The following is a 137144-nucleotide window of genomic DNA, read 5'->3' as shown; positions in this document are numbered from 1 at the left end:
CATATTTTCGAAGAGTTGAGCAAATAATATGTTCTAACCAAAATTTTTTGACATGATAGCAAACCTGACAACACTCACATATTTCATTCTACTGAATTTTGGCACTATCAAATTTTGATAAATTTTGGTATTGCCAAATTTTGAAAGGGTTAATTTTAGTATTAAAGTGGATAGACCCTTCAAATATCCTGTGTTATTCACCTTAGTAGGATACGTAGAATATATTGTCTCCCTTCTCATCAGACTCTTTAGCTCAATTGCAGGGAAACTGTCGTTCGTTTGGACTGGCCCAAAGCCATTCGTGATTATCAGAGACCCTGACTTAGCGAGGGAGATTTTGTCCAACAAGTCTGGCAATTTCGCCAAGCAAACGACCGCGGGTATTGCTAAGTTCGTAGTTGGCGGAGTTGTAACGTATGAAGGTGAGAAATGGGCAAAACATCGGAGAATTCTCAACCCTGCCTTCCACCAGGAGAAAATAAAGGTAGCTGTTCCATATGAGAGCCAATCTGCTGAAAATTTTGTTACTTGTTGATTTGATTTGTCGCGAGCAATATTTGGAGATGTTGCACAACATGTGTGGGATGGTGCAATAGCGCAATGTACAAGTACTCGCAACCTTTTCAAATACTGCTCACAACAAATCAAAATCAAGGACTGCAGCACATTTTTCACATTTTCAACTCTTAGCACAGCATATTTCCACATGATAGGTCCGTGTAGTAATATTGTTTTCCGCTGCTTTTATTTTCTAACTTTATATAGTGTAGAATTCATACTATTTTTCGTGGGATATGCCCTCCCTAAAATCTGAATTGATTAACAGTTATCTTTTGCTCACAGCGGATGCTGCCAGTGTTTTTAGCATGTTGCACCAAAATGATCACTAGATGGGTGAATTCAATGTCTTCAGAAGGAATATCTGAGTTAGACGTTTGGGATGAATTTCAAAATCTTACTGGAGATGTCATCTCAAGAACGGCATTTGGGAGCAGCTACCAGGAGGGGTGGAGAATTTTTCAGTTACAAGAAGAGCAAGCTAAACGCGTACTTAAAGCTTTTCAGAGAATCTTTATCCCAGGCTACTGGTTGGTACTTTGCTTTTTATACATTTGGAGGGGGAAAATGGACTTCTGGGAGTAAATTTCCAATAATTTGACAAACAGTTGCTATTATTATCTTCTCTATCATTGAAATAAGGAAAAACTTTTGCCTCCCCTCTAATATAGAGTAATTCTTTAGATTAGTACAGACAATTATGAAAGTAGATTGAATTGTTCTTTTACCCTTCATTTTATATCGCAAATGGAAAATATAAGTCCTTTTATTATGAGAACAATATCATTATTTATTAGGCAAGATTAAGAAGGTAAGAAAGATAATTATAAACTAAGTTGTTGGACTATTTGACATAACACACCGTTTTATAAGCTTTCTAGTGCATTGTGAAATGAAAAAAACATATGATACACGAAATACAGAAGCTTAAAGAAAAGTAGTATTCTTTTTTTATATATAGATGAAAGGATTTGCAAGAGAAGTACATAGTTGATTTTTGTTTTCTAAGAGAATGAATGTGTTTGTGGACATACATTTTGATGCAGCATACATATATACAGATGTCAAAACTACTTTTTTTTCATCCTTTTTATATTTCTGTAGGTACTTACCAATCGAAAACAACAGAAGGATCAGGGAAATTGATCAAGAAATCCGCACAATTCTGCGAGGAATAATAGTAAAAAGAGACAAGGCAGTTAGAAATGGTGAAGGTAGCAATGATGATTTGTTGGGATTATTGGTGGAATCGAATATGAGGCAATCAAATGAAAAAGAAGATGTGGGAATGAGTATAGAAGATATGATTGAGGAATGCAAGTTATTTTACGCTGCTGGTTCGGAGACAACATCAATGTTGCTCACTTGGACTTTAATTCTGCTAAGCATGCACCCTGAATGGCAAGAGCAGGCAAGAGAGGAAGTGATGCACCATTTTGGAAGAACCACACCAGATCATGATGGCTTGAGTCGTCTAAAGATTGTAAGTATGACTTCAACATTCTCTGATGTTTTCCAAAATAGCAAAGTAGTTTATATAAACTTCAGTTCATTTTGAGATTTCATTGCCAGAATAATTTTCTACGGCTTCAGAACAAATTGTTCAAAAACATGTCAACCTTTTGTCTATTCCCCATCAAAATTGATTAGTAAATATGCTTATGGAATCTATCTTTTCCACAATCAAGTGAAATACTAGCTAATTCCAGAGATTTGCTCCCTTCATCCTAATTGTAAGGTGTCCATATTTTAAGGAAAGACAACATTTACAACTTTCGACTAGTAATTAAATTAGCAATATATATTTTTAGTTTTATGCATATAACATCATTAGATTTTTATTTGAAAGTATTTATATGATGCTGATTATGTAATTTGTGATATATGTTATGCAAAAAAAAAGAATTAATGGCTAAAGTTCTAATATGTGAAGACCATGTAAGAAACTTACATTTTAGGATAGAGGAAGTATGTTCCAAGGCCCTGTTCTATTCTTCAACTCCAAACTCCAACTTCCTTGTTTTCCATTAGCACTCTTTTCAAACTGTTAAATGGTGCGTCTTTTTTTTTAAAAAAAAATCTATATAAAAGTTGCTTTTAAAAAACAAATAAATTCATTAATTGTAATAATTAATAGTTAATTAACCATGTACTAATGAGATTTCTCGTTTTGTGTGCAACCTACATTTATCTCCAAATGTGAAGGTCTAACGGGGCCTAAATTTAAAATCTTTGTACCATTGTTATGGTGGACAGTGGTGAAGTTGTGGGTACATGACTTTAACTCAAATCATGATGTTTACAAATACGCCTGCACATGTTTAGTTGGTGTAGAGGCTTTAAGTTATACTTTCATCATCTAAAAATGCTCAGAATAATTGTATCAACCGCATTTATCTTTGTTGTATTTTTGCAGGTAACGATGATTCTCCACGAGGTTCTTAGGTTGTACCCACCGGTGGTATTCCTCCAAAGAACAACACACAAGGAAATAGAGCTTGGTGGCATCAAATACCCTGAAGGAGTGAACTTCACATTGCCTGTTCTATCCATTCACCACGATCCTAGCATCTGGGGACAAGATGCAATCAAATTCAACCCGGAAAGGTTCGCCAACGGAGTCTCCAAGGCAACGAAGTTTCAGACCGCGTTCTTTTCGTTTGCATGGGGTCCTCGGATCTGCCTTGGCCAGAGCTTTGCAATTCTGGAAGCCAAGATGGCGCTCGCCACCATCCTCCAGAGCTTCTCCTTCGAGCTCTCGCCGTCATACACCCACGCACCACACACCGTGCTAACTCTCCAACCACAGTACGGTTCTCCAATTAAATTGAAGAAGCTCTAGTGATCTCGGTCGAGGAGAACATAAAGCTACCCCGTACATGCTGAAATCTAAATCTATATGAATAAATTTCATAAAACTACATGTATTTTAATCAAATTATCACAAACTATAGATTTAACACAATATTTATTAGAGAACTACAAATTTAGGGCCAAGTACAAAACTATAGATTTAATACTAGAGTTATCACAAAACTACAGGTTTTATAGTTTAAATCTCTGCCACTAATGTTACGTTAGAGTTATAAATGTTGCAAGTTTTGTACTTAACATGGTGCCAACAATGTAGTTTTGTGATAATTTTATTACTAAATATGTACTCCCTCCATCCTAAAATAAGCGCACCCATGAGTTTTTTGTGTCTAACTTTGATCGCCCGTATTTTTTTTATGATCAGTACTTTTATTGTTATTATATTATAAAACATGAATGGTACTTGTCGACTTTTTTGAGGTCTCGACTATGATATTTACATGGTATGAAGATCGTCGGTACCAGGGTATATACGAGATTGGGGTAGAAGAGATAAATACAAGGATTTTTATGCAGGTTCGAACCCTTTATCTGACAGGCAATAGCCTTACTCCTATTGGCCGAAGCCGGTGTTGCTCTATATTCATTAGAAATACGCAAGTACAATATTTGGGATAACCTATCTAGTTGTCGTCGACTTGGCAGCATAGATAACCAATACGTAGTCGACGACAGTGTAGTCTTACTCCTCGAATACGAACTTATCGAGATCAGAGATGACGCTAGATCCCTGTTGTCGGCCTCTGTTAACACCAGATTGGGTTTGTTTTAGGCTAATCTCTGATATCGATGTTTGGCTTGTCTTGGCTTGTGTTGGTGTCTATTCTCACTTGTGTGTCGATCTGTTGTGCCCTCTCTCCTCCTAGGAGGTCTTGTATTTATACTCATAGATGTCCCCCTGTCCAAATAGAACTAGGGAGACCAATATGGATACAATCCGAGTAGTCATTGTCATTTCCATACAGAACTTTACTCGTCATTCCTTATCCGGAACTCATTCTATATATGAGGTATGACTCCGTATAAAACTATTGGGTATGTGGTATCCATAACCATGACAATACTTTATGCGAGGCTTATGTTTTTCAGTTTTTTTTAAAAAATAAATAAGACGAATGATTAAAACTGGACACGATAACTCATGGCTGCGCTTATTTTGGGACGAAGGGAGTAGTTTGGGATCTTCCATCTAAAATATGTAGTTTTTTTTTGATAAATTTGGTTCTAAATCTATAGTTTTATGATACACCTTCTTAAATTTATAATTTAGTGATAGTTTCGTTAAATTTTAGTATGTAGTTTTATGTTCTTTTTGACATGTGAAATTTCTGTACTTTTAACTGAAATGAAATATACAGAGTTTGGGAGTACATGAGGCCCTGTTTAATTCAGAGTGAAAAGTTTTTAAAAGTTTTTGCGTGTCACATCGGATATACGGACACACATTTAAAGTATTAAATATAGTCTAATAACAAAGCAAATTACAGTTTCTACCGCGAGACGAATTTATTAATTCTAATTAATCCATCATTAACAAATGTTACTATAGCACCACATTGTTAAATCATGACGTAATTAGGCTTAAAAGATTTCTCTCACGATTTACACGTAATATGTGTAATTAATTTTTATATATTTAATACTTCATATATATGTTAAATATTTAATTAAATATTCGATGTGACCGGAGGAAAAGTTTTCGTTTGCAAAGCTATTTTGCCATGGTTGGGACGAGCTCAAAATTCGAACTCCATTTTGTCACATGTTGGCAGCAGCTGAAATAATTACTCCATCCAACAGCCGGGGCAGGTGAGAGTTGAGACCAGCCAGCCAGAAAACTTTGGGCATCGTTCTCTCCTCTGTCATTGCTGGTCGCCTGGTCCAGAAGTCGAGACCGGAAAGAGACATGCGTTGCTTGGACTCGGGCCGTGACAGACGTGACGCTTCCCTCCCCTCTTCCCCGGCCCACCCGCCACCACGCCAGCCAGGGGCAGAGCACACGATGCTGCTGCTGCTCCCACCGTGGAACACGCGCGGTTCCCGAGGCGGAGTAAATGGAAAGCAGCGACGCCCGTAGGCGGACCGGACGGCTAGACGACGCTCCCCGGCGGGCCCCGCCGTCAAATCCGCCGCGGTTTGGGCCCCACCTCCCCCGCCTACCCTCGTCACTCTCCCTCCCACTCCCCTTTTCGTAATTCCTTCCGCGCTTTCCGAGTTTTTTTTTTCCATTCTTTCTGCTCGCATCAGTCTCCTCCGGCTCCCGCTCCACACCCCCGCCGCGCCGCCGCCTGTCGCCGGCGAAGCGCGCCGCCGGAGAAGAGGCAAAGATGGCTGCGGCACCGGCCTTCCAGCCATTCACCATACGGTAAGCGCCTGCGCCGCCGCTTCTTCCTCGCGTCTGCTTTGCTTTTGACGTGTTCGTTGGGTGCCCGCGCGCGCGTGCGTGCGTGCGTGTGGGTGGGTGGGTGGAGTGGACTGGTTTCTGTGAGCGCGCGCGGCTGGAGCTTTAACTGGTGGAGTGAATGGCGCAGGGGGTTCGCGGCGGGGATGCGGGCGGTGGACGCGTCCAAGTGCTGGCCGTTCGGCCGCGGCGGCGGGGATGGGGAGCCGCCTCCGCCGCTCCCGCCGATGGAGCCGCCGAAGCGGTCGCGGTGGTGGGCGCACGAGCTGGCGGCGGAGCGGGCGCGGCAGGAGGCCCGCGCGACCGGTACAGAGGATGCCGGAGGCGGTGTTGCGGGTGGTGGTGGTTCCGGGAAGGGGGCGAAGAGGAAGGGATCTCGTGGGAGAGTCAGAGCCGAGAGGGCCAGGAAATGGCGGCGATCTCTCCAATTTGGCCTCCTTTCGAAGCGGAAGGTATGCCAGTGCCTCTGCTTTTCAGGGTCTGTGTGCTGCTTGCTGCTCAAGTGGTGGGCTTCTAGGGTTTATGAGGGACCTAAGAACATTCGAAATGTATGATCCTTGCATGTTCAAATGTAGAAGTATTTTTGTGCTGGAAGACATGAACACTCACTACAATGCGTCGAACATGACAGTAAATATGTGCCAATTTTTAGCCAGTTCGGCACTAGCCATTTAATCTATTCAAGTTTGTTCATGTCCTGTTGGTGCTACAAGAGGTCTGTTTCTCGCATTTAGGTCATTATTTTCGCTTTGATTGCAAACAGGAATAGCATTCAGCTTGGATGCATCACGAAGACAATTTGTTGACTATTGATATTAACCCTTTTTAAGTTATATGATAAAAAATTAGATGTTCTCAGACAATATGCTATCTGTCAAATGATAATTCACATTTATATCTGCTCAACAAACGTTTCTTAATCTTTTCCTGCATGGGAATGCTTTGATGACGACGTTGAATCATTGAATATGCCCGCCGTATGCTTTTTTTTTATCAAATTGGTTTACAGACACTCATTAGTAACCAGCAACCTATTTGCATGAAGTTCATATTTCTATGCCTAGTTGTCTTACATTCCTTTTCATCATCTCATAGTAAGACATTTTCATTAACAGGAGAAAACATCATCTCGTTTACTTCACTATGTGTTACATAAGCAACTGTTGAGTAAACACAAAGGTTCTACCCTGCGTACACAGAAAGAACCCTCAGCACAGAAGAGTAAACACAAAGGTTCTACCCTGCGTACACAGAAAGAACTCTCAGCACAGAAGAAGTTTCAAAATACACATGATTGCATGTCAACTCATGAAAACAACCTGAATAAGCAGTACATCAGAGGAATGGATCCTTCTACTGGCATGGGCAGCAACCTGGTCAGGAAAGAGGCAGCAAACTCTTCTGTAAATAAACAAAACATAAAGGCCAGTGAACCAACTATCTATCCTCTAAATCCTGGATGTGAATTGGTGAAGAATGTAGCCTACCCTCCTAAGGATGATATTTTTGGAGATCTCCCTCTTTTGGAAAGTTCTAAAGTAATGTTCCATTCCGGAGTTGATGAACTCCCTACTGTTATAGAAGACTCTTTTGTAACAGATCAAAGTGGACCAGAAGCCATATCAGAAAATGTATCATTGAAACTAATACCACCTTCTGACATGTCAGTACAGACATCATCCACCCTCAAAGACTTGGTGAAAAAGGAAGGAACTCCTGCCAAAAAGTCAATATGCATCTTGCGCAATGACGTAAAAAAGAATCTACCCTCCTCTGCTGAGTTTGATGGCCTAAATCATAATGGTATCAACATGGTGAAAACATGTCTCAGTGATACTCAGCTGAAATCTACTGATGTTCCTGCCTTAAGTTCTTATTCTAACAAAGGTTTAAAATCTGGTTCTAGCAACACGGCCCATACTCAACAAGATTGTTTTTCTATGAATACAAACTACTGTCAGGAAATAAGAAAACCCGGTACTAGTATTGCTACAAGTTCAGTCACTGTAAGAACCAGAACAGAAGCAATTGAAAGTGATAGAGATATGGCAGTCAATAGCAAGAAGAGCACCAGTATCTCTTGTGCATTGGTTCCAACGGAGTGCCATATTTCATCTGAAGGCAGTGTTTTGTCCTCAGCAATATCACAAGGTTCTGCCAGTGCAGCAACCAGTGCGGATGGCATGTCTTCCTACAAGAGTATACCTTCCCAGGACAGTATTCCCACTTCCGGTCTCAATGGTACCTTTGCAAGTAATCTGTTCCGTGAAAGTAGGAAATCTGTTGATACATGCACATCATTATCAAAGGAGGACCAGTGTAGTTGGTACTCAAAACTTCACCCAGTTTGCACTCCAGCAAGCATTGGTTCAGCTTTTATGAAGCTACCTGGTCTTGAAAGAATAGAGATCTCAAGCTGCAATATTAAGACAGATGAAAACATGAGTACCAATGGGCGGCCAGCAAATATAGTAAGATGCGAGAAACAGCAGGCGGTGATTGGTGTGCCCAATATTATGCAAGGCCAGAGAAAAACTGATTTCAGTGATTCTCAAGTTCAGGAAAAAGTTTTAAATGGTTATTTACAGCAAGATGTTTATCATCCTTGCCAACCAACAGTGCGTTTGATGGGCAAGACTGTCTCAGTTTGTGAGCGTAGCAAGGAGCACAGGGTGCCAACTATGGGGAAAGGGTGGAGTGACAGTACCATTGTTGAAGACCACCCATCATCAACTTCATGTCATTTTCCACAAAAGAGATTGTTTCCTTGTCAGGATTCTGTGACACCAAGTGTTCATGTCAAGGGATCTCTTGATATATTACAAAGGATTCCCAGTGTTACTCTACCAGAGGCAAGGGCTACTATAGGCAATGTTCAAAACCGAAGGCTGCAACCAATAAATACTGTTTCTTCAAGTGTCAGAGATTGCATTTGGAACTCTGGCAGTCAATCTGTTCGTCAAGCTGAAATAAAAAGGGCAACCACTATCAATGTCAACTCCAGGGCCAGGCATATAAACCTACATCAACCGCCACAGGTGATAAGCACATCCCAGAATCAACACTGTCAGTTAAGCACTCCATCGATCTTACGTGGGAAAGATTGCAGTTTTTTGGGTCCAGCAGTAACTCAATCTTCTTCCTTTCCACAATGGACTCTAAATACGGGCATCCAGGAAAAGTACCAGAAATCCACATTTTCTTATGATGATCCTACCTCTGCTCCTATTTACCAGTCATGCCAGGTACCTGGAGCAAAGCTATCTTCCACATCAATGATATCCTTTCTAGACTATGGTACTGATAATGCTGAGTTTAGTAGATCTCTACCACAAGCGTGCCCTTCTCTTGCTACTAGTTTGCCAATTAATTTTGTTTCGACCGTTAGCCCAACATGTACCGTCAAACCTACTAACACAGGTTGCAGAAAGGGTGTTGTTTTCACCAATCAAAGAAAGAGACCAGCTTACATCAATAATGTTGCACATGAACCTGCAAAGAAACTTATGGCGAACAAACAGGACTTAGTGGCACCAGTGTTTGAAGAGACGAAAAATCGTTCACTTGGCTGGTCACTGGATGATGCAATTGGTCCTCGGATACTTGACTTTGGTAGTAAAGTAGCAGGACATGGCTTGGAAATGTCAACAAACGAAAGCAATTGTGTAAGGGCTAGTTCAGGTCCAGTTCCTGTTCTTGAAACAAGGTCAATGACTGGAAGGCTGGCTACAGCAGCTAGAACCATGTTGAAGCCAGATCAAACTCTTAATGATCATTCCAAGCTGTTATACTCCACATTCTCGGTTGATAACAGTATTAATTCAGCTGTATTATAGTGGAAAGCAAGAAATAAAACAGCCAAGTGTTCTCGTTCCAGTTTCAGTTATGGAGTTTTTGGTATATGAATAGTCGCAAGGATACTGCTAGCGCAAGAGAGTTGTATCAGCTGTTCGACATTTCTACATGTTAGTTTAGCTATTACTGGATTACTTCTATTTTGTAACTTCTCCGGTCAAATTTGGAGAATATTCATTACGATATTAAATATACATATCATGCCATATCTGACACAAGCAAGGTAACACTTGATTTGTAAAAAGTGTGACAAATTGTGTATTTCGGAGGCGTTCTGTCTCGCAGGTTATGTTTTCTTCGGACCATTCTGTGCTGCGGCTTTTGATCCGGGAGGAGCGGAAAGTAAAAGTAGAGTAATCAGTTTGTACAGGGTTTGTTTTGTCTCTTTTTTTTTTCTTTTGTTGGTATCAGTTACTACTACAACATTTGTTTTGTTTTTGAACGTGAGCGGTGTACGATTTGTACCACTGGAGCAATTATCACTACTAGTTGGATACTTAGATCAGTAATGTCAGTGAGACATTGCTGCTGAAAATGGCCGCTTGCTTTGCTTTGAACTCTTTGCTAGTTTACCTTTGAGCTTGCCCGTCTGCCACTCTGCCCGTGTTGTCCTACTTTCAATTGAAAGTGGCTATAGTGAAAGTGTCTCTCTTACTATTAGATTCATCCGTCTTGCCTTCAGCTAATTAGCACGGGTGAGACAAAAGCAGATGCTGGAAAAAGTACTGGCTTCTTCCAGAAAGCCGCGCCATTTCTGAACCGAGCCCACTAAACTTGAGTTCAGATGCCTCTCCTCTGTAGTCTTCTGATTATGGAAACTTTGACAAGGTGCAGATGCACGCAGTTGCTTGAGAACCTCCCAAAATCCAGCCCAGTTTTGTTCTTTCTTTCCTTGGATCAAGAGTAAAGAAGACTTCGCACAGTATCTGCAAGGATGCCTTCCTTCTGCTACTTTAATCCCATATTTAAAATCCACTGCAGAAGTATAAAACCATCTAGCCTATCGCTCGCTATCTACACCTTAGTACAACGGCTCATCGAGGACATCGAGAAAATTCAGAACAAAGCTCTTCACCGATCGCAACAGCGGATCATGGGTGTTCTAGGTGCCCTTGCTAGGCACATGGATGCCCTTGTTGGGTAAGAACATGCTGCAATATCTTCTCATTATGTGCCTTATGTTTTTCTTATAAGAGTTTTCAGACAGCAATTGCTGTTCTGTTCATTCTGCTTTCATGTATGTTACTTCCCATATGAACTTTTAAGTGTTTCTTTCTGAAATTCTTGTCCTTGCTGTTTTTTGTACCCGGCAGGCCAGGAATCATGCTGCTCTACCCTCTGTAAGTGAAGCCATAGCTATTCTTCAGAAACATTTCTTGGCGTGAAAAGAAAGGGAAAAAAGCCAGCACTGTGCTATCAGTTCTAACAGAATTTTTTTTTCTTGAACGATTAGATACGCGTCGATGCGTGCGATAGAGAGCCCTTCTACCCTGGATGATCAGCAATGGCTCACCTACTGGGTCCTCTACTCCCTGATCACCCTCTTTGAGCTCTCATGCTGGAAAGTTCTCCAATGGTATGCAACACATTCACTCATTCCTGCAGAGATCAAAAGCACAACGTGGTCAGGTTACTGAATCTTTTTTTTTTTTTACCTCTGAATCCTTCAGGTTTCCTCTGTGGCCGTACATGAAGCTCCTCTTCTGCTGTTGGCTGGTGCTGCCAATCTTCAACGGCGCGGCCTACATCTACGAGACCCACGTGCGCCGCTACTTCAAGATCGGCCAGTACGTGAGCCCCAACTACAACGAACGGCAGCGGAAGGCGCTCCAGATGATGAGCCTCGACGCGCGCAAGTCCGTCGAACGATTCATCGAGTCGCACGGCCCTGACGCCCTCGACAAGATCATCCGAGCTGTGAGTGATTCTTCAGAGTTCAGACCAGCCGGTTGCTGCATGCATCTGCAGGCTTTGGAATGTCTGTTTCATTTTCTGAATTCTGATGCCATGTCTGGTTTTTTGTGCTTTGCAGGCTGAAGAGGAGGCAAAGAGAGCGTAACGATGGTTAAGATTGTGGTGAACTGAAGGCATTCTTTCCAACGGGGAGAAGTAAATGGAATTGTGTAATGGCTGCCGTGTATTGCAGGCTTGCAGCTCACTTCACCTCGTCTGTACTTGTGTGTGCCGTGTGTCTGAAATGTTCGTTGGCTTGGCAATGGCAAAGATACCTCTCCTACAAAACTGGCAAGATACTTGGATACTTGAGAAAAAGGTTGCCATGCATACAAAGAATGAGGAATACATCTATTCGGTGTACAGTTGTATGAAAAATCTCCGAATCTAAAATATGTCTTGTCTGAACATATTTATCTGTGCTCTCTCCAGCACTGAACACATCTATAAACCGAAGAACCGAATGCCTGTTCTCTCCTCTCTCACCCATCAAGATTCCAGGCACGCAGTAGGTTGAAAACGACTAGGAAGACACCAATCCTTATGACAACAATTATTGCCTACCCGGTACAAACCGAAGTAATATAACCACCTCAAAAAAAGGGGAAAAAAAGAGAGAGTTACACCCTTTAGCTTGTGGGCGCTGGGAATCTTGAGGCTGCGTGCGTATGTATGTATGTATATACTGAGCCGCGAGCAGCTACCGATCCGATCGATCTCAGACGGAGGCGAGCGTGGCGATGTCCATCGGGTAGGCGTCGTTGGGCGACTCGGCGCGGTAGGATCGCCGGCCGACGATGATGTTGGCCGCCTCCGACGGGTGGAACGCGTCCCAGAAGATGTGCTGGTCCCTGTTGCTGCACGGCGCCTCGTACGGCAGGCACGTCACCTGCCCGTTGTTCCTCCCGACGCCGCAGCACCCCGCGGTGGTCTCCGTGAACCCGTACGACGCCGCGTTGGCGAGGATGTCGCTGAAGATGTTGTACGCGTTGATGAAGGTGAAGTGCGCCCCCGGGAGGGTGTTCATCTCGTCGACGAGGCCGACGAGACGCCGGTTGAAGATCTGGATGGCGGAGTCGATGCGGGCCACGCAGGTGGCGCCGTCGGCGCTGTACCGGGCGAGCTCGTTGGGGCTGCACCCGACCTGCCCCACGCCGATCATCACCACCTTCCGCGCGCCGTAGTTGTACAGCACCTGGACGTACCGGCGGTAGTCGGCGATGAGCGAGTCGGCGAACTGCTCGGGAGTGTACTGGCTGCCGGTGTTGTAGAACGCCGGCATGAAGTAGTTGTTGAGGTAGTCGTTGCTGCCCATCCCGACGCTGAAGATGCACTTGCTCAGGCGGTCCGACGCCGTGTCCTGGTCCCCCAGGATGCTGATCAGCGTCTGCACCGCCGTCTGGTAGTTCTGCACCTGCCCGGCGAACGGGATCCGGCCACCCTGCAATCCCAAGCATGCATGAGTGACTTAGTTTAGCTACAACTTCCACCACCTCGTGCCATCTGATGAGTAATACTTGTACTACGTTACCAGCTGCTGGCCGGTCTCGGCACGGATTCCGGCGGCGGCGGAGGCGAAGTTGGCGCCGTTGAGGATCTGATCACCGCTGGTGGCGGCGTACGGCGGGATGAAGTTGTCGAAGCCCAGGAGTTGAGCTGCGGCATTAATTCGCAAAATCAGTCCACAAAATTAGAGAATCATTCGAACATCTACCTAATTAATGCACGTACTAATACACGGAGTAGCTGATTTGAGATCATGCAAAGTTCCGGAAGTACTAGTAATTAATTATGTGCTCTGGCACGTACACGCCATGCAACTTCCACATGTAGGCATACTTTAACGACGACTATCAGACTATGGAATGGATCTTTGTACACCTGGCTCCCATTAAATTCCGTGCAACGATCACCGAACTGTACTGGCATATGCATTGCAAATCGTCTCTGCTGCGTACGTACACGGGCAAGCTTACCACAGCAACAAGCTACCATCTCCCCATTCTCCTAACTAACATCTGCTCAGAATTTTCTATTCCACATCAGCTGATCGATCGCTCGTTCAACGAGCTCAGCACGTGCATCACCATGACGGCCATAAACCCCTGGAGATCAGCTAGCTAAAATCTGCATGACTATACACTTTACACGTAGCTGCCGCTGCAGCAGCAGCAGCAGATAGCACAACGTTGGTGTCTTACCGATGACGTCGACGGTGGTGAGGCCGTTGGTGAACCGGCCGGACGGGCCGCCGGCGAAGTCGATGCCGTAGGGCGGGTAGTTGGCGCGCGCCAGCGAAACGATGTAGTTGTTGTTGCCGTTGTCGACGAGCGAGTCGCCGAAGATGAAGTAGCACGGCACCTGCGGGTCGCACCTCGCCACCATCACCAGCGCCGAGCTCACCGCCGCCGCCATCACCACCGTCACCAACCGCCCCAACTCCATTGCTGCTCTGCTCTAGCTAGCAGCAGCTACACTTGCAGAGCACACAGCCGAGGAAGAAGGGGGAGATATGTGGGCACGATCACTCGAATAACCCTGAGGAGCGCGAGTCACGCAGGAGTTTATATAGGTGCAAGGCAGGGCTACCGGCGGCTAACTTTTGCAGGACCGGGGCGCACAATTGTGCATGCATGCATTGGAGGCTAGCTACCAGTAAACTGTAAGTCCGTACTACTCCAGCTAGTACAAGTGGTAGTGCCATAGCTTGTGATACTCTAGCTTTTTTTTTTTTTGTTCTTGAACCGTGCATTGAATTGCAGTAACGTGCATGCATGGCCGTGTGTCCTCTCGCTTAAAAACCAATTCAACATCACGACACATTCGCGCATGGTGCGGTCATCAAGCAGAAGTTACCTGTACGTCCGTCCGTCGTCGACCAGTGAGATAACGAGTGATCTGCAGTGAAGTTTCGTCGGTGTCACTGGTCTGGCAGCTGTGCGTACCTGGATCTGCAGCTTAATTAACCAGACGGCCGGCCCCGGTGGATCTCACTTCATTTATTCCGGCCGCGCGCCGGCGGCCAACGACGCGAGCGCGCAGTGAAGAAGAGAAGCAGTCTGTTGTCACTGCGATGCGTGTACGCACGAGTCAAATCAGTTACTACTACTGCATGCGTGAGATGCGGTGCGTACTGTGTAGAGTGGCGTACGTGCAGACAGTGGAGTCGCAGTAAACAGTTGTGTGGGTCTCAGTTCATTCGATCAGTACTGCGGTGTTTTTGCGCATGTGGATCTCTCGTTCTCTCTCCCTTGTTGCGACGTGGTCCGACAATCTGTAGATAACTGGAGTACCTATAGGGTGATTCCGTCACTGTGCTTGACAACACTGTTTTTAATGTGGCTAGCAAAAGCGTTTCGTTCCATGAGAAAATTACTACTACTAACAAACAATCAAAGCTCGGTACTTAACAAGGGAAAGCTTCTGGATTAAATAACCCCATCCAATTTCGCCACATGCTAGTATGAAAGTTTCTGGAGCATGTACTTCCAAGTTACTAGTATACAGTAGTGTTGAAAATTTCAAAGCTTTCTCCTACACTGCAATGCCGGGACAACACGATCAATAATCTAACCCCAAGCGCCAAATTTGTCATTGCAGTTATTACTGACACTGGGGTGGGACATCCTTGCTCGTCAGTGCCCGATAACTGCTACCTGTAGCTGCTAAATGCACCTTGGACCAGCTAGATCACCCCGTGAGATAAGGCAGCATTGCAGCTGCCCTTCTCTCCTCTTCTTCCTCCCAAACAAACAGTAATAAAAAAAGGTAATTTGGAAGAAGATGAAGCACGCGGCAGCATGGAGGAGGAGAGCATACATACATTTACATGGAGCTGGGCAGCAGCTCCATTAATGGCGGTTGGAGGAGTGGCCGTGACCGCCTTCAAGTGCCAGCAGCGCCGACGGTACAGTGTACAGCAACCCCCCAAATCATTTTCCCCCCCCAAATAAACCCCCCCCCCCCCCCCCCCCCGGGCTTTGCCTTCGCAAAGCAGCCAGCGTCTCTCCTCTCCTGAGCCGATCGATCGAGCTGGCCTCCATTTCCTCGCCGCTCGAAGCCACTCATGGCGCACATGCGTACCTCCATGCATCAGGGACAGACAGGAGATCTAGCTAAGGTAGCATTCTAGTAGAGACTCAGATGGATGGATAGATAGCGGCCGGGGTCAGCAAGGAGACCTGACCTACCACGGCGGCGCTTTACTCTCACCTGCAGCGACGCGTTTCTCTTCTCTCCTGCTAAACTCATTCGCACGAGCTCTCGTACTACCACAGCGGACGAGCAACGGAGAGACTCTTTCTGGTTACTCCATGTAATATAAGGGATTTTGAAGGGATGTGATATTTTCTAAAACAATGAATCTGGACAAAATCTAGACAGGGTTATTCAGATTGAATATGGACAAAATCTAGACATGTTTGTTCAGATTTATAGTCCTAGCAAGTATCACATCCCTTTAAAATCCCTTATATTATGAGATGGAGGGAGTAATATTAACATGTTAATTGTGTAGGCGGGTGGTGCAATGCAATGCTAGCATGGTCATGGATGTGGATGGAGTAGGAGGGTGGCAGCTAGTGTTAAGACCGGTAGTATCCTGGACCTGCTATTCTCTAGATTTCTGCAGTGTACTCCAGTGTACACATGACACAGCTGAGAGTTTGGACCTGGAGTCGTATGCATGTATGAGTATGATTGATCCCAGCAATTTCCCTCTGCCAGATTAAGGGATCTGGGGACTGGGGGTCATTAGCTTTTAGTTAGCTTGGAAAATGGTAAGTTGTTGTATTTGCAACATTGTGCAAACATGGTTCATAATGTGGCCACTATCTTTAATTAGATCCTAAGCCCGGGCCATTTTTCTCTTTAAAAACGAGGGAACATCCCGGCTCCAGTCCAGCTCCAACAAGAAAAGTCAGAAAACTCTGGATCCAGCGTCTTATTATTCGGCATTTACAAGTCTAGCTCCATTAGCAATTCATAGTGACTCCGCTTGGCCTTTGTTAGTGCACAACTGCACATTATATTCCGCACAGTAGCAAGGCTTCGTTTGATTGGATAGCATGTCTAAAGGGGATCGAATATACTAGCCATAAACACAATGAGTTGGTGAACAACTTAGCCTCCAATATAGGTGAAGATCTGATGTCGACCGACCTGTTCAGGGATGATGACAGACCACGGCAGTCCGATCAAGCCAATTTTAACGCCGGATCAAGCTGCATTAATGAACAAATGCATGAAACATATAACATGGTTAGGTGCTCTTTTGCCTTAATTCCTCCAATCGTATTGCCAATCACCAACATTTATGTACTAGACAGCTTGAAACGCAAGAAGTAGCTACTAATAGTAGCGTAATGAACACTATCAGCATGATGAGCGAAGCAACCGCATAATTGCTGCTCCTGCTTCTTCTTCTTCTTGTTTTTTTTTTTTGCCTCAATGGCCATGTTTGGATCCTCCGGGCTATTAAATAGCCCTTCGGAATCTTACTATTTAGGAGTATTAAACGTAGATTACAGACAAAATCCATTCCATAACCCCTGAGCTATTTTGCGAGACAAATCTAACGAGGTGTATTAATCCATGATTTACTACAGTGATGCTACATTAATCATCCGCTAACCATGGATTAATATACCTCGTTAGATTCGTCTCGCAAAATAGCCTAAGGAGGTTTTGTTAGTAATCTATGTTTAATACTCCTAAATAGCAAGATTCCGAAGGGCTATTTAATAGCCCGGAGGATCCAAACAAAACCAATATACTACTATTAGTTACCTGATGGATATCAAAGTGCTCAGCTGCTTGCTGAAGAAACGTCTGGCCTTGTAGTTTGAAATATCTGCACTCAATCTGAAGCAGTTTTAAATGCATGCATGAAATTTATGGGCTTATGGCAAGCAGCCAGACACCATCCTTCCTAACTTTCACGCAGCAGAAACGCTGAAACGGTCACACTGCATACGCGAATTACAGAATAAACGCTCACATTGCAACAAATAAGTAACCACTTACAGTGCATGAGCCCAGCCAACCACTAATTCCAACTAGCACTGATTCAAGCCTGCTAAGACAAGACATAATAGCATTTTCCAGTGGTTAAACTTTCAATTGAACTCTTTTGCACGCTCAATACGGGGGAGGAAGTTGTTTGTCCCTGCATTGACAGTAAGCAATAAGGATAACTTCACAGCAGGGCCCAGAGAGATAAGCATGGGGTTGGGCCTGAATTTTGTACAAAATCTAGTGTTAACCAATCAGACCAAGCAACAACCCAAGTGGCCAAGTACTTCGCCGAAGTTTTTGACTGAACTTGTGGTTTACTACCGCAACACATTCTAACACTAGAAGTCTAGGGCATGACAATAAAAGGGAAAACAAAGGTGGCAGCGGAGCATCAATTGTACAATACAGTAACCATCGGGATTTTATATTTATGATACTTTATTATAGATTAATCAAGACTAACAAAGTTTGGAGACGTCCTGAGCTGTACATGGGGCACATTTAAGTTTCACTTGGTGCATTACCAGCAAAAGTTGGGAACTGATGGAGACTGATGTTAATTAAACAATGCTCGGCTCAAAGTATCTGTATCCAGCAGTGAAGTCTTGTAGAACTCTGTTGTTTGCTCAGTCTGCTTGTAAATTGTCAGGAATTCTAACTGTAAGATTAGACAAAATTAAACAGGTATGTTAGATTGCAAGACCCGAGCTATTAGAAATAGATATAAAAGGCATCTCAATTCAACTTGACCCTAAATACAAGCGCAAATAAGGCCTAGTTCATTAATTCGGCACAGCTTACTGGGAAAGTGACACCAGGAAATGTAGGATTGTAGGAGTACAGCATGCTAGAACTGCACAAAAGGCAGCATTTAAGAACATGGGAGTAGTCAACAGTCTTAACTACTAATAATATGTCACCCTAGCTACAATTCAAGCTATACATAAAAAAAACAATGAGGAACAGGCCAAAGGGCACCAATTAACAAAAAGATATTTCAGCAACCAACGAAGATAATGAAATTAATGGCATCTTTATAGAAAATGTGCTTAGAGCAGGTACAATAGCAGGCTATAAGCCAACTATAAACATATTTTAAAGAGTTAAAGGAAGAGAGAGAAGAGCAGCGGGCTACAGATCTGTAGCCAGCTGCAGCACAGACTCCAAGACGTAATGTGTGTATGGCAGGTGGGACCAGGTATTAATAGTATAGTAAGCAACTGTTGTACTATGAATTAGCTATTACATTGGCTATAAATAATTTGGAGCTAGTAGTAGGCTATACTATTAAACTTGCTCTTATAGCAAAGTTACATGAACATTCTCCCTGTGGAAATTTGTTTACTATTTCCTCAAGCATAATGGAGACAAAATTAGCCAACCACTATCTTTGGGTCTGTTGCTACAAGATATTTTCTTCATTGTAATTTTATCCTTAAGCTGAAAAGCAGTGAATTCTGTATGAACTTAGATGATGGACTGTGTGCTTCATGGTTGGATTGAAACATTGTTTATAGACATTTTGATATGCACTTTACTGTGGTTTAAAGTTCACAAGATTTTGCATGCAGAATATCTCAGAATTTTTGGATTTCAATTGTTTGGATGTCCACCGTTAATTGTGGTAAAGTCCAATCTGATCCTTTTCAATATAAGGTCAACAACAGCTTTACCTAACCAGTTCAAGGTGGAAGAGGATTATTTGGAGCAAGATGATTATAAGTAGGGCTACTACTGGGGAGGATATGGGCAAGGAGGAATTACACCCATTTGAGTTTTGGGTATGGGGAGAGTAATACCCCGCTTTTCCCACTTTAACCGTACCCATTCAATCTGAGTAGAAGTAGAACTACGTTCCCAAATTTTTTAAGCTCACATTCACATTATAAAAGGTTGACAAATTAGGATGAATTTCGTAGGGGTGATCTATTATTATATAGAAGAGCAACCTTGTGCAACTTATGGGCCATTTATGTATGTGGGGGTCCACATATGTTTCTTGTCTTACCCATTGGGTAACACCCATTTTATTTGGGTATAGATAAGCTAATTTTGAAATTTGTATAGGTAAAGCTAGGTATGGATAGGCCTAATAAGAATTACTTGATATTTATCAGAAGTTCCTTGTTTGGACCTGTAAATGCAAGATAGTGGCAACACGCCAACACTACAGACAAGTATATTTTGTTTTATTTTTTTTTCAAAATATTAAAGATGATTGTAATCAGAATTGACAAAGGTTTTACTTGATCCACCATTCAGAAGGCATAAGATCCTTATCAGTCTAACCATCCTAGGAATGATAGCGATTTATATTTGAAACAAGAGTACAAGGGCCTTCACGGTTTATGAGTATTTAAAATAATATTAGGGCTCCTTGGAAATTAGGGATTTTACAGGATTTTTGAAGGAATTACTTCAGTTCCTGTAAAATTCCTTTGTTCCAAAGAGGCTAAGGAGCAAACTGTGTTCGGAAGGATAAATAAATAAATCTGCTGTGCTGAAAACACCTTCTTGTGGATGAAGCAACATGGATCATGGTAACTAGTGGCTAATGCAATAATGTACTTTTTGGCTGCATAACATTGCTGCATGCAACACCATAAATCAAGGCCCTAGTTATGGCACAACTTTGTAAACATCGATTCTACAGTACAGAAATTTTGTATTGGCACAAACAGGAATAACTGTTATACTGTCAAAAATTCAACTAAGCCAAACTGGTTCCCAAGGAACAAAATTTTATCATAGTTTGAGTTGCAGTATCAGTAATATTTAGGGTACTTTATTTTTTTATATTAGCAAATGATATTCTGCTGAAGACTATAAGATAGCTTAAGTGATCAAACTACAAACTGTCAGGATCACCAAATTGGAGAGGCATTAAATGTGTTGGACAAGAACCGCTGAATCAGAAGCATTCTTCGTTGGTGGAGGACATAATGAACTTCTGTACTTTCGTGTTCTAGATTCCATGCTTGGATATGGCTATTAGTGATCAATAATAATGTACATAGCTCAAATCTGAATAATTTCAACCGCAAAAGAGGGATCACATAACAAAGTATGCCCTCAACTGCACGGAGATTATATCAAGACAGAGCTGTTCTTATTTAGGACAATATGATATGCTGCAGAATATTTTAGCAATTACTATTGCTTTCAGCAACACATCAGGAATGAGACTATGACCTTTAAGCTTAAGGTCTTATAGAAAAAGATTTCCTGGAAATCCTGCAGGTTTGTGGCAATGTACTTCAATAGGTATCACTGCTTTATGAAATTGAAAAAAAATGCTTCTAAATATTGTAAATTTCATTTGAATTATAGCCGTTTGCTTTTACAGCATAGTAATAACAGATAATCGAGGGGAAAAAACAAAGAGTTAGTCAATACAGATTATTACATTAGGTACTGTGTTGTACTTGTACCCATTTCATTAAGTGAAAAGTTCGCAAACGAGTATCTGCGGCAGTAAATACTTATTTCCAAAATGTCATATAAACAAAATGTTTTTATGAGCACCGTGTTACATAACACCTAGTGTATGGATTCTCGGATTCTACACAAAAATAGCCAAATACCCATGCATTGCAATGGATTCAAAGATATATATGTATGATCATTTTTAAACTTGAAAAATTGTATATGATTCTCATTTTCTCAGGGAAAAAAGTATAAAGATTGTGCCAAAAGCAACTACTCCTATATGGCATTACATATTTACATGATTAGTATATACTAAACTTATTTTGCTACTAAAGTTGAAATTTAAATTGCCACAAGTATTAAAAATTGGGCCAAAAAAAAAGCACCAGACTAGAGTACTTTGTAGCCATGGAAGGCTGTATGAGTTGCAATACAGGTTGAGGTGTGCATGGCGTTGGTTAAAGGGCAATCCTTTAGTATGTTGGCGAATGAGTTCTCTTTGATACTTTACCTTTTTGTTTCTTACGCAAGCACATCTATCATGTATCATAAGCAAGAAAGAAGAAAAAAGGAACAGATGAAGGGAAAATGGCATAATTTGTGGCACGGTGATGTGCATGATTGATCAGGAATAGCCTTGTTATTTATATTTACCATCTCTCCATCAATTTAATTAACAAGCATGTTGTCCCATCAGGAACTTGTTAACTGAAGAATAGCTGTCACCGTACATGATGTTATGTTATCTTGATGTAAACTTTACAGACGGTAGTTTGTTTCACACCCCCTTCCATGTTGATAGAGTCAACCGTGGCATGTGGATGTAAAATGCATAATTTTCCTCGCATGTATTTATATAGAAAAAGAACAGCATAGAATGATTATGAGTTATATACGAGATCACCGCTAAATCCAGTCAACCATGAATGATCAGTAACGGTTAACATTCAGTATTCACTAACCACTAGAAGCCGTGTATCAATAATGAACACTTCGCAATGGTTATCAACTTTTCATTAATTATCCACCAGAATATGTGTATCGATAATGAACACTTCGCAATGATTACGATTCATTAACCACTAGAAGATACTACCTCCGTCCCAAATTAGATGTTGTTTTGACTTTTTGCTTGCAACGTTTGACCATTCGTCTTATTTAAAAAATTAGTGCAAATATTAAAAAAAAATGTCATACTTAAAGTACTTTTAATAATAAAGCAAGTCACAAACAAAATAAATAATAATTCCATAATCTTTTGAATACGACTAGTCGTCAAACGTTACAAACAAAAACTCAAAACGACAAGTATTTTGGGACGGAGGGAGTATATTTCAACTATGCATCTTCACACAAAAATTTTCTCGGGTATGAAACGCTGGGTATAATATCACACCGGTAGTTACTAGGTGGTCTGCAGGATGTAATGTTAACCGAAGTTCTGGATTTCTAATACTGAACTTAAGTTTAATTTCATTAGTTCAAATGAAAGAACAGGAGCACAGCGAGTCTCCAATGTACCAAACCTCAAAGTTCGTTGTGGCGCGAAGAAGTCCTTGTGGCCCCAAATAAGAGATCTTTGGCAATGACAAGCAACCCCTCCAAGTCCTTAGCTCCCACCTTGAGGCAATCCTTCAGCAGCTCCCCTTCCTCCACTTCCCACTTCACATCCATCACCACCTCTCGTAAAGGCCCCTAAACCACAACACAGATCTCCATAAACTGAACATTGCTGCAATTTGGATGCCAATGATTCATGAATCACGAGTACCAAGTCAAGTCATATACCTGCTCGGAGAAGGCAACAAGGAGACCGTTGAGGAGCTGCGCGGCCGCGTCGCGGACGTCCCCGTAATTGCGGCGCAGCCACTGGGCGGCGTCGGTGGCGGAATGCAGGCGCGAGACCTCCGCAGCAGCAGCGAGGAGGCGAGCAGCGGCGGTGGCGCAGGAGAGGCCGCACCCGGCAGCCGACGAGAAGGCGTAGTGGCGGAGGTAGTCCCAAGAGAGTGCCCACGCGCCGCGGGATGAGAAGAGGGAGAGATGGGAGGCGATCCTGCGCGCGCGGGACGCCGCAAAGTCGTCTCCACGGGCCGCGCGGGCGGCGGCGACGCGGTTGAGGAGGGAGCGGGAGAGGTTGAGGAGGGTGGCGACCTCGCGAAGCGGGACGCGGAGCGCGGAAGCACGAGGAGCCCCGCCGAGGAGGAGGAGGACGATGAGGAGGAGAGTGGGGGGGAGACGCGAACGTGTAGCTCGCCGGCGGCGAGGGGCTCCGGCTAGGGCCATTGGAAATCGGAGGTAGCGAGGGGCGAAGAGCCGAAGGGGAGGTTTTGGGCTGGAGAAAAGAATTATGGAAGTTAAGCTACTAGCCCATTCTTTTCATGGGCCTTACCGCCTTCGTAAGTGGATCTGAAGAAGGAATAAGTTCATCTTGACTCCCTTAACTAGTGATCGAATCTGATTCGTATCCTTAAATCACAATATCGGATATCTCGATCCCTCAACTATTACAACCGGTACAATTTGACTACCTTGACGATTTTGGAGGACAGTTTTGCTAACGTGACATCTACATGACAGTGTGTGACCTAATATGTGATGTTGACGTGGCGCTAGGATTGAAAACATATATGTGAAACCCATTTGTCATTTATACACACAAAAAAAAATGTAGGGCCCACTCTCTCCTTCTTCCTCCTCTCTCTCTCTCTCTCCCTTCTCTCTCTTTCTCGGCCATCTCTAGGCCAGACACCACGATGCCCCTAGCGACGTACAACACCCCTCCCACACTTGCACCGGTGCACCCGTCCCTCCGCCGCAGCGCCTCGCCGACCACGTGCCACGCGTCAGCTTCCGGCTCCGGTGGGCACGCACTCTCGAGTCACGCCGGTGAGCGCGTCGGCCCCGCGGCCGATGAGGAAGACATCCTGGCCTATCACACTGCGCGGGCATGCATGAACAAGAAGCCGTCGCAATGCAGCGGGGTCAGGGGCAACAGCAGCATGGCGACCTCGATCATGGGCACGGAGGCGTCGAATTAGAGCAGTGCTTGCACGATGCAACCGTCCTCGAAGATGGAGAGAGCGAGGAGGGAGGGGGTGGAGGTAGGCGTGGGCGCGACAGAGGTGGGGCATGGCAAAGCTGTGGACTGTGGTAGACCGCGGGGAGCGGAGGGAGGGAGGCGGGGGGGACACGGGCAAGGCACTCGACGTTGGGAAGGGTGGAGATTAGGGCTAGTGACCTATGTTACCTCGATACGGTGATACGGATACGGATACGCGATACGTCGATACAGGGATACGGCATTTTCAAAAAACAAGGATACGGGGATACGCTTATATATTTTTATATATATTAGAAATACAAAATATTAAGGATTTTTTTAAGAAAATAGCAATATAATACTAGTATTAGTGCAGTTGCAGTCCATTCCATGGCCATCCTCTCCAACTCTGCTATAGTTGACGAAGCGATTTAAGGCTCCCCCCAAAAAAAAATTTGTGTGTAATAAAGCGCAAGACTACAAATAGCATACAAAGCGCAAATTAATAGTTCAATCAACACAGTTGCTCTTGATGGATGTGCATCAACATTAGCAGCCGCACTACCCTTAGAATTGCTAGATGCACTAGCACAGACTGCACAGTAGCATTTGGAAGTTGGATCTAACAAAAACGATAGTCCTTGACTACTTATCCTAAAATAAAATAATAGAGGCATTGCAGATCAAGCAGATCAAGTAGTGAGGGAAACAAATAAAAAGCTGCATGGGTGCTTCGATGCAGCTGGTGCTGTCTTGCCTTGGGCGGTGACGGCCCTGGCCGGCTGCCACCCGGCCTCTAAACTCGTGGCGGAGATGCTGTGCGGCTGTGCATGTGTTGCAGAGCAGGTGCTGTGCTGCCGGGTGCGGCGACGACGCAGTTGCTACCCAACGTGTGGTGGCGACATCGAATCACTGCATCGGGATGGGAGACAACGAGACGGCGGCTCTGCATCGAATCACTGATATGTACGGGATACGTATCCGGACGTATCCGATACGTATCCCGTATCCGTCACGTATCTGAAACGGATACGCGGCCTAGAAGCCGTATCCAGGTAACGTAGCTAGTGACGAGGGACGACGCAGTGGTTGCGGGGTGGGGGCAAAGAATGGGGATGGCGATATGGCCAGTGGGGTCGGCTGGGATGCATGACTTGACGAGCCATGAGGCCGTTGCTACCGCCGCGCTCCAGCTCCCATGCTCACGCCGACACCGCTGCTCCGGCTCTCGCCCGCCCGCCACCGCCGCTCTGGATCCCCCTGGAGATGACCGAGAAACATAAAGAGAGAGAAGGGAGAGAGAGGGAGGAGGAATGAGATAGGGGATGGAAATGTGGGCCCCACATGTCAGTAGGGCTCTTTTTGTGTGAATGACAAATAGGTCCCACATATTGCAGACTAGATCAACAGTGCCACGTAGACGTCACGTCAGCAAAACCATCCTCCAAAACCGCTAAGGAAGTCAAATTGCAATGATTTTAATAGTTGGAGGATCGAGATATCCGGTATTATGGTTAAGGATACAAATCAGATTCGGTCGCTAATTATGGGAGTCAAAGTGAACTTATTCCTCACAAGAATGCTAAGCATTTTAGGACTTCTGACCTATATATCCCATTCATTAAGTGTTAACCCGTACAAAATATGTGTTTCTGTATACATACAAACACTTCGGTTTCCTTAAAAAAAAAAGATAACACTACTGTTTGCCAAGCATATGCTTTGATTTGTTGTCAAACTCTGCTGCTCTGTTAAACTGGACTATTTATAGGTTGGATGTGGCACATGTCCATAGTTACGACCTAGTAAGAAATTCCCTATGAAACCAAGGTCGTTTTGATCTCGGACTCTCAACTACAAAGCGAGTAGTTTCACGATGTGTATTGTCTGTTTTGAAAAGGATTGCACGGAGCGTATGCAAGTAGACTTCGAGCAAGGCGTGCTTACCATAGATTGGCCTGACACCTCCTAGATTTATCTGCACAACTCCATCTAGGTTTGACAACCTTCTTGTCAAAGATAGGTGATAGGCACTGCTAAGTGACGAGGGACCAGCGGCCATATCACTCTGAGTGACTCCTCCATGTTTTTATCCACTGAACAATGCCCGGTGATCAGCCCGGATAATAGATAGAGAGCCTTCGTATCGGGTCAACTATACATAGACACGCATGCCAGTATGGCACATATAGAAGGAGACGACGAACCGGTCGGTTTCCATCTATCCAAACACCGATCAGCCAAACCAAACCGTCTCCGATCGTAGCTTTGCGAGCGTGCGGCGTGCCTGACGCTGGACAAAAAGGGCGATGTGGACGCCCAAAGAGAAGTATGTGCAATAGGAGACGCCGAGACGTACGTGCTCGGCGTCGAGCCATCGTATTCGTATTCCAATACGGCCGATGCAACCAATCGTCACAGCATCAATCGGTACTCAGTTCCCCTTCGAACAAGGCACTGCATGCCTGATGATGATTCTCTTCGCTCTTTCAGTCCTTCTGATGAGAACACTCACGCTGTCACGCAGGCATCAAACTAGTGGATGGTGAATACATGTGTGCGTTGCAGTGTCAGAAAACTGTAGTAGTGTATGCTTGGTCCAATCCAGCCTTAGAGATTTTCCCAAGTATAGGTTCACCACTACTCCAAGTTGCAAGCAATGAACGAGATAGGGAGCACTAGAAACGCGGGTAAAAAAAAGGTTTAGAAAATGAAAGATACTCTCGTATCATGTCAGCCCCGGAGGATCAGTCATTCAGATTCCACTGTCCATTTCTGATTTCTCTGCTTCCCCGTCCTATACATACTATGTAACATATCTTTTCGATATATTATCTATCACCTAATCGGCAGCACTTGCAATGTACTACTATATAAACACCTACTGTAATCGGCAGCACTTGCTTTGTGTACTATATAAACACCTGAAGTCCTACTCCTAAGTCCTAACCAAGCGGCCTATCAGCCAAATTACAGAGCAGGATACGGGCATCTTCAGAAGAAGACGATGGGAGGGTCAATGGCCACGTCGAGCCTTCTGTTCCTCCTTGTTCTCTCTTCCTTCTCCACAGCCTCAGCTGCCTTCACCAAGCCACGCCAGGTAATCGATCGTCAGTTCATTTCTCCGGTCCGGCTATGATGGCGCCGTAGTCTCCAGTCTCCGGCCTCCTACTTTCCATGAACTGAATAGACGAACTCCTCTTTCATCTCGCCATTGCCAATAGGTGTACGTGGTGTACCTGGGCGAGCATGCCGGAGCGAAGGTAGAGGAAGAAATCCTCGCCGGTCACCATGGCCTCCTGCTCTCCGTCAAGGGCAGGTAAACAATAATGCAATAAATCAATTATACAAAAACCATCATTGACATCTAATTATGCGCTTCTCCTGTAGCTCCATCAGCTGTCTGATGTGAGATTGACGGATTATACTTGCTTCGATTAAAAGTCAGTAACTAAACTAATCATGCAACACGCTCTCTGTCCATCGAACAGTGAGGAGGAGGCACGGGCGTCGCTGTTGTACAGCTACAAGCACAGCCTGAATGGCTTCGCGGCCCTTCTCTCCGAGGAAGAGGCCACAGCGCTGTCAGGTACGTACATGTCACACGCACAGTGACACGCAGAGATGATGAGAACAATTCGAATGCTGACTGTACATGTATGTAATACAGTAATAGTACAAATGATGAAATGAATGCTTTGTGTTTTATTCAGGAGTGGCTAAAACAATCAATTACATGTGGCCTGCAAGTGATAGATTGTATCTTTGTGCTCGTACTCATGCTTGATTAGTGCTGTGTGTGCAGCGAGGACAGAGGTGGTGTCTGCCTTTCCGAGTAACGGGAGATGGAGCCCGCACACCACGAGGTCTTGGGAGTTTGTGGGGTTGGAGGAAGGGGTGCGAGGTCCGGACGACACCGGCCGGCTGCCGCCCGGCGACAAAGCCGGCGGCGAGGATGTCATCGTGGGCGTGTTGGACTCCGGTGAGTAGTCCGATGTATGTCTATCTATCAATTAAATCATACATATTTCGTCGATTTGACTAATATGATAAAGCATATATCCGGTTAGATATAGAGACCGGGTAAAAATACCATTCTCTAAAAAAATATAAAAAAATTGTTTGCTGTGTGTTAGGGCATCCGCAATGGTTATTTATAGGCTCTCTACAAGAGATTCATGTCAGCATATTTTCCTACTTGGAAGAGATTAAATGAAGAGAGAGAGCAAATCTATCTATTAACCTGGAGATAGTCTATATAGAAAAACGAGACAATAGATTAGAAAGCTATAGATACCCATATAGACATACTATTGAGGTGATTTACTATTAATCTAGTCTATTGCTGAGATGTACATATTTTATAGAGAACACCTTACTTTATCATTACGGGTGCTCTTACTACATCTTGCATTGCTTTTCTATTAACATGGGGGGACATGCATAAGAAAAGGAGGCTATCATTGGGTAACATTGATATGGATGTGCATGAAAAGTGATTTTTTTTTTACAGGGATTTGGCCGGAGTCGAGGAGCTTCGGCGACGAAGGTTTAGGACCAGTGCCGGCTCGGTGGAAAGGGGTGTGCCAAGGAGGGGATTCCTTCTCTCCCTCTTCCTGCAACAGGTCAGCTAGCTAAAACATAGTAGTATTATTGTTTTCATCGATTCCGTCTTTAAAATACAAAAAAAAAGATTAAACATAATCCAATCCGATCCCTAAACATGTTATCTTTATATCGATACGATCGAATACAACTTCGACCACTGATTCCTATTTCAAAATGTTTGGAAAAACAAGATAAATCATGCTGTGATCCAGCCATCCAGGACCAGCATACACTTCCAAACGAAAACCCAAGGCTGTGTGGGCCACGCAGGAGCAAGTCTCCAGCTTGGCATCTTCTCGAGTCACTGCAGATTGTCATTGACCCCTACCCATGCATGCAACGAGACAAACAACGGGACGGCACCGAGACGTGACCTTAGCATACGTACAAACCTCTGCAGCAGAGTAGGTTTTCCTCTGAAGCAACTGCACGAATCAGAACATGGTAGGTGGTGACCCCGTGACACCTTCCTAGCACCGTGCCCCAAACGAGATCCCTGTCAAATGTTCCTCCCTCGGCATCAGCGAGCTCTGCAGATCGACCTAAGATTCATGCGCAGTTCACATTTGTTTAATCAAACTAAGGGTATGTTTAGTTCACATCAAAATTAGAAGTTCAGATAAAATTAAAACGATGTGATAGAAAAATTGGAAGTTTAGGTGTGTAGAAAAATTTTGATGTGATAGAAAAGTTGAAAGTTTAAAGAATTGGAACTAAACTTCGCCTAATACTAATCCGTAGGTTAGACAATGTAGATGTGGTAAAACGACCTGATTCTGATTGGCGCCAACGTACGTACTGTACATGCGTGTGTACGCAGGAAGATCATCGGTGCGAGGTACTACGTCAAGGCGTACGAGGCCAGGTACGGCGCGGTGAACACCACGAACGCGTACCGCTCGCCGCGCGACCACGACGGCCACGGCACGCACACCGCGTCCACCGTCGCGGGGCGCACGGTGCCCGGCGTGGCGGCGCTCGGCGGGTTCGCGCCGGGCACGGCCTCGGGCGGGGCGCCGCTGGCCCGCGTGGCCGTCTACAAGGTGTGCTGGCCCATCCCGGGGCCCAACCCCAACATCGAGAACACCTGCTTTGAGGCCGACATGCTCGCCGCCATCGACGACGCGGTCGGCGACGGCGTCGACGTGATGAGCGTCTCCATCGGGTCCACGGGGAAGCCGCTGCCGTTCGCGGAGGACGGCATCGCGGTGGGCGCGCTGCACGCCGCGATGCGCGGCGTGGTGCTCGTGTGCAGCGGCGGGAACTCCGGCCCCAAGCCGGCCACCGTGTCGAACCTCGCCCCGTGGATGCTCACGGTCGCCGCGAGCAGCATCGACCGCGCGTTCATCTCGCCGATCAAGCTCGGCAACGGCATGGTGATCATGGTAATAAACACCACGCTACAAATTTCCTTACCTGCTAAACGCAACATCGACCGTACTATTCGTGGCACGTCCACCAACAAATATTTGTCTTGTTCATCTGTCCTGACTTGTTCTTTTTGTTGTACGTGCGTGTCAGGGTCAAACTGTGACGCCGTACCAGCTACCAGGCAACAAGCCGTATCCGTTGGTTTATGCAGCAGACGCCGTTGTCCCCGGCACTCCCGCTAACGTTTCCAAGTACAGCAACTCACAACCAACTGAATTAGTAACACATTTTCTGAAATCCAATGTGATCTTACTGTTTTCTACGATATGGTTGCAGCCAATGCCTGCCGAAATCGCTGGCGCCGGAGAAGGTGCGGGGCAAGATCGTCGTGTGCTTGAGGGGTACTGGCTTGAGGGTGGAGAAGGGCCTGGAGGTGAAGCTGGCGGGCGGCGCGGCCATTATCCTCGGCAACCCGCCGGCGTTCGGAGGCGAGGTCCCCGTCGACGCGCATGTGCTCCCGGGCACCGCAGTCTCCTCGGTCGACGTTAACGCCATCATCCGCTACATCAACTCCAGCTCGAGCCCGACAGCGGTGCTGGATCCCTCGAGGACCGTCGTGGACGTCAAGCCGTCGCCGGTGATGGCGCAGTTCTCGTCGCGCGGCCCCAACGTGAATGAGCCCAACATTCTCAAGGTGCATCTCGATCGTTTCAATGCCCGTGTCGGATTACGGCAAACATTGACTATGAGCTGATGCTAGCCTGTGTATTACGCAGCCTGACGTTACGGCCCCGGGGCTGAACATCCTGGCGGCGTGGAGCGAGGCATCGTCGCCGACGAAGCTCGACGGCGACAACCGCGTCGTCAAGTACAACATCATGTCGGGGACATCCATGTCGTGCCCGCACGTCTCCGCCACCGCCGTCCTCCTCAAGTCCGCCCACCCGGGCTGGAGCTCCGCCGCGATCCGATCGGCCATCATGACCACCGGTGACGTCTCGTCCTGACTAGTACAATTCAACTTTCCCCGTTCATCGCTCACCGGCGTTATAACCCATTTGCACGTACATATGTATCGATTCGATTCGCAGCCACAACGAGCAACGCGGAGGGCGGCCCAATGATGGATGCGGACGGGACGGTCGCGGGGCCCATTGACTACGGCTCGGGCCACATCAGGCCCAAGCACGCGCTGGACCCGGGCCTCGTCTACGACGCGTCGTACCAGGACTACCTCCTCTTCGCGTGCGCCAGCGGCGGCGCGCAGCTCGACCACTCCCTCCCCTGCCCGGCGACCCCGCCGCCGCCGTACCAGCTCAACCACCCGTCCCTGGCCATCCACGGCCTCAACGGATCCGTCACCGTGCAGCGGACGGTGACCAACGTCGGCCAGGGCAGCGCCCGCTACAGCGTCGCCGTGGTCGAGCCGATGGGGGTCTCGGTGAAGGTGTCTCCGAGGAGCCTCAGCTTCGCGCGCACCGGCGAGAAGAAGTCGTTCAGGATAAAGATCGAGGCCACCAAAGGGAGAGGCGGTTGGCGTGTAAACGGGCAGTTCGTGGCGGGATCGTATACGTGGAGCGACGGTGTCCATGTTGTGAGGAGCCCTCTTGTCGTTCTTGTCGCGTGATTCATTCTTAGGTTAGATTGATTACTCTTTACTGCTTAGGATGCATTGCTTGAAAGAAGTGAAATCTAGCCGAAAGCCTGGAAGGCTGGAACCATGTTGTGGCAGATAAATTCAGCGAAAAGAAAGCGAACACGACTTATATATATTCTTCCCTCTTTGATAGGATCCGTAGTATACGTTGTGTCGTTGTCTGCAAAGTGCAAACTTAAGTGTTCAGAGCAAAATTCCATGTCCCACAAAATCCTTGTAAAACTAATCCGCTCCAAATTTGACATAACATTGTTGTCTAACAATCATTCAACGTCAATCCTTACCCATATCCTTATCCAAAACGCAGTAATACCGTCTCATTCCTCGCTCGGTGCCTGTGGCGTGCAGATTACCACAGGCTGAGCGCGCCAATCCGCCATTTGCCCTGTCCCCTCGTCCAAGCTGCAACAAGCGTTACAGGTGTATGATCCACGGCGGTAGCGTAGGCCATCACGACACCGTGCGCGTTGAATCGCTGCCACGGTAGAATCCCGTCGACGCGGGACACGTAGCTACTTACAGAACAGGATCGCAGGATATTCGATCGATGAGTTCATCTGTACGGACCGTCGGGTAGCTAGGTTTGTCCGTTCGCGAGTAATAAGACGCTGAAAATTCATCGGCTGCTTTGGTGTAACTTGGTTCTTGTCTACATAAAGTACTCGAAAACGACGGCACGCGTGATGCATGCACGTTTCGCGTTTGCGTTAATGACAGAGGATTTGTTTGACATGTTTATCCAGAACCTACAGTTCCCTTGATCAGTGGTTTGCTGAACATTGATCGCCAGACTTAATTAGTATGCTCCCTGCATATGCCCCATTATCAGATCTTTTAATTTCAGTCGTTCCCACAAGACCAGATGATCACTAGGGATCAGTACTGATCAAATGATCTGACACAATCTGAATTCATGAACAGGGTTATACAATGTAACCACGAAATGGAGGGGCGTGTCATGCAAGAGAGGATAATCAAACAAAAGCATTTTCAGCAGAAGCATGCACTTCCGTGTGTCGATCTATGGATGCACGTATGCCCTGACGGATAAGCCTATTAACGTACGTGCAGAAGCTTAAAAATCTCGACACCGGCCCATCGAGTCAAGCAACGTGACACAACACTTTTGCTTTTGCTTTTCAGTCTGAGACATCGACGTGTTTAGCTCCCATCCCTAACTTAAACCCGTTTATGTACGTTAAGTTCGTTATGGGCAGGCGAGTGTGAACTGTATGGTTGATGGTTCTTGTCATAATCAAACTGCTCATTAGAAAGTTGCGTGTTTGGCATGCTACAAGTAGCAGTTATAGATCTAGCTGTGTTATGCAACCTATCTGACCTGCAGCTGGCGCCTGTTGCTTGGTTACTCATAATTAACTGTCGTTGTACGTCCGTATGACACGCCACTGAAATCATTTTATTAGGTTGCATATAAATAGTAAATAAACAATTTTGCCTCCCTTATTCTAAGGAGAGTTTAACACATTAATAATGGAGATGAGACGATTTCAGCTGTAGATTTTTTTTCCCTTTCAATACCGGTCCCTTTGTCAGTTATAAGCTATACATATCGATCGACCCTAGGCCATAGCTGAAAGACTGAAAGCACCACGCTAGCAAAAGCTCTCATTTCGGTCGGTGAAGTGAACTTTGGCATGAAAACCGTGCACAGTACACTCGTGCCAGACATCGAATAGGCTTATAGCCATGTGCAATTTTCCAAACAAGGGATACCTAGCTTCCTCTAACCAATCCGCGCATCTAAAGAATACCAGTTAGGTCACAGTTTTGGCGGTTGAGTGCAACACATGACATTTTCTTTGGGGGGGCCAATATGGGAGTGTGTAGTTGTGCACGCACCACGCAGTGCCGCGCGTGCAAATCCTTCTCTCGAGGCGTCTGCATCAGTGTGCATCATCATAACGTGCATATGCAGCGCAGATGCATATATATACACGTGGGAATACGGTGTAATCACGAAATCAAACACTTCGGATCAGATCACTAAACCAATCATCAGCTAACATCGCGGGAGCAGGAGTGTACTGGCTTTCTTTGCGTTACGACAAACACATGGGATCTCAACAAGGCACACGAGATTATTGATTTATCTTTCAATTAATTAAGCACCTTGGTAGCACGCGCGGTTCAGTAAACTTGCGCCGTTATGCAACCAAACAATAGAGGCGACGAAGCGATAAAAAACTAAGAGCGTCTGAACCTGAACCGTACCGAAAGCCAATGCCAATCGGCTACTTTTTGCAATAGTTTTTGGTTCAGAAAGCAAAATGATTCGCATTAGTTGGCGATGAATTAGCGCAAAGGCATTTGATCTAAGCTGAGTTAGGGGTTAATCTCTCCAGCCTGATCAATGGAATTATTCCTTCCCTTCCCCGTCAAAGCTCAAAGCCGCATACTTCTCTGTCACACAAAGCGGTGCAGCTCCACACGGCACCTGCCTACCTAGGGCGCCTATGGGCAGGATAGCTTGGTTGCCCCGCTCGCCGCGCCAGCTCGCTCTCGCGCCGTCTCCTATAAATCTCTCGCCTCGCCGCACCAGCTGCGGCGAAAGGTTGGCTAGAGATTTCGACAGGCGCGCGTGCGATAGTTTGTCGCATCTGTTTCCGCTCCTGCTCATAGCGCTGATACTAGCTGCTTGTAACCGCGGAGTGATCGATCGGCGAGCGATATGGCGGCGTCGCAGCGGAGCGTGGCCGTGTCGGCGAAATGCGCCGCCGCGTCGTGGGCGGAGGAGCGGCGTCCGTTCACGGACCCGATCGAGATCCCGGCGCCCTCGGGCGCGGCGACGGCGAGGCGGGAGGACACGGAGTACGGGGAGGGTGACTACGGCGGCAGCGGCAGCGGCTGCGGCGGCGAGGTGGTGCCGCCGCACGTGCTGCTGGCGCGGCGCAGGGCGGCGTTCTCGATGTGCTCGGGGCAGGGGCGGACGCTCAAGGGCCGGGACCTCCGCCGCGTGCGCGACTCCGTCCTCCGCATGACCGGCTTCATCGAGAGCTAGCGCGCCGCGCGGGCGGCGGGCGGCCATGCGCGCGCGCGCGAGACTTGGCCTGGCCGAAATGGTCACGCGACCAGATTAATTAGTTGGTTTATTATGTCATATCTGCGAGACATTTTCCTCGATGACATTTTGTAAAATTGGTTCGAAATGTGAGGTGAATATATATATGTCTGTTGATGGCTGCAAACGTATCGATGAGACTAACGAATGATTGTCAAAAAATATAATGCAAGTTGTGGTTAATTACGGGGTAATTTGTACCCGCGTACGTGTACACGTTGCTGACTTGCTGCTGATTCAGTAACTGTGACTCGCATGATGTAGTTCAGGAATGACGCATTCAGACAGCCAAGATATCTATGGGCACTTGGGCAGTAATAACTTCTAGCCCTCCCCAACTATTATTAAATCACGACACGCAAAATATATGACTGGTCGCTCACTCACTCGAGCTGTGTGTACATATTACTAGTACTACTTAATACGTGCTTATCCTCTCCTAATTCTAGTTACACCCCAAGCAAGAAGATGCTACGCATTGAGCAGCAGCAGCTGGACAAAGAGGAATTCCAAGAGGCAGATATCCTATGGCCAGATGCAGCACAAGACCTGGATTTTCCCCAGATGTACTACTCTCTCGTCGACGCCGACGAGGACGACGACGAGCACCGCTCCGTGAAGCAGCATGGCAACCGGCAGAAAGCTTCTTCCCCTATCGACATCCCCGCCCGGAAGGTCAGCTCTGCCGGTGCGAAAGGCGCGAGAGCACCGGCGGGATTCAGCAAATTCGGCCAGACCCTCGCCGGCGCCGGTGGCGGAAGCTTCTTCGTTGGCAGTCATGTCTTCGTGCCGCCGCATGTCATCGTTGATCACCGGAGGGCCAAGAGAGAGAAGGCGATGATGATGCTCGTCGTGCCGAAGGGGAGGGCGAGGAAGATGGTGATGCGTGAGTAGTGCTGAAAATTTTGAGGGAAATGTTCGTTTCGCTCTGAACAGTTTTTGAGTTCGTTTTGTTTGAATTGATGAATTCACGTGGGTGCAACCAAGTTAGTGTAATGTTTGTTCTTTCCGTGATGCATGTATCCATTGTCAAATAGTGACTGAACATTGCAGAGGAAGAACGAGCGATGAAGGTGAAAACGCAGTTTTTTCCGTGCTGTAAAATGCAGTTCAGATCAGCTATTTTTCCTGGTTTCTTTTGCAAATTCTTTTTGGACTCATCCTATTAATTCAAAAGTTAAATGAATTCCAAAAGCATCGCTCCGCTTGGATTATTGCTTCAGGATTTGTGGTGCTTTTAAGCAAAGAGCTTAATTAACATTGTATGACGTATTCAAATCTACTCCCACCGTTCTAATTTGATCGTCGTATTGCAAAAAACTGAAAAATCCCTTTTATCGTCGTATTTGCTTAAAACAGAGTATCTGCTTACATCTTTCCTTTTATCTCATTTCTGTGAAGTTAATGAGATATAAACGTGGAGTAGTATATTTTTGTAAATAAGTTTATGTGGTCCCTACCTTCCTCCTTAGAAAAGTTGTTTAGTTCAATTTTATTTTTGCATAAGTTTAGTACAGAAAGCAAAATATTGACGCTCATATAAATATTTTGAAGTCATCTATTTTGAAGCCGGCTGTTTCTGTTCCTAACATTATCGTGTTATAATTCTATTAAGTAGGTGTACTTTCAGGTTAATGTCCGTGAGAATTTTATATAAAAATATGACAAAGTTACATCCAAGAAAGTTTCTCTGTTGGTTACGGACACGAAGACCAACATAAAAAAAAGAGTAAATGCTTGAAAAATTACCAGTACAATTTAAGTACCAAAACTACCAAGAACAAGTAGGGTTGAAATCTCTTCTCTCAAAAAGTTAAAAGAGTACTAACTTATGCATCAACAAGGAATTAATATATTGAGTAAATTTTGCAAATCTACACATACTTTGATAAAAATTATCACGAAACTACAAATTTAAGAATATATGGGCGCCCGACACCAGTAGAAAAAATCGGCCGCCTCGGGCGCCCGCGCCTCACTCGCATGCCGTCGCCTCCAGCTCACACGCCGCCTCACCTTAGCATATACGCCGTTGCAACAAATCACCCACATATTTTGGAAACTCTATATTAAGGGAATTCGTTTTATTTTTTATTCTATAAAAAATGTTTCATCTAGTGCACTCATAATGTTTCACTATGTATAGATCTAATGTTACAGTGAACCAAAATATTCTTTTGCAACAAATCACCCACATATTTTAGAAACCCTATACTAAGGGAATACATTTCATTTTTTTCCACCAAAAATATTTCACCTAGTGCACTTACAATGTTTCACTATGTAGAGAGATCTAATGTTGCAGTGAACTGAAACATTATTTCTCTATTTGCTGAAACATTGTTTTTATATAAGGTGAAACAACGCCCGATTTAAACGATTGAAACATTTTCGATCTACTTAGTGAAACAATTCCGATATACTTGGTGGAACATCGTGCAACATTTAAAAATAATTCAATAATAAGCTAAAAAATTCGTCGGAATATATCCATGTGTAGTCTTGTTTTGAAGATTTAATTGCAATGAATTTAATGGTGTAATCGGATCATGATTTGGATAAATAATTTAAGAGAAAAAAATAGTTAAAAGTGTTTTTGCACGCATGCGTCATGCTAATATCAGCGCTCGATTTTTCCCCCTCCCCATCGGGCGACCGATTCTAAGTTGCCTCCCACAATCCTCTGGGATCCTAATTTTAACCACTCATATCCGCTACCATCCTTCTTCTATTGCCTCTGCCTCCAGTAAATTTAGGCCCCCTTCTTTTCCGTTTCCGTTGGTGCGACGCCCCTTCCTCACGCATCACTCGTTTCCCATCGACGATCGAGCGAGCGTGCGTGCGTGCGGTGCGAGCCCGTTCCGTTCCGTTCCTTGCGATGAGAGGTTTTAAAAGGGAGAATGCCAGCGATCGGTGGACCGGTGGGGGGAGAAAAAATCGAGCGCTCCCCCCCCCACGCGCGTGACACGTGACGCCTGGGCCCCACCATGGTCTCTGCCCCCACCTGCCACGTGTCTTCACAAAAAAATGTTTCACTATGTATAGATCTAATGTTTGTAGTGAATTGAAACATTCTTTTGCAACAAATCACCCATATATTTTAGAAACCCTCTATTAAGGGAATTCGTTTCATTTTTTGTTCCACAAAAAATATTTCACCTAGTGTATTCATAATGTTTCACTATTTATAGATCTAATGTTGTAGTGAATTGAAACATTCTTTTGTAACAAATCACCCACATATTTTTGAAAATGCTCTATTAAGGGAATTCGTTTCATTTTTTGTTCCACCAAAAATATTTCACCTAGTGTACTTATAATATTTCACTATGTATGGATCAAATGTTGCAGTGAAGTGAAACATTATTTCGCTATTTGCTAAAACATTATTTTTATATAAGGTAAAACAACGTCTGGTTTAAACGATTGAAACATTTTCGATCTACTTAGTGAAACAACACCGATATACCTGGTGGAACATCGTGCGACATTTAAAAATAATTCAATAATAAGCTAAAAAAAATTTCAACAGAATATATCCATGTGTGGTCTTGTTTTAAAGATTCAATTGTAACGAATTTAATGGTGCAAGCGGATCATGATTTGGATAAATAATTTAAGAGAAAAAATAGTTTAAAATGTTTTTCTTGCATGCGTCATGCTGACGTCAGCGCCCGATTTTTCCCCCAAACCATCGGGCGCCTGAATCTAAGTTTCCTCTTAAACGTGGAGTAGTATATTTTTGTAAATAAGTTCACGTGGCCCCTACCTTCCTCCTCAGAAAAGTTGTTTAGTTCAATTTTATTTTTTCATAAGTTTGGTACGGAAAACAAAGACTGATGCTCATATAAATATTTTGAAGCCAGCTGTTTCTGTTCCTAACATATCATGCTATAATTCTATTAAGTAGGTATACTTTCAGGTTAACTAGCTGGGTGGCCCGAGTAATTGCGCGGCTAGTATTCATATAAAATTATCTATTTTTAATCTCGTCATGCGTTCTAGATGGTCGTTTCTTTTATTAGTCTTTATTTTCTATTACGAATTTTCGCTATTTATAAATTGTATTCCTTGTTGAACTCTTATTTTTCTTTTATAATTTCAGAATTCATTTTATTTTTTATTTTGAATTTTAATTAATCTCGTATTGTGTTTTATATGATTATTCTTTTAATATTTATTATTTTTTATTTCTAATTTCAGTTGTTTCAAAATTGCATACTTATTTGAACTCTCTTTTTTATATTTCTAGTTTTGGATTTTATTTTATTTTTTATTCCGAATTTTTTTAATATCGTATTGTGTTCTTATACTTTCAATATTGCTTATTTTAATTTCGAATTTCAGTTATTTTTAAATTGAATTTTTACTTGAACTTTTCTTTTCTTTTTTTATAATTTCAGAATTTATTTTATTTTTATTCAGAATTTTAATTAATCTCGTATTTGGTTCTTATCTGGACTCTTCTTTCGATATTGCTTATTTTTAATTCCGAATTTTAGATATTTCTAAATTGTATTCCTTTATGTACTCTCTTTTCTTTTTTCGATTAAGGTGGGAATTTCTAGCCTCCACGAACGTGATGTCTTCTTTCAAGGCTATTTTAATAATATAATAGATAGATAGATATATCAATGGTTTAGATATATCACCTAGTGGGCGGCCCGCGCAATTGCGCAGCTAGTATCAATTTAAAATTATCTATTTTTTACACATGATTTTATTTAAAATTATCATTCCCATGATTCTAATAATTTTATAGTTTTTAAAAGCCACGTCAGTCGCTACCCCTTACTCCTTTGTTACTTTTTATTTGCTTACTCGATCTACCATTATTTCTATTCATCCTCTCTAGAACTTTAAAAATTAGGTCTTATAGCTTTTAGAGTTCATTGTTTTGTTGGGTTTCGTTTTCATAATTTTTAGAAGTATCATCAAACATCTCCAATTTACTACTCTACGGCATGTCCGCTACCACATCTCTTTATTATCATTGAGATTTTAGAAATCGAACATAAGTACATAACTATTGTTTGTGTTCTTTTTTACTTTCTATAAGTCTCGCCAAATCGTTAGTGGCTTTGACACTATACTCCTCTACAGCCCGCCTGCTGCCTCACCTCCATATTGTCATTGAAATTTTAAAAATCGAACATAATTATTATTAGAGTTTATTTTTACTCTCCATAAGTCCCGCCAACCGTCGTGACCATGTTACTTAACGGCATGCCTGTCGTCACTCCTCTTGATCAGCATTGGGATTCTATTTGGGGTTTTGTTTATAGTTTTTAGATATTCCATCAACCGCCAGCACTCTACTCCTTTACAGGCCTATTGCTTCTCCGCTCTTCACTGTCATTTGTCATCGTTGTGTTCTATTAAGTAAAATCCCTTATGATCGTCGTATTTGCTTAAAACAGAGTATCTGTTTACATCTCTCCTTGAGATATAAACGTGTAGTAGTATTTTTTTTTCTGTGAAGGTAATGAGATATAAACGTGTAGTAGTATATTTTTGTAAATAAGTTTATGTGGCCCCTCCCTTCCTCCTCAGAAAAGTTATTTAGTTTAATTTTATTTTTCATAAGTTTGGTACAAAAGCAAAGACTGACGCTCATATAAATATTCACGTCATCTATTTTGAAGTCAGTTGTTGGTTAATGTCCGTGAGAATTTCATACAAAAATAAGAGAAGGTCATCCAAGAAAGTTTCTCTGTTGGTGTTGGTTATGGACACGAAGACCAACATAAAAAAAGAGTAGAAGTTTGAAAAATTACCAGTACAATTTTAGTACCAAAACTAAGTAGGGTTAAAATCCCTTCTGTCAAAAAGTTAAGAGTAGTAACTTATGCATCAACAAGGAATTAATATATTGAGTAAATTTTGCAAAACTACATATACTTTGATAAAATTATCACTAAACTACAAATTTAAGAATATATTTATCAAAAAATTATAGATTTAAATCATTATATCTCAAAACTACAAATTTGATGTCATGTTTTTTTTCACAAAACTACAGATGGATGATCGATTTTCTTGCAAAACTATACATTTTAAAAATTTACCATGATGAGACGTGTAGGGATAGCATATCTTAAAAATATATAGTTTTGTGAAAATGCAATATTAAATCTAAACTTTTGAGACACAATGGCTTAAATATGTAGTCTTGTAATAAAATCATTTCTAAATCTATAGTCTTATGATACTATAGCTTAAATATGTACCTCTATGCTAATTTTATCAAAATATCTGTAGTTTTGTTAAATTTACTATAATATATTTTCAAGACATCTTGGAAAGTTTCATTGTGAACACTCTTGATAAGATTTACAGCTGTTAAGGACGTGTATATACCTATGCATAAGTAACTATGGATTAAATTACGTCCTCCCAAATTAACATACAATTGGACTGTCATATAAAACCTTATCTTCTTCCTGCACGCAATAATTGGTCGACATTTCTCTCCTACCTCCATCTGAAGTATCCCACACGGCCTACTGTCTTACCCATCCACAGATGCAGATCGGTACAGGTGCCTACATGCAATTCATCCTGTACAAGTGCCTGTTGATTCATTGGCATCTTGTGAGATGTGAACATCACATATTCACATTAACCTGTGGCTTACTTCAGTGCACTGATTATCCCCATTGGTTTCCTGGGCCCAATCGGAATGTGAGCAGCGTAAGCGTGATGTTTGACGTTTCTTGCTTAGAATGGCAAGGTTGAGGAAAAATATGCATTATTTTTCTTTCAGCTTGCAATCCGCCTGTTCATCCTTGTGTCCTCATATCCTTTTCAGTGGCAGTAGTGTGCTGTACTAAACAACTCATCAATTGATCGTTGACTTACCGGAAGCGTCGATTGTGTCTTCATCCAAAACGCAACAACCACAACTGTCTTGCGTGGCAAGACGATGGATAATGCAGTCGGATTGAATTAGCAAGAGTACATTGGAGCTTGAAAATTAGTACTATTACCTAGATGATGTTGTTGGCTCTTTTTTACACGTTCATTCGTTTTATTCAAAAATTTACATAACTAGGAAGTTAGCCCGCGCGAATGCGCGGGCATGCATCGTACACTAAGTTTGAGATACTTATAAGAGCGAAATATTAACAGGAGAACATATGCCATGATTTCTCCGTCTTTTTCATTGGCATTAATTGCTTTTATAATTTTCTAACCTATTAGCTTTTTATTTACATAAGTAATATCTATAAGCAATTATTTATAATCTTCTTCATTGAAAAGAAGGTAGACTAATTTTCTTTAGAAAATATGTCACCGAAAGTAAAAGTAAGCATAAAGTAAAAGTAAGGTTTTTTTTTCTAAATGCATATATATTATCATGGTTTATTAGAGGATAAATTGGGTCAGACATGAAGCTCCACTAAATTCTATATAGCCTAGTATGATTGATGTAGTTTGAGAGGTGGTCTATCTATGAACATTTTATGTAGAGTGGGTAAGAGGTTCTACGCAACCTAACATGAATACAATAATGATAAAATATAATTGCACAATAATATTTTTGAAATGTGATGTACCATACATACACGCTAGTTTTTCTTAGAAATAATGGTTCCACCGATTTAAAAGGCATAGGAATATTCCAAAAATGTAGCTTAAAAATTATGGTTGTTTTAATATCCAACATTATTGCGAAGTAGACGTGTCTCAACTGGATAGGTTCCTTGTGGTGGAACTTGCCCACTCGGGTTCAAGTCCTAGACTATCAAATTCTTTCAGTGGTAGACGACATACTCGTCGATAATGAGGTGCTCGTGGCGACTTTGTCAATATGAAAATATGTGGACCCAGTCTCTCAGAAGTACTCATAAGGGTAGGATGTGCGTGTGTGCGTTCATAGTGGTGAGTGTGCATGCGTTGTGAGCGCCTGCGTACGTTTGTACTTTGTTTCTCAAAAAAATATCCAACATTATTGATCGTTTCTCTTTTAATTTAATAGATAAAAAATAGGGAGGGGACGGACAATGTTGTGTGCGTGCGAAGGCAAGGAGGGGGTGTAGGAGATTTTATTTTTCTAATTTTCCTAAATGATTTAAGTGAAAGCCGATGAAAGGGTGTTTCATTTTTTTCTAAGAATTTCTAAGGTTTTTCTGTTTTTTATATGACGTGACACATGGCGACTTAAGACTTCTTTTAAAAATAGATCTAATAGTTAAAATAATGGATACGTCAATTTATTTGGTTTTTCTTAGAATCTTAAGACATAATATATTGTGTTTTATGAGCGCTTTGGGGGCATTTAATTGATTTTTATTATGTACAGTGATTTAGTATAACATAATACATATGTTCAATTAATTTTTGTTGTTATTTATTTGTAAGGTAAATGGTAGGGTCTACCCTCAAATGATGTATTTTAACTTTTATATAGTAAAATATAGCTAGTGTGATCTTGATTTATTATTTAGTTATAAATAAAACAATAGTTATGACTATTTCTGCATTATGTTAGTTAAAAAAAATAGAAATAGAGATAATGGAATTGGAGAGGAGAGGATGTGAGAGTCATAGGGGGAGGGTAGAGGTGTAAGTAAAGCAGGAGGATGGGAGGAGATTATTGTTTTTAAGATAGATTGAATATGTCATAGTTTTGAGCTTTCTATTTTTATAAATACATTTATCTTAGATCTATTAGAAAATACTTTGGGTATTGTATTTTAATTAAACTACTTAAAATGTTTTAAATTGTTCTAATTTAAGTGTATGTTATTAATCAGAAGGTTTAAAAATTTATTTGATTTTTTCTTAAAAATGTATGGATCGGTGAACAATAGCTAGTCCACAGAATATATATGACTCGAAGTAATGAATTTTTTTATAATAATATAGTTAACTTGGATCTTCAATTTTAAGTTTTATAGTAGATAATATAATGGTGTACACTAATTAAAAAGTTAGCTATATATGATTTAGATAATATAGTTGTTTAAAATTCTTTATCGTAAAATATTTTTTCCATCTAATTAAGAGAGGAAAATAGGAGAGAAAGGAAATACGTGGGGAGGTACGTAAGCACAATGGGTCCACCGTATATTAGTGAAAATTGACTGCGAGATGTTTTGTTTATTCTCATAATTTTTTATTTTTCTAATTTATTAAAATGCCAAGTAGTGGTGTACGAGCGTTTGTAGAAGTATTACGTGGCGGCTTGAGAGCGTTTATAGGATGTTTAATGGACAAAGAGCTAAATATGCTTCCATGTGATAATTTTTAAATTGAAATATAGTTAATATCAAATATAGTCATAATATTTTTCACTATACACATCTAATTTAGATAAGTTTATTAGGGACAATTGGATGTTACTTGCATGCATAAAGATTCAAGTAGGGAAAGACAGTGCGTAGTATGTACGTATTTTTCATTTTTTTTTGGTGAACAGTACGTTTCTCTCGTAGCAATTAGGTGGGACTGTGGCAGGGCTAATCCTTCTCTAAATCATAATTACGTTTTATTTCCTTTTTTCTTAAATAAAAATCGATGATTGGATTTTTTTCTCAGAATTTGTAAGGTTTATCTAATTTATTAGAGTGTCACGTGATAGTTTAGGTGTGTTTGTAGAAGTGATGTAATATATATTTTTCTTTATTATAGATAAAATAAATATGCCATGTTTTAAATAGTCATATAGTTGGATTGATCGTTGTTATTCCAGATAGTATACGCATGTGTACGTACAATTCTTCTTCGTGTTGTTTTTGTCAAATAACGAATAGTGTACTTGTTTTGTTGGGGTAAAAATAGTGGGTTCACTGATTTATTGAAATTATTGATCGTTTGTTTTACTCGATCGTTGGTGCCTATGCACGTTTTTTTTTCCCATCGAATAGTGGTGCTTGTTTTTGGCTCCCCGGGTATGTACGTACAAATCTGTTCTTTCCGTTTTTTTTTCCCGGCCCTTTTCCTTTTGGGTCCACCGGCATAGAACCGGAGAAAAACCTACGTACGTAGACATCGGCCGATTAGGGAAAGGAGAGAGATGGATCGTGAGGTTTTAAAAGTTTATTAAGATAAATCTAATAGTTTAAAATAGTGGATCCACCAATTTATTAGATAGCCACATGGCAACCCAGGAGCATTTGTAGTAGTACCACGTGGCGGTTTGAGAGCGTTTACAGTAAGTTTAATGGACTTTTAGTATATAATATATTATAATTTATTTTTATGAGTTATTTTATCATTTAAAATACTTTAAGTATGATTTATACCTTGTATATTTATATAAAAAATTTTGAATAAGATGAATGGTCAAACATGTGTTAAAATGTCAACAGTGTTATTATTTATTAAAAAACGGATGAAGTACCTCTTTTTCTTTTATGGTGTCACTGTCAACCATCTCCATTTTCGGCTTGGAAATGCGACTGAAGAAAACCCAAGTTGTTACTGAAAATCTGAAATGCTTTGCTCCATCAGACTCTGGCGCATGTCTAGCTTAAAGATAAATGTAAAACATTAACTTCATAACTTGACCTGCATCAGCATTGAACACCATCCATCATATATCGTAATTCATCAATTCATCATCTTTAGAATCTGAAACTGAAAGTACTACTCCACTACCGAAGTGCAGAGCAAAACCATTGCTTCAAGGGAAACGGAAACTGGAGAATTAAAATGCCTGATAGAGAGCGTCTATCTGGACATCTGGCTACTCTCCAAGCCTCACGTACGCTAAGTTAAACCCTCCCATTTGGCCATGTCTCGCACAGCTAATAGCTTTTGCTTTCTTCTCGTTTAGTTTTTGTCCCCCTTTTTCCCCTTTCCTTGTCACAGGACGCCGAATTTTTTATTTATAATAATTAATAATATTTAAATTAAATAATTAGTAATTCCTTGTGAGTATTTACCAAAATAAGAAGGACGCTATTCTAAACAGCTTCCGCATCAGGACGCTCCTGTAAACAGCGTCCGCGGATGGACGCTAATCCAAACGACGTCCAGACCGGTGTAGCCACTTCAAATGCAGCGAACCAAGCGAAAGAAAAAAAAGGAAGAAAAATTACAGCGGCGCTAGGGTAGGTTGCCGCCGCCGCCGTTGCCTCCTTCCACCGTTTGCCTCAACATCGAGAGGCTGTAGCAGACGCCCGCCCCCGGGAGGCCCTCACGACCGCCCGCATCGATTCCAGAGGAGGCTGCCATTGGCGGCTTTCAATTGGGGAGGCCGAAGGTTGTTGTCCTCCCCGGAGGCTGCTGCTGCTATCTGCTCGACTCCTGGGAGACCGTTGAATTCCATTATCCTGATAAAGTACATATGAACACAATGTATACAGCAGCTGATCAATGGTAATTAGCTAACGTATGCATGGGCACCTGTTGCCTCCCACCGAAAGACATAAGTAGATCAATGTGAAATACATGCATGTCTTGCAGTTCACCTGTTGCCGGCGAGCAGCCAACGAACTTGCCGCTCAAGACGCCGTGGCTGGATTGATGGCGCTGAGTAATGGACAAATCCAAGGCGCCGGCGTCAACAAGGACAGTAACAGTGGCGACGTGGTTTGCAGGGTGAAGCGTACGGAATACGGCCCCCCGATCGAAGGCGAATACGACGACACCGGTGATCCCTGACCCTAGCTAGGTTGAACAACTTTTGTTTCAACTAGAAAGATAGCCCGCACACATGCGCGGGCACCTTCTTATATGATGAGTGAAATTTTATTATGAATATTTAAGTGTGGGTGTTTTTTATTAAAATATTTTTTATTATATTATAAAGTTAAATGTATTTTGTGTGATTTGAGCGCTGATTATTTTCTTATAATTACCCTTGTAACATTTAAATTCTAAAATAAAATTACTTGAGAACATGCGGTTTTCAATTGATGAGAAAATATTGTGTCGAAACAAAGGAGGTGGTTCCTATAAGAAAATTCAGGACATTTAACTCCCCAGTAGGATATCTTACAACCCAAAAAAATCCAATAATATCAATTTTTTGATTGATTGTATTTTATTTTATATATTTTTTCATTCAAACAGAACTCAGAAAATGTTTGAATTTTTCTATTTACAGTGGGTTTTAAATCTAGCAACATTTGCTCAATTTCCAATTGTAAAGGCCGCCTCAAGGTTGTTTCACTGTTAAGATTCCTAGGTGTAACCCACATACTTATTGGTATGATGTTCAACTGGCCACACATTTATTTTTAACCTATTGTCTATATTGCTAGATGAATACCTATTATGATTAGTGACTTCATAGATCATATGTGTAATTGGGATGCTATGATCATCTTTCTTATAAATATTTATTTATCTCCTAATAAGATCGTTTTAAAAGTATCAAGGTCAATTTGTATAGGTACATAGCCCTCATAGGCATGTTAAGAGAAATTAATTAAGTTAGTAGAAAGTCGTTAGACGCCTGACAAGATACAAGTAATAGATGGAGGTCTATTTGTGTCTTTTTTACATATAGATAATTTTAATTTCAGTTGATAAGGAGATAAAAAATAGAGAGAAAAGAATGGCGCACGTTGTACGCGAGCAGGGAGGAAGGGAGATTTCGGATGTTCTTTTTCTAAATGATTAATCTAACAAACTAAAATTATGTGTCAGATGTTTAAGTCGAAGCTGATGGTCGAATGTTTTGTTTTCTTGTCAGAATTTTTACGATTTTCTCTTATTTAAAAGAACGACGTAATATCTTAAGAGTGTATTTTCTCTGATTTAAGAGAAAGACATAATATCTTAGAAGTAATTATAAGATGTGTACTTTTTACTGTGTTACAACGTTGGGGCGGGGGCTATTTTTTTAATATTACTCATAGATCTGTTCATTTTACTTTTATTAGATATAATTTAATTATTATCAAGTTATATACGATGACAAAAATATATATCATTAATTTTTTTAGTTTTAAAATTGCTTAAATGACACGCAAAAGTCAGAAAATGTAGCCCCAATTAATATGACATTTATCTCTTTACAGTTGAATTAAAGAGGACATGAGTTTTAAAATATAAAATATCTAAAGACATAAGCAGATCAAATATTAGCATTATAATTTAGATGCTGCATTTGCTTAATTATTTGGCATACAATTTTTTCTTTTCTAAAAGATTAAAAATAGGAGAAAAAATAGGTGAAAAAAGGGGTGAAAGAATTAGGGGGGGGGGGGGGGTTGAGCAGACGTACGTAAGTACGTACATGCAATTGCCAAGGCCGAGGTGGGCCTAGGGATAAGTATGTTTTTTCTAATAAATCTAATGGTTACAAATAATGGTCTACAAAATTTAATAAAAATCAACGGTTATACGTTGTGTCCTTTTAAGAATTTCTCTAATTTATAGGATGCCACGTGGCGGCTTAGGAATATTTATAGGATGCCACGTGGAGGCTTAAAAGCGTTTGTAGGAAGTTTAGTGTTGATTAATTTTTTTTATTATAAATCCTTATGTGGAAGACTTTTAAGGAAAAAGTCTAAATTACACCCTTAAATAATAAGAACGGTACGAATTGTCCCGGTTATATATAATCTGATCTCTCACCATCATTCGCAAACATATAAACTAATATATTTTTTGTTTTGTTTTTTCTTTTATTATACATCTGATTTACCTATGTATGTTCATGGGTAATATACGATGGAATAATCTATATTGTCAAAATTATTTGTCCTAATTATTAACATTATATAGATGAGAATGACATAATTAAAAAGATATAATGTGGTTCTATGCAGCATTTTCGATGATATGTGTATATGTTTTTTTCTAGCAAATACTAAGCACATACTTTTTCCCTTTTTTGGAGACAAATATTTTTTCTCTTAGGGTAGGTGTGTGTATGTGTATTTATATGATGGGTGAGCACACGTTTATATATGCGCTCGTGATTGCTTTTTTTAAGGAAACGTGATTGCCTTATAAATCATTAGTAAAAAAATACTTCCAAAAAATTTAGCGAGATGGCGTGAAGCGGTGCTGCGGCCGCGTGAATTCTTTGACAAACTCGCCAAGGGTGGTTGCTACTCATATGCACAATTTGAGGAAAATCTCAGAGCCACAAAGAAAGAAAGAAAAAACTACTCGATGGAGCTGATCTTGTACACATTCTTCTTTTTTTTCCTTTATGACATCTCTTGCGTAGATATAGATATAAAATAATGGTTGAAAATAATATATCCACGGGTTATGTATAAATAAGTAGCTAGATTTTATTTTTTATATATAGGATGACCCTTATATATATACAGTACGTACTCCTGGGTGTATAGAACCATTTTTCTATATATTTTTTCTTAGATAAGCACAGGATATGCAATATTTGATACTTAATTAATCTTACGCTGATGGCATGCTTTGTTTCGCGTGTCCTAAATAAGCTTATCCAATGAGATAGACCGAATGAAGCTTAAGAGATAAAAGGGCATCCACATGGTGTAAAAAATATATATGGTTGTTAATTTTCCAAAAAAAATATGAATACAGAAACATAGAATATATGAAAATACATTCTTGATAAATTTAATAATGTTATTTGGATATATCAGTATTACACAATAGGGAGTGAGTAAATTTTTAAAATGCTACTCAAAATTTAAATTGTTTTTTAATTATAAGTCCAATTTAATTGTGATATACAATCATATAGTCTATAATGTTAATTATTAATATTTTTTATGGATGTTTCAATGAGATGCGTTATTTAGAATAAAACTTAAAATAACATATATTTTTACAACTTAAAATATATGGTTAACATGAACTTTTTATTTTTTCATCTAATCTAAGTATATAAGAAAGAAAAAGAAAAGGACATAGAGGGGATATGTACGTACATCGGACATACGGACGTACAGATCCGGGACACGGCCGAGTAACGTGGGATTTTTTTTAGATAGATTGATTTGTTTTTTTCTTAAAATAAAAATCTAGTGGTTAAAAATAATGGGTCCACCAGATTAAATGAAAACCGATGGTTGGATGTTTAAGCTCCTCGTGCTGATCTAGGAGCGTTTGTAGGAGCGCCACGTGGCGGCTTGAGAGCTTTTGTAGAAAGTTTAATGGACTTTTAGTATATAATAGAAGATAGATAGATAGATACTTCTCTTAGCGTATTGGTGGCGTAGTGATGGTCTGACTGCACCAGAAAGGTGGACGTTGTTTATAGTAGCATCCATGTCTGGACGCTGTTTGAATGATCGTCCATCCTATTTTGGTTAATCCTCCTAGAGAATTACTAATTATTTAATTTAAATATTACTTAGTATTATAAATAAAAAATTCGGCACAGGACGCGTTGAGTGCAGCGTACGTGGAAGCCTTCCCAGCCTGTAGCCTGATGCTTCTTCCGTCCGGGCGCCGCGTACGCATATCCGCGTGTGGTGCGTGCGGACTCGGTGGCCGCACGCAAACGACGAAACAGAGATCGCGATCGTGCGTTGCTAGCAAGGAACCACGAATAAATTTGCAATATTTAGCGGTGATATAGATGCTTAAGAGAAAGGTAAAGCTGGAATTAAGAATGCTAACCCCTAGATTCCTCTTGCTTCCCAGCGGAAGGCATGCAAGAGATTACGCGAGTAGGAGTACATGCGTGGCAGAGGACGCGTGGACGCTCCGCGATGATGACCCTGAGGCACCCGAGGTTAGTCTTCGATTTAACCTGGGTTCAAGTCTGTAATCACAAATGAAATCTTTAATCCCGTCAGAACTTACCCACACGAGTAATAAGCACATTGCCCGTGCCCGCTGTGTTATGTACTAGCTGTACAGTGCAGGTGGCAAGCATGCACCTTCCTTACCTCGCATGCACGTACGACCAATTTCCGTTTCATCATCATGTCGGGCAGTAAAAGAAGGAGGCGGCCGCTCTGGCAAAGAGACGAGCCACGTTTATTTTGGTTGTATTGACCGACACGAGCCTTTTGTTGACTCCGTAATTGAATTCGTCATCTGATCCGATCCGAACGACCGGACCCGATAGAACCCGGATCCCTTTCCGTGGGCGCATCTCTTCCTTCCTCGCGCGGCTCGGCGGGCGGCTAGTCGTACGTCGCAAGCTACTCGACACGTAGGTGGCGCCAGCCGCACCACGCCTATATATACGCCCCGCGGGCGCTCGTCGTCGCACAGAGAGAAAAGCTAAACCAAACTACCAAGGCCCAAACGTCCAAACCCCAAACGCATCGACGCTTCACAGGTAGCTTGGTTTGTGCGTGCGTGCGCGCGCATGGCGACGATGGGAGAGGAGCTGTACGAGTCCGACGTGCTGTGGCCGGATCACCAGTCGCCACACGACGTCGTCCCGCCGACGGCGACGGCGACGGCGACCGCGCCGACGCCGGCTCGGCGGGGCCAGCAGCAGATCACGCGCCACTGCTCCACGGCGAGCTCTCGGCCGGTGGACATTCCCAGGGCCGCGCAGCGGTGGAGCGGCGGCGACCAGGGCGACGACTGCGGCGGGGGGACGATGGTGCCGCCCCACGTGATGGTGTCGCGGAGGCGGTCGACGGAGGAGGGGGATCAGGCGTTCTCGCTGCGGACGGGGACCGGGCGGGCGCGCCGCGACCTCAGCCACCTGCGCAACTCCGTGCTGCGGATGACCGGGTTCATTGAAGGATGACCCGGCACGGCTGACCCGTCGTTTGTGCACACATGCATGCAGAGGAGTGGACGACGACTGGTCGCCAAACACCCGTCCGTCGTCCTCTCGGCTTGCACTGGGTGCTCCCATTTTTGTTCGTTCCCCTTAATTAGTTGCGGTGTCATGGTGTGGACGTGTGGTCCATGAGCAAATATTGCTCTTGTAGGAAAGGAAGCTTCGCCATGTGTGCCTGAGTTAGGATTCTGATTATGGACTAATTCAAGTGTGTCTTGTGTACAGTTCCTGAAAATGCATTTTGAAATATCGACCTTTTTGTTTGAAAGATCGTTTTTGAAATATCCACCGTTGTTTGTTTATCCACGCACGATTGCACTGAGAAGTTTCCGTTGCGGCTGTGCACTGCCAATTTATCATGGTGTTTTTGCTGCTACGGAAACCTGAAAATGAATGCATGTGTTGTTTGACCAAAACGTGCAAATTTAGCAGGCGGGCAAAGCCGCCACCAAGCACGAGCTCGCCAGTTCCACCGCAAAATGGGAAGCCAAGTACAAACCGTCTCCTGCAGGTATCAGTTGATGCGGAATGGATAAAAATTCATCGGACACAGTAGCAAGGAAGTAACGTATGTTCAGACAGCCATAAGAAACAGGTGATACATTTGTATATTCATTTCCCCCAAAAGCAAAAGAGACCTCATTATTCATCTGCGCTGAACAGTTGCCTCCTTTCGATGTCCCATTGTATTGACTAGGAGTAATACAAACTGCATGACGCATCTCCATGCCTCGTGATATTCAGCAATTATCACATGAAAAAGTGCCGGTAAGAAATTTCCAGCCCTGAGAAATCCTACAAAAAGACCGATTTGTGGAAACCACAAATTCAGAGTGTCCTCAATGCCTTGATCCAATCAACCTCTAGCCTAAAATCACCTGGTCCAGTCTTTGCACCAGGTACACCGCCCTCAGCATTTACGGATAGAGACATTCCCACAACACGAGCAGGGTTCATTTCCATCTTTGCTTCGATCACATTTCCTCTCCATGTGGGTAGATACGAATCAAGAGGGATCTGAAAGAAAGGACAAGTGCTGTCGTATCATCAAAAACCATATCTTTCAACTTCGAATTGAAATTACCTTCATGATTTGCCATCTGTCCTGGGGTAAGTACACAAAGGCTTGCCACGAATTATCTTCCTGTTGTCCAGGTGAATTCACCCAGTTCTCTGTGTATATCTGTTTAATTAAGATTCAGATTATATAGCAACGTATTAACTTGATATCGCACATTCAATACTGTCTCAGGATGAGGATACATACAGTAGATATGTAGCATCTTCCATCCCCTCTGAGTTTCATCGCTATAGTATCATATGCATCAAGATCAATGAAACCATTAAACTGAAACGGAGAAAGAAATAAGGGTTTATCAGCATAATAGCATCTACAGATATTGAGCAATGACCAAGTCAATATCACTTTACCTTCTTTGATCTCATTCCACAGAAACCACTACGCCTTATCTTCCATGTTGATCCCTCAGACATATCCAAAGAGAGATTGCCAGAAAAGAGACCTTCCAGAATGCATATGTTGGAAAAATAGTTGCAAAACTGTCAAAGCTTATAAAAATTAAATTAAGTGAATCAGGCATGAAATCTAACAAAACCATGAAAAAAAGGCCGCTTTCTTTCCAATTACAAAAGCCAAGACAGCAAGCTGGTATTATCTGGTAAGTTGGCAAGGACATATGAGATTCATGAGAATAACAACACTAGAAGACACTCCATAGTTCAACAGGTTAATTTGTACTCATAAGCTATATATAACAGCAGATAAATAAACTATTTTCCAGTTTTCCCTCTTTGTACTGAAAATGCACTCTAAGGAAACCCTGAAAAAGGGGACGTCAAAACATCAGAGTACCAGTTGATGAAGTATCCCCACCAGCACCACCATCAGTTATCTCCAATGATGCAGATGATAAACCTGGATAACAATTCCTTTCAATCAAATCATTCCATAGATGTGAATAAAGAGCTTGCCTATCAGTTACAAAATGTGCCAACAAATATTAGTGAAGTTTAATGAACATGCCAGAAAGGTCACCCACCCAAAAGACACAAAGAAATAAACATTTGTTTATTCCAGGTACTATTGTGAGGCTAAGGCACCAGCATATCACAACACACTGAAGCATTAACGATCTACCCATCATATTGAAGGAGGTTTACATCCCAGACTATCTAATCCACTGGTTTAGCAACTACCAATTGATACTACACTGATGTATCCGTTGTAGAACATCCAGGGAATGAAAGCACAAGGAGCAGGCAGATTCCCATTTGGATCACTATAGCAGATAGTAAGCCACATATATTTGTATTAGATATAGCCCTTTGTGGAACATTCTTGGTAATACAAAGTAAAAGACCAAATGTAGGTGAAAAACGAAGGGAAAACTCATTAAATCAATGAGTTATTGGCATGCAATATTTACACTGAAATAGTGAAATGTATCGTCTGAGAGAAGTATACAGTGAAGCCTCTTGACAAGAATGGAGCTAAAAGTGATCGACTAATCCAGTAACTATGTCAGAATATCCAGGAACTATGTTAGAAAGCTGCAAGAGCTACAAGAATTCAAGAGAAAACTTTTTTTTCTGATGTTCTCTGAAAGAGAACTTTCCTAGCTTTATTCATTTTTGTTCTATGCATAGAATTAGAATCACAATGAAACTTTGAATCGTAACATATACATATAAAAATTGAGCCCTTGGGAATTTGCATATTTTTCCCATGTATTCTGAGAATAAAAACAAAGGAACATTTCCAGTGCCAGGCAAAGTCTTAGAACATGAATATTCCATGAGTACCTCACAATCACAACATATACAATATAAGTTAGTCTATTCTACCGTTCAGTTATTCAGGACAATCACGAAAACTAATATTCGTGCAAAGAAAAACTTGAAAGTGAGGCATTACCTCCATACTCGGAATCTGAATACAAGTGCCACCTTTTCAGCTCATCTTTTGAATTAAAATTGAAGATGTACTTTTCACTTGGTGGGATTAGGTCTTCTGAATTCCACACAATGGCTGCAAATTTCGTATGTAGGATGAAAGAATTATGACATAGACAAACATAATGAGTTATTACTCTAAATGAAGATTAAAAGCATCTTAGAATGTCATAGCTAACAACTGAAGCCAACTTGCGATCCAGCAGCATCCATTTTAAATAAATCAAAATGCTAGAAGAAACCTCCAACTGTCTGAATAAACATCAACATAACTAGTACTGAGCTGTTACACACTTGAATTCCCATCCCGTGTCTAAAATCCTTATGCCATAGTTATTCATCATTTGAGGATCTCATATGGCCTTTCCAGTAAACATTTCAAATGGCCTTAAAAATGAGCAAACGCAGGTAAAGGAGTTTCGTTTGAGGAAATAAACCCAGCATACGACTAGCGCGGCAAAATTAGGTTTGCGGCAGGCAGCTACCTCGCCTGGTGGCGTTAACGGAGGCTTGCCACAGCGCCCGCAGCCTCGACATGGCGAAAGCACCCCGTTCAGCAGTGGCGGATCTGGGGGAACAAACAAACTGCTATTAGTATTGAGGTTTAAGGCAAATTAAGAGAAGAGCTTCCAGGTCTAGAAGAGAAACAAAGGGTGTTCAAATTGGAGGAAAAAGCGCGTGGGTAGGGAGAGATGAGCAAGAGGATGCGCGTAACTGATGGATGCTCACCGGGATGCGGCGGAAGCAGCAGGACGAACGACGGCGACCACGACGGCGCCTCTGCTAGCTCACGGGATGGATGGGGATCGGCGCAGGCGGCGGGCGAACTCACGAGGAGGAGGAGAGCGCCGACGCCGAGGGCTTGTTCATTTCGGGCGGGCCGAAATCCCCGTGGGCCCTTTACTTGACGCGAGTTCAATTTTCATCCCTTAACTGCAATACAGATAAACCGGTGTGGATGAGCAATCTCGGCGGTTTGGATGGCGGTTCTGACTGACGTGGCATCTACATAGCTGGTTTGACTTGGTCATTATCCTACGTGGTGGCTGTGATGTGGCATTGTAAGCAAAATATAAAGTAGGAGTATAAATTATTTTTAAAATATGGGCCCACATGCCAGCCAGACAAAAGGAAAAATAAAAATAGGACCCACATGTTAGTGGGTCCCACTCTCCTCTCTATCTCCACGTGCGAGAGCACACGGAGAAACGGAGAGGGAGAAGGGCAATGGTCGGTGAGTCAAAACTAGACGAGCGTGTGGAGAGGAAGGAGGCGGCGAGGCCAGGAGAGTCATCGGAGTCATCCCCGTTGTTGCCACAGTCGTCCGAGCCGCTCCCGCCGAAGTACAACGAGCCCAACCTCCCCTGCTGCTGCGACGACCACCTTTGGCCCGACGACGATCCCCGTGCCCTTCCGGGCTTCCCTGATGCCTGCTCGCCAAGATCGATGTCTGAAGGCGACGGTCGCGGGGTAGTCCGGTCTCCTCGTCTCCCGCCCTCCATGCCCCACTCGCTGGCCTCATTTCTTTTCCGCCCGCTCGCCAGCCTCCCTGCCTCCTCCCTTCCCACTCCCCTCGATGGCGAGAAGGGTTGGCCACTGCCCCCCGCCACCTTTTTCCCTCTCCACGTGCAAAGAAGAAGAGCTATCGAGTTCTCTGTCGGATCCGGCAATGATAGTCGCACCAAGGCTGTTGTCGGCCATGGAGCGCGCAAGCTCAGTGGCCGAGAGGAGCAGCACGCGGTGCGGCGGTGGGAGAGAGGAGAGGAGTAGCTATTAAAAAAAACTTCAAGTTTTGGCTTAGCCTCAGTATAAGAAATAGGCAAAATTTGCTACAGGACACTTAAAGATTGTGGTCTTTGCTGTGAGACACCCGAAGAACGTGAATCTTTCCGTTGACACTATAAAAATGTGATAATTAGCTGCTGGACACTCCTCTCATTATTTTATTATTTTTGGCTGAAGCGGAGAGAGAAAGAATGATGAAAGTACCAAAATGCCCCCTGCGCCGATTTGCTTGTAAACGCTGGTCGACATGATTTAACGTCACAACTTTCAGGCACCAAATCGGTTCAATGATGGATCAACAATCGGCTGGCTTGTATACACACAGAAGTACAGAATTGGACAGAATTTATAGCGTTCATAGCTTTCATATAATTGGTGTTAATAAACTGTCACGTATATGTACTTAGGCGTTGTGTAATTAGTAGCCTTTTCTCGCGCGCTTCAGCAGCACGGCCGGGACGAACGGCGCGGCGAAGGCGTAGGAGTCAACGGCGACGACGGCGCACGGTACTGGCGCGTCGGGCGCCGCCGCCGCCCCGGCCACGAGCGGGCCAGACAGCGCCACGACGCAGAGCTCCGCGAGCCGCCACACAGCGCCACAGCGCGGCGGAGCCACCGGAGCCTGAGCAGACGTAGGCACAGCCCGCGGCCTCCACCGCCGCCGCCCATCCTCACGTTGCTGCATCTGCCTCCGCGGCCTCGCCTGTGACTGGGTTACGCGTTGACGATGAGCCCATGTACAATGATTGATCCATCTCGCTTCTTGATTCTTCCCCTGCTGCTCGAATCAACCGCTCGATTCCACCGCTTCCACCGCTGCTCCCCTCCATCGTACTTCTCTGCTCGAATCTGCTAGCGGCCCAGCTCGCCGGCCACCTCAATCTGCCACCGTAGTCACCGGAGCTCGCCGCCGTTGCCGCAGATCGCCGCCGCACCTAACCCTAGGGTTTGGAGGATAGGGGATCATCAGACTGAATGGGGAATGGGTCTGTTCAAACCAACTACAGCGGGCTAAACACTATTGACCCAAGGGCAAAGTTGCCTTTTACAAATATTTCCCTCTCCGTTTCAACTAGAAATAATAAAATAATAAAAGGAGTGTCCAGCAGCTAATTACCACATTTTTACAGTGTCCATGAAAAGATTCACGTTCTTCGGGTGTCTCATAGCAAAGACCATAATCTTTGAATGTCTTATAGCAAATTTTATCTAAAAAATATCCTGCGATGAGCTAATACGTTGAATCAGATGATACAACTTCTTTTTCAGTATTACCACCATCACTTCAATTATTTGGCAACATGCCAACATTTGGTTTGCCATGTGATACTAGAATGCAGAAAGTATATTCTCTAATATTTTGCTATCTCGGCCGTTGGAGCTAACATCAGGAACTTATTTGTATTTTACCTGTTAAAACAATTTATCTTAACAGGTAAAATACAAGAATCATGTGGCATTATTCAGCAACTCAAACAGTCATTTTTTTTCCTGCTACATCAACCTTACTTGTGCTACTGATTCTAAGAAGTACTCCCTCCATTTCAGATTATAAGTCATTTTAACTTTAATCAAAGTCAAACTGCTCTAAGTTTAATTGAGCTTGTAAAAAAAGGTAGTAACATTTTTAATCCAAGACAACTATATTGTTAAAATATATTTAATTAGCATGGTGGCCCGCGCAGATTGCGTGGCTAGCATCATGACGGAGCGTGGGGCTCCTCACCGGGAGACCGCGCAGGCCCCCCTTTGCCGGTTCGGCCGGGGGCCCTGGGTGAGATTCTAAGCTCCTAGTCTGTGTGTGGAAGGTTCGCGAGAATGGAAAAAGCACAAGACACGGGCGATGTATACAGGTTCGGGCCGCTGAGAAGCGTAAAACCCTACTCCTGTGTTTTGGTGGATCTGTGTATGAAGAAGCTACAAAGTGCGAGCCAGCCCCCGATCGTTCTGGGATCGTTTCTCCTCTCCTCCCTTTCTCTAAGTGGGCAAGGTCCTCCTTTTATATCTCAAGGGGATACCACATGCACCATCTCTCCCTCTCTTTCTTTTGTGTGGGGACTCATCCTCTCTTCCCTCCAACTTGACTTCTCTTCATTAATGGACGGAGATTTGTATGGCTGCCGTCCGAATGACCTTCTGATGGGACGGCACATACCTACCTCCACTTCCGCCGGAAGCAGGCGCGACGTGGGAACATGGCTGTCTGCTGACGACATGACCATTGTCAGACCAGTCACAAATCGGTCATTCTTGTCCACCACGTGTCAGTTTAACAATCTGCATGTTCGCTCTTCTTCATACAATATCTTGCCTGTAATGGTTAGGATGAAGCCTGGCATATATCTGACCGGAACCAACGTGCCATCTCCAGGAGCTAACACGCCGGCTCCGGCTAGGGACGAGTGCTTGGAGGCTCTCGTCCTGACGGGATGGGGCGAGGCGTGCGTCAGACCGCCTGTCGCCACCTAGCCCACGATCTGACCGGTCTGTGACTGATCACAGACCGGACGAACGAGCGCGCTGCACTGCGTTACATGCGGCGTGACGCGCTCGTCCAAACCGCAATAAATGCGGTTAGGTGAGCGCCGCTGCGCTCACCTAACCCATATACGCGGCGCAAAATCCACAAGGGGTCGGGGCGCCTCGGCCCTCGGGGCCGAGACGGGAGCGGTCCGACCCCTCGGGGAGACAAAGAGAAGGGCGGCCGTATCACCCTCGGGCCCGACCCCCCGAGGGGGTTAGGCCACGTGGGTGATCGTGTCTGCCTCAAGTCTCTAAGTCATGATACTCCCGGTCCCATGTCACCGACACATCATATTATATTTTCTGTCTTATAATAATATATATGTTTTCTCAATGTATTATTCAAATATATTAAAATGACAACATAATTTTGCGTGTCTCATGAGAGCGAACTTCCAATATTCCTTTTTTAAATTTCTAATTTTAGTACTCCAAATTCTACTTTAATTTTATTAGTTTTATTCTGAATTTTAAATTCTTGTATGGATTCTATACTCTTCTTCCAATATTCCTTATTTTAATTCCTAATTTTTATTATTTCTAAATTATATTTCTATATATGGATTCTAAACTTATCTTTCAATATTTTTAAATTCCGAATTTTAATTATTTTTAAATTCTATTTCTATCTGAACTCTATAGTCTTCATCCAATATTTTTTAAATTTTGAATTTTTTAATTTCTAAATTATATTTCTAGATGGACTCTAACCTCTACATTTATTTTTTCTTATTTTTTAATTCCGAATTTCTATTAGTTCTATTGTATACCGATATGGACTCTAGTCTTACCTTCCTATTTCTTATTCTTAATTCCGAATTTCAGCTATTATTAAATTGTATTCCTATATGGACTCTGTTTGTTTCTTTTTCTGCGATTAATGTGAGAATTTCTAGGCCATTAGAGTGAACGTGGAGGCTTCTTTTTCTATTCCTTTAATAATATAATAGATTATTGATTTGACGAAACTAATTTGGTGTTGTAAATATTACTATATTTGTCTATAAACTTTGTGTAAGTCAAACTTTGCGTAGTTTGACTTTGATCAAAGTCACAACGACTTATAATCTCAAGCGGATGGAGTAGCAATCGATCAAGGTTCCAAAGCTACCATTTTTTCTGTCAGTTCTTAACATTTGGCTGTAAATTTCAAGCCTTTTTTCCCCATAATTATATATGTCTGACCGTATCGGAAAATATTAAGAATGATCTATTCTACTACTCAAGTGGAGTCTTTCTGAGAGAGCGTGATTAATTGATTGTGTTTTGTTCTCAGAAAAGTAGTTTTATATTACAGTGTAATCACTAATCATATACTAGCACATTCATATTGTACATCTGCTAAGTTACCAAACAAATGCACCAGCACTACACTGTGCTTGATATTCAATTTTAGTATTGTTCTAATATGTTTAGCATAGTTATTCTACCATGTCTAGCATCATTTTTCATTTAGTTTTTCATTCAGTGACATAGTTATTCTATAAATGCGTGTGGTTGCATCTAGTTTTTCATTTAGTTCTATAACCAAGAAATAGATAACAGCCCTTATATACATCGTCACTATACAATTCTACACTGTGTCACTGAACATGTTGCACGTAGAGCCAGAGCGAGGAGAGACTGAAGGCAGCACCTACTTCCCTCTCCTCATGAAGACATGAACCCAGCTCTGCGCCACATGGAGATCTCGAACCAAATCGTCTATACTTATATACTCTTTCCCAGCTCAATTGCTGCTGTGTCGTTTACTGTGTTACTCGACTACGCCGCATCCTTGTAGAAAGCTGTCTGATCTGTTGAGGTGGCCGAGCCATAGTTCCCGGAGCTCCGGGAACGCGACCTCCAGCCAGGGCTTCCTCGGCCCGCTGAAATGCAGCACGGCTGAGCGCTGCAGCTGCTCGCCGTCCGGCGTGTGCCAGCCGAGGCCCCGCAGATGCCACCGCGGCTCCACCGCCTGCACCCGGCCGTCGAACGCTATCAGCGCCGGCGGCAGCGAGCCCATCTTCCACAGCCTGAATCCCGACTCCCGGTTCTGCATTGCACGCGACAGTCACAGGGGAAAAAAATGTTTTGTCATTAGTACTGTAACCAAGAAAACGGCATCCATGTTCAAGAGAATCAGAGAGCTAATTGCCTTCTCTAGCCAGAGCTGGTACGTGTCGGTGACATTTGTTCTTCGCCATGCGTCGAGGTTGACGACGTTGACACCCCACGACCACGCGCATCTCGCACTTTCGAGTACGTTTGACACTTCGGGGTCAGTGAAATTCAGGTGATCACCGAGCGTCTTCTCGATGCAGACGACCCCGTCTTCGCCGGGGTTGTGCCCGCCGACGGCGCCTATGATGTTCTCGCCGAGGTGCTGCTCCCACAGCCCGGTCAGGTCCTTTCGCACCACGACGTCGTCGTCAAGAAGTATCACCCTCCCGAGCTCCGGGAAGAACTGCTCAAGCAAAACGCATCAGATATATCTCCAGACGTCAAATTAATGTCAGGCAAATGTAGGCATGTAGGCGTGATCTTTGTCCAATTGTTGCCTTGATTTATACCTCTGGGAGGTGGATCTTGAGGTAGTTGAGAAGAGAGAACGTGCTTGGCTTGGAGGCTTCGAGCCTCCTGTATTCCCTGACAACTGACGCGTCACACTGGTGATACTCCATTGAGCTCCTCTGAACCTCTTCGATCGTCCTCATGACAGAGGCGATGGCACCGCCGTCGCGCCAGTCGAACTGGTGGAGGCCCTTGACCTCGACCACCGCCGGGGAAACCGGGTGCAGCGCGAACCACGAGTGCATCGGCACGTAGCTCTTCTTGTCGGTGACGACGTGGAACACCAGCCTCGCTGGCTCGGCCGAGCTCCTGACGGCGGAAGCCACGGCGACGGCGGCGGCGAGCACGTTGTCTGTCACGATGGTGACGTGGAGGTACGAGGCGTCGGCCAGGCGAGGCGCGTGCTCCGGCAGCGGCACCGGCGAGCGGGCCGCGGAGTTCACCGCGAACTCCTCGGCAAGCCGCAGTGTGAGGCAGTGCATGCTCTTTGGGATGCCCAGCGAGGCCAGGTGCCGGTTGAACAGGGCTCTGATCCTGGACGACTTAACCTTCCGATCCATTTTCAGCAGCTGCTTCAAGATTATCCCCAATAAAAAATCGACGAATATAGTTGTTGCAACTTGCAATATAGGAGTACTATTAATGGATCAAAGCTCGATAATTCATTTTTGGATTGTAGTGTCAAGTGTCAACACGGTCTAATCCTAACCCTAGCTACAAAAGAATCTAATCCTACTCCTACAAATGAGACCCTGTTTAGTTCACACCAAACTTCCCCCCAACCCCCAACTTTCCATTATATCACATCACATCCAAAACTTTCCTACACATATAAACTCTTAACTTTTTTTCCAAACTAACAATTTTCCCCAAACTTCTTTCTAATTTCAGGAAGTAAACACAGCCAAAGAACGCTTCAAGTTGCAGTCATTTCAACTGGACACGCCTAAAAAAGTGACGTTTGCATGTTTAACCGGAGATTTAGTGGAGAGCATGCATGACCATACGTTCCGCTTCTCTAATTTCAAGGCAGGATGCAAGACACATGGACCATATGATGTGTGGTCTTTAGGCGTGGAAAGCACTCGTTTCAGCAAAGGTGCCAGTAACATGCAAGCATGATACAAGACTAATAAAAAGTTCAGTAAAGATTAGCAAAGTTCGTAATAGAGAAAGCGCGTCGGAATATGGGCTGATAAGTTTTATACCATGGCCATAATCTTGAGCACCACGGCTTCCATGTCCAGCCGATCGTAGGACGCCAGCATGGTGTCCATCTCCGCCATGAGGCCGTCCAGCGAATCCGGTGCCGCCTCCACCACCACGGGATCCAACAGGCTGGCCTCCCTGCGACCTCTCCTCCACTCCTTCATGAATTCCTGACCATTCCACGCATCGATCGAAAATCAGCATTCTTATATTCATAAACTCAATCAAGATGGATATAGTATGTTCTCAAAAAAAGAAAAAGAAAAACATGGATATAGTATATAACTAGTCACACCCAGTGAAGAAAAACACAAACTGTCACAGTACATGGTCTTGCTTAAAATGGTCATTAGTACTAGAGTACTGATTAGCTCATCGTTGATTGGATCCCGTACATTAGGCGTCCAGTCCATGTACAATGTGACACGAGAGCACTAAAAACCACAGGGGTTATGCCTACCGTACGCGTTCATGAATAGCTAGTGGCTCAGGCTCACGGTCACGGGCCAAAAGGGCCGCTGTATAGTCGGAACTGAAAAGGCCACGTAGCTCCAAACGCAAGGGCGCCATCTTTACGAGCATGTCCTAGCTGGAGCGCAGGCCACCAGCGCGAGAGAATCCTCACGAGCACGTCACAAGTGCCGGGCACCGTAGCGGCTGGCAACACAATATCCCAAGCCGCCACCAACTATGGTAGGGCCCTCGAGGAATGATGCCAATGGCAAGGGTCGCGCAAATCGCCAACCAGTGCATAGATAACTCCTCGTCGGATTAGGCCGTTTTTCTGGTACAAGTTGACTGAGAAAGGTACTGGAGTACTACTAATTTCACGATTTTTTTGTGTAATTCAACTTGGGGTACTTCTCCAAGAGCAAAACAACACTAGTGGGTGGTACTTGGCTTACTGGTCTGCATTTGAATTCAGCCGGTGAGCCGTAGCTGGGGGCGGAATGGATTGACCAATGACCGAGAGGCGAGAGCTGACAACGGCCGACTGTGACAGTGGTTAACAAAAAATTGAGAATCCAGAGCATGCAGCACTCTGGATCGGATCGACTGGCCCCACCTGTCAGCGTGGGCGGCCGCGGGGCACGTGGTAGGAACGCCGCGACGTGTTGCCGACGCGGCCCTGACATTCCATTCCCCTTCCCGTGAATGGCGCTTACTGCTAGCGAGCCGAACCATGCGGAAAAAAAAATCGCCCCAACCGCGTGAGGAGCTCCGTGCCCAACGGCGTGTTTCGTCCCGTACTACAGCTTTGCCCCGCCGCGCGCAAAAGTAGTAAAACAAATGTCAAAACCCCGGCGCATAAAAGTCACCCCTGTTTCCTAACGCACTCTGACTGTGTTAGTCGCACGATCGAAGGTGCAGTCAGTGCACGCGCCGGCCTAACACTAGCACACCACCAGTGACCAGTAAAGACTCACCTCCATCGCGTCGCCGCTGCCGCCGTACAGCCAGTCCCCGAGACCGGCCCTCCAGTCCAAGCATCCTGGAGCATTGGCCAATCGCGTCAGAGATGATCATATCGCAAACGAAAATGGGCAATTCACCAAGCAGCCGCCGGTGGCCTCGGTGCGTGCGAAGTGAAAACTTACCGGTGGTGGAAGGGCAGAGGGATGCGCCGGCCTCGATGGTGAGGAGCGCGGCGCGGAAGAGGAGCACGCCGGCGAGGAGCCCCGTCACGACAGCCGACCGGCACCCGCGCCTTGTTGCCGCTTGCTGGTGCTGGTGCGGCGGCGGCGACGGCGGCGACGCCATCGCCTTCGTTGCCTCGCCAGCCAGCGGCGCCGCCGACGTGATGTAGACCTTCATTATCGCTAGCTACAAGCGAGGCTGCCGACCCGCCGCTGCTGCTCTCATGGACGAACTGAGCTAGCAAAGCTCTAGCTCGGTTTAAGCAAAAGAGAATGGGAAAGCGTACGTGCAAGTATGGGAGCTTCTAGCTAGCCTTGCTAGCTAAGTACGCGGCGTCCGCGCGTGGGCGTGTGGGAAAACGAAGGAAACTAAGGAAAGCCCGAGAAGTAAAAAAGAGAGAGAGATGGCACGGTGCGGGCATCACCGCATCAGTGTGCGATGCGAGGTCTGGGAGGGTGTGGCAAAGGTGGTAGCCTGGTAGGGGGCGCGGCGAATCTGGCAGCGGCGGAGGGGGAGGGCGGGTCGATGAGTGAGCGAATGAATGGGACGATGGGATTTGCCGGGTTCGACCACGGAAAGCGACCTGAATCGCTCGCGAGGGGGAGGGAGACCACCGACACGGGCGTGACTGCGACGCGCGCACCGATCCCCTCCCTCGCGCCGCGGCCCGATCGGTCGAAACGCTTATCCGCGTCTGCAGACTGCCGTGGAGTGGAGTGGAGTGCAGTGCAGCGCTGCGGCGTCGCACTCGCATGCAAAACACCGTTAATTAATTGGTCATGAGCCCCCGCATAATTATGTGGCCCTTTGTCTCGTTAGTTAAGCGTACGCACGATATCTCCCATGTGACGGCTGGGCTAGCTCGCGCTCGAGTGAGTTGGATTTGGATGCTGGCTGACCCAGGCATGGCGTGCATCTTGTTTGAATGCTACTAAGCGTGGGGGTGGTGGCAGGCGGCCAGTCGGAGTTATGCCAGAGGCCAGCAGTTAGTACCACCTGTGAGAGTTAAGCTGGAGAATGAGCCCGTCGGTTTTGGCTCTTATCATTGGCTCCTGGGACGAGCACTTCTGCTGGTATCAACCGACTTGGCAGCGATCGCCCACCGCTGAGCTTTCGCACTTGCACGGCGTAACCGCGCGTAAACTCCTACCCATACCTGTACTGTACTAGGGTCGTCTGCTTAATCGGATTAGTGAATAATAGTACTGAAGATTCAACGCGAAATGGCGCCGCACATCGCTGCTCTTTGCACCTCGCAGCAGCAACTCAATTTTTGTCCCCTCCCTACCGTATTGCTAGTGTCAGTAAACTATTAAATTGTCTAATGCCACTACATGATGTAACTTACTTCACCTGTCCTAAAATGTTTGCTACGTTACCTCCGTTCTAAAATACTACTCCCTCCGTTTCAAAATGTTTGACACCGTTGACTTTTTAGTACGTGTTTGACCATTCGTCTTATTCATAAAATTTAAGTAATTATTTATTCTTTTCATATAACTTGATTCATTATTAAATATACTTTTATGTACACATATAGTTTTACATATTTCACAATTTTTTTTAATAAGACGAACGATCAAACATGTGTTAAAAAGTCAACGGTGTCAAACATTTTGAAACGGAGGGAGTACAAATTTATTTTCAGTAAACTATTCTAGTGTTGTTTTCCCTTAAAAAAATTTCACCTATCTCACACATAACAATAAAAACAAAAAAAAAACTATAATCCACCTACTTTATCAAATACTAATGCAAATATTTTTTGCTTTATCTACTCTTAATACTACTGTTTTTTTACTTTCACGAACATTGATACAATAGTTATTTTAAAAACATATTTTGGAACAAATAAAATAAGCTAAAAAATAAACTTATTATGATACAGTAGGTGATATTTAGTTTTTTTTTTTTTGAAAGAAGCTAAAAATAAACTTATTTTAAGATAGAGATAGTAGCTAAGAGTGTGGTTCGTGTGTATGTAACTATAGGCTCCGTTGCTGGTCCTGTAGGATTTAATGGAGACTGAACTTGGATTTTTACCGTACCAGGGACCAATGTGGGCAAAATGCTGCCAAGCGTACCCGTGCATCTAGCCTAGCCTGTTACCAAACTGCCCCCACCGATATCAATGGATAACGGTGACGATCTGTGGAGTGTGGACATCACTAGCCGGGGCCAGCGTCAACAGTGAATAACAGCTGATGGGAAGATCAGTAGAGCAGGTACAATAAGCTGACTAGTCAGGCTTCAAAATATGACACATCATTTAATTTCTATATGGAGGAGAGAGAACTTAGGAGAGAGAAATAAGCCAACGCTTATTTTACTGTCCGGTTACAGCGTAGCTTTTCACACATTTTGTGGGGCCAACCTAACACCACCCAATCACATGATGGACTGATCTAGTAAAAACTGAGCTTTTAGTATTAGCTGCACTATCTGACATGGGCCGTTTTACCGTCCGTTGTTAGCTGCATTATTGACTTTGCTCTAGTAGTCATGTCGTTTCAGCTTGCTAGTACTTCAAGCAGGACTCGGTACTTTTCTCCACTTTTAACAGTGCACCTAATGTCCTAACACCTAAACATCCTCGCTTGTGTAGTTGTGTTAGTAGGAGTACCTAGGAGTACCATATACTCCTTGACAGCATCCGCAAACTTATGCCGTGATGAAGGAAAGGATGGAGCAGATGTAAAGGATATCTGTGGCTTTTTTGTAGCGGAAGTGCGGAGCTCTGTAGTCTGTACTCCCGTAATTTAAGATGATGAGTACACGTAGCTCACAAACAGAGTCTGTTCCTGTAATAAATTGATACTAGTACAGTAGTACTGTATTGAATTCATGAATCGCTCCTTTTTCGACACCTCAAACGATGACTTTGGCGTGCACATTACTTGGTGATCTGTTACCTCACCGCACTTGTACGAGAGTGAGGCCAGAGCTCCACAAACCTGCAGCAGATGTTGTCGTGGCGCGCCCATGAAATGGGCCGGCGGTGACAACGCATGCATGCGCGCAATACAGGTGGAGTACATCAAAAGATAACAACCACGGTTTGACATTCTGATGGGGGTCAATTTGCCAAAAGGAAATCCAAGTAAAAAATCATCCACTGATCTGATTCGGCACCGGAGCTTTTCGATGGTTGCGCTTGCGCGCATTGATGATTGCGTGAGCAACAAACTACAAGGGGACGACTGGTTTGTAATGACGCTAGTAGTACATTCTTCAGTTCTTTCGAACAGGGAAAACCCAATACAGGATGCAGCTCGTCGGTTGACACTTGTCTTTTCTTTTGAACCTCAGCTGGTTCTGTCTGCAGGTCAGTTGCATCTGTAACACTTGATTTTTGAATTATCGCCTGCTTGTAGCCGTAGAAAAAAATAATTTTTTAAATTTAAGTTTAGAGTTATATTCTCTTTGTCTTAAATAATTTATTTTTCACATATCCTACACATTAAAAAAACTAGAATATCACCACTTTATCAATCCCGATGAAATTACCCTCTCCGTCCTAAAATATAATAATCTAGTCACATACGCCCTCTGTCCCAAATATAACATATCGATTCATAGTACTGTGTCACATTCCTCCAAACCCTTATCATATTATGGGACGGATGGAGTATTAGACATGCCATATGCCCTGTTTAGTTCACACCAAACTTCCCCCAATCTCTAAACTTTCCATCAGATCACATCACATCCAAAACTTTCCTATTCACATAAACTCCTAACTTTTTTTCCAAACTACCAAACTTCTCCCCAAACTTTGAAACTAAACACAGCCATAGTTCAATGAATCAACTCCATATTTAGATTTGTAGTACTAGTAAAAGTCTAATCTATGCCTACATTAGTATTACTCTCTCCATTTCAGAATATAATAATCTAGGATTATTTAAAAGTCAACTTGTTTTAGGATAAATAGGAGGACCAAAAATAAAATTATTCTGGAACCTTGAGAGTATTAGTGTATTTTTCATTACTAGCTATATTTAGTTATTAAGCCACAAACAATTCAAATACATATAAAAAATTACCTATAATTTTTTTGGTTGTTTCATTATCTTAGCTCATTAGCCGTACCTCAATCTCTAGCCTTCCTCCAAAGTCTGAACTCGGAAGTGTCGATCTATGGACTATAGGAGGTACAGTACGTCTATGGTCCCGCTCTCTGAACTGTCCTGAGCTGCGAAAGGAGAAGCTTTTGTCAAAGCTAATGGGAACGAATTGCCAACAGATCGATGAGAAACAAGGATGCCTCAGATTTTCAGTGCGTCGTACATCCAGTCCAGCAAGTGGGCTCTTTCATTCGAGGTCGTGAATCAACCGAATGTCAAACCAGGGGGACACAAATGCGTGCGATCCATATCTGAGCTGAGCTTGAGCTTCTGACGAATAAATGCAGACGATTTATACGGTTGTTGCGCGAGGGCTCTCGCACCGGCCGGCCGTATAGCCGTATTGAATTGCCACCGCAACCCAACTACGACGCCTGTAAGCTGAATGGGGACTACGTATAGTCTTCAATCGAACCATTGGCTGTTGCAACTTGTAAACTTTCACTACTGACGGATGCATTTTGATATGGTAAACACTAAACTACGTGCTAGTTTTCCCCTTAAGTCGCACGCATGCACGAATGGCCTAATTGTTTGGCAGGAGGCCCGGAGGAAAAACAATGTTTGGCAGGAAGGAGATTTACATCTCTGGCCGTTGGGCTTCAATAAAGATCAAAGATGGATATGACCTGTATGAGAACTCTAGTAGTGCGCCTGGCCGGTTCAACAGTTTGGTACCGTCAAGGCGTCAACCAAAGTGGCTGTCAAGAAATCTAGCTGAAGTGAATGGATGGAGTACATTCTTACTGGCTGCACGCGCGGCACTTTGCTGCATCGTGTAATATTGGGCTAGAAAGCTAACCAGCCCAAGAGTGGAATTGGGTTTGGGCTACACAGGCCCGCGTAAACTCATGCATAATAAGTCCACTTTTATTCCCTCGAAATGTAGGTGTAATCTAATTCGTATCATTTATAAAAATATATTGATCCCACTATTAAATTGGACAAGTTTACTCAATCAAATCTATAGAAAAAAAACAACATCCACAAAAAACTAGTTCCATTAAATATGTTTCTATAGTATGTTTATTTTGTGTTTGAAATGTTACTATGTTTTCTATAGATTTGATCGAATATAAAGAAATTTGACTATAAAAAAAGGCAAAACATCTTGTAATATTAAACGGAGGAAGTATGATATAAAATTATCTATATTTTTTTACTTGAAATCTTTTTTAGAAAATTGGAATAGTCGACATGCTAGCTATGTTTGCCGTTAATTATATCACACTACCTACTACTACACAGTAAAATACCCATGCTCTGCTATAGGTAAAAGAAAATATATAACGATTTGTCATAGATAGAAAAATATTTCTTATTAGTATTGTTTGTTTGTTTACTTGTTTAAATACATGGTATTTATTTGATTCAAACAAATATTAGAGTATTGCATAATATTTTTTTTCAAGAGATAGATTCATAAATTTTTTTAAGAGGTTGGAACTCTTGCTAAGTTTTCTCTAAAATCTCTATTTGGTACAATCCTAATGATTTTTCAAGAAAGCTTTAAAGTTTTTTTTATAGGAATTCAATCCTTTAAAAATCTTTTATTCCAAAAGAGCCCTTATCAAGAGGATTATGTGACATTTGCATTGATCCGACATCCATTGTTCACTAACCTGTCCACCGGACGACGGGGAACGGGGGAAGGCTGATAGAGCTTATTAGCTCCTCCGCCGCCGCCGCCACCGTACCTCGGACTGTCGGACACTAGGGTTTATCACAGCATTTTTAGCATCTCAGGCGCGAATCGATGGAGACCAGAGCATTGCTGGGACCCTCCGGCGTCCGACAGCACGACGGCGCGCGGCCAATCCATGGTCCGCTACGGCGGGAGCAGCGGCGATGGGAGGGGAGGAGTCCGAGGAGCTGACGTCGGCGTACGCCAGCGAGACGCCAGCCACTCCATGGTCAGCTACTCCGGGAGCAGCGGCGACGGGAGCAGAGGAGGGAATGTGATTCTACGCGGTCACCTTGAACCCGCGCTTCGTAAGTGAATCCGTGAAGGTGTTGGAGACAGACTTGGAATCGGAGAGGCGTGCGCGTAATTCTTCGTTAGTGTTCGGAATCGGAGAGTTCTCCATCTCACATATTCCCCAACGAAGCCGCCGTAGCGCGCATTTGTAAGATCTGCAAGAAGCTCTCGCCGCCTTACCTAGGAGAGCAAGACAGGGAATCTCTAGGCAATCTCACAAGGATTAGATGGAGCTTCCCAAGCCCGTCGATTTTGAGAAAGGGGGAGAAACAAAACCAACCGAATTCGTCGATCTTGAGAAAGGCCAGGATATTGATGGATGCGAGACGAAGCAGGGGGAAACTGACACCAAGAATCAAATATTGGCGAACGTGCTCAGTGTAAGTCAAGCTTCAGATCCCCCTTCCTAATTTCTAGCTGTAATCCTGCCTCCCTGACTGATGTTTTTGGATCGAAGGCTACGGCCCGCTTTTTATTTCAATCCCTGTCTGATGTGTCTCACCCAGCACGAATTTTTTGGTGTCCCTATCTGGTAAAACTGTTCGATTCAATACAAACTGACTGCGGGCAGTTTGGCACCGAGCAATCTTTCCAACAGTCGGTTAAAATTTGGACCTTTCTTATTTTCCAAACTAATAATCACATAAAATTCAAGCTGAACTTTGCATTGCCAAATCCATGCGGCAAGATCTGCTAAGTTTTGGCCATTTCAAATAGAGAAACAAGCCAAATTTGGTCTCGTTTGGACATCAAACCAAATAGCTATTTTGTTTTAGCAGTGTGCCAGTGTCGTGCTTCTATAGTATATAATATTTGTATTCGTATCTGACAGAAGTCAATCAGTATTACCATAACGGAACCACTGATTCTGTCTAGGTTTGTTTCAGAAACCTATTTTGTATAAATCAACCCAATTTTGAGTCTTAGTTACCGATGTCTTATTGCTCACCATGCTGAAAATTTTCACCACCAATGCAGCAAATTCCTAGGTATACATAGAACTTTACTTTCATGTCACTCAACTACTCAGCCTTATTTCTACAAAACAAATCAAATGTATTGGTTTTTTTTGTTTATCCACTACAAACAGCTATTGAATCCAGCCATTACACCATAATATCATTTTTTTCACCCGCTGAAACTTATTTCCACTTACTAACCTTTTTCTGGTTGATATTTGTTTTTGCAGAAAATTAGCATGGTGATAATATTGGCAGTGTATATTGTTCTTGTAATCATTTGTTTCAAGGGTATGTCGTCGGTCTGGGCAGCTGTTGGAACAACCATCTTTATCACGCCTTCCTACATACTGATGCTAAAGACAATACCATATTTAAGAGACGTCTCCATGGAAAGGTTTGCATCGCACCCTGCAGCTGGTAGAGATGGCAGCAATCTACAATCTGGAAATGTGTAAATCCATCAAACAAGGGGCACTGTACAGTAGAAAGGGCACCTTCTCTATTAAGGTGCCCGACTAGTCCTACAAGTCCTATATTATGGCTTTTTAGTAGTGCGCCATAATAGAAGTTTGAGTTCTATAAAGAACTAGGAAGGTAGCCCGCGCGAATGCGCGGGCATGTGTCATATGCTAAGTTTGAGACACTTATAAGAGCAAAATATTAACCGGTGAACATCTACCACGATTTTTCCATAAATTGTTTTTGTCGACATTAATTTCTTTTATAATTTTCTAACCTATTAGTTTTATATTATATCATATTTAAGTAATATCTATAAGCAATTATTTATAATCTTCTACATCACTTGAAAAGAAGGTAGACTTATTTTCTTTAGAAAACATGTCAACGAAAAGTAAGTGTAAAGTAAAACTAAGCTATTTTTCATTTTTAATTGCATATATATTATCATAGTTTATTCAACGATTAATTGGGTGGGACATGATGCTCCATTAAATATATGGATTTATATAGGCTAATATGATTAATGTAATTTGAGAGCCGATCCATGTATGAACATTTCATGTAGAGTGGGTCAGAAGTTCCATGCAAGCTAATGTGAAATCGAAATATAATTGCACAATAATATTTTTGAAATGTGATGTACCATATATACACATCTGGTTTTTCTTATATAAGATAGATCTAACTGTTAGAAATAATGATTCCACTGGTTTAAAAGGCATATAAGTATTCTAGAAATGTAGCTTACAAATTATGGTCGATTTAATATCCAACATTATTGTGAAGTGAACGTAGCTCAACCGGTTAGGTTCGTAGTGATGGAATTTACCCACTCAGGTTCATATCCCAGACTTGACAAATTCTTTCAGTAGTAGGTGACGTACCCGTCGACAGCGAGACATATATAGTGACTTTGTCAATCTCAATATATATCAGCCTAGTCTCTCGAAAGTACTCATAGGAGTATGTGCATGTGCGCGTTCATAGATGTGAGTGTACGCGCGTTGTGAGTGCCCACGTTTCTACTTTGTATTAAAAAATATCAAACTTTATTTATTGTTTCTCTTTTAATTTAATAGATAAAACAATAGGGAGGGGACGACAGTGTTGCGTAGATGTGAGAGTGAGGAGGAGATGGAGATTTTATTTTTCTAATTTTTCTAAATGATTTAAGTGAAAGCCGATGACAGGGTTTGTACATACCCAGGAGAATTTTTTTTCTCAATCTGGTGAATAGTAGTATGCATTGTACATTTGAGATTTTTTTTCACTTTTTTGGGTGAAAGGTACCTATGTACGTGTAACTCGTAACAATTAGGTGGGACCGTGGCATGGCTAATCCTTCTTTTTTCAATCCTAATTACATTTTTTCCTCTTTTTTTTAAGCTAGCAAAGTACGGAAGTATGTATATATATACGTATAACTATTCACGTGTTTTTTATTATTTGAGCAGATTAGATGTATTTTAAATAAATCTAATCTAATATTTTAAAATAGTAGGTCAACCAATAAAAATGATTGCATGATTTTTTTTTTCTCACAATTTGTAAGGTTTTCTATAATTTATTAGAGCACCACGTGGTGGCGTAGAACCGTTCATAGAAGCGCCAAATGGCTATTTAGAAGCGTTTGTAGGAAGTTTAATAGATTTTTAGTGTCTAAAGTTACATATTGTATGTCGACCCAATGTGTCATGATGTATTTAAGACCATAATATTACTTTTATACATCATTACTTTATATAATTAAATGAATACAATGGATCATAAATTGGATATACAATTAAAAATAAATTAAAAGATAATATTTAGAGACCGTTGATTTGATATTTGATATTTATATTATAGATCTAGTTTACATGCATGTACTTCTGTATATTATGTAATATTATATTTTATATTATACAAAATCGTACATTAGACCGTGGTTTTTTCCACCGGTACTAACTACACATTTTTTTGGCTTTATCATTTTTTATCGTACGTAGATGTTTATTTCTTTTTCTTCCGCCTAACAGTAGGAAGCTTTATTTGTTTTTTTCTCAATTATACTTGCGTATGGACATTTAGTTTTCTTTCCTTTTCCCAGCCACCAGTTGCATATTTTTTTAGAAAAACTATCACCTTTTTAATAATAGATCTAATCTAATGGTCTAAATTAACGGTGCACCAATCTAAGTGAAAATCAACAATGAGATTAGATAGTGCCACGTGGCGGTTTAGGAGTGTTTGTAGGAGCGCCATGTGGCGGCTTAGGAGCGTTTGTAGGAAGTTTAATGGACTTTTAGTATATAATAGAATAGAATAGAATAGAATAGACTAGATTCCTCTCTAGTGTCAGCTTGCACTGTAATTGTTACCCTTCGCTAGAATAGTGCTATGTTTATGCATAAGGTGTTATGTCCAGCTAGTTTTTTTATAGTTACGTTGATACCTTGTTTGTTCCCTGCAAAGAAATGTCTCAGTTTTGTGTTTGCAACGTTATATGGTTTTGGGATCTGCTCTGGTTCATTCCCAGCTCTATCCATTGCCTCGGCCGGCGCTCGTTACTTTTGGTTATTTGTTGCTACAGATTCTTCGAACTTACCACGCGAGTGGTGGGACTGTGTAGTATGCACATTTTTTTTTCAAAACAAATCTAGTACAATCTAATTGAGCATTTGAGTTGATCGCTGTTGGCTGTTGTGGCCTTTATGCTTGTCATTTTGATTTCCGCAGTGCTATCAGCCTGTTATCGAACCATTGGCTGTTGCAAACTTGCAGTACGTGCACTATGCTATTGATTGTTGTATTTTGATACGGTAAACAACGCGCTAGTTTTTCCCTCAGCCAAAAAATTTTGATACTGTTTGCCAGGAAACCGGCGAAAAAATTGTTTGGTAGGAGACTGATATATCTGGCTTCTGGGCTCCAAGAAATATCAAATACACTCTCCGTTCCAATTTAGGTGCAGCTATAATTTTCCGTGCACAACTTTGACCGTCTGTCTAATTTGAAAATTTTTTTTTAAAAAAATTAAAACATAAGTTTCGTATTAAGTCCTACTTTATGTTTTATCATCTCATAATAATAAAAATACTAAAAAAATTTTCAAATAAGACGGATTATCAAAATTGGGAACGAAAATTTATGGTTGCACTTAAAATGGAATGGAGGGATGGAATGGAGGGAGTATATAGATGGCCATGTGGGGCCGCCCGGCACTGCACGGCCTGGGCTGAGGCTTGTCGGGCCGGCACGGCCCAACCGACACACTGGGCCGTGCCGTGCCAGCCCACGTGCCGCACTCACGACACAGGCAGGGCCCAACACGCCTCGGAATAAGTCTAATTTCCCTCCCTCCTATTGGGTTGTGACATATATATATAGCTAAAAAAGTCTATTTTACCTCCCTCTTCTTTGGGCTGTGGTATATAAATAGCTAATAAGTCTATTTAAGATCCCTATTCTTTGGACAGTTACATTTATATGTCTATTTTTAGTCCCTATACTTTGTGTGCCGGGCCTGGCCTGCCGGCCCATTGTGCCGGGCCGGCCCGACAGCGTGCCGGCGGGGAGGCCCAGACACGGCCCAGCGATCGGGCCGGGCTGGCACGGGCCCGACCCAAGTCGGGCCATGCTGTGCTTGGGCCGGGCCAAAAAGTCATGCCATGGGCCGGGCCTTCGGGCCTCGGGCCTTATGGCCATCTATAGAGTATATAGATACGAGTTGTGGGCGGAGCTAGAAAAAAAATATCATTGGGCCACTCTTCACATACCATGGTGCAAATGCTTAATTCTAAGAGTGATTTATTAGTTCTAAGCATATTAAGTAGTGTAATTAGCAAAAAATCATTAGTGTCCTGAGTATTTATGTCTTGTCAAGAAGCAAAGCAAGCCATAAGTAGTCTAGCCGAGGCGTCTAGCTGGGCCTACAGATGTCCATATGGCCCGAGGCCCGACGGCCCGGCCCAAGGCACGGTAATTTGGTCTGGTCCAAGCACGGCACGGCCCGACTAGGGTTGTGCCCGTGCCGGCCTAGCCCGACAATCGTGCCGTGCCTGGGCCTGTTCCCTCGGCACGATAGGCCGGCATAGCCCGGCACGATGGAAGAAAAATAATAGAGGGACCCAAAATATACTTAATCAACCATATAAGGCAAGGCCCAAAGAGAAGAGGAATACAAAATAGACTAATTTTCCAGCAATATAGACAAAGCCCAAATAGTTGAGGGATGAACAATATACCTATTCTGTGGAGAAGCACGATGGGCTGTCGTGCCTTTGGGTTGGCCCGGCACGACCAAAGTCTTATTGGGCCATGCCTAAATCGTATGTGCAGCCCGTGGGCTAGCGCGGCATGACCCGACGTGTATGTTGGGCCGTGCCGGCCCAAATGGCCTCGGCCAGGCACAGTCATGCCTGGGCTGTGCCGGGTCGGGCGGCCCATTTGGCCATCTATAGCTAGGCCTGGCCTAGCATCTCTATCTTCGCTAGCGCTGCTACCTATTCCTTCCGCTTCAGCAGGAAAAGACTTCATGCCCTTTTTAGAATAGCTTAAAATTCTAAGCCCCATTCTATCTTTCAACTTTAAATTATAACTTCCACGTTTTTCGTTAGTAGACTTCCCAAACTACCAAAGGGGTTGTTTTTTTGCAAGAAATTTTTTTATAGAAGTTGCTTTAAAAAAATAAAAATAAATCATTTTTTAAGTTTATAATAATAATTATTGATTAATTATCTGCTAATGGTCTGTCTCTTTTCACGTGCTACGAAAACTAATCTCTGACTGCATTTGTTGAACGCAGCCTAAGAACCAGTGGTTTGATAACAAGTTTCTATAAATCTAAAAAACGGAGAAAGCTAGCTTCTAATTTATTTTTTAAATTCAATAATTACAATTTCTCAGGATATATATAGGAGAAATCTAGAAGTCCTAGTGAGGAAAGACTTAAAAGTCATACTAGGGAACTAATCATAATAGTCAAGTTCTATTAGGAAACTTATTTGAATATATTGCAAGTCTAAAATTCAGATCACATATTTAACAGGCCTCTACCCCTTTCACTACTACAGAAATCCCCTTAGGTGTCGGTTTTCCCAACCGGCATCACGAGGGCGGTACTGATGTGAAAATCAAATAGGTGCCGGATCTGGTGTTAGTTTAGAACCGACACCTTTGAGGTTCCACGAATAAAAAAAAGCTGGTTCGATGCATCGGCTCGACGCGAGCTGATGCACCGAGCCGAGTAGCTTCCCTTCACCCCGATCAATCCAAGAAATCCAAAAACATTCAAGAACACTAAGTCAATAGTCACATACCGATTCCACTTGGAATCGAATCAATCACACTTTGCACCCCTAAAATAAACCACAATCATCATCACATAATCACAAAAGGAATCATGGAATCACAACATCAAAGAACTTCCAAGAACTTCACTCCCGCCGGCGTTGGATCTGCCCTCGGCCGCCGTCACCGCTGACGGATCCACCCATGGCGGCTACCACCACCGCAACAGCCACCAGATCCACTCGCGGCTACCACCAGCGCTTAATCCGCCGTGGGAGGGTGGCGAGAGGGGTTGGAGGGAGCCGTCGCCACTACCAGATCCACCCACAACTGCCATATTCGTGCTACCGCCTCCAGTCTAGCTGCCGCACGCTGCTGCCACCTCCATCCTGTTGCTACCGCGGAAGAGGGTGTTAGGGAAGGGCGCTACCGCGGGTGTGGAGGACACCGCTACCGGCTCGCGGGTGGGGAGGAGAGGAAGAAAGAGAGAGAGTCGCAAGAGAGGGGGAGAGAGAGTCACGGGTGAGGAGATAAGGACAGGTGTGACTGGATAAGACGCAGTTGGCTCGGCTCGATTTTTTCGGATGTTGGCTTTCTAAAAAACCCTGGACATATAATTTATTATAGGTGTTGGTGTTTTATAACCAGCACCTACAATAAACTAAACTAAAGATGTCGGGTTTTTTTTTATAAAAACTGGTATTTATAGTATTGATGATGGTTTTTCTTTAGAACGGCACTTATTTCTTTAGAAAGGTGCCGGTTCGTGCTAACATGCACTCGTGTCGGTGGCAAGGGCACTGTAGGTGTTGATTTCACCACTTCCGATACCTATAGAGCCGACATGTATTAGGTGTTCTACGGAACCGGATCTTTGACGTTGGGAAAACTACGTCAGAGGCCAGAGGGCAGTAGCTCTTCGATCCACAGGCCCCCAAGCATCCAACGCTCCTGATGAATAGCGCAATGTGGTCCTCATTTGCAACTGCTCTCGTTTGCTCGTGAGGGGGAAATATCGGCGACGCCGGGTGCCGCTACTTGCTCGCCATCGTCCACCACGTCACTGGCTTTGTTCGCTCGCGAAGGGAAAAATGGGTGTCGCGGAGCCACTACTCGCTCGTCACCGTCCACCGCGTCGCCGACTACTACTCCTCTCTCGTTGCCATTCATCACGCTGTCGGCTACAGCGTCTCTCTAGCTTGCCGCTGCTGTTTGGGCACCGCAGTCCGCCATCGTGCCCGGCCATGGCCACTCCTGGCTGCTCTACAAATTGCAGGTTCATCAACACTTGTGCGTGCGTCTGGCTTCTGCACCAGGCATGAAGCTGCCGTCGATTCGTTCCCTGCATAGGTGTGTAGCTCACCAACATCAATGGTGGAAACTACACTTTCTTGCCGACCATGTTGAAGAGTGACTAGCATGGTGTGGTTGTTGGACTTGGCAGGCGGCGTCCTCGGCGATAAGACCAAGCAGGCGGAGGCGGCGGCGGCGACGACGACTGAATGGTCTTCTGGGTCGAAGATGGAGAACGAACTGGCGCTACGAACGATTGGTGCCGTCAGATGCGCTACGAACAGTGATCCCGTATTGGACGTCCCTCTGACGTAGGATCTCGTTCCGTGTTCTATGGTAGTCTTTTCACCGTCTCTAGCCTTGAAACCTCAATCCTAATATGAAGGAAGCCTACCGAGGCTTGCAGAAGACATCGCCGTTACAAGTTCTCACTTTTCACCGTCTCCTCTCGGATGTTGATCATTTGCAGCACAGGACAGAGCTGATCCTGTGTGAACGGCATTATGAGTCTGCTACAGTAACTACTGCATGGCACAGTAGTACAATTCCTGTCAATACAGAGATTTTGTGTGTGTTTAGTTCACGTCAAAATTAAAAGTTTGATTAAAATTGAAACGATGTGATGGAAAAGTTGGAAGTTTGTGTGTGTAAGAAAGTTTTGATGTGATGGAAAAGTTGGAAGTTTAAAGGAAAAGTTGGGAACTAGGCCCGGTTTAAATCCCACCAAAAAATTTTTACCCTGCCACATCGAACGTTTAGACGTATGCATGTAGTATTAAATGTGGACGGAAAAAACCAATTACATAGTTTACGTGTAAATTACGAGACGAATCTTTTAAGTCTAATTACGCCATGATTTGACAATATGGTGCTACAGTAAACATTTGCTAATGACGAATTAATGAGGCTTAATAAATTCGTCTCGCAGTTTACATGCGGATTATGTAATTTATTTTATTATTAGCCTACGTTTAATACTTTAAATGTGTGTTGGTGTATCCGATGTGACACGCCAAAAATTTTCACCTCTGAATCTAAACACACCCTAAACAACCAAACTCTTTTGGTAGTGTAGCGATGTAATCTAAACCGTTAGATTGTGATCATGTGGTTAGGAGTTGCTCAAATGCACATAACTGCTCATTCTCAACATTCTCTACATAGTTTCGAGTATTCAAATCTCAATGCATATGGTTTCGAGTATTGAATCCTATGGAAGAGCTGAGTAAATTGAAAGATGCCAGTAGTTCATAGAACTAGAAATACTAGAACACGTCTGATGCTTAACGCCACAAGTACATACTGAATTAAAAGGCCACAGAGAACACTCCTGTAGTCATTCCGTGCGGCCATGGACTCTAAAAGGATAACAAAACATACGTACTTAACTCTCCTATAGTTATTCCAGAGGCCATCCGCTCTAGATCAAACATAATGCAAAGTTGCAAACACGCCGGATTACTCCAAACCCCACCCCGACATGAACCTGCACGCATGCTCGCGTGTACATCGCATCGAATCCGCCTCACGTGGCGAGTACGTTCAAGTACAGAGGATCGAGAGGCCGCCTAGCCTAACGCATGACGTGGCCTTCGTTGGCCTTCTTGAAGAGCTGCGCCTGAGCCGCGGCGGCGTGGTCGCCTCCTGAGCTGAGCGCGGCGCTGAACGCGTCCTTCACCTGCTGCGTGGTGAAGGGGAACCTGCTGTTCACCATGGAGTTGAGAAGCGACGCCGTGCCCTCGCGGTAGAGCTCGCCCACGCCGTCGGCGCGCGTGTTCGCCAGCGCCTCCGGCACGGTCAGGTCGTGTCCGAACGGCGCCGCGGCGGTCGGCCCGAACAGCCGCGCCATCGGGCACCAGAACCCGAACAGGCCCCATATCACGCCCGGGTGCGACAGCCAGTATCTGCAATCAGACAGAACGCACACGACACGTGCGTTAGATTAGTAAATGCACCTGATATACTCCATATTATGCACGACGTACGTGTGGATATGCGCGGCGCTAAGGTTGACGAAGTAACGTACGAGCACGGGAAGGGTGCCGTGTTGGGGTCGAAGGGCATCGGGGTGGTGCTCGACGGCGGCGTGGGCACCAGCGGGGAGTAGGGGCTCGACGGGGTGCTGATCGGAACGTCCGGAGTCGGCGTGTAGCCGCCGGTGGAAGGGGAGGGAGGGTAGTAGCCTCCGCCGGTGCCCGGTGTGGATGGCGAGGTGCCGATGGACGGCGTGGGCGGGTAGTACCCTCCACCCGGTGTTGTCGGGGAAGTGTCACTGGATGGCGAGGGCGGCGCGTCGCATGGCGTGGGTGAGGATGAGCAGCCACCACCCGGTGTGCTCGGGGAGGTGCCGCTGGATGGCGATGGCGGGACGTTGCCAATGGTGGGCGCGGGCGGGTAGTTGCCGCCACCAGGTGTTGTCGGGGAGGTGTCACTTGAAGGGGAGGGCGGCGCATTGCACGGCGTGGAAGGAGAATAGCCTCCACCCGGCGTGGTTGGGGAGGTGCCACTTGAAGGCGACGGCGGCGCACTGCATGGCGTGGACGGAGAGTAGCCTCCACTACCTGGCGTGGATGGGGAGGTGCCACTGGCCGGCGAGGGAGGCACGTCGCCGACGGATGGCGTGGGCGGGTAGTAGCCTCCACCTGGCGTGGTCGGGGACGTGCCACTGGACGGCGAGGGCGGCGTGTCGCATGGCGTGGACGGGGAGCCTCCGCCCGGTGTGGTCGGAGAGGTGTCGCTGGACGGCGAGGGTGGCACGTCGCCAATGGACGGCGTGGGCGGGTAGTAGCTTCCACCCGGTGTGGTCGGAGAGGTGCCACTCGACGGCGCGGGCGGCGTGCCGCACGGCGTGGGAGTGGAGCATCCACCCGGTGTAGTGCGAGAGCTGCCACTGGACGGCGAGGGCGGCGTGTCGCTCGGTGTCGGCGTGTAGCCTCCACCTCCACCCGGCGTTGTCGGGGAGCTGCCACTGGACGGCGAGGGCGGCGTGTCGCTCGGCGTCGGCGTGTAGCCTCCACCTCCACCCGGCGTTGTCGGAGAGGTGTCACTGGACGGCGAAGGCGGCGCGTCGCTCGGCGTCGGCGTGTAGCCTCCACCTCCACCTGGCGTTGTCGGAGAGGTGTCACTAGAAGGCGAGGGCGGCGCGTCGCTCGGCGTCGGCGTGTAGCCTCCACCTCCACCCGGCGTTGTCGGAGAGGTGTCACTGGACGGCGAGGGCGGAGTGTCACTCGGTGTCGGCGAGTAGCCTCCACCTCCCCCCGGCGTTGTCGGGGACGTGTCACTGGACGGTGAGGGCGGTGCGTCGCACGGCGTGGGTGAGGACGAGCAGCCGCCACCCGGAGTGCTCGGCGAGGTGTCACTGGACGGAGAGGGTGGCGTGTCGCTCGGCGTCGGCGTGTAGCCTCCACCTCCTCCCGGCGTTGTCGGAGAGGTTCCAATGGACGGCGAGGGTGGGTTGTAGCCTCCACCACCTCCCTGTGGCGGCGTCGGCGCGCAGGGCGGAGCCTTGTGCGAATCTGCATGGGAAACACGTACACGCACGAACATTACGTCGTACGTTTGACCAGTTGACGTAACCGAGCAGTAGCAAGATAAGATATGGAAGAGACTGGGTAATGTACGAACGACTGGGACTAGAAGAGTGGTGCTGGCCAGTAGGACCGGGCGTGTAGTAGTCCTTCCGGCCACCGAACGCCCCGCCGATGACGTCGACGAGGCTACGCGCCGCGGCGGCCGGCGCCACAAGAAGGCAGAAAGCGGACACGACCGCGAGAGCCTTAGCCATCGGCACCATTTCGCGACTGCTTGCTGATCTGATGGGATCACGAGCTGAAGCTTGAAGTGGCAGCCCGCGTGCTGGTGGCCTTTATATGAAAAGCTCCCATGTTATGCTTTGCCTTCCATTCCATGCACAACGGCACACAACTCTCCGCAGGACACGCACATGTTACAAACTTACAGCAGCGATCGATGGCACTACGATGCTTGCACGGTTACACCGGCCATGCCCAAGCGTAAATGCGCCGTGAAGGAGGTTAGTTGGGCGGCCTGTGTACCTGCTTACACTCAGCTCATTAAATACGATGGGCCGGCGTGGCGTCGAGTTACACTGGGCCTGCACAGTACGCTGCAAATCCCACGATTGCCAGCTAGCAGCGAAAATCGCGCACACAAGCAGAAATACAGTAACCTTTTCCTTCCAGGTGCATGACGACACGAGGCTGCACTGCACTGCACTCTCTTTACTGATCGATCCGGAGGCCGGCGTTGCGTGTCAGCTAGGTAGCCATCTCGGGGCGTCGTGTCGGCACGGCGCTGCCCATCGCCGCGAAGAGCGGAGCGGGACGCTGGGACGTGGTGATGGGCTCATTTTTGCTACGCGCAGTGTGTGCTCAGTGGTGTTAATGTTGTTTCCTCACCTGCTTCCTCCCTTAAATGAACAGCAACATTGCTTTGGTCTTCTCCGATACATGTACAGGCTCTCGTCTTCAACACACTCATGGGTCATGGCTCGTGAGTTCATATCTGCTGAGTTCATATCTGCTATAGTTCATGCATTCTTTGTTTCACCTACCATTGGTCTGCTCTCATAATTCGCATACATAGGAATGGCATGTACCTGGATCGACCACGCGTCGTTCAGCAGTGCCATGCCACGCAGACGGCAGACACCGACAATGTACTTGGCTACTGGCCATTATTCAAGATTTCAAGTTGTGGTAGAAATTTATGATCGTTGCGCAGAGGTTGTTTCCCGAAAGTATCCATTCTTGTACCCCATAATATGTAGTGTATATATTATATAGTATATATTTGCTCGACCTGGCCGGTGGACCGATCTTGTGGACATGTACTTCACTTAATTTCCTTCTTAACTGATTGGTAGAGTTTCCAATTTTCCTTTTAAAAAAAATCGCATATCGTCCGCTACTTGACTTGAGAGCATCACCAACAGTCTACATATCTGATTCCTAAAACTGATTTTAAGGGATTTTAGTCTAAAAAACTGCTCTAACAAATCCCCTAATCTTCTACCCGAGTTTTGGAGTTCCCTTCTCTCGATTCCTCACTCCGTTTATATGCGGGCGTGCATTCTCGCGAAAGTCGCTCCCAATCTCGCACTCCCGCCTCTCTCTCCTCCCGTTCCTGCGCGTGGAAGATAGCGATCTTTCTGCGCGTGGAAGAAAAAAACTTTTAAGTTTTAGGGAATGAATTTAGGCTATCTATTGGAGGGAGGAGTTTTTTCCCTTCCTTTTTTCAGTTTAGGAAACCAAAAACAATTTTTTGAGGAAAGATTATAGATAATCTGTTGGTGATGCTCTCAGGCCAGTTGGTATTTCATTGGGTAACAAAGTTTTTTTTCCCTGAAATACTTGCTGACCTACTGACCTGATTGTATTTTTGCTACTAGCTTGGTCGCTATATTAACATGTGTCAGTTAGTCGGCATTGTCAATACTCTATCCAGATTGATCACACGAAAGAAATTTAATATACCCCGAAACTTCAGGATACAAGAACCGATATACCAGGTGAAAAGATGTAGAATTACCACACTGTAAAATACAAAACAGTACTGACGATGGTTAAATCCAGTCCTGTACAAAGAATTGTGCTTCAAACTGCACCGCTCTTTCATACTTTCAGTTTCAGCAGTACGCTGTTGCTTACAGTCCTCAAATACTCGTCATGTCTCACATAGCGATTGTTCAAGAACCACGATTAGACAGTCTTGAACAGGTTAATAAATGAGACTACTATAGTCATCAATGGTAAACACAATCATGCCGGTTAAACGCACGTACAAAAAGGTAGAACCTAATATGAGCTCTCTATATTAATTAATGCCACTAGAGACTACTCCCTCTGATTCTATATTAATTGACGTTTTGAACAAGGTTGAGATTAAACTTTTATAACTTTGCCCATCAATAACTTTAAAAATATTTAGTTTAAAGAAACTAGAAAAACATATATATATATATATATATATATATATATATATATATATATATATATATATATTTGTCTTTCAAAACACTATAATAAAAGTAAACATGCATTTATTTATTGTATATATTGTAATAGAAAAATAAGGTCAAAGATATATCTTGTAGAGCGTGTCATTGTCCAAAGCGTCAATTAAAATAAAACCGGAGGGAGTATCCTCCTACAATAGTAGAGACAATAAGATTTCTAAACCATTAATGCATAAATATTTTTTATTATATTTCTTTTCTTTTCTCCACCTTCATGCAATAAATTTTCCGTTAATAAATGCTAAGAGTCGATTCTGAGCCGTTGTCATGCGTAGCAACGATGTTTCTCCTTTCTTCTCTCTTTTTCTTTCACGTCACCAAATTTACTTACGTGATAACAAAGAGGGCCTACTATTAAACACCATTATACATGCCCTAATATCCACAACCAAAAAGAGCGCCAAACCTGTCCACGAAACGAATCATATCGCCCAAATCGAATACACACGCCGAGAAGAAGGAACTCACCGGCCCAATGCAAAACGTACTCCCACGGCCCAAATGCAACGTAGCAACGAGCCCAACCAAGTAGCCCAAATGCGATATTGGAGTACTATAGAATATAGAAATAAGTCCACTTCAACTCCCTTAAAGTGACGGGAATCTAATCCATGACTCTCAACCACAAAATTGGAAAGGATGACTCCCTGAACTATTGAAACCAGTACAATTTAACTCCCTCGGAGATTTTGGAGGACTGTTTGGATGACGTGGTGGCGTTGACCTAGTCTTCATCCCACGTGGCGCTTATATAATATTAGAATTAAAATAAATATTTATGGGACCCATTTGTCATTCACACACTAGCCGTGTCAATGGCACCCAGCTAGTTTTATTTGGAGAAATTGCTGGCAGTGGCTTCGTAGTACTACCTCCCAAAATTTTGTTGTTTAGGATAGGATTTTGTTCATACTAAATAATAAATCTGGACAGTGCATCCAGACTAGCAGGGGCGGATTGGAGGGCGCCCGGGGGGGCCTTGAGACGCGGTGGTCCAGCGCCTGCGCTGCCACGCTGCCGGGGAGGTGGCGTGCCGCTCTCCAACGAGGCGCTGCGAGGGCGCAAGGTGGCAAGGCAGGCAGGCAGCAAGCCAAAAACTGGTTGTGATTGTGATTGAAACTCTAATACTAAAAGACAAGTATAAGATTGTGTCTCAATAGTTCAAGTTCAATGAGGTTGTGATTGATACTTATAATTGTTTTCTATATCTATACATCTTTAGATTGTCTAACATGTCAAAAAGAACATTACTCGCGTATCTATTATATTATTAAGACAGCTCGAAAAGAAGGCACCACGTTCGCTGTGGAGGCTAGAAATTCCCACATTAATCGGAGAAAAAAAAAGAGTCCAAGTAGAAATACAATCTAAAAAATAACTGAAATTCGGAATTAAAAATAAGCAATATTGAAAGAGGAGTCCATATAAGAACCCAATACGTGATTAATTAAAATTCAGAATAATAAATAAATAAATTTCTGAAATTAGAAGAAAAGAAAAAAAGAGAGTTCGAGTAGGAATACAAATTTAAAATTACTAAATAGATTTACTGTACAAAAGATAATCATATTAATCTAATTATGGATCATACCATCCGTACTAGGAGTCCTTGTCCGTTTAGAAAAATCAATTGCAGAACTATACATTATAGAGTTCTAAACCAACATACATTCCCGCACATATATAGGGTGGAAATACCAGGCCAGCACGCTTAGGCTGCAGCAGTAGAAAAAAAATACAGTGCCCTCATTTCATACAAGTCCATATATAAGAACCCAATACGAGATTAATTAAAATTTAAAATAAAAAATAAAATAAAATCCGAAATTAGAAATAAGAAAATAAAAAGAAGAGTTCAACTTGGAATGCAATTTAAAAGGAACTGAAATTCGTAATAAAAAATAAAGACTATTTAAAGAATACACCATCTAGAATACATAACGAGATTAATTAAAATTCCAAATAATTAATAGAATAAATTCTGAAAATAGAGTAAAACAACTAGGAATATAATTTATAAATAAAATCTATCGGAACGAAAAATATGGAAATTTCAAAAAAAAATCATCTAGAACACAACGATGATAAATGATAATAAATATCGAAGAAGTAACATGGTTGTAAAGGGTTGTAAAGGAGTAGAGTGGTGACAGTTGATGAGACATCTAAAAACTATTAACAAAATCCCATATAGAATCCCAATGACAATTAAAAGGAGTGACGACGGACATGCCGTTAAGCAGAATGGTCACGACGGTTGGCGGGATTTCCAAAAAATTAAAAAATAAACCTCAATGATAATCACATTCGATTTTAAAATCTCAAATATAATAAATAGTGGGAAGAAGCGGGCGAGCCGTAGAAGAGTACAAACGGTTTGGTGGGACTCTAGAAAGTAAAAATTAAACTCAAACAATAATTATGTTCGATTATTAAAATCCCAATGACAATAAAGAGAGGAAGCAGCGGATGAGCCATAGAGAAGTATATTGGCAGCTTTTAACGGGACTTCTAAAAATAAAAAAATGAAACCCAATGAGACAATAAACTAAAAAAACTATAAGATCCAATTTTTAAAGGTTAAAAGGATAATGAATATAAGCCATGGTAGATCGAACAAACAAATAAAGAAAGGGTGACAAAAAAAAAGTAAGGGGTAACAACTGATGTGACTTTTATAAAAGTTACAACATTAGAAATACGGGGATGATATGGTTTGGTCTTTCAAAGTCTTAAGACAATGAAATATCTATTGAATAAATTATAAGTAAAATCATATTAAAAATAGATAATTTTGTATGGGTGCTAGCCGCGCAATTGCACGGGCCACCCAGCTAGTTATTCTAATTCTAGTTCAAGCAACAAAAAAGTCAGTGATCCTGCACCTAGTAACGAGTGTTTAATTCAACCAAAGAGACCTCGGGCAGAGTTTAGTCTAAATTATTTGAATTGAAAATAAGTCTGTTTCAATCATTCATTAATTTGCCTTTTTCTTTGTATAGATTACTACTCATGAAGAATAATAGGCGATTGGGCATGACATGTCATCTAATCGACATTGGTTTGGTATGGACAAAATTATCGACGTATCATTAATTCAATGTATGTGATCTTTAAACTAGGTATTTAGCCAATTTACACGTGATACATGTTTTGATTTATGTTGGATTGCTGCGTATTTTGTTCCGCCTCCACTACTATATTTTACCGGATCCACCCTGCAGACTAGTTGTCTTAGAATAAGTGACATCCTATCCTGATAATAATATTTTGAGACAGATGAACACTACTACTACTCCGCTACACCGCTATCAGAAAACAACTCAATTATTCCACGTAGGTGACGATGTCTACAACTCTACGCTCTACAGTGCCCCCCGGACCAGAACCATGATCCTTGAGTAGCTAGTTATCCTAGTCCGACGTTATGGGCTGAGAGCCTGGGATAGAGATGAGCCGGAGCCGTCCGTCCACAAGATGCAGGGAGGATAGGTCGTGTCAGGTGCAGTCCTCGCGTCGCCATCAGTCACAGTAGTGGCCGGGAGCTAGGAGCTAGCCAGAACCAGTGCTGCACCTGCACAGCTGAGAGAGCTCGACTCGTCGTCGTCTTCCGGTCTTTCCCCTGTAAAGCTAGTGCTAGCAAGGGCCACGGCAGGAAGCTACAGTAGGTAGCTAGCCTGTGAGGAAAGGAGCCACCAGCCCACCATGACGCCGCTTCTGGCTGGCTTCTCACCGGTACTACTCAGTACTCACCACCCATGCCCGGGTAACCCGGCCGAATCCTACAAAATCCCATGGAAAGACACCCGTGGGGGGCGTTGATCAGCGGAAGGTCGCACCATCAGTTTTCGGTCCTCTAGTCTCTCCTCTCTCATCAGCCTCCTTTGTGCTCTTATTTAAACCGTTCATCTCATTTAATTGTAAAGTTTGGATCGATCTATCTATCTATCTATTATATTATTAAAACAACTTTGAAAAGAGACACCACGTTCGCTGTGGGGGCTAGAAATTCCCACATTAATTGGAGAAAAAGAAAAAAAAAGAAGAGTCCAAGTATAAATACAATCTAAAAATAGCTGAAATACGGAATTAAAAATAAGTAATATTGAAAGAAGTTTCCATATAACAACCCAATACGAGATTAATACCAATTCGAAATAAAAATAAAATAAAATCCGAAATTATAAAATAAAAGGAGAGTCCAAGTAAGAATACAATTTAAAAATAGCTGAAATTCGGAATTAAAAATAAGAAATATTGAGAGAAGAGTCCATATAAGAACCCAATACGAGATTAGTTAATATTCGGAATAAAAATAGGAAAAAAATCGAAATTAGCAAAAAGAAAAAAAAGTTAAAATAGGAATACAATTTAAAATCAACTGAAATACGAAATTAAAATTAAGTAATAGTGAAAGAAGAATCCATATAAGAAACCAATATGAGATTAATTAAAATTCAGAATAAAAAATATTCAAAATTAGTAAAAAAATAAAAGAGAGTTCAACTGAAATTCAAAAAATAAAAAAAATAAAAGTATTAAAAAACACTATACGGTATTAATTAAAAAATAAATTAGAAAAAGAAATAAAATATTTCAAGTAGGAATAGTGGTGGCAGTTAATACGATATATAAAAATTGTTAGTAAAACACCAAATAAAATCCTAATGATGATTAAAAGGAGGGATGAGCAAGACGGTTGCCGGGGCTTCTAAAAAGTAAAAAAAACCCCAATTGATAAACATATTCGATTTTTAAAATCTCAATGAGAATAAAAAGGAGAAGCAGCGTGCGGGGTGTATAGGAGTATAGTTGCAGAGCCGCCGACGGTTAGCGGACTTTTAGAAAATAAAAAATAAATTCCAACGATAGTTATGTTTGATTTTAGAATCCCAATGAAAATAAAGAATAGGCGGCGGAAGGGTCATAGAGGTGTATAGTGGCATCGTTTGACGGGACTTCTGAAACTATAAAAAATGAAACCCAACAAGACAATAAACTCTAAAAACTACAAGGTCCAATTTTTAAAGGTTCGGAACTTCTAAAAAGTAAAAATAAAACAATGATAATCATGATGCATTTTAAAATCTCAAAGGAGGCAGCGGGCGAGCCATAAAGAAGTACAATGGCAAAGCCGCTAACGGTTTGGCGGGACTTATAGAAAGTAAAAAAAATGAACCCGGACGATAATTATGTTCGATTTGTAAAATCCCAATGACAATAAAGAGAAAAGAGAGTGGACGGGCCTTAGAGGAGTATAATGGCAGCGTTTGACGGGACTTCTAGAAATTATAAAAACGAAACCCAACGAGATAATAAACTCAAAAAGCTATAAGATCTAATTTTAAGAGGTTTCAAGGAGAATGAATAGAAATAGTGGTAGACCGAGGAAACAAAAGAAGGATATGACAGAAGTAAGGGGTAGCAGCTGGTGTGACTTTTCAAAACTATATAATTAGACATACGAGGATAGCTATTTAATAAATCTTAAGTAAAATCATACTGAAAAATATATGATTTTGTTTGGGTGCTAGCCGCGCAATTGCGCGGGCCAAAAGGAGGCATCACGTTTGTTGTGGGGGTTAGAAATTCCCACATTAGAGCGTAATACAATTTAAAAATAGCTGAAATTCAGAATTAAAAATAAGCAATATTGAAAGAAGTTTCCATATAAGAACTCAATACGAGATTAATCAAAATTCGAAATAAAAATAAAATAAAATCCAAAATTAGAAAAGGAAAGGAGAGTCCAAGTAGGAATACAATTTAAAAATACCTGAAATTCGGAATTAAAAAAAAAGGAATATTAAAAGAAGAGTCCATATAAAAACCCAATACGAGATTAATTAAAATTCGGAATAAAAATAAAAATAAATCCAAAATTAGCAAAAGAAAATAAAAGAAGAGCTCAAGTAGGAATACAATTTAAAATTACCTGAAATTCGGAATTAAAAATAAGCAATATGGAAAGAAGAATCCATATAAGAACCCAATACGAGATAAATAAAATAAAATAATATCAAAAATTAGAAAAATCAAAAAAATAAAGTAATATCGAAAATTAGAAAAATAAAAAGAGAGTTCAAGTAGAAATACAATTTTGAAACAACTGAAATTGAAAATAAAAAATTAAAACATTAAAAGAACACAATACGGTATTAACTATTTTTTTTAAAAAATAAATTCTGAAAATAGAAAAAGAAAAATAATATTTCAATTAGGAATACAATTTATAAATAACTAAAATTTATAATAAAAATAAAGACTATTGAAAGAAAAGACCATCTAAAATGCATAACGAGATAAATTAAGTAACATGCCTATAAAGAAGTAGAGTGGTGGCGGTTGATACAACATATAAAAGTTGTTAATAAAACACCAAATAGAATCCTAATGACGATTAAAAGGGGGGACTTCAGGCAGACCGTGAAGCAAACAAGTAAGACAGTTACTGGGACTTCTACAAAGTAAAAAAAAAAACCCATTGATAATCATATTCGATTTTTAAAATCTCAATGACAATAAAAAGGAGAAGCAGCGGGCGGGGTGTATAAGAGTATAGTTGTAGAGCCGCCGGCGGTTGACGGGACTTCTTGAAAATAAAAAATGAATTCCAACGATAGTTATGTTCGATTTTTAGAATCACAATGACAATAAAGAGTAGGTGACAGATGGGTTGTAGAGGGGCATAGTGGCATCATTTGATGGCACTTCTAAAAATTATAAAAAAATGAAACTATAAGTCCAATTTTTAAAGGTTTAGAACTTCTAAAAAGTAAAAAAAAAACAATGATAAATTTTAAGTAAAATCGTACTAAAAGATATGATTTTGTTTGGGTGCTAGCCGCGCAATTGCGCGGGCCACCCAGCTAGTTATAGTATTAAAACAGCTTTGAAAGGAGGCACCACGTTCGCTGTGGGGGCTAGAAATTCCCACATTAATCGGAGAAAAAGAAAAAAAAAGAAAAGGTGAGTCCAAGTAGAAATACAATCTAAAAATAGCTAAAATTCGGAATTAAAAATAAGCTATATTGAAAGAAGTTTCCATATAAGAACCCAATACGAGATTAATACAAATTCAAAATAAAAATAAAATAAAATCTGAAATTAGAAAATAAAAGAAGAGTTCAAGTAGGAATACAATTTACAAATAGCTGAAATTCGGAATTAAAAATAAGGAATATTGAGAGAAGAGTCCATATAAGAACCCAATACAAGATTAGTTAATGTTCGGAATAAAAATAAAAAAACCGAAATTAGCAAAAAGAAAAGAAAAGTTAAAGTAGGAATATAATTTTGAAACAACTAAAATTCAAAAAATAAAAAAAAACAAAATATTAAAAGAACACTATACGGTATTAATTAAAATTTGAAAAAAAAATAAATTCTGAAATTAGAAAAAGGAAAAAAGATTTCAATTAGGAATATAATTTATAAATAAAAAAAATGATGATAAAAAATAAAGACTATTAAAAAAAGACCATCTAAAACACGTGACGAGATAAATTAAGTAACAGGCCTATAAAAGATTAGAGTGGTAGCAATTGATACGACATATAAAAACTGTTAGTAAAACACCAAATAGAATCCTAATGATGATTAAAACACCAAATAGCAAGACGGTTGCCGGGACTCCTAGAAAGTAAAAAAAAAACCCATTGATAATCATATTTGATTTTTAAAATCTCAATGAGAATAAAAAGAAGAAGCAGCGTGTGGGGTGTATAGGAGTACAGTTGCAGAGGCACCGACGGTTGACGGGACTTGTATAAAATACAAAATAAATTACAACGATAGTTATGTTCGATTTTTAGAATCCCAATGAAAAATAGGTGGTGGATGGGCCGTAGAGGTGTATAGTGGCATTGTTTGATGGGTCTTCTAAAAATTATAAAAAAATGAAACCCAACAATACAATAAACTCTAAAAACTACAAGGTCCAATTTTTAAAGGTTCGGAACTTCTAAAAAGTAAAAAAGACAATGATAATCATGATCGACTTTAAAATCTCAATGATAATAAAGAAGGGAGGCAACGGACGAGCCATAAAGGATTACAATGGTAAAGCCGCTGATGGTACCCGAACAATAATTATGTTCAATTTATAAAATCCCAATGACAATAAAGAGAAAAGAGAGTAGACAGGATGTAAAGGAGTATAATGGCAGCGTTTGACGGGACTTCTAGAAATTATAAAAACGAAACTCAACGAGATAATAAACTCAAAAAACTATATATAAGATCCAATTTTTAGAGGTTTAAAGGAGAATGAATAGAAATAGTGATAGACCGAGCAAATAAATAAAGAAGGATATGAGAGAAGTAAGGGGTAGCAGCTGGTGTGACTTTTAAAAATTATATAATTAGAAATACGAGGATAGCTATTTAATAAATCTTAAGTAAAATCATACTGAAAATTATATGATTTTGTTTGGCTACTAGCCGCGCAATTGCGCGGGTCACCCAGCTAGTTTATATTATCACACTAATTAACGGTAATAGAAATGTGGAGGGATATTACTGTCAAAATAGGTGCAGAGAGTATAATCATCATTTAACAGTAACTAAATCTTCTTTTCTCTTTTTTTTTTGCTTTTTCGATGAATATTGAGAGATCCCAATGTAATGGATGATCGTAGATCGATTTAGTTAGAAAAAAACATAAATAACAAATTAACTTCTAATCATTGTATTAGTAAATTACTAATTTACACTTAATAATATTGGTATTATAATACTAACAGTAGACAAAAATATGTTTTTTTATACGTGTGTGTCTATACCTTTTAATGTGTAAAAACGAAAAATACTAAAAAAAAGGAGAAAAAAGAGGAAAAACCGCCACGTGCCCTCTTTCCCCGCGCCCTTCCGCCGTCCCCTTTCCACGCGTGTCATGCGGCTGAGCCGCGTGGGGGCAGTGCGCGCGGATATCTGTCCTTTAGAGCATCCCCAGCAGCTCCTCTATCCGGTCCTCCATCCCCTTTTTGGCGCATGGAGGTGAAAAACAACGCTCCAGCAGACCTTCCATCACACACGCCATTTTTAGAGGACCTCCAAACCGCGTCCTTCCCAAGCTAAATATGGAGGTTCTCTCCCCTCACGCCATCCTCAACTGCCGACCTCGCGCCACCATATGGACTGCATACCGTAGGAGAGAGGAGGTGCATACCGGATTTGGAGGTGGAGATCACCAGAGTAGAGGTGGAGAGGCAGCAGATCTGGTAGTGAGGTCGCCGCCGTCCCCGTCGCTCAGGGTCTCCGCCGGCGCTGCCGCTCTTCTGACCCCACTGCCCCTCTGCCCCACCGCTCCTCTGTTGCCCCTCCGCTGCCCGCACCACTCCTCTGACCCTGCCGCCCCTCTGCCCCGCCGGCCGCCACCCCTCCGCCGCTCGCGCCGCCCCTTCACAGAGACTGGGTGGTGGTGGCGACGGGCCATCGGCGGGAGGAGGAGGGAGATGGACCCGCCGGCCGCCCCTCCGGTCGGCCCTCGTCCTCCCCGTCCTCTCGGCGCCGGCGGTAGAGAAGAGAGAAAGGCGGGGAGATCAGCGGTGGAGAAGAGAGAAAGGTGGGGAGTGAAGAGATAAAGGTGGGAAATTTTGTTAGAGTGGTGATACATATGTGGTAGTTGTAAAAATTAGTAAAATATAGTATGTAATATGGATGATCTGTTGGAGTGAAAAGTAATATAGAGTAGGAATCTTTTTGGATGACTATCTAAATAAGAGTATAGAAGATGGAATTTAGATGAGCTGTTGAGGATGCTCTTATCAATTTTGCACCCAGGTGTGCTCAATTATTCACCCCCTCAGACCTACCGAAACGGAGTATAGCAAATAGTATACGACTATACTTAATACTGAGTGTGCTTAGGAACTGAAAAACGTATTTATGTTCTATGTGAAAATGTAACGGTCTACACGTACAGTGGCATAGCTCTGTTTAGTTACCAAAATAAAAATTTTCACGTTGTCACATCGAATGTTTGGACACATGCATATAGTATTAAATTTAGAAAAAAAAACCAATTACATAGATTGCGTGTAAAATTGCAAGATGAATTTTTTACGCTTACTTGCGCCATGATTTGAAAATGTGGTACTACAGTAAATATTTGTTAATGATGGATTAATTAGGCTTAATAAATTCATCTCGCAGTTTTCTGGCGAAATCCGTAATCTGGCGAAATCCGTAATTTATTTTATTATTAGACTAAATTTAATATTTTAAATGTGTGTCCGTATGTTTGATGTGACAAACAAACTTAAAATTTTCCTCAATTAAAACTTTTGGATGTCACATCAGACGTTTGATCGGATGTTGAAAGGGGTTTTCGGACACGAATAAAAAAAGTAATTTCATAACTCGCCTGGAAACCGCGAGACGAATCTTTTGAGCCTAATTAAGCTGTCATTAGCACATATGGGTTACTGTAGCACTTATGGCTAATCATGGACTAATTATGCTCAAAAGATTCGTCTCACGATTTACATGCAAACCGTGCATTTAGTTTTTTTTTATCTATTTTTAATGCTTCATACATGTATCCAAAAATTCGATGTGATGTTTTTGTGAAAAGTTTTTGAAAACTAAACGGTGCCTAAACAAGGCCATACTGGGATGGCTCTTCAGCGCGCTTGAGGGGCTTTGAGCCGATAGATAGTTTCGAAACCAACAAAATGCAGTAGAAGTACTCTCGAGCTATAGTCGCGACGTGCTGCCCCGCAGGAGTACAGTAGTAGTACAACGTAAGCGGGAGCAACAGACTCCCCCCCTGCAACCCACTGTGCCTGTGCCCTCGACGCGTCTCCGTCGCTTTGGCAAATGTCACGTACATATTACCGTCTCAGGCTCTCAGCCATGCTCCCTACCACCCCTGCAGCGAAGCAAAAGCCACGCACGCGGCGCCTGACATGTAACAGGACTAGACCATCTTGTTCATTTCCCGCACCCCCTCCTCTCCTCTTCCTCCATCTGCCTCTTTAAAACAGTAAAAATAACCGTGCATCCCCTGGGCAAAATCTCTCCCATACATACACTACAGCGGCGAACCTTTCCTTATTCTCGCAACGCCTCGGTAACGGGCAGCGCCTGCTCCGCGCCGCGGTTGCGAGTTCGGGAAGGCGGCCGGAGTCGCGGGGAGGAGAGGGAGGATTCGATCGGCCAGAATGGGGAGGGGGCGCAGCGAGATAAAGAGGATAGAGAACCCCACGCAGCGGCAGTCCACCTTCTACAAGCGCAGGGACGGCCTGTTCAAGAAGGCCAGGGAGCTCGCCGTCCTCTGCGACGCCGACCTCCTCCTCCTCCTCTTCTCCGCCTCCGGCAAGCTCTACCACTTCCTCTCCCCCACCGTCCCCTCGTAAGCTGCCCTGCCACACATCCGCTTGTCGATCCGTCACGTATGTATATGCGCGCGCGCTGTCTCCTGACATTGTTGGTTAATCCACGTTTCGTTGCTGCTTCTTTCTTGGCGCAGCGTGAGGGAGTTTGTCGAGAGGTACGAGGCCACCACGCACACCAAGGTTTGGGCAGATATCAGGCAGGTACGTAGCACGTAGTACAACGCAACGCGCGTAGTAATCAGTTGTTTGAGCGTTTTCTCACCAGTAAATAAACGTGCGCCGTTTTTTTTTTCTCTTCCTTGGCACCGCGCATGCATGTAGGAGAGGCGCGCCGAGCTGGAGAAGGTGGGCAGCATGTGCGACCTCCTGGAGAAACAGCTGAGGTAAGCAACTCGATGCGAGCTGATCGATGTCACTCGTCATGATATCGTGTGTGCTTTTGTGTTTTTGGCAGGTTCATGACGGTGGACGACGGCGAGGAGTACACGGTGCCGTCGCTGGAGGCGCTGGAGCACAATCTGGAGGCCGCCATGCGCAAGGTGCGCTCCGAGAAGGACCGCAAGATCGGAGGCGAGATCTGCTACCTCCAGAACATTGTACGTCTTTCGTAAACACGGCCCACTTCTGATACGATTCATACCTGTGCCGTCAGGACACTTGTACAGATTTACAGATTGCGTTGTGAACCGAGACCAAACATCACTAGTAATATACATGTGTTTTTCGATTATCTGCGTGCAGATTAGGGGGCGACAAGAGGAGCGGTACGGGCTGTGCGACAAGGTAAAGAATATAATCATTCTGGCTATTTATCAAGTTGTACTATCTTCGTTTGTTAGTCAGTTCATTATCATCGTCATCATCAATTTTCCCTTTCAAATGGTCAAAAAGAAATCTTGTGTAAATGTTCTTCATAGGCAAATGTTGACAGATGATAGGCAAACACTCGTGAGAAACATAGCACTTGGCAGCAATTTCATATAAGTATTGAACCCACAAGTGCAAAGAAAGACATTGATCCAAACAGGTAGCTAAGTTCTTTGGTGTTCTTGGTCCTGTAGTTTTGCCTTCAGATCTTAATTCATCTCTAAATTAGAGATAAATAAGCAAATACTAGCCTATAAGAATGGTTAGCTGAGAAATCATTGGTTTATTTTAGTTGACGGATCAAGATACATAGCTTTCCCTCCAAAAATAAAAATAAGACAGAAAATAGATCGAAAAACCATGGTAGATTTGTTTTAAATTTATTCCCCTTTTGTTGCTGTGCCTGGATATTTGGTTCTTTTTTTCAGACTATAGGATACAGTATAAAGATAGACGCAAGTATAGGACTATAGAAGCACCATTCAGAGGAAGCGTGCATGCCCTACTCATGGTACTACATACACAGGCACAGTAGACCGATGCTAGACAAGAGCAATGCTCCATTACAAGGCATAAAGAGACACAAAGTATACTAACCTAGAACATATAGACCCTTTCATGGAACCCCTTTACCATGGAAGTGGAATAGCTTTCAGTTCGTGAAAGCAACTGCATCAACCTACATGAAACTATGCAGGGTAGCTCATGAAGCCTACCTACAGTGGCCGCTAGTAGCTTACTATTGGGTTACGTGGGTAGAGAAAGTGACCAAAACTTTTTGTTTGATTTCTCAAACCCTCCTTTTTGTTTCTTTCTGAGATTTTGAAATGCTTCAGTATTTTAGATGTTGCTCTGTAATTTTCCTGCACAGATTGCTCATGCACAGACTCTGAAGGATGTGGAATGTGGATCCACCTCACTAAGCAATGGCTTGGACCTTAAACTGGGTTAGTCATACGACTGAATCATGTACCTTATGTATGAATTGGGTGATCCGATTGTATTTGTACCTTACAAACCTCGGTATTATGCAGGGTTCAACTAGAAACAGATGGACGCTTGACGTTCAGATTTCCTTTATTGCTGCTTAGAGCCAGTGTTCTATTATGAAAGATTATGCTGAACTTTTCCGGGGTTAAGCAATATCTAGAAGTGTTTGCGGCAAGAGCTCATCTTTTGTTTCCTGATCTCATGGGAACTCTCTGCACGGCGTCATGTATTAGGCGAATATTAGCATCACATCGGAAACTACTGAATATTACCTTCGTCAATCTTGTTTTCACTTTAGACAAAAAGAAAAGGAAAAAGAACAAAAAAAATCCAGACCGAAGGAAAATCAGTGAGAGATCTCAGCAGAAAATTGCTCGTCTCCACAGACTCAAAGAAGCAACGACAAACAAAACGATAACAGCAACGAGGAGCTCAGCAAGAACGTAGCGATATAGAGATTATAAATCACATCACAGAGATCATACTCAAATCTCATCATTGCTCCAAATCGTTGCAAATCAATCTGAAAAAACGGCAAGAGAGGTAAAATCACGCTAAGCAATAGAGCCATCCCAAAGCAAAAGGAGGAAACAAAAAAAACGCCACAACGACGGGAGAGAATGGGGAGGCTGCGCAATGCCCTTCCGGATTCACTAGTCGCCCCCGGGCTTTTAAGAGCCGCAATCCTACAAACGGCGGGGCGAAAACCCTAGGCCGCTGAATCGATGACCGTCTGATCAACCGTTGATGGACAAGATTTCGTATCCTTGCACCAAGCCTTAACTGGGCCAAGCCCATCTTCAATAGCCAAATCTAGGCCTCAGTGGCTTCCTCTGAAAAAGGAATAAGTTCACCAGAGGTCCCTCAATTTAACAGCGAGCTTTTTTAGGTCCCTTAACCAAAAAATAAATGTGTATCCCTAAACTCACACAAACCATACACTTAAGGTTCTATGACAGTATATATGGGTGGTTTCGTTGACGTGACACCCTGGTCTTCTTTTTTTCTTCTCTTTTCTTCTCCTTCTCTTCTCTTTTCTTTCTTCTCTTCTTAAGTGAGGGAGCCGGTGCTCGCCCGCCACACTACCCCGCCCCTCTGCTCCTCCCGTGCCCGGAGCCGCTGCCTATGCTCCGTCCGACGAGGGGGATCACAACAACAACAACAACATTGCCGCGGCCATAGCCGGTGGTGGGGGTGAGAAGAGGATCACACCGGCGCCTGCGTCCTCCACGTCGCCGTCCCTATCGGCTTCCTCCGACAGCTCGTCCGACTACCACGAGGATGCTCCTTCCACGGCGCCGCAGCCCAACTTCTGCAGCCATCTAAAGCGTTGACGGCGGCCGCGGTATGGCTCGTCGCATTCGGGTCCGTGTCCCTGGCTGGGAGGATGCGCATCATGGAGGTGGGACTCACCGTGCGGCAGCGACGGCGGTGACAAGCGCGCCACGATGCAGACCCACCGTGGATACCGACCGACGGCTCGCGGGCGCTGCTCCCTTTACCTCCCTTCACCGTGGCGACGGGGCGGAGGTGGCTGAGGCGTACGGAGGTGCCTCAGAGGTGGAGGCGGCTCCTCCGCTCTCGGGAGCGGCGGCGGCTGAAGGGGCAGGCACCGCCCGCCCTTCGCATCGGGCAATCTGGAGGTGGAGGTGGCTTCCCTGCCCTCGGGAGCGGTGGCGGCTGAGGGGGCAGGCGTCGTACGCCGCCGCGCTCGAGATCCCTGGGCAGAGGGAGATGGGGGACGGATCGTGGAGGTCAGGAGCACTGTCGGTGCCGACGGCCCGGATTTGCCGGTGCTCACCATTAACGCCAGCACCACGCGGAGCGGAAGACGCGGCCCGACCACCGCCTTGCTCGCACCATCGTCTCCGTCTCTCCAGTGACGCTCTACCTGAGCCACCACTTTGACTACGGCGGCGGCGGCGATAGCAAGGACGCCACGGCGGGCGAGCGACGGCTCTCTCACTGAAGAAGAGAATAGAAAAGAGAGAAAAGAGAAGAAAAAAAATTTGTAGCTGACATGTGGGCCCCACATACTTTTTTAAAAAAAATTCTGACTAGGATGCCATGTCAGCGAAACCACCCATATATACTACAATAGGACCTTGAGTGCACGGCTCAAAATCTCACTGTTAAGTTGAGGGACCTCCGATGAACTTATTCCTCTGAAAAACTTTAAATCTTTGACGGGCCGAAAACCAGTACTCTCCTGATTCCAGATAGGCTGAGGTTGCATACCAAGTTGATGTTTTGGGGTTATTTTGGGCTATTTCTGATTGGCGGTTGTTTTCAACTTGTTCAATGCAACAAGTTGAGACCAAACAATACTAGTGTTTGGAGGAAGAACATAAGTTATGATTGGAAAAAATTCTCCAATCATAACTTATGTTCTTCCTCCAAACACTAGTATTGTTGCGGCCCTAGGGCTAATAGTTAGGATTTCGCTGTGAGCATTAGACACTAGGGTTGAACACTAGTACCGAGGGTTTGAGCTTAGATGGATGACTGAGAGATGACAAACCAACGGTGGGGCAGCAAACATGGAAGGGTGGCAACTGGAAAGGCGGTTGCGGCACCACTAAAGCTATGGGGTTGGAGAAAGCCAGTAAGCGGCGTCACTGGTAGAGATGCATTACTGTGAGGGGTTAGGAGGCGGGGATAATGATGGCGTCATTGGTGAAGACGTACGCAAATAACTATGAGAGCAAGAGCATCTTGTTGCCATTTAGACAAGTACTCCCTTCGGGTTGATCATTTTTAAAATATTTATCTTTCAAATATGGTGACTACATGTATAGATTAGTCTCAAAAAGTACTTTAATAAAATCATATATTTGTTAACAGTTTTATACGTATTATAATGAAAAATAGTAGTCAAAGTTGTTTTTTGAAAACCGTGTTCTTGTCCAAAACGACTAGTATTATCAAACCGGAGGGAATATGAGCACTCGTGACAGGGGACGGGGAGAAAATGGGCATGGCGAAGGCCAGTTTGAGCAGGTCTTGGTGGTGCCGCTAGCATAAGTCGGTGATCGGGTTAGAGTGTGACAGTGCGAGCGGGTGTCACAGGGAAGAAGAGGATAAAATGTTATTGTATGATCATGACTCATGGTGTAATCTGATCGTAAAAAGTCTCTAAAAAGAATGAATTTGTACCAAGGAATAGATAACCCCTAGATTTTATTATTGGCATGCATTTTCATAGCGTGCGTACAAACGTACATTTATTTATATGCACCATCAGACGTTAATGCACTCTGATATTGTTATATGCATTGTCAATTATACTTTTTTTCTTTAACCACGTGAGGGGGAAAAGTTTAGTACGAAAGTGGAAGGGAGATAAGAGTGAAGTGCATTATCAGTCCGTAATCTCCCGGTCGAGTGGTAATCACGGTCGGTCTGTAATTTGGTCTCCTTTCCTGGTGTGCGCTACATGTGGACAAGGCAGGCAACGCATGATCGCTACCTGCACGGCTGCACCTGCACCGCACTGGATGCAAAATCCCGTTGCGCTCCTTTGTCGGTGGAGGCAAAACGCGAAGCTGCAGAGTTTGAGAGTTGTCAAATGTATTTTCCCACGCTGCATACAGAGTGGCTGCACGCAGCTGGAACATCTCTGGCTCTCTGCCGCGGAAGACCTTCTATCGCTCAGTTCTCCGGCGTCAGACTCAGACTGACAAGTGACAAGCAGAGGGCATCTCAGTACGCGCCGTGAAACGGTCAGCGCCGCGATCGATGGTGAGGCCTCTCGTCCGCCGCAGATCCGATCGGTAGCAATAGCACATATCACCTGACGCAGTAAACCGGAATCTGATGCAGCAAGTTGCGGCAGATTAACCCCAGCTCCCCATACAGGCAGGATTTCATATTACCTGGACTAATGGTGCATTTATCGCCCGCGACTAAACAATCGGCCGGGACGCGAGGCTGCCGCCGGTGTAAGGCGCAGTCATCATTACCCGTGAAGTCAAACCAGGTCGCGCCCCCCGCTCAAAACCACGTAACCGCGCGCATCCTCACGAACGGGTCGATCTCGCTTCACCGAGAACGCGACACTTGTTCAGAAAACTCATCTTGACACGCTTCCCAAATCTAGGAAGGGAAGTGATGAAGTGAACAGAGAAGAACGTTTATATTACCTGATGCAATTTGGAGCTCTTTGGGCGTTTCATTTGGAACTTTGGATCACACGCTGAGGCCTCCAATTGAACGGAAACTTTTTTACGGTCCTAGTATGTTGTTGTACAGCTGCCAAGAAGGCAGGACTGTAACTTTCCCAATGCACTCGTCCCCTGTAATACATCACCGGGCTCCCCAGGCTACTCTCGTAGACGGGAAACGCATTAACTGTGAACGGAATCTGATTTAGCCGGGCTGTTTGTTTGGTCAAACTGCAAATTAGTAAAAGGCCAAGTCGAGACCCAGATCGCCCTATAAATTAGCCGGTGCCGGAGCAACGCTGATCACACACTGCAACTTAACTAAAATTAGCGCCAAGCAAAAGAAAGTCAAGGAGTTCAGCAAAGATGAGGAGCCACACAGCCGTAGTCTGCTCGGCACTGCTCGTGCTTGCCGCTGCATTGCTGCTCCCAGCGCACCATGCGATGGCCGAGGACGTCGTCTCGAGCAGAGACAACACGGCCAGGGCGCCGTCATCTTCGCCGTCCGCTGCTACGGCCACGGCGCCGGCACCGTCGCCCTACACCGACACGGCCATGGCGCCGGCCCCGTCGTCCTCCAACGACACGGCCGTAGAGCCGGTGGCCCCGCCGCCGCTGCCGTTCATCATCGTGGAGGGCGTGGTCTACTGCAAAACGTGCAAGTCGAGGGGCTACAGCAGCGACATGGACGCGTCACCTCTCCCAGGTGCGCATCCAGGATCCTCTTCTCCCTCTGTCCCCCATTGCTACACATTTCTTTTCTTTTTTTCTGACCGTGTCGTGGTGCGGTGCAGGCGCGACGGCGCAGCTGGTGTGCTACGGGAAGAAGGTGGTGAACGTGACGGGGACGGTGACGGACGCGAACGGCTACTTCCTGGTGATGTTCTACGACCTGCGCAACTTCAACCCGCGCACCTGCAAGGTGTTCCTGGGCTCGTCGCCGACGTCGCTGTGCGACAAGCCCGTCTACCCGCCAAACAAGTGGATCGGCCTCTCGCTCCTCAAGGAGACCAGGACCGTCCCGCCCGTCGGCCTGCAGGCCATCTACTGCCCCACCAGCGTCCTCTTCTACGGCCCCGCCAACGCCGGCCAGTGCCCCTCCGGCTAACCAGCTGGCTCTAGCTACTCCGGCAGCTCATGGCCGGCCGTTACGCCGGCGACCGGGCATGCGGCACGCGCGCCGAGGTGCGTGACTGCGCGGGATCGATCGATCGATCAAGGAAGGAATAATTAAAGTAGGCAACTAGACATACGTATTGTCAACGTGTGTCATGGTGTTCCACTTGCAGTAGCGACTAGGTAGCGAGACTGTGTGTGTACGTTCAGTTCTAGTTTGAGAGGTAGCGCGGCTGTGATGTTTCGATCGCTTGTTGTCAGTGTAGCATTGGTGGTTTCTCCATTGGTTCTCTGTTCAAACTTGTATGATTTGTCCGCTTGCAAATTTTGCAAATTTTTTAAGACGTTGAAATCTAGGCCATCTGGTTCACTCGATCCAAAGTTCCAAACACTGGCCACTGGAACTCTGGAAAGTAGGAATCTTACAAGTCGTCGTCCATGGATCTGTAAGCCTCTGATTGCACACATTGCTAGAGCCTGGAGGGAAATGGTTACTCTGCCAAATGGACTATATAATGCAGCCTCTGACCACTTGATCTTAATCACAGTTGCAGATAGTACTACTACTATACACCTTCCGGAATGTATCAGTAATATCCTATGTGAATGTAATTATTTCGTCACTGTTTATTTAGAACAGAGAGAGGTGGCAACGCCAGGTTCAGTAACAAAACCAAAACAGAGTACACTTTGGAACGCTGCAGTATAGATGTCCAGTTTTACGTCCGGCTTTGACGCTAAATATTGGGTGCTGTGCAAAAAAAAAAGCAAAAAGAACGAGTAATTCACAGCAAAGAGAGCATTATAGTATGTTCACATTGACCAATTCAGTTCTTGCAAGAATTGGAAAATAGTCTTGCATCCTGTTGGTTGATTTTATCGGCTAATGCCGGTTAGTTAGGATAAGGTTAAAATTCGACCGATTTTTCTAACCTAACAAGAAACAAACTAAGAGATAAATCTGTTTTGTGTGATCGGTAAAAAATAGATTCGAATTTTAGATTGAGATAAACCCCGAGCCCCACCAGTGTCGCTATATAAAGAAAGAGAAGGATGGAGGCTGCGTGACGACTCAATTCTCTCCAACCCTAAACTCTAAATCAATCGCCCGATCGATTAGACACTGGAAGGGGTTCGTGAGGTATCTCACAACAGAAGAAGAAAAAAGAAAAGCAATGGCTTCATCTCAGGTCAGTTAGATCAATTAATTTCTGCATGAGCAGAAGGTGATCATGTTTAGGCTAAGATTCAATTAATTAATTGGATTAAATTCCAACATTGTGGTATCAGATACTAATCTTAGCCACTTGATCCCATCATCCCTGATTGAAGGCACTGTGCCAATGAAGTGATGAACCCTAATCTGTTAAGCCCGGCATGATGCCATGATTAATCTGTTAAGCCCCTTATTCTGTTTATTAGTTCTTAAAGTTGCTTTGTGTTGAGCATTATGTCATATTTAAGTTAATTAGATCGAATTAGGGTTCATGCTTAAGTAAATCATAGCTTCGGCTAGAAATCAGTAAGGGAAGGAGAAATTCAATCAGAGAGAGATTTTTTTTTCTCTCGAATTTTACTAAGCGGAGAACGAATGAGATAAACCAGATTGAAACTCTCATTGTTCCCAACTCATAAACCCTAGGTTCTTATCATATAAGAACAGTGGATTAAGAAGTAAATTGGGGAAAACAGGGGATAAACTAGATTGAAATTCCCCACTGTTAAGCAAAAGGGAATAAACAAGATTGAAATTTCCCGGAATCCCCAATAAGCCGGATCCAATCGGCCTAAAATCCCCAAATGAGGAACCCTAATTTTTGGGGGGAAGAACCCTAAGTCACAAATACCAGAATTAAATCCAAATTCAAGTCAAAATTAGGTTTGAGTTCGGGTTAATTACCGGATTTAGACCCCCTAAGCTTGCCGGAGCTCTCCGGTCTCCTCGGGGCCGCGCCGGTTGACCGCCGTGCGCGCGCCGCCTTGGAGCTTGTCTCTCCACCGTCCCTCACCGGGGACGGGAAGCGTCGGCTTGGCGGCTGCCTTCGGGCTCCGCACCCCCGCTGACGAGGTCCGGCCGCATAGACGCTTGCCGTCGCTAGTGCGCCGCCTCGCCGGACCGCCGACGCCGTAGCACACGGCTTGGCGCCGCCCTTGGGTGCGCCCCCCAGCCAGCCGAGGTGGAGCCGCTACGGCGCTCGCTGCCGCACGCGCGCGCTGCCTCGCCGGACCGCCGTCACAACATCGCTGCCGATTCGCTCGCTCGCTCGCCGGACGCCGAATCAGGAAGAGAAGGGGACAAGAATGAGCTAGGGTTAGGGTTTACACCCATTCCCCGTGGCACGCGATTTCTTCGGCGCGGGCGAAATCTTGGCCGTCTGTTTGATCGGACGGCCGTCCTCGCTCCCGCGTCGGGCCATCGCCGTTAATGGGCCGAGCCGATCTGGGCTGCGGCCACCTCAGCGCCGCGCGCGCATAAGTGAGCCGGTCCGTTTTGGGCCGGCCTCACCAATAAGAGTGGGCTCTTATTAATTTTAATCTTAAGCCCGCGAATTTAATGTCTTATTTATTTTCAGAAATTCATTTATGTGCTTTCTTAGCCATTTAAAATTTCTGGAAATTATGATCAATTATTTGGTCACTCATAAAGAAATTAATGATATGATATTATATTTGACCAACGTTAATATGATTTCATGTCAATATTTATTAAGGTTATTATTTCCTTAAGCCATTTAATTTATCCCTAGTTAAATGGAAATTTAACTAGAAAATATTTATGATTTCATGTCAACATCATTATGATGGTCATTGCCTTAGTAACTTAATTATTTATAGTCGAATGGAACCAACGAGAAATTCGACTAGAAAGTATTAAGATCTGAAGTTATATTTAACCCACGTTATTATAATTGCATGACAATTATAATTTTTATTCCTTATTTATTTTCTACCAAATGGTGATATAATTAAGGAATTAATTTTAAGATTATTCATAATTATTTATGACCAATGGTGCTTTGACTATGAAATTCTAAGTTTATTTTGCATACGATTGATTAAGCTATGGTAAACTAATTATATGCAATCAACAATTCTTATTATTTAAGATCAGTTGAAATAATGAGTAAATTATTTCTAGATAAATGGAACCAACGGGAAGTTTATCTACAAAGAAAGATGATTTCATTAAGATTGTTATTTCCTTAATTATTTTATGCCCAACGGTGATGTAATTAAGGGAAGAAATCTAAGTATTGTCAATCATTATTTTAATTTTCTCTGTCATTTTGGCCTTAATGGTGATATGACTTAGAATTTTATTTATGCCATTAGTGCATTAATTCCTTTTATCACTTCTACCTTACGGTGATGTGATCGAGGATATAATCTATCAGTAATCTTAATTCCTTTACCATTTCTGCCCAACGGTGATATGGCTAAGGATTTTAATTTTAATTCTATAGCATCACTAATGGCGTCATTTCCTAATCATTTCTACCGTATGGTGATTTGATTTGGGATTTTAAATTATTTACTTTATCACTTCTACCTTTTGGTGATGTGACATTAATGTTTATTCCCTAATCATTTCTGCCCAACGGTGACTTGATTTTGGATTATAAGTAATTCCTTCATTTTGTCTCTGCCCAACGGTGATACAAAGCGAAATAAAGATTAAGTTATTATTGTGTAAGTTAATGTACTATTGTACGTAATTTGCACAAGCAACCACAATAATAGTGCCACTTAATTTTATTATCAGTTAAAGTCTATGAAATTATTATTATTTTTCCTCATTGACTTAACGGAGCCTAAGGCCTATTTGAGTATGACTTAGCATTAACAAAGGATCCCTTGTGGCTCCCGCAGCTAATGTCACTAATGTTTCCTAAACTCAAGAGGCATCTTTAGCCTGGGAGAAGGCCAATATAATGCTATGTTTCGCATGTCACTCACAAATATTGAGATTATCATCCCTGTTAGTGTTAGGGGAGAATTTTGAGCATGACATTGTGAAACTGTATCTAGCAAACGTTGAGATGAACTTTAGAAGTTTGTCAAAACAAATGCTTAGTACAATTTTAGTGCCTATGCACATTTGCCGCCATAATTTAAAAGGTAGCACAAGAAATAAATCACATGGCGTGCAAACTTTGTGAGATGGATATCGCACATTTTATATGCGCCACTTGTCCATTTCATATGATTCTTCTCCCATTAGACTACGGTCATTTTCAGAGTTGTAATACTAAGACCAAGTGGACCATAATTGACTTGGTTCATCATTCCGCAAATCAATAAGAAATATAGAAGACTAAGAGGCAAACTAAGTAAGATCCTTTTAATCTTGTCATTTGATGGAAAAGATGAAGCTATACTATGGGGTTGTAGCAACTCCAAATTTAATAATAATAAAGCTCACTTTCCTCGCAAGGGGAAATAAAGTTGCCTCTATGTCGTATGTATGCTACTCTTGAAATTTTCTTGTGTAAGTTCTTTGCAAGAAATAGGGACATGCTTAATGTCCTGATTCAATAAAGTAGTTAAATAAGAAGATTAAGGGCATTATTTTGGGTTGAATCATTATGAGACGTTGTCGAAACTATGGCCTTATTATTCGGCCACATTTCTAGGGGAGAATGGACGTCTCATTAAGGTCGAGACACTTCACCCTTAGAAATTTCTGACATCTATTATTACTTAGATGATAATTCACTAAGTAAAATTAAGTGATTTAAGTTTATGAAAAATAAGATATTATGCTTCCATTAAATAAATAATACAATCAGTGGGAGCTCATCAAGAGCTCTAATAAGAGAAGATTATTCTACCTCATTTATGACTCATAGCTCCATTATGTGGATGCTAGAAATTTGTATCTCTTAATTTGTGACTTACACAATTAAATATACATAACATAACTTGAGGGTTTTGTTATGGAAATACAAGTCATATATAGGGTACAGACTTAAGAAATCCATTTGTGGACTTAATCAAACATTGATGATGTTTTAAATTCCGCTGCGTCATTAGTGAACTAAGCTTAAATAAGAATGAGGAGAATAATTATTCTATAATGATGGAAGTAAGACGTCATTGAAATTGTGTCATTGTCGCTTATGTCACATACCTAGGGGAGTTTGGAACGTCTCATGAGATAGAGATATTATTTCCCTTAGATTTTAATGGTGTTGTTTAGCTTTAAGTGAAAATTTCACGAAGTTAAGAGATTAGCCAACAAATGATTTTTTATGGCTATGTTTACCCATAAGCGACCTCCGATTTCCTTTAAGAAATTTAAGACACTAATGCTAAAATCAAATGAAGTTATGAGATCGGATTATGGTGGTAAACACTAAATAAAGCTTGTTCACCTTATAAGACATTAAAAATAAGCATTTATCCAAATGGTTTTCGAACCATGTAAGAATAAATTGATATGGATGAACAAAATAAGACATTAAAGTGTTCATCTAAATGGTTTTCGAACCATGTAAGGATAATTGAGATTGATGAATAAAATAAAGAATTTAGTAGAAGTTTCTAAATGAGTCAAAATAGTGGGCCATTTAAGTGGGTTAATGAAATTAAGCCCGACTGATGAAAATTTCGAATAATTCAAGTGAGGTGGATAGCTGTATGGAAATTAAAGGTGGAAATTTCACACCGGTACTCCATACTAATGACATTTTATTGTCAAGCAATACATATTGCTGTTAGAAATTAAAGGAAATTTTTCCATGAATTATTTTGGTCTGAAGGAGTACTGGGCTTATATCAGTAAGTCATATATTGACATAAAGAAATAATTTCAGAGAATTCAGTTAAAGATTAGTCAAGCTGAAGTTAAGTTATAAAGATAATCATTTATGATTCAGCTGATAGAAGCTTGAGATTAGCTCAAATCTGGATGCATACAGATTTGGCATACATTTTACTGGGAATCTTGACAGTATTAATTAAATCCAGACTAGACCACTGGTATTAAGAATGTTTTGTATTATTTACAAAGCAATCTTAAGTAACATGCTCATATTTCTAAAGTCCAATGATCTCAGAAGTTTAGAGACATTTGGACACTTATTTTGTGAGATGTGTGGATATATATAAAGATTATTAAGTTAACTAAGATTAAGCTATGTCCACACATAGGGGAGCAATAACCATGGAAAAGCTCCAAAAATAATCTCTTACTGCATAATCGACGATGCAGTTTAGATTTTAAAGCATGTTATAATTAATCATAAGAATATTTCCCAGAACTAAAAGTGGTAAATAGCGCTCATAAACCACTCAAAAGGTGTAAACCACCCAAAATATACTGTGTTATAAGTTGTGCACTGATTACACACAGTTTTCTATTGTAGTAGCAACATGTTATGTGTTTTCTGCCTAACACATTGATATAGTTGTGAAAGATATGTCCCAGGATCGAATTATTACTAAACTAAGCTTTTGCTCATGGATCCATACTCTAAAGGCTCATAAAGTTAAGATTAATTAAGATATGTTCTAGCCAGTACATGCATAAATAATAGCCTCACTAAGATCCTGGATGAGGGGGACTTAATTTTTCAATCAACACCCACTAAGTTAAGCTTGAGTTTATTTGGGTACTATAGTAAACTATAGGTCTTGTTGTCTCGGTGACGCATAATGTTGTTGAAGACACATTGCCTTGGGGAGCTAGTTTATGTGATAAACTCGTCAGTTAGTCTCAAAATCAAGGGGAGAATGTTGGTTGATTTTATCGGCTAATGCCGGTTAGTTAGGATAAGGTTAAAATCCCACCGGTTTTTCTATCCTAACAAGAAACAAACTAAGAGATAAATCTGTTTTGTGTGATCGGTACAAAATAGATTCGAATTTTAGATTGAGATAAACCCCCGAGCCCCACCAGTGTCGCTATATAAAGAAAGAGAAGGATGGAGGCTGCGTGACGACTCAACTCTCTCCAACCCTAAACCCTAAATCAATCGCCCGATCGATTAGACACTGGAAGGGATTCGTAACAGAAGAAGAAAAAAAGAAAAGCAATGGCTTCATCTCAGGTCAGCTATATCAATTAATTTCCACATGAGCAGAAGGTGATCATGTTTAGGCTAAGATTCAATTAATTAATTGAATTAAATTCCAACACATACCAAATGAGGTCGAATACTCTACTTAAGCATGCATTTTGTGACGACTGACTAGTAAGTATATTCGGAATTTTCCAGCACCTTTATGCTCCGTCTGCATTTTGGCCTGTTTACTATAGCCACTAATCACTCTTCAGAATACAAGAGTCAGAGCCGCCCTTGGATGTTGAGATACAGAGTACTGAGAGTAGCGTGAATAGTTAATAAGTACTACCACCCTCCCATGAACAGTACCGTGTCTAGATTTATTAATATCTATATAAATATAAATAAATGCTAAAAAGTCTTATAATCTGAAACGGAGGGAGTAATAATTAAATCGTCTTAGTATTCTCTCACCATTAAACAAAAGAGTTTCACTGATAAGTGATAACAGAGCACTTAGGGCCAAGTAGTTGCTAACTTGCTGATGTCCTTGTCCATGGCTTTGATGGGCCATGGACAAGGGCAGGAGGCGTGGGAACTGGGCCACTGGACGGACGGTTTGCTTTGGTCTTGTCATTACCGGCCCAAGCAAACGCCCATCACAGCCCAAGAAAACCAAGAAAGCAGTTTCGAACTTTGGCAGAACGGTTATGCAACGTGAATCTTCAGGAATGGAACATGCCGGTGTTTTGTTGGTTAATCCTTTCCATCCATGACAAACTGTTGGCCGGCAGGGATACGCGCGCACACATGACGAAGTTTCCGTGTATACGATGTCGCGCGCGGCTGAAATTGTTTGGGTTTTGACCTGCGTTGCGTGCGTGCGTGTGTCGTGGGGCGGCGATCGATGATAGATGTACCGTGAGGACGCCATCCATCAAACAAATCAAGAAGAAGAAAGACATCCCTTTGCATGCAAATTAAAGTATCCGCGCCCCTTTTATGCTAGCTGGAGCAAAAGCGGAAGCGAATTCATCATGCGTGCATGATGAACCGTAGCTGCGTTGCTAGATGCCGTGCCTGCCGATTTTGTGCTCTAGGTGGTTCTCTGATGTTTAAGCATCAGCTTGAATTCTGAACAAACAAATCCGTGCGGAGTTCAAGAAATGACTTAATTAGAAAACCTCTTTGGAGCACCCAGATTTTTTTTAAAGAAGCTAGTCTAGATTTATTGCATTGACATAGATAGCATGCATGGCTTCTCCTAGCTTGCTTAATTGCAGTGGTTCACTCAACATTTTATTTTTTCGAACGAACGTTCACTCAACACTTAATGTTACGATAATCTGTTACTTGTATGGGGCTCAAACTGTTCTCATTTTGTCAAAAGAAAAAAAAAACTCTTTTGTTTGGTCTGTTCATGCATGGTTAATTTGCAGGCTGCAAATTTGCCTGGTAATTAATTTGTCGAAAATGGTTAATGCATCATGTTCCACACCACTTGATGCATCGGCCAATCGATCGACCAGGTCGTACTAACCAGTCCACAACATGATTAACCTGGGCCGGCCTCTAGATTATGCTAACATTTTGAACAAGTGGATGTACTCTGTGCCTATCAAAACAAGTAATTCGATCAACATTATCCATTTTAACGAGTGCAAGCGGCGCTACCCGGAATCCGGATGCGCGCAGGTAGCTTGCAACACCGAAAAGGCCACGTACATGCACGTGATGAGCTCCGTTTCCCCCATATAAGCGATACACGCATCATCATCATCATCATCATCATCCGTACAAAACGGTATCTAGCCTAGCTAGCTGATCGGCCCACCTACAAAGCCTATAAATTGCGCCATCTTTGCTCATCCTTTCCATTATCATTGCGACGTACTAATTTAATATAAGTATAGAGCTTCATCATTTGACAAACAACAATGGCTAGGTTCGCGGGATCCCTTCAGCTGTACTGCCTCTCCGTCCTGCTCGTGATCCTCACCCAGCTTGGAGGAGGCTCTGCCATGGGGCTCCCCCGGCCGCCACCCAACGTGAACTTCACCATCGGCGTCGAGGGCGCTGTCTGGTGCAAGACCTGCCGCTACGCCGGCTACGTCAAGTCCAAGGACGCCTCGCCCCTCCCAAGTATAGTACTCGTACCACCACCACCACCACCACCCACCTGCGCTCGATGGCCTCGTTTTGGCCGCTGAAAAATAACGTGTGCTTTTTGCTGCGTGCGTGCGCAGATGCGGCGGCGCTGCTGCGGTGCAGGCGGGGGAAGTGGGCGCTGTCGGTGTGGGGCGCGACGGACGCGCGCGGCTACTTCCTGATCCAGACGGGGACGCAGGTGGCGGCGTTCACGAGCAAGGACTGCAGGGTGTACGTGCCGCGGTCGCCGTCGCGTGCGGCGTGCGGCGTGGCGCTCCAGCCTGGGCGGAAGACGGGTTCGCCGCTCAAGTTCCGCAGGTTCGTGGCGCTCCCCGACGGGCTGCAAGGGCGCTACTCCGCCGGCAACTTCGTCTTCGGCCCGCGAGACCCCAAGAAATGCTGACTTTCTGATTAGCGGTAACGTGTTTGGGACTTTGGGGCTGGGGGTGGTGTGGCTGTGCACTTCGAATTCTACAACTTGGTCACAGTTTGTGTGTGGCGTGTGCCCGGTGGATCGACGTGGACGTGCATTTCCGCATCCAGCAAATAATGATGATAAAAAAGTGTTGGACGTAGCCCCAGACCTAGTGTGTTGTGTTTAGTTCCTTTCAAACTTTCAAAAATTTCATCGTATCAAATGTTTCAATATATGCAGGGAACATTAAATGTGTACGAAAATAACCAATGTGGTTCTTAAAAAGAAATAAGGGAAACGATCAATTGAAAGGGCACTAAAAGTTCATATTTCAAAACAAGAATAGCAATGACTGAAGCTTGGATTGATTGCCTATATAAGTATACCTCAAACCAATGATGTACAAAACCCCTCTTGGATCCCCTGCGTCACAAATACTTTCCCTATTTATGCTACGTTTTCTATCTAATCCTATGCTAACTCTGGTACAGCTACCACTCTGTCCTATCAACCTCCTAACTCCAACTCTAATAAAGTTACATCGCGCCCTATAGACCTCTCTGCATTTGAAGGCAAACTTCCAATGCACTATGCTAGCCCCGGGCACGCGCATTCCCTTGGGTGTCAAGTCAGTTCATTTCTATTGGAAACTGGACGCGCACAAGCTGCCCATTTGTGCACGGTCAGTCCATTTCTAAGATTTTAATGTTCCCGCTGGAATTAGCAGAAAGAAGCGTTGAGGACTGCCCTCTCCAACACACGCATGAAATGAACTGTGATGGATCGTCAATCTCCTGGCCTGATATTGGGTCTGTGACACTGAATTTATATGCCAAGACTGGCATTGGAAATGCTTTGTGGTAGACAAAAACCTGAAGTAAAACGAGATGGAAAGGAAAGTTAGATATTTGAATTAATATTAAACCCCAAGCAAGAATATACAGGCACGTATGGTATAAAAAATAATTTCTATGCCTATGTTTTCAATACCAAATTTCATCTTACGGCACAAAATACCTTGCGCACTAAGGTAAGTGAGCCAAAATATTCCTTCACATGAATTCGGCAAACATTAATTCAACTGTTACATAGAAAATGCAGGTTACAAAACAAAAAAAAAAATCATTTTCCATGACGCTCTCATCTTAATACCTGATTTCTTTCATCTCAATATTGGTTTCTGAGAGATGCATGGAATTGAAATTTAAGCACAAAGGCATGCAAAGAAATGGCCAAACTATCTATCAATAATAAACAGCAGCATGCTTGCAACAAAGTTTACTGCATTAGGGCAACTCCAATGATTAGCTTTGCACAAAAGCTGGTGTCGCTGTATGACATTGAAATTAACCTTCAAATAGTCGGCAGAGAATTTGGTGGAAACTTAGAAAACATACCTCATTTGTCTCTGAGCCAGTAGCAATGTAACCATCAGATATAGAAAGTCCAACAAAATTCTGTTCAACAGGTTCAAGAAATAACTAAATTAAGCATAAAACAAAGTATTCTTTTGCCTGAAAGCAACTAAAGGAATATGAAGAAAGGGCTATACTAGAATCTTAATCTCGAAAATCAAGTGTCATTCTCAAAAAAGCAGGCAAGTGGCCTTAATCATATCTTTCTAGCCAGCCCAGACAGTGTTTAGGTGCTCGGTGAACCCGCCCGCCTAACCATTTGGCCACTTATCAATGATTAGGCACTAGAGGATGCCCTGCTGCTCCCTCAACTACCACCTAGTACCTTGGTAAACACATTTTGCTTGGGGTACTACCACCTATAAGGCATGTTGAAATTTTTAATACTACCGAAGTTGGAGAGCAAATTTTGTGCAGGTGCACAAGAACTAATTAGGGATTACACTGAAGCTTTATGACATGTAATTCAAAGACTGAACATATATAACAACAACATGCTGAGGGAAAAAGGTGGTAACTAGGTGCACAGAAAACTGACAAAATGAATAACAATTTAGGGTTGTGCAAAAGCTACATTTACACAGGATGATTGTTATATTAGATAAAAAAGAACCATATCCAGAACAATACCCCGAGAAAGGTTTATGCACCGTAACAAAAAAGGTATGCAGGATATTCTAACCTTAGTGTTTGTATGACCTGTAAATGTCCGAAGCGGACTGTCAATTATCCTTGCCTGACTCATGGACAAGTCCCAGAGCTTCAAGGAGTTGTCAGTAGATGCGGACACTATAGTTGATGCATCCACATACTTAACATAGCTAACTGTTTTTGTGTGGCCAACTAACGTACAATAAGGAGCTCGTATGTTTCGAAGATCATAGCAGTAAATTTTGTGATCTGCTGATCCAATTGCAATGGAACGAGCAGAATCAGGTTGAAACTGCACAGAGCATACATTTGCTCTTGTTCTGATAGTGCCAACACTCCCAGCCTGCAAAGTTCATGAAAAAGTGTTACCATAGCAGAGGCAAGTTAGTCTACTATTGCAGACATAAGCTCGATAACCATGTTATCGGTAGTTCAAAAGCTGACATACACCAGGTGCAAGAATAAAATTGCCTGATTCATATTCCACAGCTTCACTGAACCATCATCACTCCCGCTAACCAATTTTGTTGGGTCCGCAAGTGAGAAGTCCACCGACCACACACGCCTCTCATGTTCCCTCATTTCAACAAAAACTTGGCTCCTAGTAACATCCCAAACCTGAAAAAAGGGGGATATTTAATAATGGCCATTTCATCAAATGCAAATCTGAAAAATGTTCCTTAGAAGTGAGCATACCTGTACAATACCTTCAAAGTCGCTAGATGCTATATGGCTCTTCATGTAGCTGTTCCAGCAAATACAACTTAATTTTGATCTATTAGACATCTCAACCACAGGATAGTGAATATCACAATGTTCATTTACAATCATATTATATTCAAACACTTTTATCTTCTTATTTACACCAGCAGTTGCAAAGAACTCTTTATCCCGGTCGAAGCCTACAGAGCATACTAAGTTTGATGAGTTCAGCAGATCACATTGCTTCAGTTCTGCCTTAACTTTCAACTTACTGAACGATAAGTAACTACACAATCCCTCAAGAAAAGAGTTCATCCAACCTCTTTGCCTTGTACCATAATGCCCTTCCAAAGCAAAATCATCTATTGAACTTCCCTCAGTCACAACAGGTGACCCAGTAGTCCTTTTCACGACTTGATGGCAACTGCTTACAGGATTCCCAACTTGCTTTGCCAACTTGGATCTTGTGAGAAAGTATGCTGTTTCAAGTTTTTTGAAGTTCTTCATCAGTCTGGAGCTTTTAGACAACACACTTTCCTGGATCAGCACAGATGATGGAACTGTTCCCGAACATTCTTCAAGACTACGATTCTGTTCCTCCATATCAACAGCTGGTAGCTCAGGTCGGAAACGTTTTCTGGATCCACAATCACTCTGATCTTCAACTGTTTCAGAGCACACCTCTTTATCCAACTCAAATGAGAAGTTTCCACACTGCCCCAGAGCTGACTGCTGGTGCGCTTCATTGATGTCAGAAGAGAGAAATGCAACTGTGTCCTGCAAATTGTCTGCTATATCTTGCTTTCTTCTCTGTAGTTGGAGAAGAAAATCCAGCAGTAATTCTTGTTCTTCTATCTCTTCGCGTAACCGAAGTGCTGCTTCACGCTCCTCCAGACTATTTCTTGACCGATTAAGGAACTCACTTTGTAGCACATCACTGTCAAACAAAAAGAAGAATACAGCCTCACCCACTGGGAAAAAAGAAGAAGGGCTTTTTATGGTTTTCATAATTAACCTACCAGTCCACAACTTAACTAAATGTTGTCGCGTTCTTAAAACAAATCCTAACTTAAATTCAGCAAAAGAAAGGGAGTATCAAGAAACATGACATATTGACATGAATGGCAATTGGCAATTAGTGGCACTTCTTTTGTTACTTCAGAAAATTAGTGGTGTCGTGTGCAAAAAAAAAAAATCCAAACAAATGAATACATTGCATATATAAAAAGAGGGACAGAACCATGCAGGCACATACTTCAATTGTAACAAAGCTAATTTCTTTTATGTAATTAAAAATGAAGTACAAGTACCCATGAAGCTATGATTCTTGAGTATTTAAAATTGGATTAACATGTTCAGATCGTGCAATCGCATGCGTGCTTGGCTAGTTATTTTATCCTTTTCTATTATTACATAAGTTTTCACATGCATTACCAATCTAGACTTGATCTAATGACAGTGCTAGTGAATATTACAGAGCATTGCATCTGCTGAGATATATACTTAGTCATTTACAGATAACCTTCCCTAGCTCCTTGCCAGCAGTAATGGCCTAATCCTTATTCCCTTTTTATCAGACCAAAATATCATAATAGTTTTATCATGCAGTGTACGATCTTAAGCTATCTTCACTAGTAGGAAACAAATGCAGTGCCAACTTGTCGGAGAAGTATACTAGTAGGAATAATAAAGTACTACTTCCTGCTGCCCAAAACGAGAAACATACAGCTTCTAGTTCTAGTGTTAATTTTATCGCGCATATGGGCAGATGACACACGCACCTCATCTTCGGTCGGGTCTCCGGCACAGGGTGCATCAACAACTGACAGAATGATGCTTCCTTGGGCCACTTGAGCAGCAGCTGTGGAGGCAAGACGCGGTGCCGTAGGTTCGCCATTGCTCGCATCTTCTCCTCCATCGTCTCGAACGTACAGAACAACTGAAACAACAGCCGTAGACATAAAATCAGCGATGAGCTGAGCCGATGACAAGCAGTGCATGCGGAGAACTAACAGCGCATTTGATCTCAAGCACCCGCACCTCGAACAAGAGCACTCCTAACCTATACACGTCGGAGGCGAAAGTAGCGCCGCCGCGGTCGTCGGCCTCCTCGGGGCTGGTGTACCAGGTGAGCTCCATCGCCAGCACGCTCCTCAGCGGGAACGTCTTCCCGCCGCGGTCCTCCCCACCGCTGGCGCCGTCCCGTCGCCGCCGAGGAGGCGAGGGTTCCGGGTCGGCCTCCTCCGAGCCGTCGGAGCCGGAGCAGGAGCCCGAGACGTCGGAGCCGGAGGCGGACTCGATGAACGCGACGCGGGCGAAGGGCGGCGACACGACGAAGCAGGAAGGGCGCGCGCTGCCGACGGCCACCCCCTGCGCGTGCGCGATGGCCACCGACTCCGCCACCTGGCGGAACACGTGCAGGCACTCCGGCGCCTCCACCGCCCGCCCTGGCCGGTCCAGCCACTCCCGCAGGCTCACCTCACCCCCGTCCTCCCCGCCTCTCCTCCCTCCACCACCACCACCACCTCCTGTTCCTCCTCCTCCTCCTCCTCCTCCTCCTCCTCCTCCGCGTCGTCCACCCTCCTCCCCTTCCCCCCACCGCCGCCCGCCCGCGACGGCGTCGACACGGGAGCCCTCCATACCCGCCGCGCACCCACCCACCCACCCAACCCACCCAGGCTACCCCATGGCCAGATCACCTCCGATTCGGCGCGCCCTCCGCCTCCACCCGCTGCTGCCGAGACCCCATCCAGGCTCCGAATGGCAGAGCAAAGCACTCCACTCCAAGCAAGGAGATAAGGATCTGGAGAGCCGCGGCAGCGACCTGACCTGAACCCCTGAACTTGGTGGCAAGAGGGAGACGAGGCGACGCGAGAGGAACACAGTAGCGGCGAGCAGCGAGCCACACAAACCCGCTTTAAAATCGCGGGGCCTTCGCTGCTTTAATTTCTCGCCCAGCTTCGGTAGCCGCCTCCCAGCCGCACAAACCCCCTCCCCGCCACACCACCACACCTTACCCTCGAACCGAGCAAGCAGCACAGACAGCACAGGTTACTAGTAGTTCCAACTCTTCAATGCACAGCGACCAGCAAAGCTCTCCCCTGAAAACTGCCTAGCTACCGCCACAGCCCACAGACCACACTGCTCCTCTGCTCCTACTATGCACCAAAACTCACCGGAAAGCTCCAAAAGCGCGCGCGGAGAGATATAGACGACACGAAACAACGACTCTTGACGCCACATACAACACGTCCCCCCCTTGCTCATCATCACCACGGGAAAGAAAAGGGAGGAGAAGGCGATGGAGTAGGCGCGGCCACTGGCCACCAGCTAGTGCACGCCGCTACCACACCACACACGCCATTATGCTAGCTACTTCTCCCTTCTCCGGCGGTACACCTTCATTCATTTCATTTTAAATACAGTCGTGAATTTTCGTGTTTAATGTTTAATTATTTTTTTATTTAAATATTTTATAGAAAATATAAAAATAACCATATATAAAATATTGTTCATGTTTTATCGTTAAATAAAAGGACTACCCTGTTGCCAGTATTCAACACTCGCAGGCGATTCCGAAGAAGATTTGCGCCGAACACGAGGGCGGAAAAAACGAAAGCATCGCGGAGTAAAAAATAACAGCTGAGCTGACCCGAATGACGTGGAGCTACCAATAATGGAAACGGCCGGGCCGCCGAAGACACGGAGACCCGGACGCCCGTCTGTTGACCGCCCACCGTCGATGACAGCTCGGCCCGCGCCTCCAGGGTGGCCCACTTGTCAGTGACCTTCTAGCACCTCGTTGCGCGTGAGAAACCAGCGGGGTAGGAGCGGATTAGGAAAGCCGCTTGGTTTATCCAAGAGAGTGGCGACTTGCTGGCCTTTTTGTTTAATAACCACTCACTCCGGCGTGTACGGGGTGCAGCATTAGTGTTGATTAGCCAGCGGAGTGTTGAAACCCAACTTAAATTACCCATCGATCGGGTGACGGGTCACTGTCGGTGGGGCCGGCGTAACGCACGCCACTCATGGGCCCACCTGTCAGGGAGCGCTGGGCCGGCGAGCAGCTAGCGCGCGCCTTTCGGACTCGTCTTCGCAGCGGGATACGTGGCGCGACGGGGGCCGCACGTCAGGGTTGGGGGCTTCGAGGTGGCTCCCATGCACGAGCCACGTATCTACGTTTAAATAAGATAACGTACGGTTTAAAATATGGCGTGCAGGGGAGCAGATGAACAGGGCATTCGGCGTGAGTTCTTCGAGCTCGTGGGTTCATGTACCTCACGTACTTACCCTTACCCATGCTCGGGATTAGATTAGTTTAATCGCGATCTTTGACAGAAGGTACTTACTAGTTTAATCTTCTGCCGGCTTATGCAAATTGCTGGGTGACAGGGTGAGTGGACTGGACAGTCAATCATACTGGGTCGTAGTACTGCCCTCCCAGTGGATCGGGCCGGACAGGCCGGCCGGGGCCCGTTGTGCCACGTGAACTGAACAGTGGCGCCGCGCGAGCGGGTCAAAAGGCGGAGCCGAGTAGCCGACTGGCGACGGCCACTGGCTCGGGGAGCAAGCGCATGACACGTCGGCACAAGTGGGGTGGGCGTGTATCGGTGGATGATTTGGGGCTGAGACTTTTCAAAAATGTTGGAACTACGGGGTAACGGAGTAGAATTTAGATCACTCACGTCGGCCCTACAAGGGAGAGCGATGCAGCGTTGGATCTGAATTAGATCACCAGGCCACCAGGGTCCGCACAAGACAGCAGGGGGAAATGGGGGCCCAAGCAATTTCATGATCTTCTTTTTTTTTTTTTTTGGAGATCTTCTATGGACATTAACAGTGATAGAAATCATACTAGGATTACATTGTACATTAACAGTGTTACGTAAAATATTACTCCCTCCGTCCCAAAATATAAGTATTTATAAGTATTTTTAGACTCTGACAGTCTCCAAGATGCTACTTTAACTAACAATATCTAAAAATAAGATATTTTAAATAGAAAGAATTATATATTATGATAGTTTGTTTAATAATAAATCTAGTAACATCAATTGTACATGATTGATATTTGTTACTTTTTTTTGCTATTAATAGTTAAAGTTAAAAATGTTTGACTCGTCACAATGCTAAAAATGTTTATATTTTGGGACGGATGGAGCACTACTTAGGGAGGATATCTGATGCTCTACCGGATAACTCCAGATCCCTCCAGGTTAATAATACTTGTCGTGTTGGATAAGTATACACGGTTTTAAAAAAATATCAATCATTTTATTAAGTATTTTGTAGACTAATCCATACATATAATCTTTAGATTTAAGACAAATATTTTATAAATTATTTGTGATTGAAAGATTTTAAAATTTAGCCTTAGTCTTGTCCAAAACAATAAGTATTATTAACTTGGAAAGAGTAGTACCCAAGCACCTAAAACTCACTCTTGAGACATGGAAAATTTTGAATAAAAGTTAATAACATGCATCTACAATAGCACGAAATTTCCAATCCAAGTTTTATTTGCATGTCGAGAACGCCTGAATTGATTCACTTGAAGATTTAACATCGAAAAGCATTGCCGATTTATCTAGGCTTAGACTGTCTCCAACAAGTGACCCATAAGGGCACCTAAACCCAAAATGGGTCTCCGATAGTACTATTTTAGCCTCCAACAGAGTACCTATACAGAAGACCCATTTTGCGTGCTATAAGAGGCATAACCTAAATCTGAGTATCCTCTCTCCTGAAAATCTATTTGCAGTAATGGTTCTCTTTTAGGTCTTATTGTTAGAGAAGACCAAAAATAGGTATTGAACTCTTTAACTGTAGCGCTATGCAAACGTGAAATGGGTCTTGTATTTTGGGTTTCATTGTTGGAGATAGCCTTATAAGTTCCTGCTGTTACACTACCATACCATATTGCACATGTTTGACAACGGATAAATAATATATTTCATGGAAACAAGAAAGGCTACATAATGACGGAGTGACCATAACTGATAAGTTTACCAAAATGGTTAGATTATTTTGTATTATAATTTAACTTTGATAAAACAACAAGCTGGCAGCATCAGAGCTTATTACAATTTTAATGCACAAAATTTGATAGATGCTGCACAACAGGAATTACAATTTGGTGATTAATCATCTAATTTACTGACCTCATGGGGTTTGTCTCCCTGAAGAGAGCGAAACAATGCACTCTTGGACCATTTCCTGGACTCTTCTCTTCAAAAGCTTATCCTTCACACCAGAAAGCATGCTGCGGTAGAAGATCTCCAGGCGATTGAGTTCATCAGTACCTGCTGTATCCAAGATGTTCTCAAATTCCTTTCTAATATCAAAGACAGGAGATTCTTGAAGGGAACGTGGAAGTGTTCGTTCATCTAGAGGTTTACGAAATATTGAAATGTGAAGTATGTTGGCATATCTCTCCATAAGTGTCAGTTTTGACCGAAGAAACTCCAGCTCTTCTGAGGCAGCAGATAGCTTTTGTTCCAACTCAGCGCTATTCCGGTCATTCACTCCCGATGTTGATGCCTGTGCTCTATCCTCATGAATTTCTTGGAAGTTCTCATCAAGAGGAGGCCACATCACAACACATGGTATGTAACTGTCAGCAGTCTGGTTTCTCCCAAGCACACCACTGCGGCCTCTGCCCCAAGCCCACATCCTATACCCATCACCAGCAACAAGAACAGTGTGAGCAGCTCCACAAGTGACCTGCACTGCACCAAGAAATTTGAACCCATTTGTCTCAGGAGACTGAACTCTTATCGGGCGTAGAGCATCCCCTGAATCAACTCCTGAAAAGCTGGCATCAGGGCACAACCCAAGACCTCTCTCCATTCCCCAGCACCAAACCTCTCCATCAGAAGAAACTACAGTTGTATGGAACAATCCACAATCAAGAGAAATAAGGAAGGAACCAGTTGGCAAGCCATCAACAGGTTGAGGAGAGCAAATGGTGGCAGTGGTCCCATGGCCAAGCTGCCCATTATCACCAAGGCCAAACGTCCAGCAACGAGATTCAAGATCCACGTCGAAAGACTTCTTATTGGTAAGGACAGCGGTGTGCCAAGTTCCGCAGGCAATTTCATACACCTCCCAAGAAGATCCTTCGCTAAAAGCTGAGATAAGCACAGGACGGGATCTACTTTCCTTGTCACCTAGACCCAACTGGCCATGGTTGTTATTGCCCCAGGCATAACAAACAAGGTCACCTCCTGTATAGGTCTCTCCAGCACTGACTGCAGCTACGACATGCTCATTACCACAGGCAACCTTAACAACAGTGTGACCATGGAAATCCCACACAGGTAGTGGGACACAGCTAGGTGCTATACAAAACTCTCCAGCATCAGTCTGCTGCGGGCAATTTCCCCACATCCACATAGCTCCCAGAGTGTCTATGGCAAATGACATCATGCCCCCAGCTTTAACAGAAGACAACTGCAACAAAACATACAGCAGGATTGGTTAAGCACAAAGATGAACTTTTAAGTAGTATTACAAGTTTGCAGCTTTGGTTGTTCTTATAAGAAAGGGTGATCTATTTGTACCTTCAATGAAGACTGTGTGCTACTGTTCTGTGCTTCAGACTGCAGCGTTTCAGGTGAACCCAAATCTTGAAAACGCTCAACCAAACATGGGAAAAGAGAATTCTCTTCCCCGTAGCCAAGCTGACCATCCGTTAAATAGTCAAGAAAGAACATAACAGGCGCTGACTTGGATATTAGTAGAATGGTTTCAAGTCGCCAAAGCTCAAATTACATAAACTTTGTGAAGGATACAGATGTTGTAACCCCATGACCAGAGCGAACCTTCATCTGCAATGTTGGACAATATTCAGAACAAAGCTTATATGTATTAATTACATATAGGTAACGCATTTGATTAACATTTTGGCTAAGAAACCATTTACAGTTAAAACTAGTAACCTGAAGGAAAATTATGTATTATTTTTTCTTACTGAACTCTTAGTAACACTGATGTCTAGATTTTCTTTAACTTCCATCTAGTTAAATCAAACAGTTGAGATCATTGTTTGTAAGAGTTTTGCTTTGATCTAAACTGAACTATTCATTTGCCCATTATTTGCCATTGATGTCACAACGACATGTGAGCTATATGTTAGTTTGTTTTAGATAAGGCCATAAGGGAAGTGACAAGCTCCCAGCCTTTGCATCATCTAAGGATGCACACAGCCATTACATCACCAAATGCTAAGCAATTATATAAGTTAGTGAAATAATGAGTCTCGAAGGGATTGGGCAAATTCAATGCTATACAGTATGGGAAAGCGTAATAAAATACAGTGTTCTTTGCAATGAACAATTTGTCGATTTCACTTATTAAGCAGTTCAACCATTCCAAGCAAATTCAGGGGAAAACTCATACCATATCAAAAAGGCCCGTAGTAACAGCACAAAAATTCAAGGGAACGGAAATGTTCGCATGGTCTGTGCATATTGTACAGGAATAACCCCACATACCAAATGCTCGTCAGGGATCAGGACCATAGGAGCCGCAAAGTACAGCACCGGTGAATCTAATCTACTCTCTCCGTTTCAGGTTATAAGACGTTTTGACTTTGGTCAAAGTCAAATTGTTTTAAGTTTGACTAAGCTTGTAGAAAAAAATAATAGCATTTTTAACCCAAAACAAATTTATTATGAAAATATATTCAAATATTGATTTAATAAAACTAATTTGGTATTGTAAACATTACTATATTTGTCTATAAACCTAGTCAAACTTAAATTAATTTGACTTTGACCAAAATCAAAACGTTTTATAACCTAATTTCAGAGAGAGTAACTACCAGTAGATTGCACTAGAAAATTATGCACGCATTGGGCATTTGGGCCACAGCAACTCAGTAAACTAAAATTCAAGTTACCAGTGGCTAGTCGGTTACTCGGGTGGGCGCTCTCCACAAACCGCAAATCATAATTCTGCAACTACTTCAGTACTTTCAAACTACAGTTGCCTACACAGCCGCACAGAATGCTATCACGAAGCGAATGAAAGCAAAAGCACTAACCGTCCAGCGCAAGGCTGTGGTAGGCGCCGGATGCGACGGCCACGAACCTGGGCCGCGGCCTCCCGCCGGCGGCGACCACGGTGGGCACGTGCTCGTCGGCCTCGCGCCCGGTCCCGAGGCGGCCGAACATGCCCCGTCCCCACGAGTACACCTCACCGTCACCTGCAACGCACGCACGCCCAGCAAAACCCACAAAAGCCACGCTCTCAGATCCCGAATCCCGCCGATGCCTCGATAATTCGCCCCGGGAGCAAAGCGAGCGCCGTTACCGGTGAGGGCGAGCGTGTGGGCCTCGCCGGCGGCCACGGCGACCACCTTGGGCGGCATCTGCGGCGGCAGCGGGGAGCAGCGGTGGAGTGGACGAGAGGGCAGATGAGGAGGAGTGGGAGGAAGAGGAGGGCACGAGTACAACTGGAGGCATTACCGCGAGAGCAAGGCAGTAAAATGAGCAGCGGAAGCGAAGGCGATAAGGACTCGAGCGAGTCGGTGTGCAGCACGGCAAGTCACCGCTTGCGGAGGAGCTCGTCGACGTCGACATTGACTTCATCCCGCTTTTCCCCCAAGAATGATCCGGGAGATGGCTTTGGGACGCGTGTCGCGGCGCTGCATCACCGGAAAAAGAGGTGGTTGGAACTTAGAATTGGCAGGTGTGCTGCTGATGGTGCGAGTCGCTAGTGAGATTTGGACAAGTTTGGGGAGTACATTACTCCTGTGGATGTAGAGTTGTAGACACTGGCAACCAATTCAGATATCTGATGAACTACTACACATTCTGCATCTAGGAAATGTTGTGCATTGCAGCGAGAGGGGATTCCTTTGTACAAGCAGCAAACGTCATATGTTCTACTAAGTTCTAACACATTTTGGGTTCAGTTGATTATCTCACATACCCACGGTGCAAGTACATACAGCACCCTGCACCCTGATGGTTCCACAAAGGAAAAGGAATTACGACCTTCTCAAACTCTCACATATTTGACAGCCAGATGACATCGATCACAGCAGATGCCGCAAGGAAGATGCAACTGAGAAAGGCACACGCGATGGAGGCCGCTGACAAGTCGCAGAAACGTGGCAGTGGCTTGCAGAAGTTGGGGAGCGCCGTGTGCCGGATGCCGGTGCGGTTCAGATTCGCGACTGCCGCCGCTGCTGATCCAGCACTCATCATTGCATATGCGAAGATCTGCACGCGAATGAAAAACAGCAGAAGTTAGATGTTAATCTTGCATTCCACGGGAAATGTCAGGCCAAAGCCAAATGTTCAGCTGCTATTTGTTGAACTAAAGAAAGTTGTGGGGTTGCAATGGGAATGGAAAGTAAAGCAGCTTAATGACAAAGAGTTTTTAATCAACTTTCCATCGGATGATGTGAGAAGTAAAATATCCACTTGCAAGAGCTTTGATTTTGAGACCTCTCTAATCAAGGCTAGTGTGGTGGAGACAGGTATGACAGAAGAGGCTGTTGATGAGCTAGTTGCTGTTTGGGTCAAAGTATATGGCATACCAAAGATTGCTAGGAATGAGGATGCTATTAAGTCCATTGCTGAGTTGGTGGGGGAATTTGAAGCTCTAGATGGTGCTAGTATCAGAAGAGATGGTCCAATCAGAGTGAGAGTTGCTTGTAAGGACCCTAGGGAATTACACTTCGGGATGCATGTCTATATCAACAAAGTGGGATACTTAATCAGATGGGAGCCAGAAGGGTATTCGTCTATTGAGAATAGACCAATTCACCCTGATGACGATGACAAAGATGACAAAGACGAGAATGACGGCAATGAAGACATGAATGTTGATGAGGATTACAAGATGCAAAGCCCTACTAGAGGTAGACAGAACCAGAATACAGGTGCTTCATCAAGGGGTGGACACTCTGCGCCACCTGCTTACAAAGGCAAGGAATATAAGAGTGGTTATGTCAAGAAGATTGCCTCTAAGAAAACCTCTACTATCTCATCCTCAGAACTGGTTTTGGAGAAAGAAAAAAAGAAAGAGTTAGTGTCACTACAGCAGGAACCAAAGCACACAGAGTCAACTGAGCTGGTGTTGTGGGAGAAAAAGATGGAGATAGTCCCTATGGAACAAGAATCCCAGGAAATTGACTTCTCTCTATCTGCTCCTCTGCACTCTCAAGAGAAGGAGTTTTCTGGGAAGATTGATGCTGCTTTGTGGGATGATGAGTTGGAGAAATGTGCAATACCTACTGATTCAGATATAGAAAGACTAAGAGAGGAAGAAGACAAGGAGGAAGAAATCAGTTTTCAAGAGGTTTCACACAGAAAGAAAGGGAAGAGCAAATCAACAGAACCTGCAATCTCATCTAGGATGAGCCTCAGGAATAGAGAGATGGCAACCATTCCAGTCACTAAGAGAGCTGAGATCCTAACACAGAAGAAGAACTTGGAGAGTCCGGCTCAGGTGCAGGGAACCCTGCACATAGTAATATACAAGCCAAATCAAATCGCGACACCTGTCCAGGGTGGCCCTACTTAATTACGCATGCAACGGAGGTTTAACGAGGACTAAACGGGTGAATGGTTCTGTTACCTGATTTTGTGGGATCGTGGTTAAACCTCCGTTTACATTGTTACTTGGTTGATTGGGTGGACCTACCTTGTGTACAGGTGTCGCGATTTGATTTGGCCTGTATATTACTATGTGCAGGGTTCCCTGCACCTGAGCCGGACTCGAACTTGGAGACACCAGGTAACAACTCAAATCCTTTTGCAATTTTCCAACTTATTGATGCAGCTGAGTTGAATGCTATAGCGGTAGCTGCTAATATTAATCTAGGTAATAGTGATGCTGAAATAAATTCTAACATTGAGACATTTAGAGCTAAGGAGTTAGTGCAGGCCTCTCTAGCTGCAGCCAGATGGAAAATAGAATCTGAGGAAAAAGAGTTGAAAGAGAAACAGTTAGAGGAGATGGTCAATAAAGAGATATCACAAATAGAGGAGAACCCTGATGAGGTTCCTGCGCATAAGAAGAGAGATGGTACCAAAAAAACAAAGAAAAAATGAAAATTCTTTTTTGGAATGCAAGAAGGTTAGGGGGCAAACCTAGGAAAAGACAGCTGAAAGAGTTGATATATGAGAGGGGTCTCGATATTGTTTGCATACAAGAGACTAAGAAAGAGAGTTTTAATAGTAGAGAGCTGAATTCTTACCAAGGGGCAAAAGAGTTCTTTTGGTGCTGGAAAGCATCCAGAGGGGCGTCAGGAGGTATTCTTATAGGAGTTAATCAAGAGGTTGCAGAGGTTACTAATACACATGTAGGGGCTTATTTCCTGAGTTGTGAGATAAAATGCAAGAGAGATAATGAATCCTGGGAAGTGATTTCTGTTTATGGTCCAGTTGACAACAGTTTGAGAGAGAGTTTTCTAGAGGAGTTAAATTGGCATTTACAATTCAGACAGCTCCCTGTGGTTGTAGGAGGAGATTTTAACTTGTATAGATTTGCTAGTGAGAAATCAAACAATAACTTAGATTTTAGGTCCATGGAGAAGTTTAATTCTTTCATTGCTAACTTAGAATTAAGAGAGCTGTTTAGAAGTGGTCCCACATTTACATGGACTAACAAACAAGAGATTCCTGTTCAAGTGGTCTTAGATAGAGTACTGGTCAGCACAGATTGGGATGACAAGTTCCCTACCTCTCTTCTTTCCTCTATCTTGAGAGTTGGTTCTGATCACACCCCACTCCTTTTAGATACTAATGAGCTAGATGTGAAGGGGTGTAGTTATTTCAAATTTGAGTCAGCATGGCTGATCCAAGAAAACTTTGTGGAGATGGTGAGATTGAAGATGACCCCCAGAGATGACTCTTACATTTTAGAATACTGGAACAAAAAACTGGTTCCTCTGAGGAGATTTTTAAAAGGCTGGTGGATAAATGTACAAAGAGATGCTAGGATTAAGAAGGTAGTGCTGAAAAATCAGTTAGAAGAATGGGACTTGCAGGCTGAACAAAGAGATTTGTCATGTGAAGAATGGAATGAGAGATATGCAAAAGAGACTGAACTTGAACATATATATGAGTTGGAGGAGCTCTTATGGCATAAAAGAGGTGGAGGCCAATGGCTACTGGAGGGAGATAGAAACACGGAATTTTTCCACAGAGTTGCTAATGGTAGAAGAAGGAAATGCACTATTGTTTCATTAGAAGAGGATGGACGCTTGATAACTAATAAAGATGAACTCTCTGATCACATTGTGGGTTACTATAAAGAGCTGTTTAGAGCTGATACTCCATCTAACATACACTTATCTCAAGGGGTTTGGGAGGAGAGTTTTTCACTTACTAATGATGAGAAGCTAAATCTCATCAGACCTTTTACTAGAGTAGAGCTGGACAAAGTGATCAGAGAAGCCAAGACTAATACTGCACCTGGCCCTGATGGGTTCAATGTACACTTTTATAGAACCTTTTGGGCTGAAGTGAGAGAGGACTTATTTGAGATGCTCATTCTCCTCTACAATGGGGAACTTGATCTAAAGAGATTGAACTTTGGTGTGATATCTTTGATTCCCAAGAAAAGTGACCCTTCTGACATTAGACACTTCAGACATATATGTGTGCTGAATGACTGTTTTAAATTCATTAGTAAAGTGGTTACTAATAGATTCACAGAGGTGGCCAACTCCGTGATCTCACCCACACAGACAGCTTTCATTCCAGGAAGGTTTATTTTGGAGGGATGTGTGATTGTTCATGAGGTGCTGCATGAGTTAAAACTTAGGAGCGATAAAGGGATCATTTGGAAACTAGATTTTGAGAAAGCGTATGATAGAGTGTCCTGGAATTTCCTCTTTGAAGTCATGGAGAGGAAGGGTTTCCCAGATAGATGGCTGAAATGGGTGGAAGCTTGTGTCACTGGGGGTAAAGTGTGTGTCAACATAAATGGGGAGAGAAGTAATTTTTTTAGAACGTATAGGGGTTTGAGACAGGGGGATCCCCTCTCCCCATTGCTGTTTAATATGGTTAGTGATGCTCTGGCAGTTATGCTTGACAAAGCTAAAGGTAATGGTGTTTTGACTGGTTTAGTCCCTGAAATCTTTCCTGGGGGTATCACTCACCTACAATATGCTGATGATACTGTGGTGTTTATTCCTTTTGATGAAAATCAAATCCTAGCAACTAAATTTATCTTATACTGTTTTGAGGATATGGCTGGTATGAAAATCAATTACCATAAAAGCGAGGTGTTCACTGTGGGGTTGGAAAAAGAGGAAACAGATAGAGTTGCGCTCAGATGTTGAACTGCCCTGTAGGTGCTTTTCCCATGAAATACCTGGCCCTTCCAATTAGCCCAGAAAAATTCTTAACCATGATTTTGATTTTCTGGGACATAAATTGGAAAAGAGATTGGGAACTTGGGAAGCAAATACACTTTCATATGCTGGCAGAGCTATCCAAATTAATGCTTGCTTATCATCCATCCCCTCCTATGCAATGGGCTTCTACCAATTACCTGAAGGTATTCATAAGAGGTTTGACTCTATTAGAGGGAGGTATTACTGGGCTGGAAACAAAAAAAGAGGGAAATACCATATGGTGAAGTGGGATGACATGGCTTTTCCTAAGGATTTTGGTAGGCTAGGATTCACTGAAACCAGGAAGATGAATGCTGCCTTAATTGCTAAATGGATCATGAAACTGGAATCTGAGGACCATAGCCCATGTATAGAGTTGCTGAGGAGGAAGTATTTACAGAATAGTGGGGTGTTTCAAGTTAACCTAGGGGACTGCTCTCAATTTTGGAAGGGGGTTCTCAATTCCAGGAAATGGTTCATGTTGGGGGCTGAATGGAAGCTAGGTAAAGGTGATCATATTTCTTTTTGGCATGATTTTTGGGTTGGGTCATGTCCTCTGAAAGTGAGATTTTATAGGATCTTTGAGATCAGTAACCAACAAGACATTCTGGTTAGAGAGGTGATAAAGGAAGGACATAACTGCTTATCCTTTAGAAGGACTTTTGGTCCAGATGAAGTAGAGGAGTGGAATGAGTTGAGAACTGTTATTTTAAATACTAAGTTGGAAGATAGGCAAGATCTGCTCTGTTGGGGCCTCAATTCAAACAAGAGTTTTACTACGAAATCTATGTATAGAGCTATGTGTTTTAGAGGGATTGTTGATAAGGAGATGGAGAAAATTTGGAAAGCGCCATGTCCAATGAAAATCAAACATTTCTTATGGCTGGCTCACAGAGATCGTATTCAATCTGCTGAACAATTGCAAAAGAAAGGATGGGGGGATGTTAATTGTGGCATGTGTGGAGATTTTGAGTCTACTAATCACATCCTTTTTGTATGCCCTATGGCTCGCTTTGTGTGGTGTTGGTGCAGAGATGTTCTGAACTGGCCTTACCCTCCTAAAAATCTTGATGAGTTTTTTCTCTTATGCAACCACAGCTTTGCATTTATTAATGATAGATTACATATTATGTTGCTGGCTGCCATTTGCTGGTGTTTGTGGCTGACAAGAAACAACATGGTTTTCAGGAAAACCCTGCTTTACTCACCACTAACTTTGCCGTTTCAAATTATTTCTCTGTTGTTGCAGTGGAGGAAACTCTGTCGTGCTGAGGAAGAAGGGAAACTGGAACAATTTGCTGAGAAGATGAAGGAGCTGACCTTTAATCTGAAACCGAGAAGAACTGGAGTAGGGTGAATTAGTTTTTCTGTTGCTTTCCCTTTTGAGTTGTGCTATCCTCCTTTCCAGGCCGGTGTGTGGCCATCTGAACTTGCACTATATTGTAAGCTGGTTTCCCCAGCGCTACCACTTTGGCTTTCAGTAAAAAGCCGGGTCCCTAAGGACCTTTTGTCTAAAAAAAAAAACTAAAGAAAGTTATCATCTTGTAAAGCCTCAACTGCCGAGATTATATTTTACTCCTTGGAACGATGCGTTAGTCTGAGATTGGACAAAAGGTTACACCTAAGAACAATTTTGGAAGCAAACACAAGCTCGAGGACAAAGAAAACTCAAATCCAGTCCTAGCATCTTAGTCCACTGCTATGAATTATGAACACTGATTACATGGTTCGATGTTAGGTGGGGTACATTCGAATTCCCGTAGCCACTTGTATGTGATTTGTGAGATGTTATGATGATAATAAACGATAGTATGTTCCGACAAAATAATACTTCTCTATTTCATATTACAAGACATTTTGACTTTTTTCTAGTCAAACTTTTAAGAGTTTGACCAAGTTTACAGAAACATAGCAATATTATCAACGCAAAATAAATATACTATCAAAATATATCCAATATTAGATTTAATTAAACTAATTTGGTGTTATAGATGTTGCTATATTTTTCTATAAATTTAACCAAACTTAAGAAAAGTTTGATTAAAAATATCAAAGCATCTCTAATATGAAATAGAGGGAGTATGTAAATGCTCGAAACATACGATGCATCGATTTTACCTACAGGACCTATCTCTAACAGGGCCACACTACACAAATACAGTGCTTACTAGGTAGTTCCCCGCGCTTTGCTGTGAGGATTATTAAGCAATTCTCAATATTTACTTTTACAATCAAGCTAAGAGCAAAAAGAAAAAAAAAGAAACATTAGGATTTATCAGTCAAATGATGCCCATGCTTCAGTGTGAAACATATTGACAAGTATATGTTAAATATTTTAAAAGTGATAGATAGATTTGTTAAAATATTATACAAATGATATGAGGGGTGATGATTAGATATGCTTGCATTTTGATTTGTAGAATTAAATAAATTGTAGATCATGTTGTATGCTTGCATGAAACTAAATATGTAATTATTGCTAGTGGGTGATGATGTGGCACAGTTGCATGTTGAGTTTTAGACTTAGGTGGTGTTTGGGAAGGAGGGACTAAACTTTAGTCCCTCTCACAGAAATTTTAGTTCCTATGGGAGGGACTTATGCTTTTGTGAGAGACACTAAAGTGTAGTCCCTCCTTCCCAAACACCACCTTAGTGGGCTTTAACTTTATAGAAAGAATAGATAAGCAAGACGCTTCTAATGGCAGATACTGCACAAGATTTGGACATGGAAGCACAAAATTCCAGTACAACAACATGTCAATCCCTCTGTGCCCACTTTTTGGAAGAAGATTCATATATTACATTTGGTGCCTTAGAAAAAAAAATCCTGAAAGAGCTACGTCACATTTATGCATTTTACCATGGAAAATCCATTCACAAAAACATTAAGTGGAGGTGCCCTCAAGAAATTGTGTAAAATGCTTGAGCTCTGTGTACTCAGGCTCAAGTGCCATCACTCTCATCAGCTATCAACTGACAACTGCTACGAGGTTTTGGAACAAAAGACCATTGTTGTGCATCAAACTTTTTATTTTTGCACAAACTGTGTAGAACCAAAAAAAAAAATCCCAAGAACATTTTCTATAAGAGGTTAGGACCACTATCTTGCACAAATATGGTTGTTTTTCTCTTTGCTTAGTTGCTTGTTAGGTATGGAGTTTGCTTAAGAAGTTCCCGACAGTATTCTGTTCTTGCAAATCCCAGCTCTTTTGGTGCTTAGGGATTTGCTTGGTTTTGGCTCTATCACAACAAAACCACATATTATATATCTGTAGAAGTATTGTTCAAATATTGCAAGTCTGTTTCAAATACGAATCCCACAAAAACACAAGAAATAATTTATCCTAAATGAAGTGATTATATTCCGCATATTTCTTGCATATATTAGGTTATCAAGTTCAATCATCTAGAAAGGATTGCAATTCCATATGTAAGTCCACAACCAGATGCACAAGAATCAGAAAAATTCCAATGATTTCTTATGGCTTGGGGAAAAACAGTAAATCTAAACCAAGTTGCAGAAAGTATTTTGATGTAGCATGCATATGGACGTGGCAAGTTGACAACAAGAAGATTAAATAAACTGTTCCAAGATACCACTTGCCAGCAAGAACTTGCTCATCTTTTATTAGAACTAACCCCAAACACCCAATCAATACTGCCTATACTAGTACTGGTTACTGACTGTTCCATAAAATACAAAGAGGAATCCTGAACGGGTCATTGATGTACCACAAGAAACATGAAAATAAAGAGTATAAAATATGCAATCTAGCAAGCATCACAGCATAAAAAACCAAGGCAACCTATTCGTCATTGCAAAATCAGATCAAAATGGGCAGGAGCAGACCCACCAATTGGGCGAAGTAGGCCAACCCCCATACCTACTCTACCGGTGCCAGCGAACACCCCCTACTCTACCGGTGCCGGCGACCCCCCCATCCTGCGGCCGTGGCAAGCGCCGGTGATTTCAGAGAGTTAAGATCAAGCCAAATGGACAAGCATTGACGAACCTGATCACCAGTAAACAGAAGCCAGGCATAGTTCCTGGATTGAACCACAGGGGCATTCTTCACGGCCTTGTGTGCAGTCAATAAAAGTTGAGCGAGACAGTAGGCAGCTGAAACTGCAGACATCCCAACCAAGTATCTGAAATCCCGAACAACACCATCAGAAAATCAGAACGACTCAGTACTCTGTATGAGCTTAACACATTTCGAAATAGAGCAGCTTTGATACTTACTCTAGGGAATCAGAGAAAGACCAATTGGCATAAAGCGGGATCTCGATGCCGAAGATCTTGAGACTACCCCGCTGCTTGGCAGAGATCATTAGAGCCATTGAGAGCACTGCCATCACCAGGGCAACAGCTCTAGTTGCCACCATGACGACGCCTAGCCGTGGCCATCTTGGTATGGCAGGTCGCTCCAGCACTTCCTTGTTCCCCATCGCTGGGATCTGTATGCCAACCTCCGAGCCATTCCGGCCGTTGCCAATGGAGCCCATCAGTGTTGCTCCTGGTTAAGGCTTTCTGTTGTTCCTAATAGAGGGTTTTGGCTAGGCTGTTCTTATTTTAGCATGGGGATGCAACAGAAGGGGAAGTTGGAGGATTCTAGTGATAACAAGATGTATGCGTAAGAACCCATGTTATACTATCCTCTATGATGCACCCGTGAGTGCTTTCTATACTACTCCCTCCGTTTCGAAAAAAGACAAACCCTAAGTTTCTATGTCAAACTTTAACTGTCCGTCTTATATGAATTTTTTTTATAATTCGTATTTTTATTGTTATTAGATGATAAAACATAATTAATATTTTATGTGTGACTTTTCTTTTAAATTTTTTTATAATTTTTTCAAATAAGACGGACGGTCAAACATTATACACGGAAACCGAGTTTATTTTTTTTATTTTTTTTTATTTTTTTTTGACGGAGGGAGTTACTTGTCTTGACAGCAGTGGGTACCAGGCCATGCTTTGCCAAAAGCTGCACGGCTTTCGAGCTACTCAAGACCTGTGTATTGTTTTTTACTGCGAAGAAAGGATTGCTACTGACGACAGCACTCATCGCTAAGTGCCACGAGAATGCGTAATTTGCTCATTCAAAAGATTATTAGTCTGGAGTAACCAACTAACTACAGTCAAAACAAAATCATGTGGGATTCTGTGGATAGCTACTGTTGTGTGTGCTGCCAAATGCAATGGAAGAGATAGGGGAAGGCAATAGAAGACTGAATATTTTACAGTCAGATGTGGTTTGTTCTCTGAGGTAAAATATGCTTGTCCAAATCTTAACCTAAGATTTATTCTTTTTTTTTTTGCGGGGAACCTAAGATTTATTCAATGTGGACATTTTACTAAAAGATTTAATATCTCACACACTGCAGAATATTCTATTAGTACTAGAATTTGATGGAACATATCTCTAGCAGTGGACAGAAACATAACATATTAATCTAATTTGAGTAAATCAAGTGTTGAAAGAATTGTAAAAAATGATATAGCTGTCATATACAGCATTTGAAACAAGCAGCAAGCGCCTAATGAAGGATAACTGTTATCTGCCACTAGTTAAAAGTATTATTCATGTAACTAATTTTCATTCCATAAAAACCAGCTATATCATGACTATGTCTATATTATCCAAAGGAACTAATCAATTTAACCTACCACACATCTTATGCCAGTAAATTAGACTATCATAATTTTGATGCGCCATCTATACTATCAGCAATTGAAAATGGCACCATAACGACAATAGGCATAAGATTAATTACTTATTGATTTCATAAAATAACATTTGTCTACTAGTTACTGCAAATGAATCAATGAGACAGAACAAACTTCAACTGCAATCCCTTTGTAGATTTATAGGCTACAGCTGACAGACTTCGCCATTTTCCTCATTGTCATCCTCCTCCTCACCCTCTCCACACCACACCAGATCCTGGCAACAGCCTATACGTTTGAAAGCACCACATAAACCCCATCGTTCCATCGCTCGGCCTCTAGGTACTCTCTGCCGCTCACTGCCCAACTCTAACATTCTCATGTCTTTCACATGCACCAAGCAATGTTCCCCATATCACCACATTTGCCTCCATTAGCATTCTTTGCTCCATCAAAGCATGTGCCTCATCCACCTGCCCAACTTTACCAAGCATATCCATCACACATGACACAACCATAGTGTTCAACAGTTAGTACAACTCTGATATCCCCGGGTTCCATCCGCTTCAACAAACTCATCCCCGTATCCACCAACCCTCCATGCATACAAGCAAAGAGCACGGTCATCATTGTCACTATTTGGTGGCACCCTTCCCTCGGCATTTCATCAAACATGTTCACTGCATCCTGCTCCTCACCATGTGTAGCAATCACAGTAATCATGGTTGTCCACAATGAGGCATTCCGACAAGCATACACTCAGAATACTCTTCTTGCAAGATCCACTTGGCATACTGTGAAACCATGTGTGGTTATAGTTCTTTTGTGATGGGAAATTGACAAGTACCGGAAGTGCAAGAAGTGTGTGCGTGGACTAACATTGGCCAGGTTGCAATATCTGTGCCAAGACAACGGTTGTTTGGTTTATGTGTGTGCAGGTGATCGATGTCAATCTTGGTCAACGGCAGATCGGGACTAGACTCAGGGAGGAGTTGAGGTCCAGAACGATCAAGGATGCCGGGTGACAAGATTGGATACAAGGTTGCACAGGGTGGACGGACACCGTGTGAGGAGGTCTTTGCAACGGACTTCGCAAGGTCAAGTGCAAAAGTGCAAGTGCCGGGATTCGCGAAGAAAGCCGACAGAGGAAAGGAGCAAGCAGTGCTACAGTACATATGGTACTGTAGCATGCAGCCAATGAGGAAAGTGCACGTGCATGCACTTGGTTGGAAGACTTGGTCAAGCAAGCTAGCATGCGAGCTGTGCGTGTGTGTGCATTAGCTTGAGCAGTGCATGCATGCACGAGGTGATGTGCATGTGTGCTGTGATTGGTTGGCAGGGAGGCCACCAATCCATCGTGATCATGGGCTCGGCCAGGATGCCACACGGCTGGACCGGACTGGCCCAGTCCAAGATGGAGCAGGACAGCATGATCCAAGCAACGACGGCCCAGCTCGGCAAGCAAGGGCGTCAAGGCAGGAGGTTTCGGCGACGGCGCGCGTGAGGGACACGTGGCAGGCGCGGACTCGACCGCGCGCTCTCACGCGGGAGATCGACTACTCGCGTGACCCACGCCAAATTCGGACGACGCGCAAGGGAGGAGAAGGCGCGCGCGGGAATTGGTGAGGGTGCTCTCCAAGACGACGTGGCGCTTACTGGTTCGATGCGGAGGAGTCCCACGTGGGACCCACGCGGTTTCGCGAGCGCGCGCGGGGCAAGGCACGGTCTTGCGTGGCCGCGTGGCGGTTTCCTGTTGGTGCAAGTGATGAGCACGCGGATCCGCACAGCGTGGGGAGCTCGGATCGACTACGTGGCAGCAATCTGCACTACTTCCTTTGAGTCTAAGGAACAGCGGATGGTTAAGATCAAGTCCAGGGTAGGGTTTCGCCCTATGGGTATTTGAGACAATGTCTTAGGGGTCTTAGGCTATAAATAGAGAGATGGATGCAAGGGTGGAGGTTGCTCCTTTTGTAATCCTTTTGAGATGCTCGGTGAGAGA

At 43.4% G+C, this 137144-nt stretch overlaps 18 protein-coding genes, 1 long non-coding RNA gene and 1 pseudogene across 27 annotated transcripts in view; 10 read left to right on the top strand and 10 right to left on the bottom strand.

Annotated features, from left to right (window-relative positions):
• The window catches only part of LOC4323921 (cytochrome P450 CYP72A616), a 4712-nt gene extending 868 nt beyond the window's left edge, over positions 1-3844 (top strand). Inside the window, exons 2-5 of the mRNA XM_015761246.3 lie at positions 264-484; positions 844-1088; positions 1663-2041; positions 2975-3844. Coding sequence (XP_015616732.1) covers positions 264-484; positions 844-1088; positions 1663-2041; positions 2975-3400 — 1271 coding nt within the window. The 3' untranslated portion in view covers positions 3401-3844. The remainder of the gene's footprint in view (positions 1-263; positions 485-843; positions 1089-1662; positions 2042-2974) is intronic.
• A 1815-nt stretch (positions 3845-5659) lies between these two features.
• On the top strand, positions 5660-6512 carry LOC9266291 (uncharacterized). The gene is made up of 2 exons (XM_015783651.3): positions 5660-5797; positions 5964-6512. Exons 1-2 carry the CDS (start codon positions 5760-5762, stop codon positions 6385-6387), a joined length of 462 nt encoding a protein of 153 aa, XP_015639137.1. The 5' UTR covers positions 5660-5759; the 3' UTR covers positions 6388-6512.
• A 4167-nt stretch (positions 6513-10679) lies between these two features.
• Positions 10680-12494, top strand: LOC107276471 (HVA22-like protein f). Its single transcript, XM_015776353.3, has 5 exons — positions 10680-10828; positions 11002-11028; positions 11142-11264; positions 11359-11605; positions 11721-12494. The coding sequence occupies exons 1-5, from the start codon at positions 10782-10784 to the stop codon at positions 11745-11747; spliced, it is 471 nt and encodes a 156-aa protein (XP_015631839.1). The 5' UTR covers positions 10680-10781; the 3' UTR covers positions 11748-12494.
• Positions 11950-14181, bottom strand: LOC9267846 (GDSL esterase/lipase At5g45670). Its single transcript, XM_015776342.3, has 3 exons — positions 13843-14181; positions 13173-13297; positions 11950-13082 (listed from the first exon to the last, which is right to left on the bottom strand). The coding sequence occupies exons 1-3, from the start codon at positions 14084-14086 to the stop codon at positions 12360-12362; spliced, it is 1092 nt and encodes a 363-aa protein (XP_015631828.1). The 5' UTR covers positions 14087-14181; the 3' UTR covers positions 11950-12359.
• A 3895-nt stretch (positions 14182-18076) lies between these two features.
• LOC4323917 (uncharacterized) lies at positions 18077-23400 on the bottom strand. Of its 3 annotated transcripts, XR_001542615.3 has the most exons (4): positions 22874-23400; positions 22612-22780; positions 18458-18509; positions 18077-18314 (listed from the first exon to the last, which is right to left on the bottom strand). XR_001542615.3 is itself a non-coding variant. In XM_015766513.3 (3 exons), exons 1-2 carry the CDS (start codon positions 23366-23368, stop codon positions 22613-22615), a joined length of 663 nt encoding a protein of 220 aa, XP_015621999.1. In that variant the 5' UTR covers positions 23369-23400; the 3' UTR covers positions 18077-18310; positions 22607-22612. The 3 variants fall into 3 exon arrangements, 2 of the variants coding, with proteins under 2 accessions (XP_015621999.1, XP_066159683.1); XM_015766513.3 differs by lacking the exon at positions 18458-18509 and having other exon boundaries at positions 18077-18310; positions 22607-22780; XM_066303586.1 differs by lacking the exon at positions 18458-18509.
• A 208-nt stretch (positions 23401-23608) lies between these two features.
• Positions 23609-26187, bottom strand: LOC136355488 (F-box/kelch-repeat protein At5g26960-like; annotated as a pseudogene).
• Positions 26188-27021: 834 nt separating this feature from the next.
• LOC4323916 (subtilisin-like protease SBT5.6) lies at positions 27022-31876 on the top strand. The gene is made up of 10 exons (XM_015766510.3): positions 27022-27225; positions 27350-27444; positions 27617-27714; positions 27931-28107; positions 28639-28750; positions 29554-30118; positions 30255-30355; positions 30441-30798; positions 30881-31094; positions 31196-31876. The coding sequence occupies exons 1-10, from the start codon at positions 27133-27135 to the stop codon at positions 31729-31731; spliced, it is 2349 nt and encodes a 782-aa protein (XP_015621996.1). The 5' UTR covers positions 27022-27132; the 3' UTR covers positions 31732-31876.
• A 2452-nt stretch (positions 31877-34328) lies between these two features.
• On the top strand, positions 34329-34967 carry LOC9272673 (protein S40-1). The gene has a single exon (XM_015778875.3). It carries the CDS (start codon positions 34451-34453, stop codon positions 34778-34780), a length of 330 nt encoding a protein of 109 aa, XP_015634361.1. The 5' UTR covers positions 34329-34450; the 3' UTR covers positions 34781-34967.
• Positions 34968-50963: 15996 nt separating this feature from the next.
• On the top strand, positions 50964-51759 carry LOC4323915 (protein S40-1). The gene has a single exon (XM_015767463.3). The coding sequence runs from the start codon at positions 51063-51065 to the stop codon at positions 51453-51455; it is 393 nt and encodes a 130-aa protein (XP_015622949.1). The 5' UTR covers positions 50964-51062; the 3' UTR covers positions 51456-51759.
• A 317-nt stretch (positions 51760-52076) lies between these two features.
• On the bottom strand, positions 52077-55341 carry LOC4324734 (probable complex I intermediate-associated protein 30). Of its 2 annotated transcripts, none has more exons than XM_015767449.3 (8): positions 55180-55341; positions 54950-55032; positions 54427-54540; positions 53365-53427; positions 52923-53014; positions 52759-52839; positions 52576-52674; positions 52077-52508 (listed from the first exon to the last, which is right to left on the bottom strand). In XM_015767449.3, exons 2-8 carry the CDS (start codon positions 54999-55001, stop codon positions 52320-52322), a joined length of 690 nt encoding a protein of 229 aa, XP_015622935.1. In that variant the 5' UTR covers positions 55002-55032; positions 55180-55341; the 3' UTR covers positions 52077-52319. The 2 variants fall into 2 exon arrangements, with proteins under 2 accessions (XP_015622935.1, XP_015622930.1); XM_015767444.3 differs by having other exon boundaries at positions 55194-55341.
• Positions 55342-60251: 4910 nt separating this feature from the next.
• LOC4324733 (probable galacturonosyltransferase 15) lies at positions 60252-64468 on the bottom strand. Its single transcript, XM_015777165.3, has 6 exons — positions 64133-64468; positions 63962-64026; positions 62534-62704; positions 61325-61894; positions 60910-61218; positions 60252-60807 (listed from the first exon to the last, which is right to left on the bottom strand). Exons 1-6 carry the CDS (start codon positions 64347-64349, stop codon positions 60529-60531), a joined length of 1611 nt encoding a protein of 536 aa, XP_015632651.1. The 5' UTR covers positions 64350-64468; the 3' UTR covers positions 60252-60528.
• Positions 64469-79491: 15023 nt separating this feature from the next.
• Positions 79492-82291, bottom strand: LOC4324732 (uncharacterized). 3 transcript variants are annotated; one of them, XM_066303580.1, is made up of 4 exons: positions 82224-82291; positions 81890-82128; positions 80292-81780; positions 79492-80169 (listed from the first exon to the last, which is right to left on the bottom strand). In XM_066303580.1, the coding sequence occupies exons 2-4, from the start codon at positions 82056-82058 to the stop codon at positions 79839-79841; spliced, it is 1989 nt and encodes a 662-aa protein (XP_066159677.1). In that variant the 5' UTR covers positions 82059-82128; positions 82224-82291; the 3' UTR covers positions 79492-79838. The 3 variants fall into 3 exon arrangements, with proteins under 3 accessions (XP_066159677.1, XP_025876465.1, XP_015633699.1); XM_026020680.2 differs by lacking the exon at positions 82224-82291 and having other exon boundaries at positions 80251-81780; positions 81890-82174; XM_015778213.3 differs by lacking the exon at positions 82224-82291 and having other exon boundaries at positions 81890-82167.
• Positions 82292-95312: 13021 nt separating this feature from the next.
• Positions 95313-97779, top strand: LOC4324731 (MADS-box transcription factor 32-like). 2 transcript variants are annotated; one of them, XM_015787164.3, is made up of 7 exons: positions 95313-95658; positions 95776-95842; positions 95963-96024; positions 96096-96237; positions 96383-96424; positions 97380-97455; positions 97543-97779. In XM_015787164.3, the coding sequence occupies exons 1-7, from the start codon at positions 95468-95470 to the stop codon at positions 97551-97553; spliced, it is 591 nt and encodes a 196-aa protein (XP_015642650.1). In that variant the 5' UTR covers positions 95313-95467; the 3' UTR covers positions 97554-97779. The 2 variants fall into 2 exon arrangements, with proteins under 2 accessions (XP_015642650.1, XP_025876460.1); XM_026020675.2 differs by lacking the exon at positions 97543-97779 and having other exon boundaries at positions 97380-97460.
• A 4187-nt stretch (positions 97780-101966) lies between these two features.
• On the top strand, positions 101967-103150 carry LOC4324730 (non-classical arabinogalactan protein 30). Its single transcript, XM_015766493.3, has 2 exons — positions 101967-102367; positions 102456-103150. The coding sequence occupies exons 1-2, from the start codon at positions 102028-102030 to the stop codon at positions 102767-102769; spliced, it is 654 nt and encodes a 217-aa protein (XP_015621979.1). The 5' UTR covers positions 101967-102027; the 3' UTR covers positions 102770-103150.
• A 107-nt stretch (positions 103151-103257) lies between these two features.
• Positions 103258-105098, bottom strand: LOC4324729 (uncharacterized). The gene is made up of 2 exons (XR_001542613.3): positions 104678-105098; positions 103258-103528 (listed from the first exon to the last, which is right to left on the bottom strand). It is a non-coding gene; the product is annotated as an uncharacterized lncRNA (long non-coding RNA).
• Positions 105099-111641: 6543 nt separating this feature from the next.
• Positions 111642-112818, top strand: LOC4324728 (non-classical arabinogalactan protein 30). The gene is made up of 2 exons (XM_015794866.3): positions 111642-111926; positions 112031-112818. The coding sequence occupies exons 1-2, from the start codon at positions 111722-111724 to the stop codon at positions 112333-112335; spliced, it is 510 nt and encodes a 169-aa protein (XP_015650352.1). The 5' UTR covers positions 111642-111721; the 3' UTR covers positions 112336-112818.
• On the bottom strand, positions 112677-118029 carry LOC4324727 (protein SPA1-RELATED 4). Of its 3 annotated transcripts, none has more exons than XR_001548305.3 (7): positions 117156-118029; positions 116897-117054; positions 115110-116052; positions 114862-115031; positions 114445-114756; positions 113745-113804; positions 112677-113219 (listed from the first exon to the last, which is right to left on the bottom strand). XR_001548305.3 is itself a non-coding variant. In XM_015794815.3 (7 exons), the coding sequence occupies exons 1-7, from the start codon at positions 117753-117755 to the stop codon at positions 113031-113033; spliced, it is 2409 nt and encodes an 802-aa protein (XP_015650301.1). In that variant the 5' UTR covers positions 117756-118029; the 3' UTR covers positions 112677-113030. The 3 variants fall into 3 exon arrangements, 2 of the variants coding, with proteins under 2 accessions (XP_015650301.1, XP_025876440.1); XM_015794815.3 differs by having other exon boundaries at positions 114885-115031; XM_026020655.2 differs by having other exon boundaries at positions 114885-115031; positions 117178-117766.
• Positions 118030-121088: 3059 nt separating this feature from the next.
• LOC4324726 (ultraviolet-B receptor UVR8) lies at positions 121089-124637 on the bottom strand. The gene is made up of 5 exons (NM_001428156.1): positions 124431-124637; positions 124162-124323; positions 122909-122944; positions 122678-122805; positions 121089-122567 (listed from the first exon to the last, which is right to left on the bottom strand). Exons 1-5 carry the CDS (start codon positions 124486-124488, stop codon positions 121278-121280), a joined length of 1674 nt encoding a protein of 557 aa, NP_001415085.1. The 5' UTR covers positions 124489-124637; the 3' UTR covers positions 121089-121277.
• A 304-nt stretch (positions 124638-124941) lies between these two features.
• LOC4324725 (CASP-like protein 3A1) lies at positions 124942-134091 on the bottom strand. The gene is made up of 3 exons (NM_001428155.1): positions 133718-134091; positions 133488-133623; positions 124942-125344 (listed from the first exon to the last, which is right to left on the bottom strand). Exons 1-3 carry the CDS (start codon positions 133978-133980, stop codon positions 125129-125131), a joined length of 615 nt encoding a protein of 204 aa, NP_001415084.1. The 5' UTR covers positions 133981-134091; the 3' UTR covers positions 124942-125128.
• On the top strand, positions 125341-130987 carry LOC112936589 (uncharacterized). The gene is made up of 2 exons (XM_066303562.1): positions 125341-126866; positions 130724-130987. The coding sequence occupies exon 1, from the start codon at positions 125376-125378 to the stop codon at positions 126651-126653; it is 1278 nt and encodes a 425-aa protein (XP_066159659.1). The 5' UTR covers positions 125341-125375; the 3' UTR covers positions 126654-126866; positions 130724-130987.
• Positions 134092-137144: the final 3053 nt, after the last annotated feature.

The sequence above is a fragment of the Oryza sativa genome, chromosome 1 (genome assembly GCF_034140825.1).
Source record: "Oryza sativa Japonica Group chromosome 1, ASM3414082v1".
NCBI classification, from domain to species: domain Eukaryota; kingdom Viridiplantae; phylum Streptophyta; class Magnoliopsida; order Poales; family Poaceae; genus Oryza; species Oryza sativa.
The sequence above is the reverse complement of the archived record's forward strand: the minus strand, read 5'-3'. Positions and strand labels throughout refer to the sequence as shown.

Bases quoted from the DNA above. Each gene is read 5' to 3' on its own strand.
- LOC4324725 (NM_001428155.1), bottom strand. From the start codon at position 133,980: ATGGGCTCCATTGGCAACGGCCGGAATGGCTCGGAGGTTGGCATACAG. The intron at 133,624-133,717 runs GTAAGTATCAAA...TCGGGATTTCAG, and splicing joins TCTTTCTCTGATTCCCTAGA to ATACTTGGTTGGGATGTCTG. The intron at 125,345-133,487 runs GTTCGTCAATGC...ATTCGCGTGCAG, and splicing joins TTCTGTTTACTGGTGATCAG to ATCTTCGCATATGCAATGAT.
- LOC4324727 (XM_015794815.3), bottom strand. From the start codon at position 117,755: ATGGAGGGCTCCCGTGTCGACGCCGTCGCGGGCGGGCGGCGGTGGGGG. The intron at 115,032-115,109 runs GTATGCTCACTT...CCCTTTTTTCAG, and splicing joins ACTTTGAAGGTATTGTACAG to GTTTGGGATGTTACTAGGAG. The intron at 114,757-114,884 runs GCAATTTTATTC...TGAACTTTGCAG, and splicing joins AGCTGTGGAATATGAATCAG to GCTGGGAGTGTTGGCACTAT.
- LOC4323917 (XM_015766513.3), bottom strand. From the start codon at position 23,368: ATGGCCCTAGCCGGAGCCCCTCGCCGCCGGCGAGCTACACGTTCGCGT. The intron at 22,781-22,873 runs GTATATGACTTG...GTTGTGGTTTAG, and splicing joins TTGTTGCCTTCTCCGAGCAG to GGGCCTTTACGAGAGGTGGT.
- LOC4324733 (XM_015777165.3), bottom strand. From the start codon at position 64,349: ATGAAGGTCTACATCACGTCGGCGGCGCCGCTGGCTGGCGAGGCAACG. The intron at 64,027-64,132 runs GTAAGTTTTCAC...CCAATGCTCCAG, and splicing joins CCTCTGCCCTTCCACCACCG to GATGCTTGGACTGGAGGGCC. The intron at 62,705-63,961 runs GTGAGTCTTTAC...TGGAATGGTCAG, and splicing joins GCAGCGGCGACGCGATGGAG to GAATTCATGAAGGAGTGGAG.
- LOC107276471 (XM_015776353.3), top strand. From the start codon at position 10,782: ATGGGTGTTCTAGGTGCCCTTGCTAGGCACATGGATGCCCTTGTTGG. The intron at 10,829-11,001 runs GTAAGAACATGC...TGTACCCGGCAG, and splicing joins CACATGGATGCCCTTGTTGG to GCCAGGAATCATGCTGCTCT. The intron at 11,265-11,358 runs GTATGCAACACA...TGAATCCTTCAG, and splicing joins TGCTGGAAAGTTCTCCAATG to GTTTCCTCTGTGGCCGTACA.
- LOC4324730 (XM_015766493.3), top strand. From the start codon at position 102,028: ATGAGGAGCCACACAGCCGTAGTCTGCTCGGCACTGCTCGTGCTTGCC. The intron at 102,368-102,455 runs GTGCGCATCCAG...GGTGCGGTGCAG, and splicing joins GGACGCGTCACCTCTCCCAG to GCGCGACGGCGCAGCTGGTG.
- LOC9266291 (XM_015783651.3), top strand. From the start codon at position 5,760: ATGGCTGCGGCACCGGCCTTCCAGCCATTCACCATACG. The intron at 5,798-5,963 runs GTAAGCGCCTGC...TGAATGGCGCAG, and splicing joins TTCCAGCCATTCACCATACG to GGGGTTCGCGGCGGGGATGC.
- LOC4324731 (XM_015787164.3), top strand. From the start codon at position 95,468: ATGGGGAGGGGGCGCAGCGAGATAAAGAGGATAGAGAACCCCACGCAG. The intron at 95,843-95,962 runs GTACGTAGCACG...GCATGCATGTAG, and splicing joins TTTGGGCAGATATCAGGCAG to GAGAGGCGCGCCGAGCTGGA. The intron at 96,238-96,382 runs GTACGTCTTTCG...ATCTGCGTGCAG, and splicing joins TCTGCTACCTCCAGAACATT to ATTAGGGGGCGACAAGAGGA.
- LOC4323915 (XM_015767463.3), top strand. From the start codon at position 51,063: ATGGCGACGATGGGAGAGGAGCTGTACGAGTCCGACGTGCTGTGGCCG.
- LOC4324726 (NM_001428156.1), bottom strand. From the start codon at position 124,488: ATGCCGCCCAAGGTGGTCGCCGTGGCCGCCGGCGAGGCCCACACGCTC. The intron at 122,945-124,161 runs GTTAGTGCTTTT...CCAACATTGCAG, and splicing joins CCACAGCCTTGCGCTGGACG to ATGAAGGTTCGCTCTGGTCA. The intron at 122,568-122,677 runs GTACAAATAGAT...GTTTTGTTGCAG, and splicing joins GCACACAGTCTTCATTGAAG to TTGTCTTCTGTTAAAGCTGG.
- LOC112936589 (XM_066303562.1), top strand. From the start codon at position 125,376: ATGTTAATCTTGCATTCCACGGGAAATGTCAGGCCAAAGCCAAATGTT.
- LOC4323916 (XM_015766510.3), top strand. From the start codon at position 27,133: ATGGGAGGGTCAATGGCCACGTCGAGCCTTCTGTTCCTCCTTGTTCTC. The intron at 28,108-28,638 runs GTGAGTAGTCCG...TTTTTTTTACAG, and splicing joins CGTGGGCGTGTTGGACTCCG to GGATTTGGCCGGAGTCGAGG. The intron at 28,751-29,553 runs GTCAGCTAGCTA...GTGTGTACGCAG, and splicing joins TCTCCCTCTTCCTGCAACAG to GAAGATCATCGGTGCGAGGT.
- LOC9272673 (XM_015778875.3), top strand. From the start codon at position 34,451: ATGGCGGCGTCGCAGCGGAGCGTGGCCGTGTCGGCGAAATGCGCCGCC.
- LOC4324728 (XM_015794866.3), top strand. From the start codon at position 111,722: ATGGCTAGGTTCGCGGGATCCCTTCAGCTGTACTGCCTCTCCGTCCTG. The intron at 111,927-112,030 runs GTATAGTACTCG...GTGCGTGCGCAG, and splicing joins GGACGCCTCGCCCCTCCCAA to ATGCGGCGGCGCTGCTGCGG.
- LOC4324734 (XM_015767449.3), bottom strand. From the start codon at position 55,001: ATGTCGAGGCTGCGGGCGCTGTGGCAAGCCTCCGTTAACGCCACCAGG. The intron at 54,541-54,949 runs GTAGCTGCCTGC...CGAAATTTGCAG, and splicing joins CGTTAACGCCACCAGGCGAG to CCATTGTGTGGAATTCAGAA. The intron at 53,015-53,364 runs GTACTCTGATGT...GCATTCTGGAAG, and splicing joins TGGGGATACTTCATCAACTG to GTCTCTTTTCTGGCAATCTC.
- LOC9267846 (XM_015776342.3), bottom strand. From the start codon at position 14,086: ATGGAGTTGGGGCGGTTGGTGACGGTGGTGATGGCGGCGGCGGTGAGC. The intron at 13,298-13,842 runs GTAAGACACCAA...TTAATGCCGCAG, and splicing joins CACCACCGTCGACGTCATCG to CTCAACTCCTGGGCTTCGAC. The intron at 13,083-13,172 runs GTAACGTAGTAC...TTGGGATTGCAG, and splicing joins CCGAGACCGGCCAGCAGCTG to GGTGGCCGGATCCCGTTCGC.
- LOC4324732 (XM_066303580.1), bottom strand. From the start codon at position 82,058: ATGGTGCCGATGGCTAAGGCTCTCGCGGTCGTGTCCGCTTTCTGCCTT. The intron at 81,781-81,889 runs GTTCGTACATTA...TTTCCCATGCAG, and splicing joins CCACTCTTCTAGTCCCAGTC to ATTCGCACAAGGCTCCGCCC. The intron at 80,170-80,291 runs GTACGTTACTTC...GTCTGATTGCAG, and splicing joins ACGGCACCCTTCCCGTGCTC to ATACTGGCTGTCGCACCCGG.